Raw genomic sequence first — 108,831 nt, 5'->3', positions numbered from 1 at the left:
TTTGCGACCTCATGGACTGTAGCCCACCAGGCTCCAAGCAAGAATACTGGAGTGGGGAGCCTATTCCTTCTCCAGGGGATCTTCCTGACCCAGGGATCAAACCCAGGTCTCCCACATCGCAGGCAGATTCTTTACCACCTGAGCCTAAAGGTCTAGACATATTCCTAATCTTAGGGAAAATTATTTAGTCTTTTATGATTAAATTTGAGGTAAGTTGTAGGTTTTTTCTTTGATGTCCACTATTAGATTAAGGAAGTTCCCTCCTATTTCTAGTAAATGGATGTTGGATTTTGTTAGATGCTTTTTTCTGAATCTATTTTTCACTAAAAATCTGCATTTATTTTCCTCAAAACCAAATGCTTTGACATGATTACATTTAAAGACTAACCAATTGCATCAGACATTGGATTTATTTATTTATAATTATTCAATACAGTAGATACATTTCAAAAATCTGTTTTTTTCACTGAGAGTAAACTGTATTAAACTTAACTTACTTTTCCAGAAGATACATTCGATAAATATATTCAGCATCAAACTTGGGCTCATAAGCCTTTGAAAATTTTAAGTAATCTTCAATGATGTTGATCAGGAAATTCTTTCCTTGGTGGAATCAGTTATCACCAGAATTGTACCACCTGGGAATATTGACATTGATCATATAGTTTTCATTTTTTGAACTGTTAATATGGTGAATTACATTGCTTGGTTTTCAAATGTTAAACCAATCTTACATTCCCCAGATAAACCTCCTTATGGTTGTTTGATTATTATGTATTACAATTTTATACACTATTAGATTTGATTTGATAAAATTTTATTAAGATTTTTTTGAATGTTCATGAGGGAAGTTGGTTTGTAGCTTTTTTTGTCATGTTATTGCTTGGTCTCATAGAATGAGTTGGAAAGTGGTCTATCTCATCAATATTTTGGAGAAATTTCTGTACAATTAGTATTTTGTCTCTTTAAATGCTTGTAGGATTCATAAGGAAAAGGCAATGGCAAGCCACTCCAGTACTCTTGCCTAGAAAATCGCATGGACGGAGGAGCCTGGTAGGCTGCGGTCCACGGGGTCGGTACTGGTCGGACGCGACTGGGCGACTTCACTTTCACTTTTCACTTTCACACACTGGAGAAGGAAATGGCAACCCACTCCGGTGTTCTTGCCTGGAGAGAATCCCAGGGACGGCGGAGCCTGGTCGGCTGCCGTCTGTGGGGTCACACAGAGTCGGATACAACTGAAGCGACTTAGCAGCAGCAGGATTCACAAATGAAACTGTCTGGGCCTTGAGTTTCTTTTGAAGAAAAGCTTTAAACTAAGAAATCAGTTTCTTTCATAGGTGTGGAGCTGTTCAGGTTACCTATTTCTTCTTTAGGTAATTTGTGTCTAATTTGTGTCTTTCAAGGAATTGGTCATTTCATATAAATTATTAAATTTATTGATATACAATTTGTAATATTCCTTATTCTCCTTTTAAAATCTGTACAGTCTGTAACGATGGCACCTCTCTTTCCTGATGTTAGCCGTTTGTGTCTTTTCTATTCTATTCCTAATTACTCTGGTTAGAGGTTTGTCAATTTTATTGATCTTAAAGAACCAGCTTTTGGTTTCATTGATTTTTCTCTATTGTTTTTGTTTTCCATTTCATAGATTTCTGCAATTCCTTTTCCTCTGCTTATGTATTTCTACTTAACTGACTTTAATCCTTTTTTTAAATGTAGACATTTAATGTTATAAATTTCTCTCTACGTACTGCCTTATCTGTATCCTGCAAGAATTGATATGGTGTGTTTTCATTTTCATTTATTTACAAATATTTTCTAATTTTCTTTGATTTCCCTATTGACCCATGGGTTATTTAGAATTGTGTTATTTTCCAAATATTTGGGGATTCTCCAGAGATCTTTCTGTTATTATTATTTTTGCCATGCTGCCTGGCATGTGGGATCTCAGTTCCCCAACCAGGGACTGAACCCAGGCACGGCAGTGAAATCCCAGAATCCTAACCACTAGGTCACCAAGGAACTCCCTCTGTTATTAACTTCTAATTTAATTCCATCATAGTCAGAAAATATGCTTTGTATGATTTAAATTCTTTTAAATGCATTGAGACATTTTAATGGTCTATCATAATACATGTTCTGTGTGCATTAAAAATATAACAAGGATTCTGCTTCATTTGGTCGGAGACTTCTGTAACAATTTACCTTGTTTTTGTCTTTATATTTAAAACAGATTTCTTGCAGGCAGCATATATTTGGGTCTTGCTTTTTTATAGGCAATCTCTTCCTTTAATTAGATTGTTTAGATCATTTACATTTCATGTGGTTATTGAGATGGTTGGTTTTCAATCAACAATCTTACTATTTGTCTATCATCTCTTCTTCTCTCTCCTCTCCCCTTTTTCTTTTTGGATTATTTTTTATAATTACCTTTTTGTCACTGATGACAAGTTATTATAATCTGTTGGCAGCACAGAGAAAGATATTAATGAGTCCAGAACTATGTCTACATAGAGGTGGGCAGTGATATGTGGGGAACTGGGTATACTTCATCATCATCATGTTTTAGTTCCTTTATTCCTTGCTTGTGCTGCTCGGCGTATCTCTGCAGGTGCTCAGTCCCCTTTCTATGATGAGTGACCTCATCTTCATAGTATTCTTCAAGGCTGTCAGTTGTTCTTTAGTCTTGGTCTGGATTTATCCTTCCTCTTCAGCCTGTTCTCTCTTTCCAAAGGCCCAGAGTTCTGGATGACATCCTCTCTGGGGTGGAAATTTTCTGACCACTTGGGACTGAGACCATTGGTAAGGGAAGTCTAGGGCTTGCATGGTTCTGATGTCCCATATGCCAAGCAGCATCTGTGCCCATACCTCCATGACTGATCTTGTCAGTGCACGGCCTCTCCAGTTGCTATGATTCCGTTTTTATCTCGTTCATCTTGTTTTGCTTCTTAGAGATTGCTTTAACTTACCATGTACTTCCTCCAAGTATCATACTGATTCACACATCATATAAGAATCCTACTTTCTCCTCTCTCATCGAGTCGGTGATGCCATCCAGCCATCTCATTCTCTGTCGTCCCCGTCTCCTCCCGCCCCCAATCCCTCCCAGCATCAGACTCTACTTCTGCATATTTTATAAACCCTACAATGCATTTTTATAAATTTTAAAGAGATTTAAAGAATAAGGAAAATAATATTTCAAATTTACCCACATAGTTACCATTTCTAGGGCTCTTCATTTTCCTTTTGCCTTGTATAGCTAAAGGAATTTGTATTTCTGTATTGCAGATTTGCTGGTGATGAGTTCTTTCAGATTGTGCATATTTGAGGAAAGTCTCTTATTTTTGCCTTTGTTTTGAAAGGTAGTTTTTTTTTTAACCAGGTATAGAATTCTAGGTTGACGGTTTCTTCCTCAGTACTCTAAAGCTATCACTCCACTGTCTTCAGGATTGTATTGTTATCAAAGAGAATTCTGCTGTAATTCTTATCCTTGTTCATCTGCATAGAATATGGTCTTTTCCTTCTGCTTGTTTTGAAGATTTTTTTCTTTGTTTTAAGCAATTTGATATGATGTTCTTGTGTGTAGTTTCCTTCATGTTTCCTGTGCTTGGGGTTCTCATTTTTATCATATTTGAAAAATATTTGTTAGAATATTTTCCTTCAGGGATTTCAATTACATTTATATTACGTTGGAGAAGGAAATGGCAACCCACTCCAGTGTTCTTGCCTGGAGAATCCCAGGGACGGGGGAGCCTGGTGGGCTTCCGTCTATGGGGTCACACAGAGTCGTACACGACTGAAGTGACTTAGCAGCAGCAGCAGCAACTTTAATTTGTACAAATTAAAGCACACTAATGTTCTGTTCATTGTTAAGAATCTTTTTTTATGTTCTATGTTTCATTATTAATTTTTTATTGCTATTTTTTTCAAGGATTTCTTCAATAGTGTGTAATCTGCTATTACTACTATCCAGTGTTTTTTTTTTTTCATCTTAGTATGGTTTTCATTTCTAGAAGTTTGAGTTGGATCTTTTCTTTATCTTTCATGTCTCAAATTAACAAACTCAATTTTTTCTCTGTCTTCTTAAACATAAGGAATACAATGATAATAACTGTTTTAATATGATAAGTGAGCATGCATGTATGCTCACTCAGTCATGTGTCTCTTTGCAACCCCACGGATTATAGCCTGCTGGGTTTCTCTGTCCATGAGATTTTTCAAGCAGAATACTGGATCAGGTTGCCATTTCCATCTCCAGGGGATCTTCCTGACCCAGAGATCGAACCCATGTCTCCTGTATCTCCTGCATTGGTAGGCAGATTCTTTATCACTGAGCCACCACGGAAGCCCAAATTTTTTTGGTTGCATCTTACAGCATGTGGAGTCTTAGTTCCCTGACCAGGGATTGAAACTGTGTCCTTTGCAGTGGAAGCTCAGAGTCCAAATCACAGGACTACCAGGGCTACCATCATGTCATTTTTGATTAATTTCCAATTGATTGTTTTTTTTCCTAGTTATGGTCCAAATTTTTCTGCTTCTTTGTGTGCCTGGTAATTTTTGATTAGATGCTTTTTTATTGTGATTTTAGTTTTTTGGGTGCAGGTATTTTTGTTTTCTTATACAAATTCTTGAGCTTTGATCTGGGACATAGTTATTTAGAAATAGTTTACCCTTTTGAGTCTTGTAAACTTTTAAGGAAGGAGCAGAACACTATTTAGTCTAGGGCTAATTTTGGCCCACTATAGAGACAAAAACCTTCTAATTGAATACTCTATATCATGTTCCATGAATTATGAGATTGTCATTCTGGTTAGTGAGGACAAAAACTACTCACAGTCTCTTGAGAACTCTGAGTATTGTTCCCTCTGATCCTTTGGGTGGTTCTCTCATTGGCCTTTGATCCTTTCCTCACATCCACATATTGATTCAGTTCAGTTCAGTCGCTCAGTCGTGTCCGACTCATTGCGACCCCATGAACCACAGCATGCCAGGCCTCCCTGTCCATCACCAATTCCCGGAGTTCACTCAAACTCATGTCCATCGAGTCGGTGATGCCATCCAGCCATCTCATCATCTGTCATCCCCTTCTCCTCCTGCCCCCAATCCCTCCCAGCATCAGAGTCTTTTCCAATGAATCAACTCGTTGCATGAGGTGGCCAAAGTATTGGAGTTTCAGCTTTAGCATCAGTCCTTCCAATGAACACCCAGGACTAATCTCCTTTAGGATGGACTGGTTGGATCTCCTTGCAGTCCAAGGGACTCTCAAGAGTTTTCTCCAGCACCACAGTTAAAAAGCATAAATTCTTTAGCACTCAGCTTTCTTTATTGTCCAACTCTCACATCCATACATGACCACGGGAAAAACCATAGCCTTGACTAGACGGACCTTTGTTGGCAAAGTAATGTCTCTGCTTTTTAATATGCTGTCTAGGTTGGTCATAACTTTCCTTCCAAGGAGTAAGCGTCTTTTAATTTCATGGCTGCAATCAGTATCTGCGGTGATTTTGGAGCCCAGAAAAATAAAGTCAGCCACTGTTTTCCCATCTATTTCCCATGAAGTGATGGGACCAGATGCCATGATCTTAGTTTTCTGAATGTTGAGCTTTAAGCCAACTTTTTCACTCTCCTCTTTCACTTTCATCAAGAGGCTTTTTAGTTCTTCTTCACTTTCTACCATAAGGGTGGTGTCACCTGCATATCTGAGATTATTGATATTTCTCCCGGCAATCTTGATTCCAGCTTGTGCTTCTTCCAGCCCAGTATTCCTCATGATGTACTCTGCATATAAGTTAAATAAGCAGGGTGACAATATACAGCCTTGACGTACTCCTTTTCCTATTAGTACTCAGTTGAAGATCCAGAGAAAGCTTTTGAAGATCTCTGGACATCCCTCTCATTGCAGCTGTCTTATCTTCTCTCCCAGCTATCAGCTTCATCTCCTCTACTTAGGGAGATTGCCAGGCATACCTTGATCTCCTTTTCACTGCTCAATCAGAGGACTCACTTCATTTGTTTTCCATCTCTATTCTTTGTTGCCTGATATCTAATCTCTTGAAAATTGTTGTTTGATATATTTTGCCCAGTGTTTAGTTGTTTTAGATGGGAAAATAATTAATAGTTGCTATTATTCCGCCTTGGTCAGAAGCAGAATTCTCTAAAAATTTAAAAAACATATTTTGTTTCCATACTCTAATTATATCTTCATATTTATGACGTATTTTTAGTTGTATATACTGCATTATTGAATATTTTCCTGACAAAAGGGAAATTTTGTTTTGACTAGCATTGATGAGCTTATTAATTGCCCATCTATAATTTTACACATCCAATATAACTGGAGGAATTTTCTAGAGACCAACTTCTGACTTCATACATTTAAAACATTGTCCTCCATTTCAGATTTTACTTTTAGAGTCAGGTGCTATAAGATATGGGCTTTCCTGGTGGCACAGACAGTAAAGAATCTGCCAGCAACGTGGGAGACCCACAGCAATATAACCTTTGATGCTTCTCCTTCGTGTCATTATGCCTGCAAGGTGAGGAAGCACAGTGGCAGGACCACTTCTGGAAGCCATGCCTTCACTGGGATAACGAGCAAAAACTCTACATGAAAGTGACTGAAAACCGCATAAATATATTTTACTCAAAAATAACCCGTTATTCAACTTACCTTTAGCTGAATTCCCAAAATGCTTTTGTCACCACTCCAAGATTACCCAGTATAGAGGAAAGTGTGATATAGATGCCAGAGTAAAAAGAGACAGCAGTCTTAACTGACTACATTGAAAATATCTTACTTTAACAAATTTTATAAAAACATTTGACCATATGAACACATTGCTTGGGCTCTTTAGGTCTGGAGGGGGCTGTACCAATGATAGTCCTTGAAGCTTAAGTGAAGTGAGTTAAGTCGCTCAGTCGTGTCCGACTCTTTGCGACCCCATGGACTGTAGCTCACCAGGCTTCTCCGTCCATAGGATTTTCCAGGCAAGAACACTGGAGTGGGTTGCCATTTCCTTCTCCAGGAGATCTTCCCGACCCAGGGATTGAACCCGGGTCTCCCGCATTACAGGTAGACGCTTTACCGTCTGAGCCAGCAGGGGTAAATCTGCCTCTGCTCAAGATGCCGCTTCCGTTCAGGCTCCCTGTGGCCGACCAAAGTGAAGTGAAGTCACTCAGTCCTGTCCGAATCTTTTTGACTCCACGGACTTAGGCTCCCAGGCTCTTCCATCCATGGGATTTTCCAGGCAAGAGTACTGGAGTGGGTTGCCATTTCCTTTTCCAGAGGATCTTCGTGATTCAGGGATCGAAACCGGGTCTCCTGCATTGTAGGCAGCCGCATTGTAGGCTTTACCATCTGAGCCACCAGGGAAATCCCAAACAGTGTCGAAATTCTTTCCCTCAGCAGATCTTGCCTTTTCCTGAACTCATTTACTTTTCCAGATCCACACTCCCATCCCAGAATTCCACCACGCAGGCTGGCAACTTGGTGTGTTGCATATGTTGTTCTCATTACCTGGAATACTCGTCATTGACTTCATCTCCTGGGAGCAGCTACCCCTCCTTCAAAACCAGGATGAGTGTCATTTCCTCTGTGGGTCCATTCCTGACTCCCCTGGGGATTGTGTCAACACAGCGTATTCCTATTTTTATTTTTCAAGCTTTATTTTTTGAACAAAGAATGGAAAGTTGTGAGCTAGTACTCCTGGGCACAAAATCTTCCTGAAAGGCCCTCAGTAGGGCTGTTTTATACGGAGAAGGTAATGGCACCTCACTCCAGTACTCTTGCCTGGAGAATCCCAGGGATGGGGGAGCCTGGTGGGCTGCCGTCTATGGGGTCGCACAGAGTTGGACACGACTGAAGCGACTTAGCAGCAGCAGGGCTGTTTTAATAAAGATCTTGTCAGCAGAGAGGGGAGAGTTCTGGCAAGTCTGGTGCAGCTGTGCTCTCCCAGAACCCACTGGAGATCTCATAGCGCCTGGGTGCATGTCTCTGCATGTGGCCTACTGCCGCCGTCTTGAATCATGGTGTATGTGTAGGGGAGGTGTCTCTGCACATGGGCCATGGAGCTGAAGTCTTGAGCACAGCATTTCACATGAATGCAAGTCTGAAGTGCCAGCCAGTGGCAGGGTCGGCACTCCAGGAGCAAGTGAAACTGGTGTCAGGACTTCCTGAAGTTCAGATTCTTTATTTCTCATACAGAAGAAATTCGGCAAGAGGCAAAGTGAGAGGTAAGAAAACAGATTTACTGAGAGACACACTCCGTAGAAGAGAGTGTGCCATCTCAGAAGGTGAGAGGCCCTGGGAGATACACATTCCATAGAATGTGGTCCCTCTGGAAAGACTTGAGAGCGGCTTCTTATTTTTATCATAGTCCGCATGATACCATGTTTTGTACTGTCTCTCCCACCATCATTTTAAACCCCTAAGGCCTTGTAAGGAGAAGGCAATGGCACCCCACTCCAGTGCTCTTGCCTGGAAAATACCATGGACGGAGGAGCCTGGTGGGCTGCAGTCCGTGGGGTTGCAAAGAGTCCGACACGATTGAGCGACTTCACTTTCACTGTTCACTTTCACGCACTGGAGAAGGAAATGGCAACCCACTCCGGTGCTCTTGCCTGGAGAATCCTGGGGACGGGGGCGCCTGGCAGTTGCCGTCTCTAGGCTCACACAGGGTCGGACACGACTGACTCAGCAGCAGCCTCGTAAACTTAATTCTTGATCCCATGCCTCAGTCCATGAGTCCTGCCTGGTAGGAGCTAGCGTGTGGATGTCTCAACAAGTGAAATCTCTTTGCTTTCCTCCCACAGAGTGCTGGCTCTTGCTTACTTGTTTGGCTTAATAAGGTTTATTCCCACCCCCCATAAACTGTATAGAGGAGCAAGACATTTCTGAAGCATAATTAAATGGATGAATGAATATACAAATATGTATTGATATGGATCACCTACTATTAGGAGGTATTATTAGTATTATTAGGAGGTAATTAGGAGTAGGAGATCACCTACTATTAGGAGCCACCTTGGTCACTCAGATTGTAAAGAGTGCCCACAACGCAGGAGACCCAGACTCCATCCCTGGGTGGGCAAGATCCCCTGGAGAAGGGACTGGCAACCCACTCCAGTATTTTTGCCTGGAGAATCCTGTGGAGAGAGGAACCTGGTGGGCTACAGTCCATGGGGTCGCAGAGAGTCGCATGTGACTGAGCAACTAACACGTGTATGTGTACTCTTAGGAGCTACATAATACTAGGATATCCTTTCTGAGTGCTTCGTGTGTTGTTTGGTCGCTAAGTTGTGTCCACCTCTTTTGCAGCCCCATGGACTGTAACCTGCCAAGCGCCTCTGTCCATGGGATTTTCCAGGCAAGAATACTGGAGTGGGTTGCCATTGCCTTCTCTAGGGGATCTTCCTGACCTAGGTATCAAACTCACGTCGCCTGCATTGGCAAGCAGGTACTTTACTACTGAGCCACCAGGGAAGCCCTTTTGAGTGCTTACTTATGCCTTAGCTGGTTTGGTGTCTTAAGAGTTTCTCAGTTAAGGCACACAGCAACCCCACGAGGCAATTTCTGTTGTTGGCTACCCTTCTAGGAATTTGAGCTTCCACGCCTAAGGCGGGGACTGGTGATTGAGCTGCCGGAGGCGGCAGGGCGCCCACGTGGGGAAGGGACACAACCCTGCCCACGCCAGCCAGTCTGAAGCGGGTCCCTACTAGACCGCTGACCGGTCCTTTCCTAGGGAAGCGGGTGGGCGACCAGACTTGGGCGCAGAGAGAGCCTAGCGACTGAAACACCAGGGGGCGCTGGCGACTCAGCTTTCCGACGCAGAGCGAGGCTGCCCGTGGCAACCTCTCAGCTTCCCTTCGAGACCCTTTCGCCGGTTGCTCCGTTCCCAACAGTGAAGTCGCCCAGTCGTGTCCGACTCTTTATGACCCCATGGACTGTAGCCTGCCATGCTCCTCCGTCTATGGGATTTTCCAGGCAAGAGTACTGGAGTGGGGTGCCATTTCCTTCTCCAGAGGATCTCCCAGGGATCCAACCTCCCGCCTTGTAGGCAGACGCTTTACTGTCCGAGCCACCAGGGAAATTCATACCCCAGCGGTTGCAAATAATCTGCCTGCGCTCACCGTGTCCTACGTACTTTCGCGCTGTATCTCATTTAATTGTCAGAAAACCTCAGAGGAAGTTTCTCATAGCTTTATTACAGCGATGCTGACATGAAGGCTAGCAAGGTTAGTTCTTGCTCAAGGTTACACAGAGGATGGCAAATCCTTGTTCTGACTTTTCCTGCTGCTCCTAACTTCCCATCCCCAGGTCCTGCATACCTATACCTACACCCCTATCAGTGCAACCCTGTATCCCTCTGCCTTCTGTTTATTTAAATCCTGAACTTCTTAGGCACTTGAGGCCCCGCCACCCATTTGGGGAACTTGCTGCCTGGCAGTACCCTGGGATGTCACATGGGCAAGGCTTGTTCCCTCATCAGAGTGTAAATTCCAGCCTTTAGCATGAGGCTTCACACAGAGTCAGTGCTTAATAAACATAAGCTGTGTCAGTGACAGGCAGGCACAGCAAATGTCCAGGGGATTTGTGTGTGTGTATCTCCTTCTCAGTATAGCTCAGGGTCTGCATAGAGCTAGCAACAACCAACACCCATTAAAAATATGTGAATGAGGATTTAATAGTTTAACATTTCTACTTTGTTCTACCTCATGTTTGTACCCAGCTGGGACCGACAACTCCCAGAAGGTAAGGATGAAGAATATGGGTGTGTGTGTTGGGGTGGGGGGAGGGGGCGGTATTGGGAGAAACCGAAGAGACCCAGGGCAGAGAGCAGAGCTTTCCCGTGCTGAGAATAAGGCTCACATAGAGAATGAGAGGCAGAGAGAGCGATGCCAAGATTTAAGAAAGAGCAGAAGCAAAACGAGCCCTGAATGGAGCCTTGTGTGTGGCCCTGTGGTGCTGACTCACCAAGACTTGGGAGAGGAAAACACTAGGGATGCAGAAGGGGCCTGTGTGCTGTGGCCGCCAGTCTGCCACCCCAAGGACACCCTGTCTGGCCTGAGGCCCAAATGGTCTTGAGAGGTTTTGATTTGGGTTAGGTGGGCTGGGGGTTGGGGGTGGCCACTGTAAGAAGGGAGATGGGGAAGTCTTTGGAGAATACAGGGAAGGAGGTGTCTCTCCCCAGATATTCAGCTGCAGTCTCCTCCACAGGCAGGTGTGGCAGGTCAGACTCACAAGCCGGGAGAGGTAGATGCTCATGGCTTCAGTGGCTTCTCGTCCATACTGAGGAAGAAGGCATGCCTTGTGAGTAAGTGCTTCCCAGAGCCGATGCTACAGATGGAGGCATGGCCTGGGAGTAGAAGCTCCGCGATCCTCCCCACTCCCAGCCTCACCTCGGCTGTCAAACCGGTTCACAGACATGAAGACAGGATTTTTGTGGCAACCAGGATGGCAGGTGGCCTTAGGCCAGCAGGCGGAGGGCAAAGCCCAGGTGGACAGGAGCAAAGGTCAGACATTGTAGAGAAACAGGGGAGAGGAGGAAAGAGTGCCTGAGGGAGCAGCCGGGGCTGGGCTAGGAATTCTGGTCCCACGTTGGCTCAGGAAGGCGCAGGTGGCTGAAGCAGAAAGAGGGAGCCAGACTGACTCTTTAGACCTAGCCTTGTTCTCCCCATCTGCAGTACAAGGGAGCTAGAGTCAAGGGGCTCTAAGCTTCCTTCTTGCTCTAACATTTGATGATTCCACGTGTCATCCCTCTCTCTTCTCCCCACCAAAGCCCCCTCTCTGTCAGTGTTCTGTTCCTAGCTCAAAGTCTCAAAGGAAAGCTAACAAACCAGTGGATTCATACTTAAATGTATTACTGTCCACAAAAAATATTCTGAACTTCCCAAATGTATTACATATTTAAAAAAATTATTATTTACTTATTTGGCTGCATCGGGTCTTAGTTGCAGGATCTTCGATCTTCCTTGTGGCATGCAGGATCTAGTTCCCTGAGGATTGAACCCGGGCCCCTGTGCTGGGAGTGCAGTCTTAGTCACTGGAAATCCCAAATGTACTACATACTTTCTACTATAGTATGGCCACTGGAAGGAGAGTGGACTTGAAGGCCTAATGCATGAAGGTTTGAATCCCAGCTGTGCCCCTGACTCTCAGCCCAGCTGAGTTGTAGGGCCTTGAGCAATGTCCTGGGCCTCAGTAGGCCTTCATTACTTTATGGGTCAAGCAGGAATAACCTGCCTCTTTGAGTAGTTGTGTTGATTAAATGAAGTAACACATGTAATATACATGATTGACCGCTTGGTACCAAATAAAATACTCAGAAAATGTGTCCACCCACATTTAGGGGACTTAATCATGACCAGAAAGAACAGAGTCTGAGAGATTAAGGTGCAGGAGGCTTACCAGGAGCTTCCCTGGTGGCTCAGAAGGTAAAGAATCTGCCTGCAATGTGGGAGACCTGGGTTTGATCCCTGGGTTGGGAAGATCCCCTGGAGGAGGGCGTGGCAACCCACTCCAGTATTCTTGCCTGGAGAATCGAGAATCCCCATGGACAGAGGAGCCTGGCAGTGTACAGTCCTTGGGGGTCGGAGTCTGACACGACTGAGCAACGGAACACACGCAGGCTTATCAGAGAGAACCTTTGGGATCCACAGGAAGGAAGAGGGGAGGGAGGAAAAAGAAGAGTTGGGGACAGTTGGGCTGCGGTAGTCTCAATGGAGGGTTCAGTCAACCCTACAGGGAGTTTAGCTCAGATGACCCTTCAGAGCTCTCTTGATTTGGGACAAGGGGGCCAGGTCTTTATGCTCCATGTCATCAGTCTTTGGATGTGGAATTGCTTGGTGTCAAATTGCTTTCCAAAGGGCTTACAGCCAAGAGCTGTTTCCTGTCAGCATTTCCTGCAGCTAGGAAAATAAATCCTTCATTCCTGAAGGGGGACCTGTGTGTTTTCCATGCTGAGTTAATTAGTAGGACTCTTGTCAGATTAAGTAGGTGACTCCCCAGGGATAAGGCTAGTCTTGCTGCTACACTTCCCAGTAATTTTTCCAAGCCAGCCATTTCACAGTGGTGTGGGCAGAGCCACGCGACCTTCCCAGTGGCCCTCCAGTCTAACAGCAGCTCAGACATTCACACCACTGGGAGAAAAGGAGAAGGAGAAACTGCTTTCACATTCCTCCAAGGGAATCAGTCACTTGCAGGTATCCCAGGACCCACCGGATTCTTTTCAAACCTTGTCATTCCCCTTCTGCTTATGGAGACTTAGGGGGTTGGAGGGGACATTTATGGGTAATGTGGTATTTTGGCAGAAGGTCCTTTCTCAGCTTGGCTTTTACACGTTCCTAGGTCTTCTCTACCGGAGAAGGCAATGGCAAGCCACTCCATTACTCTTGCCTAGAAAATCGCATGGACGGAGGAGCCTGGTGGGCTGCAGTCCACGGGGTTGCTACTAGTCGGACACAACTGAGCGACTTCACTTTCACACACTGGAGAAGGAAATGGCAACCCACTCCAGTGTTCTTGCCTGGAGAATCCCAGGGACGGCAGAGCCTGGTCGGCTGCCGTCTATGGCGTCACACAGAATCGGACACGACTGAGGCGACTTGGCAGCAGCAGGTCTTCTCTAGGTTACTTGAGAATTTTTTGCAGACTGCTGTGGCCTGGGAGCTCTGTCAGTCTCTCTGAAACAGGACTCAGCTTTCATCCAAAGACCAAGACAAACCAACTGAAACATATTGGAAACACAGGGAAATAGTGTGGAAGTCCAGGTAAATAATGCTTTGGAGAGGGGAGAAAAGACATCTGCTTCTTCTCTAGTTAACTTTTTCCGCCCGCAAGGAGCTGTTTTGCTAGGACCGCCTGTAGTGGCCCTATGTGGCATTTTCACCCCACCTGCATTATTCAGTTGTCTCTAGTAACTTTTTATATTAACGTTGTGTGTCCCCCAACTGGATTGGGAGTACCTTGAGGTTTTTCTCTAATAGCTATGTTGGTTTGTCTCTATCTTAATTATCTACGAAATTTCAGTTGCTTGAGGGGAATTAATGTTTTTTGTTCCACTTACCTGGGCTGATAAACCCTAGGTTAGGGTGGTAAAGCAGCAGCATGGTGTCCTGCGAGGTGTAAACCTGCCTCATGCTAAGCAGCCGCCCAGACACTTATCTTGAGCTCCACCTTGGTCCATTGATTGTAATCTCTATGGGGAGGGGCCTGGAACTGGCATAATGAGTGACTCAGGAGGTTCTCATTTGGGAAACAGGTAGTGGAAGGAGCAAAGCACTGGGTCTTCAATCCAGGCCCTTTCACCCACTAAGGTCCCCGGTACCTTAGTAGTACCTTTCTGGTCTTCAACCACTGCCTCATGTGTACACCAGGGATAACACTTTGCAGCACCCTTGTGCAAATTACTAAGGGAATATATGAGTGAAAGCATTAACATGGTCCTTGGAATCCAAGTAGGCACTCTTGACTTCGAATACCATTGACATTCTTGCAAAACAGATTCCAGAGCTTTAAGTCATTTCCTTATGTTAGAGGCAAGTAAGTTCTTGTTAGAACTTAGTTCTTTCAAGTTAGTTCTTGAAAGAACAAGTGAGGGTTATGAGGAACTATTTCTCAAAATGTGATCTTCAAATCACTTGCATCAGCTGGCCCTCAGGCCCAATCCCCAGGAATCTTTATTTTTAGCAGGATTCCTGTAAGTACAACAAAGTTTGAGAACCATTACCCCAGTGTCCTTTCTCTTCCTTTGCTTTTACCAGTAAACTGGCCATTGATATGTGAGCAAATGGGTGGACAGGCTCTCAGGTTTTCTCAACTAGTTTTATAGCAACTAAATTAAAATTATTCTTGTGGAACAAATGATGCTCATTTCCTACCTCTGATGTATTATGAAAACATGAACTATTTTGAAGTAGGATTTTTCAAAAGACATTTGAAATTCTGTTTCAAGAGCCAAGCATCAGAAGTACTCTTTATAAATTACACATGTGTGCTAAGTTGCTTCAGTCATGTCTGACTCTTTGCGACCCTATGGACTGCGGCCCGCCAGGCTCCCTGGTCCATGGGATTCCAGGCAAGAATACTGGAGAGGGTTGGTTGCCATGTCCTCCTCCAGGGGATCTTCCTGACCCAGAGATCGAACCTGCGTCTCTTACACACACACACACACACACACACACACACAAATTGACAAGGGAGCATTGCTGACGCTGAGTGCAGGCCATTATGAAAAAAATGGCTATAAGAAGTACTTGTTGAAAAAATGGATATAGCCAGTAATTGGCTTAAATGCTAGGAACGTAGATATGTAAACAACCACACTGTGTGAACATCTTTTGTACATCAAAGGGTTTTCAAGTGCTTTTATCTGGCTACACTTGCATTTGCTAACAGCGTAGCAGCAACAGAACTGGACTAAGAGACAAGAGACGCATGAGTCATCTGTAAAATGAGAGGGCTGGACAAGATCAGGCATTCTTATCTTACAGGACATGATTTATGGATGGCTTCAGGGTCTCTGGACACCAAGAAGCCATCAACTGAATTTTGCATATAAGCATATACATTTTTATGGGGATAGCGTCTAGCTATTAAGATTCTCAAAAGGTCCAGAACCCCCAAATGATTTAAAAATTATAGACTGGACTATTGTGAAAAATTCTCTCGGCTCTAAGATTCTAAGGAAAACCAGTGTCCCATGTCCTTTCGGGGTCTAACCTGGATGGGTTGTGTATCTTCATTTGTTTTTTTTTTAAAGCCAGGAGCCTGTGGTGTCTTTTTACCAATCTGCTCCTCCCCCAAGAAAATGGGCCCTGTTGTGCAACATTCTTCACTTGGTACAAACAAGACTGCTTTTTGCCCGGACGGTATGACTTAAGTTGTTTTAATGTAGACTGATATGAGAATGGGTGAGGACTTCGGCACGGCGCATTTGGTTTTACAGACGTTAATAACCAGTTAGTGCTCGTGCTACGTGCTGCACATTATTATGACCTGTTGACCAGGAACAGCTCTCACAACATGGGTTAAGACCAGAACTGTGAATCATGGAACTTTCACTTAGCACACACACAGTCTACAGCAAACTTAAATACTAATCTATAATACCTAACTGGGTTATTTGATCCATTGCAGTATTGTGCTTGTTTATCTCAGAAGATAGGCAACTAGCAAAAATACACATTTCTTTTGCACTTCCCCACCCCCATATTACACTGTAAAAGTAAGACATAATTCAGTGCACTTTCTAATAAACTTCCTTATAGTATCTCTCTCTATATATATATCTATGCCAAAACAAAAGAAGAGCACAATGCAACTTGTAAGATTACCATTTAAAGCAAGAGAGGTAACAATACTCTGGGATTATAGCCCCTTCTCCTGTTTAGAAAAGTTCCAGTTCGTGTGACAATGCACGGGAATAAAATTTAATGCATGATTGCTCTGGGAAGTTTTAAACCTCTTTATCATTTGGTAGACATGCTAGGGCATTAACAGTATTTTTTTTTTTTTTTGATGTATTGGCTTTAGTCAAACCATAAGCTGTACAGACACCAGTGTACTCCAGAGTGACTTATCTTGATTTCCATCACCTGCTTTTCTCCCATCAACTCATATTGGGTTATGAGGAAATAGGTTCAAATCATAACAGGAGGTCATGCTGTGTTCTTGGTCCGACTCTTTGTGACCCCATGGCCTGCAGCACGCCAGGCACTTCTGTCCAAGGGGATTCTCCAGGGAAGAATACTGGAGTGGGTTGCCATGCCCTCCTCCAGGGGATCTTCCCAACCCGGGGATTGAACCCAGGTCTCCCGCATTGCAGGCAGATTCTTTACCAACTGAGCCACCAGGGAAGCCCTGGCTGTTGGATAAGTGTTGACTAGAAGAATGTATATGACATCTCTCCATCCTTGTGGACACAAAATCAGGTAACCACCACGTCTGAGGTGGACGGTCATACTCCAGGGAGTTTGTTGGTTGTACTAGCCAACAAGTTGTAAAGTTTGGAGGCTTTTATCCACATAAACTCACTGTGATGGAAATGACAAAAGTTTCTGGAATTAAGGAGGCTGCAGCTTGGCAGCTTGTGAGCTAAATCCAGCTGCAGAAATGTTTAGTAGTATTTTAAAATACTTTGATCAGTTCTTGATATTTAAAAATGAGAATGTTTCTCATGAAAATTTGGATTTCATAAAAATCTTAGGAGCTGGTAACCCTGGTCTAGCATTCTTGCATAGCAACAAGCAGCTGAAGTGGCACAGGAGGTGCCCTTTTCAGTGGGGCATGGGCACTTCACTTTGCTAGGGCTCTCATTGCTCCCAGCTGTTATAGGTCATCTGAGTGACTGACTTGTTTTTCTCATTTCTATGACCAGTTGAACTTTGTGACACTGGGTTGGTTTGGCCTTGTCTTCATGATGCTGAAGACCTGATTGCATGTGAAATGTCCCCCTCCCCATGGACAAGATTCCTTCTTTGATTGGGTCCCAGCTACATCTAGTTGCTTTGGTAGGTAATCTTAACATGCATTTCTACTCATCCTTTACACTATATTGCAAACTCCAAAGATACAATCACACTAATATTTATGTGTTTAAGTGTGTGTATGTTAAACACGTAAAGGGGTGTGTATCTATACAGATATATGTATACTTTCATTTAGGTAAAAGTTAATTTGGTTCCACAGATACGGACACCAAGTGCTGGCAGCTTGGAGAATAAGTGTATAACAATTTGCTAAAACCTGTATAATTCTGACTTATATTACAAAGACGGTGAACTTTAAGTTATTGCTTTTTGATTACAGAATAAAGATCTCATTCTGTTGCAAAACTTTTATACAGAATGAGTAACCATTTCCTATTCAAGTAATAGCAATCGGAATCAGAAGTTCCTTACACAACAGTAGATGCCTGAAGACATTTTTGAAGGAGATGTGATTTCATTCTATTCAAGAACTTATGCGGGGAGTGATGAAATTTTTCCAAAGTACTAGAAAATCAGCACCCCAACTGCTTAATGTTCAGGAGGGTTTTTCAAGGGCTCTATAAAGCTCACTTTGTGGTGAGTTTTCATTCACCTTTAGCATTCCCATTCTACTTATGCAGCCTTATTTCTGAACACAAAGCTTGTATTAGAACAGTTAAAGAGGATTAAAAGCAGTGTTGGTTTTTAACATTCAGAATTCACAGAGGATCTCATTTTTTTTTTTTTTTTGCAGTTAAATGATCCATTCTGTGCTTTTGCTGCAGAATCACATTCATATGGCAGTCTAATTTCAGGCACTTTTAAAACATGTTCATCTGGAATAAAAAAATCTGCATGAACCACTTCTGCATAATTCAAAATGAGTGTTGAGTGATTCGAGTCACCAGACAGACAGCAAATCACCACCTGGTACTCAGTTAGCTTTCTCCATCATAACGTGATGGTGACTGTGAAGCTTAGGTGTCTATGAGGTGCCTTTCTAGCTTTAGCACAAAGATGGGAATCATAAAATTCCAAACTACTTAGTTTCTACTTATAAAATACAAAAAGGTGAAACACACTAAATGTATTATAAGACGGTTTCAGCTAAGATCAAAATAAATAACATGATCTGACTCAATGGTTTGACTCTTGAGCTCCTGGACGAAATCTGATGGAATGTCAAATACAGAGACTCCCTCCTAGGCACTAGCTGCTGGTAGGCAAAAGTATCTCAACATCCTTGCCATTGGCGACAACAGCATTAGAAGAGCAGCTGCTGCCAAGGTCTTCCGCAGTGGTCAAAGAGGAGGCCTGGGAGTGAGTTTTGGTCAGGGGCGTGGTAGTGGATGGAGAGGGAGTGAGGCCAGGCTTTTTGGGTGGGATGGGTGGAGGGTTTCCTCTCTCAGCTCTGGGGATGGTAGGGGACTTGATCCCTGGAGACAGAGGGCTCAGAGGACTGGACACTTTTCCTGGAGTAGGTGAATGGCTGGTGTCACCTCTCGCATTGGCAGTGCTGGCCAGATTTCGGTAGTCTGTGCCAAAGGGAGAGCTGTTAGGAGACACGGGCTTTATTGGTCCTTGTTGGTTAGTGAATCTGGAGAGCACCTGAGTGACCGTGTTTCGGGCCAGCTGCTTGGCAGCAGAGTTGTCTATGAGGGTAGGGGACAGATCCCTGGATGGAGGGCTCTGCAGACCACTGGCTTGTTGGTCTTGATCTGCTTGGGACTGAAATTTGTGCCGAGCTGCATGGAACCGCTGGTTGATCCCTACTTGGTAGGATGATTGGTAGCCAGGGCTGCTAGCTGATGACCCCAATAAGCGCTTAGTTAGTACTGGTGAAGAGCAAGGAGAGGACGTGAGAGAGGAAGAGGCAGTGCTGCTGGGAGTCGGTGAGCTCCCACTGGAAGGTAGATGATTGGGTGTTGGGACTGGTGTCTCTATTCCCACAGGACACCCGCCATTCTCTACTGCTTTTTCTTGGGCCAATTCCATAGGCTTCTCTCGTGGAGGCACTTGGTTTTCTACATTGCTGCCTGCAATCAACTCCTTGGTAGTCTGCATTTCTGGGTCAAAATGTCCATTGGTTTTTGCATAAGAGTAAGTGGGAGTGGCGGGGCCAGGAAGCTCGGTGGTTGTCACCTTGGTTGTGCTGCTCCCATGTGTTTTCTCGGCCTGAAAACTCTCTGTTTGGCAAAATACAGACACTAGCATGGGTGGCTCCGTGACCGTGCCTTTAGACACAGTTACTGGTTTCTTCACTTGCTCGCTGGGGCCACTTTGCTGGTGCAAAGCCTCTAGATCCTTCACTACCTTCTTCAAACTCTCCATTTCTTCTTTCAGAGTTCTGGTCCGGTTCTCTTCTCGGTTCAGCTTTGCTCTCAGTTGTTCCCTTTCAATGTCAAACTCAGATAACTGCTTCTCTACCTGGGCCTCTGTCTGCAGGCCCCGCTTCCTCTCGGCGGCCAGCTCGTCCTCCAGCTTGCTTGCTCGGCTCTTCTCCTTCTCCAGTTTCAGGCTCAGCTCTCCGGCCTTCTGGCCCTCCTCTGCGGCCTTGCTGGTGGCCTTCTTGCACTCCCGGGCCAGCATGGAGGAGAGCTGCTTGTGGCGGGAGCGCTCCTCTTCCAGCTGACTGGAGAGTCTCTTCTGCTCTTTTTCAAACTTTTTCACTTGAGACTTTTCAAATTCCAACTACAAAAGAATGCCACACATCTTGATTAGAGAAAGGAAACAAAGAGATACTGACAACTGTTATCAAGTAGTGTATCAGGTTAGCCGTTCTCTGGCAGGCACATGGGATTACCACACATGCCATGTGTTTACATCAAATATTTCTTAAGTATTACAACACCTAACATAAAAACGTACACACGACGACTTAATCTTGCTTTGATGATTTAGGAGGCACTTCTAGTTCTTACTGTCTCAGGATTATTAGTGGGAATCTGAATTCAGTCATTGTGTTCTAGGTCTGTGGAAAGTTCAGAGGATTAGAACCAATCAAAACAGAAAGCAGAAAGCCATATAAACTGGATTTTGTGATGAATGCTGATGAAAACAAAACCTTTAAAGCTTCAGTAATAATTCTTTCTGGCCTTAAAAACAAACAAACGTAAGTAGCTGCATATGAATCATTCTTCTACACAATGCCATTGGCTTTAATCATCACCCAACCCTACTTAAAGCACAAAATGAGAGGGAGGGGTTCAAGGAACCCTACTAGTCAGTGTTTTTCAAACTCTGAGACCCATTAATGGATGGGGAAACCATTTAGTGAGCCATTAAGAATTTGAACAAATGAAACAGAAGTGAAAATATTAATGTGTATTATAAGCAGTAAGGGTTATGTATGATTTCATGAGATTTTTGTTTAAAGCATATGTATATATGTGAATGTATTTGTGATGTAAAATATATATTTTACTAGGAGTCCTAAGTCAAAAAAAGTTTTGAGAGTTCAAAGTTAGTGTTGCCCAAAGTGTGTTCTATGGAACGATGGTCCATAGAGAATGATCTATGTTAACAGATTTTATGAAAACATAGATTTGCTAAACACAGATACCCTATATTGACCTTGAAGACTCACAGCATGCTTTGGCTTACTACAAAGTCTGAACAATTGAAGTTAGAAACCTCTTTGTGTGTTAGTGGCTCAGTCGTGTCTGACTCTTTGTGACTCCATGGACTGTAGCCTGTCCATGGGATTTTCCAGGCATGAACACTGGAGTGGGTTGCCATTTCCTTCTCCAGGGGATCTTCCTGATCCAGGGATCAAACCCAGGTCTCCTGCACTGCAGGGAGGTTCTTTACCATCTGAGTCACCAGGGAAGCCTCTTTAACTTTGTTTAATACAGTAATTCCCAGAGTTATCTGACCACAAAGCCCCCCCCTTTTTTTTTTTTTGAGTAACACCAATTTATACCCTGCAGAATAATCTTCAGGAAATGCTACTCTAGGCAAATGCTGCTCCGAGCCTTTCCACCTTAATTACCTGTTGAGTCAGCCGCTCTCGCTCCTTCTCCAGCATGTATGTGACATCATCGCCTTCAGCTGTGTCCTGTGCATGCCTTTGCCTTTCTTCTTCAAGGTCTAGGATTACCTTTAAGGAATTAAAAAAATCATTTCCAAATATAGGGAGTCACACTTAGAATACAATTTAACAGTAAGTGCCTATCTAAGCATCCAAGATCACATTCCATAGATAAGCAAGTAAATCCTAGTCAGGGCCATCAAAGAGCACACTGTCTAGAAGGGTGAAAGATATGTTCTAGAAAAAATACAGTATGTACTTTACCTCACACAAAGTGGCATGTAAACAGAAAAGAGGAACTCATTAACTGTGGGGACTGAAAAGGTTTCAGAGAATTAATAAGTTTGGTGGGATTAGGGGACAGGTGTAGGTGATGAAGTAAGGCAGATTCATGGAAAGCTGAAAGCTGAGGCTTTCCCCATGATGCTCAAATCACTGGAGGTACCAGAGAGTAAAGCCTGAAATTAAACATTTCAAATAGGTGACATCCTAACTGTGCCTTGCTTAATTAATACATGCATCTTGTATACAGTTAGATAAGAAGTAAAAAGATTCTCTAGACTTCATCCTGCATATGAGAAGGCTTAATTATTGAGATCTGAAGTAGAGATTTTTCATAAGGCCTTTAAATTAACTGTCTACCCATTCCACTTACCCTGGTGCCAACCAATTAAGCCCAACTTTAAGGAGAGTACAGGTTTAAAGGGGCACTTCCCCATATAATCCTGCCTACAACTGCGTAATATTCCAGTAATTATGGATTTCTTCGTAGCTTCTGCTCATGATTCAGAGATGGGTTGGCCCACACCTCCCCAAGCCAGAGCACTGTCATCCCCATGGCCATTTCTCATTGTTTCTCTTCACTAACAACTGTTATGAATGGAGAAAAAAGACTTTCTGGGACTCCTCTTTAAATACAAAAATGAAAACATTCTGGTTTATTTCCTTCCAGTTAAAAAAAGATTTTGGCTTCTCCTCTCCAGAGAGGCTTCTAAAATTATAGAAATGGGATGAAAAGAAAAAAAAAAAAACCCTAAAAAGGGAGACTTTGGCAGACAAATTTTAATATTCTGAAGAAAGAAAGAGGCTGGAGGGATGGTAGCTACTTGGTATGAGGGAGGAAGCTGTTTTGCCCTGTAGGACCCCAAAGACATAGGGGTATCTGCAGGTGGCAGATACCGCAGAGAAGAGGTAAGGTGCAGGATGGAAGACAGGGGAACTAATTCCAGGTATGTATTTTCAAGAGTTATCTGTCCCTTCAACCTGGTTCCTGTACACAGAATGCCCAGTTAGGCATCTACTACCAAGAAATACAGCAGATGTTTATACTCTGAAGAGACAGAATGTGACAGCCTCCAGATTTGGTAATAACAGATATGACAGAGAATAAAGGTGAGGAAAGGGGATTATTTTTATTTTGGGAAGATGGCAGGGTGAAGAGGAAAGGGAAGTGGAGTGCTAACAAAATCCACATCTATAATAAAGGAAGTTAATATAAGTGTCTAAAATTGATAAAGTGAGAGAGCAATATATTAGTTAGAAATATGGAAAAAATATATGGAAGTTAGCTAACAAAATAAAACATTAAAAGAAAAAAAGTGGTTGTCTCTAATATTGAGGAGGAGAGGGAATGGGAAGAGGTAGACTAGGGAACCCTATTTTTCATAATAAGCAGAGTAACCATGTAATTGACTGTTTAAATTACTAATACGTCTAAGAGCCAAAGTGGGTATTGTTAACAACCCTGCCAAGGCACCAGGCTTAAACTGGAATTTTCTCACGCAAACTGGGACTATATGCATGCTAATTATAAGCCTCTAGGTACTATGTGATGTCTAATGAAGTCAATGTTCTACTTTGATAAAACACTTAAGGATAGGCAGTGATTTAAAACATTTAATGCTATCTTACATTGAAATATAGTATTAGGAAATCTTGAAATTTTTAACTCTTCTTCTCCCCAATCACCTGCCGCTGCTGCTGCTAAGTCGCATCAGTCATGTCCGACTCTGTGTGACCCCATAAATGGCAGCCCAACAGGCTCCTGTCCTTGGGATTCTCCAGGCAAGAATACTGGAGTGGGTTGCCATTTCCTTCTCCAATGCATGAAAGTGAAAAGGGAAAGTGAAGTCGCTCAGTCGTGTCCGACTCTTAGCAACCCCATGGACTGCAGCCTACCAGGCTCCTCCGTCCATGGGATTCTCCAGGCAAGAGTACTGGAGTGGGTTGCCATTGCCTTCTCCCCCAATCACCTAGGACCAACACTATTTCAAGTGTTATCCCAACACTATTTCAAGAGGCATGATAGCCAGCCAGCCCTTTAGTACCACTCAATTACTTTATGTATGAAATGGAAAACAGGCTTGCCTATCAAATAAAGATGTTGTGTAGATTTTCCTATAATATTATGTAAAAGCCCGCAAATTTAGGCAACTAAGCCTAATTCACTGACATCTTTTAAATTGGAGCATAAATGTCTTAAGATTACTTCAGTCTAAACCAGAGGTTAAATTTTTCTGGGTCTTGAAGAACTCTGACAATTCTAGTAAGGATAGGAAAAAAAAAATCATTTTCTATAAAATGCATAAACTTTTGGCATTCATTGTATTTTCTGGGGGGTCATGGAACATCTGAGACCTATTCGTGGTTAAGAACTCCCATTCTGGCTTTTTGTTTGGACTTTGTGAAGGGAAAGAAAAATTGTGGGCAAGACCTAAGACCTTAAGCACTTTGTCAGATGCACTTTAAGCAGATGGCTCTCTAAAGCAGGTAACCATAAAGTAAACGAAGATCTATCAAGCTGCAGCTGCTAACCCAATTTTTTCTGAATAAAATGCTTCCTACTAAATGCACTGATGTCCCCCCACCTTGTTGATATAAATCTAAACCAACAGTCCTTAAAAATGCATATTCTAGCCAAGCATCTTTTCCAGGCCAAATGTGAGCTATAAATGACAAGTCGGGGAATGAAATCACAAGCACTAGAAGAATTCCAATGAGATGAGGTAGAGGAAAGCACAGGTCCTATCTTAGATGCTAAGACCTGGAGACAGACAGACAGACAGACAGACACACACACACATACACACACACACTCCTAATAGAGAACAGCTTTAAGGTAAACAACCATAGGGACTGTTTATGGTTTCATGAGAGGTAAAATGCAATGAAATTCAAAACCAGAAATAAATAAAAATAATCTACTGGCTTGTATGTTTATAGTCAGGTAAATTCTCTCTCTCTCTGATACAGCATTCCCCACATACCCAAATACCTATTAATCTTTCTATTTATCACTTAAGTAAGCAAATAGAGAACACTCTGTTCAGCTACAAGGCTTGATCAAGCCCCAGTTTGTTGCCAAAGTTTGGGTGATCAAGAGTTGCAAAAACATACCAAATGTTTTGGAGTGTCATATCAAGAAGGAATGTCGGCTAAAATAATGTGTCTGACATACTCCCTAAATTTAACATTTGGACTAACCTGCATTTTCTATTTCCTGGCTCCAGGGTAAGCTAATTTTTTTTTTTTTTGGACACCTGTGAGACCTCCCAGTTGAACTGCCATGAGACCTGGCAGCTGACAGAAAAGTATCAGGCACTAGTTAGACTGTCCCAGGAGCCTGCGGCACGGGTCAGCTGGTCACCCACCTTGCGGTGCCGGCTCTCAGCAGCAGCCAGCTGCGACAGCATGCGCTCCTGCATGTTCTTGCACTGTTTCATCACCACCTTAAGAACTGAGAGCGGGTTCGTGCACACTGGCTGCTTCTCGCCATCATTCTTCTCTTTCAGGGTTTCAAAGTCTCTCTGGAGCGCCATTAAAGGATCACTGATGTTGTATTTTCCATAGCGTTCTTCAATGAAAGTATCTCTGTGTTGGGCCTAGGAAAGAAGGAAAAATAAGCATTTTGCTTTCAAATATTACTGAAGCGGGGATTTGCTAGCAGTTAGACATCAAAGGTGGTGGCGCTGGTATGAAGTAACCTGTGGACTACAAATCAGACGGGCCATCTAAGTACAGATACAGCATCAGAATAGGGGCACAGCATACTAACGAGCACAAATACTTATACAGTGCTAATTACATGTTAGATGCTGATCCAAGTGTTTAGATTCAGATTACCTTATTTAAGTTTTACTTTGACTTTTAAAGTAGTGCTATCATTTACATTTTGCAGATGAGAAAATTACTATGCAGAGGTCAAGTGACTTGCTTCAGGTCACTCAGCTAGCAAGCTGTCAGAATTGGGATTTAAACCCAGGCACCCTAGCTCTAAAGTCTGTGACCTGAACTGCCATGCTTACTGCCTCAGCTTATGAATGCTTATATTACCAACAGGTATATCTTCTCTTTCCTTGCTGAGTTACAGCATTTGCATTTCTAAAATATGGTAAACATAATATCTTTATGAGTTTACAGATTTAGAGACCTAACAAGGTGGCCACAGATAAGTAAAGGATGCTAAAAATAATTCTACATTATAACTGAGGACTGGTTGTGATTTCTCCACATAGAACTTCACTTGACTGCTGATGGGTCAAGAGGGTGGAGGCTCTCAGCACTAGGGGTGCAGACAGAATCCCTCTACCACCTCTTCCAGCCTCTGTTCAGCTGCTGTCTTTTATTTCAACCCTATCCCCTTCAGGGATCGGGGAACTTGAGCAGGGAATGTGGACTGGTGCTTGGAGTCTGGCCTAGGGCTTTGGGCCTGGGCACCAAGTCAGGTCAAATGATCAGGAAGGCAGTTGAAGGAGATTCTTAGGCTACCCTCTTGTCTCTGCTAGGAAAAATTTGAAGTACTATTTCATTTGAGCATCATATATTACATGCAGGTGAACAAAGGACATTAACAATCACTTTAGTAAATAGACATTTAAATGTTTCCTAAGATATTTTACAAAAAAAAAAATGAAGTGTTCATAAAGGGTTGAGGAAACTTCCTCAAAAGTCACAGCAACGACTGTATAATTTAAGCTTTCAAATAAAATCTAGTTACAAAAACTACTGTCATTTCTCAATTAAAAAAAATTATTATATCAGGAGCTATATATATTGTTTTACTACCACTACCCACAAATGGGAACCCATTTGAAAAGAAAAATACACAATTCAATGACCATGCTTAAAAAACAGAATAAAAACCCTCAAGAAAATAAAGCAAACATGGGTTTCTTTGACACAGAAATAGGTTTCAGTGCTGAACATTTGATGCCTCCTTTTTTTTTCTTTCCAGTCGCTCAGTCGTGTCCAACTCTTTGTGATCCCCATGAATCACAGCACGCCAGCCCTCCCTGTCCATCACCAACTCCCGGAGTTCACTCAAACTCATGTCCACAGAGTCGGTGATACCATCCAGCCATCTCATTCTCTGTCGTCCCCTTCTCCTGCTGCCCCCAATCCCTCCCAGCATCAGAGTCTTCCAGTGAGACTGTCAAAGTTTAAGACTCAGGAATTAGCCTTGTGTTACAAATTTGTGTTGGTATTGGTTGGCAAATGCTCAAAGCAGAGTTAGAAGCCCTGGGTTTTACTTCTGGCTTGACTACAACCATTTTAAGCAATGACGTTATTGGAGTATTTAGATAATATTTGTATACTGCTGCTGCTGCTGCTGCTAAGTCACTTCAGTCGTGTCCGACTCTGTGTGACCCCACAGACGGAGGCCCACCAGGCTCCCCCATCTCTGGGATTCTCCAGGCAAGAACACTGGAGTGGGTTGCCATTTCCTTCTCCAATGTGTGAAAGTGAAAAGTGAAGTCGCTTAGTCGTGTCCGACCCTTAGCGACCCCACGGACTAGAGCCTACCGGGGTCCTCCATCCATGGGATTTTCTAGGCAAGAGTACTGGAGTGGCTTGCCATTGCCTTCTCCGATCTGTATACTAGAAATCTGAAATTCATCTGTTGCTGTAAGTTACTGTTAACTAACCCCCTAACTTTATTACAAGTATGTATGTGTGCACATGTGAGCATGTAAATTAAAAGACAGAATCCTATTTTGAGGTCCAAATTAAAAAGAAAATTCTCAGTAAAATTTCAAAATCAAGTCCATTTAGGATGGAGAAAAACAGGACCAATTCCAAAACTGATTATTTATCATCATTATCATCAGTTTGGTTGCACCTTGCAGCATGCTGGATCTTAGTTCCCTGACCAGGGATTGAACCCACACCCCCTACATTGGGAGTTGGGAGTCTTAACCACTGGACTGCCAGGCAAGTCCTATTATTTCTAAAAAATCATGGCAAGAGTAGACAAAAAAGCAAATTTTAATTACATATATAAGAGCATTAATGTCAAATAAATGTGACTCATCAATGTTTTCATGAAGAACGTCTGTTTCTTTAAGTTCAGGTATAAAAATATGAGATTGATAACCCAGGATTCAATGAAAGTATCTATCTGTAGCTATTAATGTACTAAGGCAAATCCTTATTTAGCAAAACAGACAAAGGAAGCAAGAGAGAAAAAAAAACTCTTTAAGGAGTTGAAATCCCACTTTTTTGTCACATCTTTTATTCATTATTACTATTTCTGTAAGATTAGCTATGGAAAAGAAACAATTATTGATACTGAAATTGGTTTAGTAGGGCAAAAAGGAAAAAGCGAACCTGAATATTTTTATGACTTTTTCCTTTTCAGAACACCATGGAGAAAGTGGTATAGAAGAGCAGAGCTGGGAGTACAATTCAAGATTGATATCAGATCTGCTGAGAAGCTCCTCTCAGGTTTGAGTACATAGTTAACTCACCCTTAAAAATATCCCTTTTTAAAACCCATACCATTATTATCCTGAAGAATTAATAAGCATCACAGAGTTACAAGTAATGGATGCGGAGCTTCTGTGGTGAGGTCTCAGAATTCTCTGAGAATAGTTGTCAAGCTGTCTGTTTTCTCTTGAAGTACTTCACTGTAATTCCATAATCACTTGCATAGTAATTATCATTATATAAAACTGGTAGCTTCAATATAAGTGAAAAGAATCTGTGAAATAATTGATAAAAGGTTCCTTATCATGAAACAATTCTCTTAAGTATATTCTAATAAGGGCCTGAATACGGGAAAAGTGAATTCTGTATTTATTATACCAAACAGTGGATTGGAAAATGAGATGGAATATAGTATTTTCCAACCAACCTAATGTGTCAGTCAGGTGAACTGGATGGGTTACACACTTAACAACCTAAATAATAACACAAAAATAAACAAAAATAGATGTTAAGATTTGATAAATGAAAGAATTTTAGTGGAAGTATTTTATGGTTATTTGGGCTTCCTTGGTGGCTCAGATGGTAAAGAGTCTGTCTGCATTGCGGGAGACCTGGGATCGATCCCTGGAGAAGGAAATGGCAACCCACTAGAGTATTCATCCTGGAAAATCCCATGGATGGCGAAGCCTGGCAGGGTACAATCCATAGGGTTGCAGAGTCAGACATGACTAAGCGACTTCACTTCACAAGGTTATTTATTCCTATTTAACAAATCACCCCCAATTTAAATGTTTAGTGAACTGTTTTTAATCTCATACAGTTTCTGAGGGTCAGGAATCTTGGAGGGGTGGAGGGCTGAGCTGGGTGGTTCTGGCTCAGTGTCTCATGAGGTTGCAGTCAAGCTGTTGGCCAGGATTGCAGGAATCTGAAGGCACAACTAGGGCTGGAGGATCCACTTCCAAGCTTGGTTGTTGGGTTAGGCCTTGTCTCCCAGCATGTGCTGGCTTCCCACAGAGCAAGTGATGTGAGAGGTGAGAGACAGATAGACACAGGCACATCAAGATGGAAGCTCCACTGTCTTATAACCTAATCTCAGAAGTGACTCAGCATCATTTCCGATGTGTTCCAGCAACCACACAGACCAACCCTGGTCAATGTGGCCAGTGGGGACTATATAATGGTGTGACTGTCATGAGCGGGATCATTCATTGAGGGCCATCTTCGAAGCTGGCTATCAAGGTGAATGACTAGACATGCTACCACTACCAGTCACATTTCAGGTCAAAATTTAGACTTAAATACCTGTTCTAAAAACTGTCAAGGCTGAGCTTTATATTTTAATGATATCTCAGCTATTTTATAAGAACTTTAAAATGATCTAGGTTTCACTTTTAGGGGGAAGAGATCAGGAGTGCTGCTAAAACCAGTCAATTGCTTACAATTTCATTATTTTCATTTTAGTGACAATATGTATTTTAACTGAACATAAATTCCTACATTGTCAGAAAACACAATGATCTTTAATTCTAGATAACAATAAAGTATTAGACAGATTCAATAATAGAGGATATTACTACAGCAGACAAAACATACTAGTCATCTATTACTCATTTATTTTAACTGTTACAGGCTGAGTGAAACATGCCACTGCTGAAAACTTAAAATAAAACCACATAATATCCTTGGATATGCCGTGCTTGCTTTTCAAAAATTTCAGCTTTGCTATGATAAACTACAAAAAGAAATATGAAGAAGTTACCTTCTCTCTATAATAAATAATTTATTATGCTAAATAATTATTATGTATGTATAACATGTATATATGTACACAAATAACAGTTAATAATACATAATTCACAGTATAAAGTATATATATTTCAACCTTTAGATAAGAAACCTCTTTATTCTTTGGATAATAATAACCAACATAAGAAGTGGTCCCAAATGTAAAGGTAGAACAATTATGGCCCATTTATTTAATTGAGGGCTTATATTCAAGTTGCTCAGTCATGTCCAACTCTTAGTGGCCCACCAGGCTTCTCCATCCATGGGATTTTCTAGGCAAGTAGAAGGTTTTATTTTCAAGACTCAGGTTGTTATCATAACTGTATTAGAATATGCATCTCTGTCATTTACCACCAATTCTGAAGTGATACTTATAAAAGTGAAGTGAAAGTGAAGTTGCTCAGTCGTGTCCGACTCTTTGCGATCCCATGGACTGTAGCCCAGCGGGCTCCTCCATCCATGGAATTTTCCAGGCAAGAGTACTGGAGTGGGTTGCCATTTCCTTCTCCAGGGGATCTTCCCGACCCAGGGATTGAACCTGGGTCTTCCGCATTGCAGGCAGATGCTTTACCGCCTGAGCCACCAGCAAGTACTTATAAAAGTAATCAGCAATATAAACATTATGCCTTTAACTATGTGCTAAGGATCAGAAAGACAACATGATTCCACAATGGCTTTTGTTAATGTTACCAAAAGCATGTGAAAAAGAATTCTTTTCACACACAGTTTGATTCTATTAATCTTAAATCATTTATACTCTGGAGTCCCTAATAAACTATAAATAGCTGTCTGAGCAACTGGAAATAAAGCAACCATTCTGGATAAAGACGTAACAATATTATAAGTATACCCTTTGTTCTGGAAGTTCCTTTCTACTTTCTGAAGGAAAACTGGATTTTACTGTTGGACAATATTGATAAAAAAGGATTTAGCCTCATTAGAATTATGTTTTAATTTTTGGAATATAGCCCAAAGTTTATCAGGGGAACAAGGAGAAAATTTTCATCACTTAAAAAAATTTCTAATATATTATCGAAAACCGAATATTCCTTCCACTTAATTATAAGCTGTCTTCTCAAATCTGGGTTTCTGTGTGTTTATTTTCTTTAATACTTTTGGGCTCTAGAGTCTAACAGAGCTGAGATTGCATCCTGTCACTACTACTTTCTGTGTTACCTTTAGCAACGACCTTAACTTCTCTGTGCCTCAGATTCCTCTTTTGTAGAATGAGGGTAACAAATAGACCTATAGTTATAAAAATTAAATGAGTAATGTAAAAATGCTTCTTCTTGTACTTGACACAAAGTAAGTACAATAAATATGAATTAATTTTTTCAATAGCGAAGTTTAGAATACAGATTTTCCTTTATTTTAGAGTCAATGACTTAAACTCAACTCCACAGATTTAAGATTCTGTAAAACTGGATCAGGCTAGGAAATCTTCATTAAAAGCAAAACAAAATTCACCAATCCCAGATAACTCAGAAGTAACACATCACTAAAAATATATCAGGAACCTGGATAATCAATAACATTCTATTTACTTAGCAATCAATATTGAACTAGTATTTGACATATTATATAATGTGGTCAATTGGTATTTATCTCTTGCGTTGTTATAAACATTTCTCACTTTCCTGTCTTTTATTTCATCCTTGATAGATTTTAAGTTATTTGAAGGAAAAAGCACTTATCATACATCTTTCTTCCTACATTCTGTATTTTGCCTTAAGCCTAAGACATATAACAGATGTTTATTTTCCAGCCTCTTTCCTGATGTTTTAGCCTCTCTGTACTTTCATCATTTTAGTGAGGTCAATATTTTTTTTTTTTCCCGCTGTTAGTAAAATCTAGACTAGTTCCAAATAGGAAAAGGAGTACGTCAAGGCTGTATATTGTCACCCTGCTTATAGAGTACATCATGAGAAATGCTGGGCTGGAAGAAGCACAAGCTGGAATCAAGATTGCCAGGAGAAATATCAATAACCTCAGATATGCAGATGACACCACCCTTATGGCAGAAAGTGAGGAAGAACTAAGGAGCCTCTTGATGAAAGTGAAAGAGGAGAGTGAAAAGGTTGGCTTAAAGCTCAACATTCAGAAAACTAAGATCATGGCACCTGGTCCCATCACTTCATGGGAAATAGATGGGGAAACAGTGGCTGACTTTATTTTTCTGGGCTCCAAAATCACCGCAGATGCCGATTGCAGCCATGAAATTAAAAGACACTCCTTGGAAGGAAAGTTATGACCAACCTAGACAGCATATTAAAAAGCAGAGATATTACTTTTCCAACAAAGATCCATCTAGTCAAGGCTATGGTTTTTCCAGTGGTCATGTATGGATGTGAGAGTTGGACTATAAAGAAAGCTGAGTGCCAAAGAATTGATGCTTTTGAACTGTGGTGTTGGAGAAGACTCTTGAGAGTAACTTGGACTGCAAGGAGATCCAACCAGTCCATTCTAAAGGAGATCAGTCCTGGGTATTCATTGGAAGGACTGATGTTGAAGCTGAAACTCCAATACTTTGGCCACCTGATGCAAAGTACTGACTCATTTGAAAAGACCCTGATGCTGGGAAAGATTGAGGGCAGGAGGAGAAGGGGACGACAGAGGATGAGATAGTTGGATGGCATCACCGACTCAATGGACATGAGTTTGGGTAAACTCTGGGAGCTGGTGATGGACAGGGAGGTCTGGCGTGCTGCACTTCATGGGGTTGCAAACAATGGGACACGACTGAGCGACTGAACTGAACTGAAAATCTAGAATTTACTGAGTATAATCACTTAAGGTAACACTGATCTATATATTAAGCAAATTGACTTTGAAGTAGAATGAGCTTCAAAGATTCCCCTTGTCTTTTTAATAAAATGTTCATCATGCTGGTAAAAAAAAAAAGATTCTCCTTGGAGTCAGTTTGCATCCACAGATATTTATAAAAGCAATTATTTACATAAGTTCCGAGGATCATATTATTATCTGACTCCAGTGTAATAAATTCTTTTGAAGACTAAAAATGGTAAGTTTAGTACAAATAATTACAAGTATAATACTTCTAGCTAGTAGACTACTTGTTGATAGAAGAAGAATATGGGTAAACAGAATAATGTAGCTGCTTCAACATTCAAATTCCAGAGAGTCCCAAGAAACTAATGAAACTGAAATAAGTGTGTTGAGTTTTTTTTCTTTGTTCTATTATCATAGACTATGTATGTGATTGAAACAAGTTACATATACATTCTGGACTGGGTCTACAGAAACAACTTTTTCAGGTGGGGAAGAAAATGTGTAAAGAATTCTATAAGTCCTGAACAAATTAATGGTCTAAATATAAATTAAGGATTTGAAAGTATAATTTTTAATGCTGTATTAGAGCTTAATCTCTTTTGTTTAGGGAACCATATATCTCTTAAAATATAATGAGAAACAACACCTACCTCATACCATACAAAGCTGGAATGGATTACAGACCTAAAGATAAAATATGAATGGCTACAAAGCACAGGAAAACATGCTCAACTCATTAGTGATCAGGGAGATGTAAATTAAAACCATAAGATACTACTATACAGCCATTCAGTTCAGTTCAGTTCAGTCGCTCAGTCGTGTCCGACTCTCCGCGACCCCATGAATCACAGCACGCCAGGCCTCCCTGTCCATCACCAACTCCCGGAGTACACTCAAACTCATGTCCACAGAGTCGGTGATGCCATCCAGCCATCTCATTCTCCGTCGTCCCCTTCTCCTCCCGCCCCCAACTTTTCCCAGCATCAGAGTCTTTTCCAGTGAGTCAACTCGTCGCATGAGGTGGCCAAAGTATTGCAGCTTCAGCTTTAGCATCAGTCCCTCCAATGAACATCCAGGATTGATCTCCTTTAGAATGGACTGGTTGGATCTCCTTGCAGTATAAGGGACTCTCAAGAGTCTTCTCCCATTAGAAAGACTAAAATTAAAGACTGACAACATTAAATGCTGGAAAGGTATGGAGTGATTAGAACACTCATACACTGCTGGTGGGAGTATAAATGGTATAATTATTTTGGAAATCAACTAGGAAGTTTCTCATAAAGTTAGAAAATGTTCTACCTCCAATTCCACTTCTAAGTATTTGTCTAAAAGAAATGAAAACATATATTCACAAAGACTTCTACACAGTTATCCAGAGTAGTTTTATTCACAATAGCCCTAAACTGGAAACAAATATCAATCACTAGTAGAATAGATAAAAATAAAATGTGATGCATTCATACAATGGACCTCCTTTGTGGCACAGAGGATAAAAATCTGCCTGGAAATGCAGGGGACATGGGTTTGATCCCTGCTCTGGGAAGATCCCACATGCTGCAGAGCAACTAAGTCCATGCACCACAACTACCGAGCCTGTGTGCTGGAACTACTGAAGCCCATGCGCTCAGAACCCATGCTCTGCAATGAAGAACAGTCCCCACTCCCCCCACAACCCATTTGCAGCAACAGAGACCTCCAACAACCCCCAAAATGAAATACTATTAAGAAATAAAAAGGAACAAATTACCAATACAATGATACTGATGAACCTGAAAATCATTATATCAAACAAAAAAAATGTGCCAGACAAAAAGAACACATTCTGTGTGACTGTTCTAATGGGCAAAACTAATCTACAGTGAAGAAAATCAGAACAGTGGTTACATCTGGATATAGGGAGGACAAATGACCAGGGGGGGCATATGATAACTTTTTGGTGTGATTAGAATGTTTATGTCATGGCATTGAAACATGTATATTATCATATGTGAAACAAATCGCCAGTCCAGTTCAGTGCATGATACATGATCCTCGGGGCTGGTGTACGGGGATGACCCAGAGGGATGGTATGGGGAGGGAGGATGGAGAGGGGTTCAAAATGGGGAACACACGTACACCCGGGGCGGATTCATGTCAATGTATGGCAAAACCAATACAATATTGTAAAGTAATTAGCCTCCAATTAAAATAAATACATTTAAAATATTAAAAAAAAAAAGAATGTTTATGTCTTGATAGGAGTGTAGGTCAAATGGAGTGGAATTTGTCAAAACTTACTGAACTCAACACTTAATATCGATGCATTTCACTAGATCTAAAATATACCTCTAGTTTAAAAATATAAATATATATATAATGAGAATTAAAGGGAAAATTAAGTTATATATAATACATAGTATTTCAGAAACATGGGAAATTCAAACCAAAGTAATTTTAATAGTAATAACAACAGCAGAAATAAGAGAGGTGTTCACACTGGAGAGCTTATTACCTGCTGAGCAGCGTGCTCAGAGATTTATACAGCCTTCCTCTGCAGTAGACAGCACTGTTATCTCCACTTTGTAGAAGAAACTGATCATTAATATGCGACTTTCCCAAGGCTAGAAAGCCAGTTAAGTAGTGGAGAAGAACAGTAAGTGGTACATAGTAAGTATGTTAACTGAAAGAGTAATACACATAAACAGATATTCCCCAGTCCATCATAGGGATAAATTGCAATTTAGGAGGTCATGATCAGCAGCTTAAAAATGAACTGGAAGAGAACTGAAAACATCGCAGAGCACTGAACATTATGAGCACTATTTCAAGAAACTTTTCTTTTGGCATAAGAATATAGAGGTGTGTGTGTGAGGGCAAGTGTGTGTGTTCGTATATCCCTTGGGTCATGATGCAAAGTCTATTTTTGACTAGGTGTCCCTGTCAAAAAAGTCTGAAAAACACTAGAATACAAAGAAGAATGTAAGAAGTGTAACTCCTAAATCTATAATTTTAAGCAGTTTAAGCTACAATAAATATGTAAATTCTAAAAGAAATGATAAGGAATCAGCATTACTGTTTTAAATTGATGAATGTTATAAAAGCTTACAAAGCAGAAGTTTCGCCTAATATCAAATATACAAAATGTGAAGAAGAAAAAAAGTCTGTTTTACTAGGGTTAGACAATCAAAAATGGCATTGGAGAAATCTGAGAAAATTTCGGACCTATGGTTGGTTCACAGGCACATGCTTTGAATCCTTACATTGAATGCTTAATGTTTGCTGGGTACTTTTATGCTAAGTGATGTGGGTGACGTTAGGGGGATGTAGACTTGAGTAAGCCCCTGCTTTCAAGAGCTTAAAATTTGCCAGACAAGTTGAAGGCCTGACAGCAGAAATAAACAAGCTGTTTCTGCTTATTTGAATGCTTTCTAAACAATACCATTAATGTTTAAAGGAACACCAAGTGCAATTTGTTTGATCAGAACTTTCTAAGACTCAGACCTTACACTCATAAGGAGTAGGAAGGAAAAGGCCAACCCTGGAAGTGGGTGGGTTCTGGCAGATAAATGGGACTATCAGCAATTTAATGAATCACAGGAAACACCATGAGGTTGGGGGTGGGGGGCGGTTACACGATCCAAAAACTGTCTCTAAAGTATTACATAAGGAGACCCAGACCTCACACTATAACTGTGTGATACTTTAAGTAACTATGAACTTTAAAAACATCTTTATTAGAGATGTGCTCTGGCTCTTTTACTCACTATGTATTAACAGACAATGTAGAAACTAACTTCAGCGATAAAATACAAAAAAAGAGCTCATAAATAAGATGTGAAAGGGTGTCTTCTTTCTCTAGTTGGGGGATTCTGAGGTGGAAGGCTTTGAAGATGTATAACTGTGGGAGAGGTCTTAACTATCAATTTGATCTGAAGCAAGATTCTTCAATTACAAACACAGACAAATACTACAGGGAAACATGACAGGAAAGAAGCTGCTCAAATGTAAGGCCTTGGGAAAGGGGTTCTTGCTTGGCTGAGAAGTAAAAGTGTTCACAATTAAGTGTATCAAGTAAATAGGAGTAAGGGGATGGTCAAAGGGAGTGCACAGACAGGGAAGAACGAAAAAAGGGGACCAGTATGGTTTGCGAACCACACCTCAGTGAGAACAAGATGTCAGGGCAGGCAGACAGAAGCAAGGACAGTGCTAATTATACATTCTAACAAGCTCTGTATCACGAGTCAGAGGACAGGAAGATGGCAGTTTCTGTTGTCACTGAAGCCTTATGCGGAGGGAGGTAGCTAGTTACTCCTCAGTTTCAACCAGCTGGCTTAGGACTCCAGTCAGAAAGGGATTGTTTTTTAGAGAACAGGATGAGGAAAGGGGTAAAGAAGTCAGGAATGAAGAGTAAAAAGTGGGCTCTTGGTGCACTGTGGGGTGTTTAATGATAATTTAAAGTGTGAACTGGTAATGTTCATCACTACAGTAAGGCACTGAATGTATGGTGAAACCAAGCATGTGGAAGTTGATCACTGCTACTATTAATTCCAAGTGATTCTGACCCAAGACCACTTTTATCTTCATGATAAAAGTGCACGGAAGAGGGTTAAAGTATGCCTGGATCAGAACAGGAAGTCTTTGTTTGGAGATACATAAGCCCTTCCTTTTTGTTTTTATTTTAAAGAGTGTTGATACCATTAGGAAACTTGAAATGTTACTGAAGACAAGAATGGGATTAGACCCTTTCACCATTTTAATCCATGAGGAACAGGAAAACTGGCTCTATTCTAAATCTAGAAAGACTTTGTTTTAGTTCTCTTTTCCTTTAATGATTTCTAGGATGAAAGATACTGTCAGGAAAGGAAGGACAGGAGACTGAAAGGAAGATTTTAAAGAGAAAAGAACTCAGAGTTATCAATTTGGAAAGTAACTAAAGGAGGGATAAAGAATATTTTGTGAAAGCCAAAACAAAATCACTGGAGAAATGGGGGATAAAGAAATATATTCCAAAAGATAAAGGGCATGTGTAATTAAGACAGATGCCCACAGGGGTCCTTAGTTGAAAAGTGTACGAAACATTATTTTTTGTAAATATATCCAGACAGATGAAGAAAGACAAGCAATGCTGTACCCTACTGTACTCTTTTCTTCGATCCTCTCAAAACTCCCATTAGTAACCACTTAGGGGATGCAGATCTCAATTTGATAGGAAAGGACATGGAGGTAAAATGTCAGCTGACTTTTAAAATTTTTTAGTTGAATACAGATACACAGTGAACAAAGGTGCATATCCTAATTATTTGGTATCCTTTACTAAAAATATGGAAACAAACACAAAGCACTAATTTCCTGTCTGAAGAACAAATTGTTCTTTCTTTGTACAGGGGTGAGATGTAAATAATGTCACTGAGTGGAAATTATCAGCAATAGTGAAATTATGCAACTTGTCAGCTGAAAAAAATGCACAATGTGAGAGCTGTGAGTTAAGTTTTATTTGGGTGCAAACTGGGAGACAGCCTCTCAGATAGCCCTGAGGAAATGCTCCAAAGAGGTAAGAGGGAAGGTCCTGTATATATGATTCTGGTGATGGGAAAACATACAATCAGGCACACGTTTTGGCTGAGGTTGCTGCTAGTCATAAGGAGCACAAGTCTCCATTAATGATCTCAGTGGTTTTCTACATATGAGAAGATGCAAGAAATTGGGCTCCTAAAACCTTCTCTTGACAACATCTACCGGAAGTCCTGTTTTGCCGGTTTCTCCCAGGGCACAGAGTGCCTCAATCCTGATCTCTGACCTGAACTCTTTTCAGGGTGTGTTGAAGGTCAGTGGCTGCAGTGGCTAGTGACTTCATTCTTGCAGAACCAGATGGCGAGTGGCAATTTTTAGTTGGCAAACTATATTACTATAGGTAAATCTCTTTTCTCAAAAATATGAATTAATAAGTGGCAACTTATTTTTTGAGGCTTGAATACATTCAAGTTAAAGGGCCTTAACTTATTTTCTCAGATGACAAATATTTCTGAAGAACTTTCTAGGGTCTATCAATAGATATGCGGCATGCATAAAGTGCAAAGAAAGAGAAAAAAGTGCTTTAACTGTACAAAAATTTATTAGGCACACTTACATGAGAAGTTCTGTACATGAAGTCTCAAATCAACAAGAGACTTCTGAATCAAATGATAATCTCGTACTCATGTCTACCAATGAATTCAGTCTTTTGTTGAACAGACAACATACTAGGTATTGAATTAGATTAAAACTTTTTTTTTTAACTTATGCATATTTTAGCACTCACTGGGTGAATGAGGTTGACTTTTTGAGGCAGAATATACTTTTTGTTGTTGTTAAACGATGAAATATTATGAACTACACATAATGGAAGTGAAGACAGGAAAAATACTTTGAAGGGTAATAGGTCTTTTGCTGCTGCTGCTGCTGCTGCTAAGTCACTTCAGTCGTGTCCGACTGTGTGTGACCCCATAGATGGCAGCCCACCAGGCTACCCCATCCCTGGGATTCTCCAGGCAAGAACACTGGAGTGGGTTGCCATTTCCTTCTCCAATGTGTGAAAGGGAAAAGTGAAAGTGAAGTCGCTCAGTCGTGTCCGACTCTTAGCGACCCCACGGACTGCAGCCTACCAGGCTCCTCCATCCATGGGATTTTCCAGGCAAGAGTACTGGAGTGGCTTGCCATTGCAGGTCTTTTGCTAGGATATTAAAATTTCTTGGCTTCACACACATATGTTGTTAGCTTTACGTAATTTGAATCCATGACCTCTGAAAGAAACTGCTCTGGAAGAATAACTTTGAGGTATCCTACACAAAGGCAGAATTTGAAAATCAGTCAGAAATTTAGTCTGCTTTTTGGGGAGAAAATCAGGGATATAGAGGTGGTAAGTTCATCCTTGCCCCAGGCATGTTATACTTCTCTACTCTCTTAACTATATTTTTGAGTTAATACAGATTTCTGTGAGAAGTATAAATTAAACCTGAAGTTTAAAAAGTAAATGTTGTTCTTAACTCTTTGCCATCCCACTGCTCACACTGTATTTCTGAGAAATACAACTTTTATTTTAATTTCACTATTAGCAAATGACTATTTTCTCATAAAATTTTAACTCCATAGAAAAAGCTGAATTCCTTCCTAAACATAACCCAATTTCTCTTTCTTTTCTGATTCTTAGTATGATAGGCATCCTTCCAGACATTTTTCAAGCATGTACATGTGTGTGTAGGGTGTGTGTGTGTATAGGGTGTGTGTGTATAATTACATAGATATTATTTTCTGTGAAACTCTTCTGCAACTTGTTTTCACTTAGTGTGTCTTAAAGAGAACTTTTGAAGACAGTAAATACATAGCTTTTGCTTTCTCATTAAAAAACATTTGATTATATAATATTCCATAATAAGGATGTATCAGTTATGCACCCATATTTTTAACTATATTTTTTTCTGATGGATATTTTAGGCTGTTTATATTTTTCAAATACTGTATTAAACAGTATAAATACTGTATTAAACTGTACTGCAATGAGCATCCTTGTGCACACACAAGAATGATTTCGTGGAATATATTTATTGCTGTGCTTTTCTAAGGAAATATATAATAAAATTCTCAGCTTGATTCTATACATACTTCTCTTCCATAAGGATTTTCAGCAAATATACAAGATAGTTTCTATCTTTCAAATCATTCCTACAACTGGCTGAACTGAAATACTAAATGATGGACCACAGGCTTTAACTTTAGAAGCAACCTCTTCATCTTTCTTTCTCTTCTCCTTATGGGGGCAACTAGAAATAACCTCTGATTAATCACAAATCACAAGGCTAACACATGCAAGGAAGACACAATAAGAGGAAGTAAAAATAACAGGAATAAGTTGTTTCCCTTTTTTATTTGTTTTTGTTTCAGGCTGAAAAATGCAGTGATATTCCCCACTGCTGTAATCTTTTCTGAAGCTTTCCCCAACTACTAGACAACTGTGTCTTCTCTAAATAGGTAGCATTTTACAAACTGAATTCTGCCTTTCTTTCCTCAAAGATATAAGAAAAACAGCCCACAGAAAGATATCAGTTAAATGGTAAATGTGCTTATTTTTCTGGTACCGTTATGCTTAAACATCCTAAATGCCACAATGTGTAATGTAAATGATGATATGTGATTAAAAAGCTATATTTTTTTTTTACTTTTTTCTTAGAAAATAGCAAATAGTTGATATCAGACAATGATATATATATATATATACTTTTTCAGATTCTTTTCCATGATAGGTTATTATGAGATATTGAACATAGTTCCCAGTGCTATACAATAGGTCCTTGTTTATTTTTTATCTATTTAATATATAATATTATCAGATGTATATCTGATAATCCCCAATTCCCAATTTTTCCTTCCCTCCTTCCTCTTTGATAACCATAAATTTATTTTCTATGTCTGTGAATCTATTTCTGTTTGTAAATAAGTTCATTTGTATCATTTTGTTGTCTATTTCCTGTGATATGACATACTAAAATGCAATTTAAATGATTTAACTTAAAAAGATAATCATTAAATTTCTTTCAAATAGATAAACTGCTTTTGTTACTGCTAGGAAAGAGGTAATAATATTCTGTCAGAAGGTAAAAAAATATACATATTATTTTTTCCTGTTTGATAAAAGTATCATAAGAAACCAATAAACTATTAAACCTATTAAAGTCAAAGGATAAAAGTTGCTTTAAAGGACAGCAGTTCATTAAAGTAGCAGAGGGGCTTTTTTTTTTTTTTTGGTTTCTCTTTTGGAAATGTTTATGATTTGATTTTTATATTAAAATTAACTTTTGCCATTGGGGAAAATAATTTGATTACTAAACTCTACTACACAAAATTTGAAGTTAGAGAATTCTAGTTTCTAAAATGTCATGTGAGTGAAAGTTGCTCAGTCATGTCTGACTCTTTGTGAGGCCATGGAACTCTCCAGGCCAGAATACTGGAGTGGGTAGCCTTTCCCTTCTCCAGGGGATCTTCCCAACCCAGGGATTGAACCCAGGTTTCCACATAGCAGGCGGATTCTTTACCAGCTGAGCCACAAGGGAAGCCCAAGAATACTGGAGTGGGTAGCCTATCCCTTCTCCAGCAGATCTTCCCGACCCAGGAATTGAACCAGTCTCCTGCATTGCAGATGGATTTTTTTTTTTTTGCAGGTAGATTCTTGACCAACTGAGCTATCAGGGAAGCCCAGAAAAGCCATAGGACAAAGCTATAAAATCTACTCCACATCAATCTACTTGATTTAAGAGAAAGTCAGTAAGAAAGGGGATGAAATTCTTTTTCAGACAATATTTCAGAAACACAGCAAGGACATAAAAATCAATTAAGTTCTCGGATGGGGCCCGTGGGTGGAAGCAGCAGGCGCCTGGGCCCCAGCCATGCCACCTTGTTACAGTGCCAGCATGGTTAAGATGGCATACACCTTGCAGTCCTCCTCTGTGTTAAGTAGTGGCCTGCCCACATATGCACAAACTCAAGACACTTCTAAGAGCCTATTGCCTGTTAAGTCCAAACAAGTTGATGCTTCCAGACCTTGTTCAGGAGGTTTGGAGAATAATGTTAGAAAAGTCATCAGACCACGATGAAAGAATGGGCAGGTGAAAGCTGCGGACAGTGCCACCAAGAGGAGCATGAGCGAGAGCCACAAAGCACTGAGTGAACTGAACTCAGAGGACACGCTCAAGGGCAAGGACCAGCTCTTGCAGGCCATCAACTCGCAGCTGCACCAGAAGGTGACTAAAACTCAGGGAGAGCTGGAGGGCCTGACCCAGAAGGTGGAGCTAATGGAGAAGTTTTAGGACAACTGTTTGGCAGTTTTGGAGGGCAAGCGCCTCAACCCAGGCAGTGAGACCCTGGCATCATACATACCTAGACTCCACCATGGATCACATGGACTCTACATTGCTGTCAGAAACTTTGCAAGATGAGCTGAAGCTTTTTAACGAAACAGCCAGTAACTCCTCCACCCAGATGGAGGAGTTGCAGGTCTTAAAGGTAAGGCTGAAGATGAAAGGAGACGAGAGGGCCCAGTTCAAAGAACAACAGACCTTATATAACAGTCAAGTGAACGATTTTACAACAGCGCTTGAGGAAATGGAGCAGCTATTAGAAATATGATAAAAAGCAGGTGGCCACATGGGTCTCTCTTGGGGATAAACTTTCAGAGTAAGTCCCTTAGAACATCTGCTTCTTGGCCATCATCTTCCAGGACTCACCGTTGCCAGAATGAAAGCAGTTTCTGCAGCATGATTAACGACAGTATATGCTGGCATGACAGTTCCTCCTTCAAGCAAATGTTCTTAGCCTTCAAACTGGCCAGCTCTCCTGAACCTCACGGTATGTATTTGAGGCCTAATAAGAGATGGGGCCAGGAAGCTTGGATCAATCTTCTAGACAACAAAGTGGCAGAGTGCTAGAATCAGGAGATTAAGTGGCCACAGCCAGAGAAAGGTCACATTCAGATGAGCAGGAAGAAACAGTGGAGGACAGGTGCGCCACAGGAGATATCACTGAGGAACTATTCAGTTCCCTCCAAACCTGGAATACATTCTGTCCCATCCTGGTTGGGCTCTATAGTGAAAGTGAAAGTCGCCCAGTCGTGTCTGTCTCTTGCGACCCCTTGGACTATACAGTCCATGGAATTCTCCAGGCCAGAATACTGGAGTGGGTAGCCTTTCCTTTCTCCAGGTTACCTTCCCAACCCAGGGATTGAACCCAGGTCTCCCACATTGCAGGTGGATTCTTTACCAGCTGAGCCACAAGGGAAACCCAAGAATACTGGAGTGGGTAGTCTATCCCTTCTCCAGCAGACCTTCCCAACCTAGGAATCAAACTGGGGTCTCCTGCATCACAGGTGGATTCTTGACCAACTGAGCAATCAGGGAAGCCTGGGCTCTGTAACCTCACTGTAAATTTGAAGTTATCTGAAATGGCTTAATAAATGGGATGAAGGTCTAATAGTAACATCTATGAAACAATACATGTTGGAGCTTTTAATCTAAAAACTGCTGCTGCTGCTGCTTCTAAGTCACTTCAGTCATGTCCGACTCTGTGTGACCCCATAGACGGAAGCCCACCAGGCTTCCCCATCCCTGGGATTCTCCAGGCAAGAACACTGGAGTGGGTTGCCATTTCCTTCTCCAATGTGTGAAAGTGAAACGTGAAAGTGAAGTCACTCAGTCGTGTCCGACCCTTAGCGACCCCACGGACTGCAGCCTACCAGGCTCCTCCATCTATGGGATTTTCTAGGCAATAGTACTGGAGTGGCTTGCCATTGCCTTCTCTGACCAAAAAAGCCAAAAAACAGATACAGAGAAAGCACATGACAAAATCTATCTATTCTAAGTCTCAGCAAACTAGAAACAGAAGGACATTTCCTCAACTTGATAAAGAACATCTATGAAAACCTATAGCTAGCATATTTAATGACGAAAGACTGAGTGTTTCCTCCCTAAGTTCAGGAACAAAACAAAGATATCCATACTACTTCTATTTAACTTTGTACTGGAGGTTCTAACCAATACAATAAGGCAATAAACAGATGGAAATTAGATTAGAAAAAAATAAGTAAAATTGTCTTTATTTGCAAACATGATTATAGAAAATTCAATGAAATTTATAAAAAAGCTATTAGAACGAATAACTGAAATTAGTAAGGTTGCAAGATAAAGGATCAACATACAAAATCATTTCATGTCTGTATAACAGCAGTTGCTGCTGCTGCTGCTGCTGCTAAGTCACTTCAGTCGTGTCCGACTCTGTGTGACCCCATAGACGGAAGCCCACTAGGCTCCCCCGTCCCTGGGATTCTCCAGGCAAGAACACTGGAGTGGGTTGCCATTTCCTTCTCCAATGTGTGAAAGTGGAAAGTGAAAGTGAAGTCGCTCAGTCGTGTCCGACCCTTAGCGACCCCAGGGACTGCAGCCTACCAGGCTCCTCCATCCATGGGATTTTCCAGGCAAGAGTACTGGAGTGGCTTGCCATTGCCTTCTCCGGTATAACAGCAGTAAACAATAAGAAATTAACATTTAAAAATGCCAGTTATAATAATCATAAAACAATGAAAGTGATAAATCTAACAAAAGATATTAAAGACCTATACAATGAGAACTATAAAGTACTGCTGAGTAAATGGATAGAAATATCAGGTTCGTGGATTAACAATTAGAAATATCAGGTTAATGGATTAACAATTAGCTGATTCTAAAATTCATATGGAAATGCCAAGACCCATGCATAAGCAAAACAATGTTCAAAAAGAACAGAAGTTGGAGGATTAACATTACCTAATATTAAGATTTACATAAAAGGCTACAGTAATCAAGAAAATATGGTATGGGCATCAAGGTAGACAAGCGGAGCAATGGAATAAAACAGAAAATCCAGAAATAAGCTCAAAAATATATGGAAAATGGATTTTGACAAAGAGGCCAAGGCTATCTACAAAGGAAGGATATTCTTTTTAACAAATGAGGCTAGAACAACAGTCTATCCATAAGCAAAAAAATTTATTATTTGATCCATATATTTTACCATATAACAAAATGAAGTTGTATCATAGACCCAAGTGTAAAACTTAAACTATAAAATTATAGAAACACAAGAGAAAACATTTCTGACATCAGTTTAGGCAAAGATTTCTTATATGACACTAAATATTAGTTGCTGCTGCTGCTAAGTCGCTTCAGTCGTGTTCGACTCTGTGCGACCCCATAGACGGCAGCCCACCAGGCTCCCCCATCCCAGGGATTCTCCAGGCAAGAACACTGGAGTGGGTTGCCATTTCATATTAGTTATGTGATACTAAAAGCAAAATCTATAAAAGAAACATTGATAAAATGGACTTCATCAAAATGAAAAACTTCTTCAAAAGATACAGTTAAGAGTATGAAATGATAAGCCACAGACAGGGAGAAAATATTTGCAAGGCATATATCTATTAAAGTACCTGAATCCAGATATACAAGGAATGTTCAAAATGCAGTAAAGAAAAAAACAACTCAATTTAAAAATGGGCAAAAGATTTGAACAAGTATTTTACTTAAGAAAAACAACATAGATGGCAAATAAGCATGTAAAGATGCTCAACATCATTAGTCAGCAGGGAAATTCAAATTAAAACTGCAACGGCATATTATATACCTATTAGAAAGACTAAAAGGACTGGCCATATCAAGTACTGGTGAGGATGTGGAGCAAATGGAACTCATATATGCTGGTGGGAATGAAAATGGTAAAACTACTTCAGACAACAGTGTGACTGTTTCTTAAAAAGTTAAACATACATCTACCATATAACATAGCCATTCTATTCCTAGGTATTCATCCCAAAGAAATATAAGTGCATGTCCATACAAAGCCTTGTGTTATGAATGTTCATAGGAACTTTATTTGCAATAGTCCAAAACTGGAAACAATGTAAATGTTCACTATCATGAACTGATAAAACAAACTGTGATACATACATACAATGGACACTATGCTGTGCTGTGCTTAGTTGCTCAGTTGTGTCCAATTCTTTGTGACCTCATGGACTGCAGCCTGCCAGGCTCCTCTGTCCACGGGGATTCTCCAGGCAAGAATACTGGAGTGGGTTGCCATGCCCTCCTCCAGCAGATCTTCCCAACTCAGGGATTGAACCCAGGTCTCTGCAGGTGGATTCTTTACCATCTGAGCCACCAGGGAAGCCCCAGAATACTGGAGTGAGTAGCCTATCCATTCTCCAACGGATCTTCCTGGGTGTAGGAATCGAATCGGAGTCTCCTGCATTGCAGGTGGATTCTTTACCAGCTGAGCTACTGGGGAAGCACACAAGCCCACAATGGACATTGCTGCTGCTAAGTTGCTTCAGTCGTGTCCGACTCTGTGCGACCCCATAGACAGCAGCCCACCAGGTTCCCCCGTCCCTGGGATACTACAGGCAAGAACACTGGAGTGGGTTGCCATTTCTTTCTCCAAGGCATGAAAGTGAAAAGTGAAAGTGAAGTCGCTCAGTCGTATCCGACTCTTAGCGACCCCATGAACTGCAGCCTACCAGGCTCCTCCATCCGTGGGATTTTCCAGGCAAGAGTACTGGAGTGGGTTGCCACTGCCTTCTCCGACAATGGACACTATTTGGTAATAAAAGGAATGAACTATCAATACAACATCAACGTGGATCTCAAGATAATTATACTGAGTCAAAGAACCAGGCCAAATAAAAGATTATGTTCTGTATGATTATTCCACTTGTGGTTTTGAGGTGGGGGTTATGGGGAGGAGTTGGGAAGGTTAAGTTAAGGGGTTGCAAAGGGGCATGAGGAAAATTTGAGAGGTGATGGATATGTACACTATCTTGACGGTAGTAAAGGTTTCATGGGGGATACATATATCAAAACATCAATTTATATACATTAAATATATGCATGTCAATTTTATCTCAATAAAGCAAAATAAAAAGCCAAAATACAACAAATGTGTCAAATCAATCTGTACAGAAATAGGCAAAGAAATCAATGGAAAAAAATTGAAAAATGTTTCCACACTGTCTCTATTTCCTGTTTTCATTATAAAGGCAGAGAGAAGGGAATGCAGTGTAACATCTGTTTCATGCCCCACAGTAAACCCTTAACCCTTGCCAACTGTCTCAAAATATATGCGTGAGGTTGTGAGGGTGGGGGAGGATCAGCTCAAAACCATCAATTCCCATAAGAAAAATAAGCTACAGTACAAGCCCTTCTGATGACAAAGATTTTAATTTAAAATGCTCATCTTTCTTATGAAGGACAGCATGTTATCAGTATATCTTGCTTTTTGGAATGTATCTTTGTTCCTAAATAGATGAACTTTAAAACTTATGTTTTAATAATAACTAACAGTAAATGAGCACTGAGCACCTTGATACCATTTGCTGTCTCATTTAATTCTTGAGATAACGGTGCCATTTTACTGATACAGGTTAACAGGGTAAGTAACTGGTCTAAGATCATACAGTTAAATGGCAGGACTCAAACTTAGGTCTGTCTAATATGAAAGCTCTTAACAGCTACACTTAACTGAAGGTTGTAGTTGATAATTTAGTAGAATGCCTAATAATTACACCTTTATGCCTCTTTTTTGAAAGCTAGGATTTCACATATGCACATTATTCAGAGAGTAGGAATAAAAAATATTAGTTATATAAATTCCAACTACATAAAACACATAAAAAATTTGTTTTTTGGGGGGCCAGTTGCCATGGCCCCAAATGGTGACTGATTCTCTTCTAAAACACATTTCATAGTGAAGGTTATGAATGTACATCTAAAAACCTCATAATTCAATTCCCTAAATAAAGTTCTGCTTGCTTCTTAATACCCCAGTTCTTATATGGGCAGCAACTGGACTTCTCTCAGTTATAAGCTTATGTTCATGTGATCTTTTAGCAAAGATTTAAATTACCTACTCCAATTCTAAAATCTCTTCCTAAAAATCATTTATCAAAATGGGATCATTTTTGGTCAAATAACTGTTAGGTCCAGGCTTATGAGTGACAAAGAATGCTTCCACTTTGAGTACATTTAAATATATTCACAGATCTGTTATTAAGCGAGTATATATCTGATTTTTTTTCAATGCAAACACACTTGACAAGCTTACTAGTACAGGACAATGTATGTTTTTTGCCAAATTCAATTTTACTTTCCTCGTCTCAGACCAGCCTTCATAATAATCTGCTTCCATAAAAAGCACAAGGCATGACCAAAAGCAGATGTCAGACTCAACTTACAGTGAACTTGTATTTGTGATTTTCTTAAGCCACAGCACCTTCCATGATAGCTTGTGTTTGTTCTATAGTTTTGGCACTGCCATAAGAAACTTATTATTATTTTAAGAATATTTTTGGAAAAAGTAAATAATTTATTGTTAACGCAGACATATATGTAACATCAAATTTTTTATTTTTAACTCTGGCAGTTTAAAAAACTCCCAATAGTTAAATATTACAGCCTCAAACTCTAAATATATTTCTAACTTTGTCCTGTCTACAACATTTTTGTCTGTAAATTTTCTTGCCTGGAGAATTCTGCAATGGCTTTTGGCCAAAACCAACAAAGTTATATCCTAGATGTTAGAAGAGTTATACCTGTTTTATGACTGAGGCATCAGTGGAAAGGAATTCAAGACTCTTTAAGCTTATTCTATGTGAAAGTTGTAATACTTCACCATTTATTATTGCAAAAGCAATTTAAAGAATGCCTTAAAATAAAATGATACTAATCAGGGTCAGTTCAGTTCAGTTCAGTCACTCAGTTGTGTCTGACTCTTTGCGACCCCATGAATCGCAGCATGAACATATATTTCTGCTTTACTGACTATGCCAAAACTAATCAGGATAGAGTCTACTTAATCATAGTTAAGGGTGTCTTTGCATCAGATCTGAGACACGTAGATATAATATACACAACATGGAAGATTCAAACTATTTAACTTCTATTGACAGTCAATCTATTTTCCAAATTTTAAAAATGAATGTTCCCTCTTCTTTTTCTAGAGTAATCAGACCCTGTTGGGAGGCTTTTCCTAGATTTTCTTAGAATTAATGAACTGAGCCTCTCCTGCTGAACTGTGTGGTTCCAATCCAACCTCTCCTGGACAGTTCATGAGCTATGTCATCTGCTTTCACTGTGGAAGGGATTTCCATAGTGTTCTCATTCGTGTAAATGAAGTGGTCAAATCAAAGGGAGAGACTTTCATTAAGAAGGCTTTTATCTGACGTAATGCCTTCTAAAACAGAAAATCATTTTATATAAAGTTCATTTAGGATCAAATATGGTATAAATGGCCTCTAACAATTACACTTCAAATACAGAAGAGCTGAATATTACATTATTTTCTATTGAATTCCCTGGTTCTATGCCAAACATGTCTTGGCTGCAACAGAAGAGTGAGGAGGCTTTTATATTTTGGGGAGAAAAAGAACTATGAAGGCTCTACAAGGGTGTAGTTGCAATCTGAAACTCTGCAGAAATTCTGGACAATGAATGAAGCTCTTTTACAATTATAACTTTATAGGTAGGATTTACTTACAAACTACAGGAACTTTTATAATACACCCCTATATAAATCTAACCCTTGCCAATGGGACTTACTATTTATTTAACAGCAACAGTGAACCATATGGTTTTGTTCAGACATGCAAGGTTAAAGAATAGATTTTATATACAGGAACAATCTCTCTTAAAGGTAAAGAGAAAAAAAAAAGCTTAAAAAAAACCCCAAAAAACAAAACTTAAAACATAAAGGAAAAACCAATCATAGCTATTTAAGAACAAAGACCAAAACCTTTTCAACCAACTAAGCATGAATTAAGAATTCTAAATACTAAATCAAAGAAAATCAGCGAGCTGTCATATTAGTTCAAGAAGAGCAACAGTGTTTTTTGTGAAGCAAGAGCTATACAGAAAGAAAGCAGTAAAATTTTGACATACTAAAGAACCAAGAACAACAACAACAAAAAGCCCAAACAAAAAATTCACTCCACAAATAAAACAAGATTTCATTTTAACTTTAAGAATCTGATATGGCAGTTGCTTTTCTCAAAGGACTGAAACAATTTTGATCCCCCGCTGCTACTTACTTTGTCTAACAATAGACTGTTTAAAGATATATCACTTCTGGTGAAGCTATTCATTTCACCTAAACTACACATAGTTTAAATCTTAGAAGAGAACTTTACCACCTACAGGCTGTATGCACAGACTAAATACAACACTTGTGCCTGATTCTGAATGGTATCTTATTTCAAAATGCTCTCTTAACTATAGCTCTTGCTTCTCAAGCTGCGTTTTCAACTTGTCAGAAGCTGCCTACAGTAACTAAAATTGGATTCACACAGAAAAAATAATTTCTTTTAGGAAAACATATGCAGTAAGCACCTTAGCATCTGTTAACATTAAACCAGAAGGCAGTATGTTACATAGGGCAGGCTGTAAAATTTATTAATTCACAACATTCATTTTGAAATATTATAGCAATCTTTTAAAACAATGGCATACATTTCCTCTGTTCAATGAATATCCATTCAGAATCTATATGCCAGGTGCTGAGGATATAAGGATTAGCAAAACAGTCATAAAGCTCCACAGGTTTTTAAAGCTAGAAAGCAAAGAGGTCATCTTCCAATTTTTCTATTAGAGGAAGCCATTCCTCAACCCCTATCCCAATTAGGAGAGGGCTGAGGCCCACAAGTTTTTGTGTAAGTCAGTTGCGATATTTATGGGAAACTTCTTCCTGGAATCCCAGTGCAGATAGGCACAGATCCTCAGGTGAGCCTTTTTAACACGTTGCCAAACTATTGTAGTTTTCCAAATTCTGATTGCTATTTATAATAATGCTGCTCTTGGAAAAAGCTTTCTGAGTTCTGAGAGGACATGAACAAAGTACTTTCTGGTTCAGCCTAGGCAGTGGAACCCTTCCAGGTCTAAGCTGGTAATTCCTATGGAGAGGAGCGCCAGAAGTCTCAGATGAGAACAAGGGAAGGAAGCAGGAAAAACAACACACTTTAGGAGTAAGGAAACTCAAACTTTCTTCAATCCTTCTTTTCCTTTTCTCTTCATTGATCAGATAAGTATGTGATAATAAATGGGAAGGTGTCCTTGGTGTAATCAGGTTAGGATGGGGTTTTGAGAAATAGTTTTCAGGGATGTACAGGGAAAGGACGAGAAATCCCCAAGAGTGACAAAAGGGGAAGACCTGTGGATGTGGCAGAAATGAGTCACCAACCAGAGTAAACATTTATACGTAATATATGTTGGCAGGGGAGTCATTAAAAAGTTAGCCTGTTAAGGGCACACTAGAAACATCCATTCAAGTGATTAGCAACCATTGACTGTTTTTTGGATATGGGGTACATGATATGTACTGAGAGAATACATATAAAGGGAAAAGAAGAAATGAATCCTACACCATTGGAGTATTTACAATGCCATGCAAATTACAGTGTTACACAGAAATACTAGTTATTAATCATTTATTCTTATTACAGACAAGAAAGCTTTGTTTCAGACAGACTGAATGACTTGACCAAGGTCATACAGTCATGCTTAGTGGTAGAACAGGCAGACTCAAGCAATGAACTTTATATTTGACTAGGCATGTGTCAAAGCCATAAACATGTGATCTTCAGGGACGTCATGTAAAATAAGACTGAAGTAAGCGGGGAAAGGAAAGTAAGTCAGACTCCACCCCCCAATCAGAAGGGAACTGCCTCATGCACTTTGGAGAAATTAAACCACTGGAAATCACTCATCACACATTACAAAGCTACAAGAGAAAAAAAAAGCAATAGTTTTCAGCAGAGACTATGCTTTTTCAGCATGCCCAAGTCTCATCTTCTTTGGCCACTTCCCTCCCTTTGGGTGTGTCATCTTCCTACTACTCACAAGATACCCTTCAGGTCTTTTCTTCTCCTCTCCAAATCTGATTTCAGGACTGATTGGAAAACATCCTTCCCAAAGTGTAGAAGATTCATGACACTTTAAAGAAGTTATGCCCTTTTACTGTTTCTAAATTAGACTTTATATTTTAGATTAATTTTGGGTTCACAGCAAAGTTGCACAGAAAGATTTCCCATAACCATCTCCTCCGCACTCCTGGGTATTTTAATAGATACTGAAACAAAAGTAAGAATTTTTAATCTGGGATCTAGGGAAATATATTCATACTCTTAATCGAGTCCTTGATCTATCAGATATTATATCCTCAATTATGGAATATGGGTGTATACAGATTTTTGAGAAAGCAGGTTTCATCAAGTTCTCGAGGGGTTGACATTCAGTAACGGCTAAAGGCACTAAGGTAAAGAATAAAGTTCAAGTCCAGACATCAGGTAGGGAGACTAAAGGAATTATTTGGAGGCAGAAAGGCTTCATCAGAGTCCCCAAATCATATCATATGGATGGCTGCTATAGCAAGTATCAACTAGGACTATAGAAATATCCTAGTTAACCAAAGAAATGGCTTTCAAACATATGATGGCCTCTCTCTCTTTTTTAAAAAACATACCTTTAAAGCTTCTATAACGAGGTCCCTTGCTTCAAGCTCTCCTTCAAGAATACTGAATAGTGTTAGGAGTTCTGGCTTGCTGAGTTTTTCCAGATTCATCCTGAAAGCCTAAAACAAGGACAATAATCAGATAATCTCCAGAAGACAGAGGTAATCTGATACTATTTAAGAAAAAATAAAGTAAGATAAGAGCAAGAATTACAGTGGAAAATACTTTTAAGAAAGGAAATGGTTAACTAGGAATAAAACTACCATATGACTCAGAAATCCCACTACTGGGCATATACCCTGAGAAAACCATAACTGAAAATGACACATGTACCAAATGTTCATTGCAGCACTATTTATAATAGCTAGGATATGGAAGCAGCCTAGATGTCTACTGACAGATGAGTGGGTAAATAAGCTGTGGAACATATATACAGTGAAATATTACTCAGTCATAAAAAGGAACACATTTGAGTCAGTTCTAATGAGGTAGATGAACCAGAGCCCATGTATACAGAGAGAACTAAGTCAGAAAGAGAAAAACAAGTATCATCTATTAGCACACATATATAGAATCTAGAAAGATGGTACTGATGAACTTATCTGCAAGGCAGCAATGGAGACAGACACAGAGAACAGACTTGTGGACACAGTGGGGGATGAAGAGGGCAGGACGAACTGAGGTAGCACGGAACATATACGCTGCCGAATGTACAACAGACAGCTGGTGGGAATTTGCTGTATGATGCGGGGAGCTCAACACAGTGCTCAGTGACAACCTTGAGGGGTGGGATGGGGTAGGAGGTGGAAGGGAGGTTCAAGAGAGAGTAGACATATGTATACCTATGGCTGATTCATGCTGATGTATGCAGAAACCAACACAATATTGTAAAGCAATTATCCTCCAATTAAAAATAAATTTTAGAAAAGAAAGGAAATGGTTGTAATTATAAAAATAAGAACTTCTGATGTTAATCATAAGCTGAGCAGTAAAAAAAATAAAATTCATTTTAATTATTGACTTTATCACCATTTAGAAAGATCAGATTTTCATTATTTTTCCATCCTGGCATATATTCAAACATCCTAGAAGGTCTCAGGAAGAACTGTTATCGTTCAGTTGCTAAGTTGTGTCTAGCTCTTTTGCGACTCCATGGACTATAACCTGCCAGAGTTCTCTGAAACAATTTAGTCACTAGTTTTACTCACTAGAAGTTCAGACAAAATTTTGTTATAATGAATCTGAAAACCTGTTATACCATAAAAAGATATTCTAGTTTAGATAACCAAAGGCTAAAACTGTATATAAAACACTCTGGGATCCCTCTGCAATCGGTTGAAATCAATTTGAGCAAATATAATGTTTGGTGGGAGTACAGGAGAAATTTTTCTTTTAAATTGTCTACTTTCACAGAGAACATCTATCACAATATTTATATTTCATATTAAAATAAGACTTAAGTGCAACCATGTACAAATGTACTTTTAAATGAGTGATTAAAATATAGTGTTTAAACATCTTAATTGGCCAGGCTATTATAAGCTGAATTTATTTGTCTTAACAAGTTCACATTTCTATGAAGTCTTTCATCTTTTAAAATATGTTAAATGGCTAATTGCATGGCACAAATTTAACCCTTTCCATAAGATTAATTTCTCACAAACCACACATAGAAGTTAGATCATCTTTGAAGGCTCTTCTGACTAGTGTGTATGGTAAGACACATTTTATAACTTACAAAGTAGAACAAAAACTGTTTTCCCTCTCCCACTACTTTTAAATTGCCACTCTCATGTAGTTTATTTTTTTTTTCCAAAGTGAATCACAACATGACTAGTTCACACACCCTCTAGTAACTCCCAATTCCTATGAGCACATTAAATTTTAGGAGGCACACAAAAGAGTCATTGATTCCTTCTAGAACTACTGCCTTTAAGCGAATGAGAGCATGTAGAAAATACATACTTCACTGTGTTGTTAGATATCCTTCCAGAACATGCTGTACGAATCTTTTGCCACATGGTAAAATATGTTCAATATAACTTCAGCTCTAACTGCTAAATTTCTAACTGGTGAGGGTTAGCGCCTAGTAAGTAATTCTCATGTAAGTATTAGAGAGAAACCTCACAACAGTTACTTTAAAAATAAAAACTAAAAAACAAACAAACAACCCCCCCAAACCCCCAAACCTAATAAAGCTACACTTAAAGATAGTATGTTGGAAAAAACACATTACTTTGCAGTCAGATAGATGCCAGGTTGACATCTTCCTAGTTGTGTGACTGGACAAGTGTTCTGATTCCCAGTTTTCCTATCTGTTAAAGTGAAATGATATCTAACTCATAGGATTGCTGTAAAGATTGAGTTAATAAATACAAAACATCTTGCCAAGCTCCTGATACAAGCTGATCAATGCTTTAATTATTAAGAACTACTGTCCTCTCTTACTTTCCAAAAGAATTCTGAGAAAGGCATTACCCAAACTGGGGACAGTCAAGATCAATTACTTTAGAAATAAGTGACTCTTTTGTAGTTGGGAACCACAGATAAAGAAGGATGATAGATAGCATCCTGGAGTGAAGAGTCGTGAGGAATTTAAACTACCATTTGAGTCACTTTTGTTTCTTAGATGAAATCCTTCCCCCATGTCCTGATGGTTTCATGTTTTAATCTTTCTCAAGGATATTATAAAGCAGAGGAATCATTTTACATCTTTCTTAAGCTCTCCCTTGATGTTAAGTAGAATAATGAGCACTTGGTAAAGGGACTTTATAAACACTAACTGCACTAGTTGAGTAAATCAACTAGGAATGGAGCCAAAATGTATTTCCTTCAATATTTTTTTATTCCTTAAATATTCTCATTAAGAAATCTAAAATTGTGGTTTAAGGAAGCAGTGTGATGAGTGAAGAATGCAGAATTTCAGTCTCAGCTCTGCTACTAACCAGCTATATGGCTTTGAGGAAAAAAAAAATTAGCTGCTTTGGCAGCTGAGTTTCCTCACAGATGAACTAAAATACACTGCTGCTGCTGCTAAGTCACTTCAGTCGTGTCCGACTCTGTGTGACCCCACAGACGGCAGCCCACCAGGCTCCCCCATCCCTGGGATTCTCCAGGCAAGAACACTGGAGTGGGTTGCCATTTCCTTCTCCAAAATACACTAGATAATCTCTAAAGTCCTTCATGGTTCCATTCTAAGCTTTCATGAGTGAAAATCAAGAATTATTTGTTAGCGAAGTCAAGTAAGAATTATAGGTAAATATACAAAGGGAACTGAAACAGACTATACCTAAATCAAAGTTTTTGATTTGTTATGATAAATATACATCCTCAAAAAAGAGTGAAACAATCTTTAGTCCCTTTAATTATTGGGTCGGCCAAAAGTTCATTTAGGATTTTCTCTAAGATGCTATGGAAAAACCTGATTAAACTTTTGGCCAACCCAATATAAAGCAGTCTAGTCTAAGCAAGAAAAAATTCTGTTCTTTTTCAATGGTATAAAGAACAATATTCATGTTACATCTACTTTTGGAATAACTTCTGCACACAAATTTTAATATCTGGAACATTCTGCTAATATGTACCAATTATTTAGCTTGGTGTCTACAGGAAGTGAATGTAATACAAACATGACACAAGAGAGACAGAAGGGCCCCAGCTGTGTAATTCAAACCCAAGAGATCTGTTTTTGCATATTCCCACAACCATTCTTTGTAAATATTAAAATTTTCCAGGTTTACTGCAGTAACTTTTTGTCTGAAATATAAATGCATGATAGTAAAACTGCATTGAGTTTTAGCATGCTAGTGATATTCCTGGGGGTGGTACAAGGAGGGGGATGGGGTGGCATGATACTGACCTGATAACTTATGGTCACACTTTAGTCCTCAAGTGTAAATTCTTAAGGTTTTCTTCAGTTAAAATTTGGGAAAACTGACAAATATATTTAAAATGTCATCAGCATGGTGGAAAAATGTTCAATGCTGCAAAATAATAAGAGATTTATTGTCTATGTGACCACACTCTATAAACAATTAGTAAATCCTCAGAATGTCAACTGTCATCATAGCTGCAGAGGCCTGACAGCTGTAGGTTGATACAGACAAGAAAGAAGAAAATAGCCACTTCAAGATGAAGCTGAGTAACATTGGAAAAAATACCAGCAATCTGCCTTCCCTTTTGCAATTATAATTAGGGAAGGTGAGGCCTTTCAAAGTCTCTTTTACTTTAAGATGTCCATTGCCATTTCAAGGACATCTTATGAATGTCACTAGAAGAAACTGACTTTCTCTACCTGAACTGACAAAAGCCTATTTGCTTGAATCACTATGACTTATGCAAAATGCACTCAGATTTAAAAAAGAACGTGATTGCAAATGAACTTTTCAAACTGCCAAATTCCGGTAAAGAAAATTCTGATTCCTTCATCTTCTGCCAGTCAATAAACAAACGAATCAATCTGCCACCACCTCAACTTTGAAGGGCTTATTACTCATCCCAGCTTCTACTTTTTCCCACTTATTTTCAAATATTTAATGTTGAATTATATGTACTTTTTGGTTTATGCTTTTCTAATAGTGTATTAGACACAGCAAACTTTTTTAAAGGATAGGCCCTAAATTTTATTTGATAGAACATAATTTCCATCTTGCATTTTAAGCTTCTGAGTCCATTTGACTCCAATTTCTGCCTAATATATAAATAATTTGGTCTGAGATTCTCAGAAAAAGGCTGTTTCTAACTCTATATTATCAGTCACATTGTAGTCTACAGACTCATTCTCCACTTATTTTCTAAATGAGTTGTTACTTGTCATTGTCACTGTCCATTAAGTAACTGAGAAAAACAAGATCATCTCAACCAGATGCTCAGCTCATTCCTTCCAGTAGAATCTGTCAAAGACCCAACTTTCCTTAGAGTTTAGATGCAGATATTTCTGCCTAAGGAATTTCTATAAATTTGAAATAAAAACCACTTGTGGACAAGTTGTCTGTATATATTATCATACACTGTGGTATAGCTAGCTGTAGCTATATTAAGCTTTATAGTTTTTCTCAATGAAAAAATACATAAAAATATATACAGTAAAAAGATAAAGTTTACATACTACAATACACTGGAAAAATAAGCCTATTTATAGACTAAATATGAAGCTTATTTTTAAGCTATTAATAAGTGATTTCAAGCTGAATTTGCCTGGCTTACCATGCAGTGTATTTATATGCTACTTCTCACCAGGTGAGGGCTAAGAGCCAGGAGCGCATGAAGGTCTTCTGTATAAACTTTCATGTGCCAACAGCCACAAGAATAGAATTATGGGTATCAAGGACACTGGTCCCCCACCTCCACTGTACCTCCTCAACACCAGTGCTGATTCTGTCATGGAGGTAGCTGCTGTGGCTTGCGCTGTTTCATTTTACTTTGAACTCTGTTCATTTTACTTTTTACTTTGGGTAAAGGCCTTTTCCCTTTACCCAACCTCCATTTTGGTTCTGGCTGTGCCTTTTCCTTCTTGCTCTGGAACTCATTCTAGATGATAGCAGCCGTTGTTGCCTTTTTACCACAGAGAGACTGGGTGGCAGAAAAAGAAACACCCCAAACAGCTTCTATAGCTAAGTAAGCAGTAAGGCAGGGCAGGGTGGAGTATGAGTAAGATGTTTGTCTATCTAGTATCTGGGTGTGTGTATGTCTTTATGTGGAACTGAAGGCTTTATTTCTAAGTGGTGGGTGATATGGGACATGTAAAAGAAAATGTTTTTAAGATGAGTCTTAGATATTTCCGGATATAGAAGCACCTAAAAAAAAAAAAAACCAAACAAACCCTACATAAATCTTTTCTTTCAAATTCACTTGGTTAGTGCGCGCGCGTGCGCGCGCACACACACACACACACACACACACACTCTCTCTCTCACACACACACACACACACACACTCTCTCTCTCTCAGTTATTTTACCCAGGAGATCATTCCTGCAAAACTGGATAAAAATAATTTCATTATTATATACTCACATATCAAATTTAAGAAATTTACACTTAGGCTACAACTGACTGATATTCAGGCCATTCAGTAAGTTTTCAATATAAGTAACAGGACAATAGCAAAGACGTAAAGCAAACTTGCTCCAATTATGTAAAGACTCTTTTCAGTACATATAACCAAAACCAAAATTTGGAAGGCCAGTGAATTCTAAAAATTCAAAAAATCTAAAAAATCAACACTGACATACAAAGTGGGTGTTTTGACAGCTTTCTACTAGATAACGTACTTCCTTAAAAACCCAGTATATATGAAATTTTTAAAAAAAGTCACATTTATAAATACCAAGTCTAAAATAGATAAAACTGCGGTTTAAAAAGAAAATGTATCCAAAGCAACCTTCTATCTGAGGGTGGAAGGTGTTGACACATTACCTTGACTATATCAAGATTTAAGTTTCCCCATCCTCTGGCACTTCTGGCTTTTCATAAAGGTTATTCGTGCATTTGGGGGTGAGAGAGTGACAGCATCCCAAATTGTACTTTTGGCATTTTAGGATTAGGCTAGTAAAGAAAAACATGTCAAAATATTATCAGAAAAGGCACAGCCAGAACCAAAATGAGTGGAGGTTGGGTAAAGGGAAGAGGCCTTTACCCAAATTAAAAAGTAAATAGATCTTTGTACATTTACGAAAGAGAGTTGTTTTTGCTATTATTATTTACAAAGATTCTAAAATCAAGGTAGAAAAACAAATCTTCTTACTAAATTCTACAATACTATGCAATAAAAGCTTTACTATAAATGTCAAGTCAATCTTCTTCCAGTTGAAGGTAAAAGATATTACTGAATTATTTGTATTCTTTGTACTTATGTGTTATGATGTGTTACAGGTTAATTATGTCCTGATGCTTTTGAGCTGTGGTGTTGGAGAAGACTCTTGAGAGTCCCTTGGACTGCATGGAGATCCAACCAGTTCATTCTAAGGAGATCAATCCTGGGTGTTCATTGGAGGGACTGATGCTAAAGCTGAAAGACTCTGATGCTGGGAAAGATTGGGGGCGGGAGGAGAAGGGGACGACAGAGAGTGAGATGGCTGGATGGCATCACTGACTCGATGGACATGAGTTTGAGTGAACTCAGGGAGTTGGTGATGGACAGGGAGGCCTGGCGTGCTGTGATTCATGGGGTTGCAAAGAGTCAGACATGACTGAGAAATTGAACTGAACTGAACCCAAATTTATATGTTGAAGTCCTAATCCCTAATACCTCAGAATGTGATATATTTGAAAACAGTGTCTTTAAAGAGTGATTAAGTTAAAAATGAGGTCATGGGACTTCCCTGGTGGTCCAGTGGTTAAGACTCTGCTCCCACTGCAGAGGGCACTGGTTCAATCTCTGGTCAGGAAACGAAGATCCCACATGTCACATGGTGCAGCCAAAAAATATATGAAGATATTAGGGCAGGCCCTTATCCAAAATGCCTGGTGTCCTTGTAAGAAGAGAAAATTGGATAAAAACACAGGACAGGAAGAGACCATGTGAAGACACAGGGAGAAAATGTCTCCCATTTAATAAGTCAAAGAGAGAGAGGCCTCAGAAGAAACCAATGTTGCTGACACAATGCTTTCTGGCCTCCAGGATTGTGAGAAAATAAATTTCTGTTGTTTAGCAACCCAGTCTGTGGTACTTGTTATGGCAGCTCTAGCAAACTAACACAACACCAATCATTTACTACTGATATTTTTTAAACGTTATTACTGCAACAAGATCAAAATCTTCCCCTTACTGTGAGAGTGCCTGAACAGAGAATGCCTTGCTTTGTCTTATCAGTCTGATGATAGGATTATGTAAAATGGAATGGTTTTGTAACAGTTTCAGAAAGTATAAATTTCAGGATCCTGAAATATACAACAGTGCTAAGGGATTGAGATGCTCGTTTATCCAATACTCTCAGTGTGTACTTTGAAGTAGGCCTTAAGAAACCAGCTCTGTAATAATGCTAATACTTAAGGTCAGTACTTAAAATGCCTTCTGAATTCTACGCAAAGCTGAGTCTAGGTTACCAGATTTTTTTAGATTTATACTTAGGGCAGAAATTAATAATAATTAAGCTTACCAATATTAATCACCACTTCCTCAGAGTTTTATTTTTTCCTCAGAGTTTTTTAGAATTCAAGCCATAGTAGTAATAATAAAAAAACACACACACTTACTGAGCTAAACACTAATGTGTTCCAGGCAGTGTTCTAAGTACTTGATATGTATTAATTCAGTCCTTACAACCTTAGGTGAGAGGTGTTATAACCATGAACCAGTCAGTTCATCAAAACCATCACCTCCATTTTAAAGATGGGAAAACTGAGGTACAAAGACTAATAACTTGCTCAAAGTCTTACATGTAGTATGTGACAGAAACAGAATTTGAACCTAAGTAATTTAACTCCAGAGGCTTCCTTAGTAACTACTGCTGCTGCTGCTGCTAAGTCACTTCAGTTGTGTCCGACTCTGTGTGACCCCATAGACGGCAGCCCACCAGGCTCCCCCATCCCTGGGATTCTCCAGGCAAGAACACTGGAGTGGGTTGCCATTTCCTTCTCCAGTAACTATTGCTACTTGGTACCAACCGCTTACGTCTGATTTTCTCATTTTACCAGCTACAATGTGAGTCACAGAGCTGGAAGGCACTTCAGAAATAATCTAATTTAGGACTCTCATTTTACAGATGAAAATTGAGACCAGAGTTGTTACGTGAATTACTGAAGATTACAGTTAAATAGTAAAACTATTAAGATATAGCCTAATCTACTTTCTGGGACACCATGATGGATATCAGCTTTTTGTTTTGGGATGAGATGGCTGGATGGCATCACCGACTCGATGGACATGAGTTTGAGTGAACTCTGGGAGTTGATGATGGACAGGGAGGCCTGGCATGCTGTGATTCATGGGGTTGCAAAGAGTTGGACACGACTGAGCAACTGAACTGAACTGAAGACTCATGTATCTCCAGCGTATCTCTGTGTGTGTGTATGTGTGCATGTCTGTCTCTCTCACTAGGTGTGTACATCTGTTTCCACCATTGTCTCCGCTGCATGTTGCCAACAACATTTATACATATAAAGAAGAAAAGGAGGAAGTGGCCTCATGCCCATAAACAAACATTCAAACATCTCTCCCCCAAAATGAGGATGTTTGGCACAATGCTATTAAAAACAGATCTGTCTACCTGGAAACCTTGTTTATACCTTTTCAAGTATTCTCACATGGGACAAGACCAAACCAGAAGAGCTACATTAGTTAAGCTAATGGAATGTACATTAATGAAAATGAATAACAGTTTTTACATTAATAATTTTTTTCATTAAAATTAAAAATATGTCTTCTATTGATATTATCAGGAAATTACCAGGAGTATTAACTATTTCAGGTATATTTGTTAGTGGCTTTATTTCAATGAAATTATTAGCATTATTTCAGAGAAGTAAAAATTTAGGGGACAGATAGATGATATAGACAGATATACATATTTCAATGAAATTATAACATGATTTCACTGAAATATGTATATCTGTCTATATCATTTAGCTGTCCACCATCCCCCTAAATTTTTGTTTCTTTGAAATAATGCCACCATGATTTGCAAAATACTGTGATGACAGAACAATATGTAGATTGATTTTATTTCCAGTAAAATGATTCATGGGCCTCAATTCTATAGGCAGTCTGGGATATAAGAACGTTTCAAATATTAGTGTTGGATGAAGTTGTTGACTCCATCAAGATTTCAAATGAGGAAGAAACAGAGCATGTGGTATGAAGGACAAACCCTAACACAGTCCAGATATCTGTGTTTTAGCTATGCCCATGAACTGACTCTTTCTGAATTATATAAAAATTTCCCATAGGACTGTAATAGAAAATTATAACTGATGATGTCGTTTTGCCTTTTAAATTTTGTCTTTTAAACCAGACCACTGATCTTTTAAAAAAAGTTTAAAAATTTGATATCAGTTGAAAATGACCAAGCGACCTTGCTCCCAGGTTCTTTGGGGACGGTAACTCTCCTGAGAGGATATATCTAAGTAACTCTTCTAAGAGGATGTTGCAGTGGAAAGAGATTGGACTTCAACTTCATAGTTCCTTGATCCACTTAACCTTTGAGCTTTCCCTTCTTCTATAAAATGGGGATGACAATACATACTCTAACAGGATACAGAAGGGTTTAACAGGGTTAGTGACTGATCAGCTCTCTCACTTGTTATCTCTGGAGAGCATATATTTGGCTGCATCTGCAAGGATAATGAAATTTTCCTTCTTCCAATGAGTAGTCATTTTCTACCATTCATGTGTCTAATTTAGAAATCAAAACAAGTTTACTCCTTCTAACCTGGCAGGTGGATCTGTTCCAAGAAGGTGATCACCTGGCCAGTTCCTAGGGAAAATGGCTTAGGAACACACACACAACATTAATTTAGGTCAATGGTATTTGCACACTACTTGGGAAAGAAAAAGGACAATGTTATGTCTAGGCTAGTTTTTTTGTGACTTTAGGATATAAATGAAAAGCATGACTTTGCTTCTACTGCATTTATATACCTTTTAATTGTCATAATTTTAACTTGTAATACTGATAAATGGGTTTTCTAAAAACATCACAGCTATTTTTAATATTAAATGCATAATGGATATGTATCTATATTTATAACCCAGCAGCAGTTATCCCATTCTATTATATCAATTCATCTATTTACATGGCTGTCTTTTGTCTCATAAGACTGCTCTTCCAGATGAATACTGTCTTATTCTACTTGATAAACTTAGTACCCAGCAGTCTCCTGTTCAAAGGGGTATTCAAAACAGGCTGGTTGCATAGAAATGTACCATGCAGTACCATGAACTACAGTCAACAAAACTGGACTTTATCTTTTAGGAAATAAGAAGCCACTAAACATTTTTGTGAGATCCAACCAGTCCATTCTAAAGGAGATCAGTCCTGAGTGTTCACTGGAAGGACTGATGCTAAAGCTGAAACTCCAATACTTTGGCCACCTCATGCGAAGAGTTGACTCACTGGAAAAGACTCTGATGCTGGGAAAGGGAGGGCGGGAGGAGACGGGGACGACAGAGAATGAGATGGCTGGATGGCATCACCGACTCGATGGACATGAGTTTGAGTGAACTCCGGGAGTTGGTGATGGACAGGGAGGCCTGGCATGCTGTGATTCATGGGGTCGCAAAGAGTCGGACACGACTGAGCGACTGAACTGAACTGAAACATTTTTAACAAGGTAAATCTCATAATAAAAGTATAGTTTTAAGAAGGCTAAAGCTTGAAGTACAGAGCTGATTTGACTGAAGAGAAATTGGAAGCAGAAAAAGCACCTGGGAGAATAACAGTACAGGTGTAAGGTTAAAATGTGTGAACGAGGATGGTGGCAGTTAAGAATGGAAAAAAAAAGACGGATGTAAGAGACTTTGTAAAGAATGTACAGTAACTTAGTATTGGTTCTATTTAAGGAGATAAGAGGAGAAATAGTCCCAGATCAGCTGAGGTTTTAAGGCTGGGTGACTAGAATGATGATGCCTTTAACAGAAACAGGGATGTTAGAAAAGGAACTGGTTTTTCGGGGGAAATGACAACTGTGATGTGAGACAGACACTGAATGAGAAGTATTAGCCCCCCAAGAGGAACATGCCCAGAGTCAGTGAGTGTGGTGAAGGCTGAAGGCTTAGAAGCAAGGAAGTCTTCAGAGGTGGAGCCTTTTCAGAAAATCTCCCCTGTGCCTTCAATTTAGGAACAAGAGGCAGTAAGAAGCTGATACACAGGACTGGACCAGATCTTGTTTGTACGGTCAAATATTAAACCAGTGAAGAACCAGATTGGTTCTGTTCTCACTCTAGTTCCACTGCTATAACAGAAAGGCCTACTTAGCAGAAACCAAGGAATGGGGAACCTCTTCCTCCCCCAAACCCCCAAACTTAGTGCTTCTTTTCTCTGAAACTTACCCATCAGTTCATTCTCCTCCCCATTATAATTTATAGCTCTTATCTCTCATTCAAACAACTCATCCCCACTTGCTTCTCCCTCTGCACCCCTTCCTCCCTGGCAGACCCAGAGCACACACTTCAGCCTCGCCTTCCCCAGTGGCTTTGCACAAAGGATCCATGGAGATGCTCCCAAGGTTCAGGGTGAGAAGTCTTTTTTTGTCTGTAAACCCCATCATCCTGTGCTTTTTGTTTTCTTTTCCTTACTAGTTTCTATTTGAACTCAGTAACAATTAAGGATTCCATTCTCTGTGGCTCCAAAAGAGAGAAAGGATTCATTTAGCAGCAAAGCACACATTTAGAGTGAAAGCTCTGGCTTTGGACATGAAATACAGAGCTTGGAAATAGTTGGCAGGGAGAAGCCATACTACTACATTCTTTACGTCAAAGCCTGTTTGTAGTCCTGTTTCCCTCAACCCACAACCCCTGTCCTCAACTCCCCTGGCCTCTACTCTTAATCCCCCTACCCATGGTTTCTTCTCATCCATTTCGATTGTTCCTATGAGCTGCTCCTTACATTGGAGGCCGTAGAAGAACTGTCTTCAAAAGGCAAAAAAAATCACTATTAATCAAAATTACCATGGAAAATCCCTTAAATCTCACAGAAGGTACAACCCTGTACCATGATCACACTATCCATGAAACCATTTATATGACACTGACAGTGAAGGTACTTGAGACAGTTTGGAGTGGAATAACTGACAATTCAGAGAGAAAACATCAGATGGTTGAATCCCTTGCCTTTCTTTGTCCAGGGCCAGAAAGTTTAAGGAAGATAATACACATGACAAAATTATGAAACACACACTTAGACACACACACTGTCCTAAAAATTCTTCTGTCAGATGTCTGAGATCATGACATACACAAGTTCTGTTTCCTTCTACTTAGGAAACGTAGCTATGTGGTCAAATATTTAAAACCAAACCAACCCATAGCTAAAATCAGATACTAATTCTTCACCTTTGTTTAAACAATAAAGGAGTAAAAGAATATTTAATATTAATTAACTCATGTGCAGTGCTAATAATAATGTCAATAATACCTACCAATTATTGAGTGCTTCCTACATGCCATGTTCCTGTAATCTTTTTTTAAAAAAAACCTCTAAAAGTCATTTTTAAGTCACAGCTGAGGAAACTGAGATATGGTGAAGATAGAAAACTCTGCCCTTCTTCTGGGTCATATAGCAAAAGAGCAACAGAGCTGGGATTTGAACTCAGGTTTGCCTTTAAAGTCTGTGCTGTGAATTAGCACACTTTATTGCCTCACCATAAATAACCTATTTTCTCACTGAAATGCTTTGAACTAAAACTAGGAAGATTCAATTTTTAGCTATTAGCAGCAAACATTCAGGAAATAAGAAAAAAAATGGCCTTTGATAACAAGCTGATGAGCTATTCCTGGGGTCAACCACCAGACGGGACAAACTTCCTCTAAAAATATCTCTGCTTATTGTATCATGCCACTAAACACCATTTCAGTGGCCTAAAAATCCTTATATCAGGTATCTGAGATCATGACATGTACAAGCTTTGTTTTCCCCTACTTATGCATCTTAGATCTATATTGAAATATTTAAAATTAAACCAACCAATAACTAAAGTCAGACATGAATTCTTCACTGGTGTTTAAATGCTAAAGGTGTAGAAGAATATTTAATATTAAATTATTTAATTCACATAAAAAGTGAAACACCATTTCACTAAAAACACTCAAGAAACACCATTCTGCTCCTCTCAGAAAAGTCAAGAATTCTAATCTTGTTCTGCAGATTAACTGGTAGTACTGGAAACCTGATTCTGCCAAGACACAAATCCACTGTAGACTGAGTGCATTATGCCCACCATAGTCAGTCTGTATGATTCCATTCAGGGACCCAATACAGTGCGTATCCTTGATCATGTACTTGGTCCTAGTTTAGAAAAGTATAAAGTCAATTAGAAATTCATTTTAAAAAAAAATCCCAAAGTAGACCAGAAATTTGTCAAAAACCAAACTCTCAGAAACCGTTTTTAAAGAGAAACAGTTCCTAGGGTGTTCTCCTAAATTCACTTCATTCCTCTCAGGTCAGATTTTTAGAAGAATAAAATCCTAAAAAGACTAGCACTGATTATATTAATAAGTCTGGTTCAAATTTCATTCATTACTGCAAAATTATATATCTAACCAGCAGACATCTTCTAATACAAAATTCAGTATTTTAGAGTCATTGAAGATACTGGAGTGCCAAAAGACATCAGATCAGGAAAATAAATCAAGGCAAAAAGAAATGGACTGTTTACACCAACAAGATATGCCATAACTTATCAGTAAATTATCTTTCTAGTCTACCCGAAGGTGTCAGCTTCAAATGAATTTCAACACTCATTAAGTCAAACTATATACTAGGCACTGTGAAAGGTATAAAGGTGAAACAAAACATACTCCTGAAGACTTTATAATTTAATGAGATAGACTACACATACATTAAAAAATCTCTGCATACGATGCTTTTCTTCATTTAACACTACTAAACAGGTGTCGAAAAAGTTAAAGATTTCTAAGATTCAAATGTGTATCAAACAAATCTTGCTTACTGTGTCAAGGAATCAAAGAGCATTATTTGCTTTTTCCTTTCTACTCATAAAGGCCCTGGTAATCACCACAACTTTGTTTTCCTTAGTCTCTTTACATTGGTTTATTTTCTTTTCTCTGTTCATATAATAAGATATATCTTTTGGGGATTTCCTGTTCTGCTTTTAGTTTTTTTCTGCTGCTACTGCTGGGGGGCCCTGACCAGCCTATCACAGTGTGCTTGATGTTTGCTGGAGAGACCCTCCACAGTTTCTTCTCTGTGCCTTTTTATCGGAGATCTGGAAAAAATCACTGAGTGGATCTGTGCAAAGGGAGACTGGCTCTGAAAACTTCCAACCTAACTATTCAAAATTAATTGCCTTCATGACGGCTACCTTCAGAGACGCTTATCAGGAAAGTAAAAGACAGCCCTTATGACTGCCCCTCATGATTCCAACTCCTCCAATCCCATTGTTACTATCTTTGACTACAGAAAACAGTAGTAAGACAGACTTTGGATTGAAAGCAAAAGAAACAACGCTAAAAAATATGGCAGATTTTAATGTATGAAAGTGCTAGCAATAGATGATTAATGGGGAGTCAATGGCATTAACATTAGGCCAAAATTATCAATATTTTGCACCTGCTGAAATGAAAGTCTTCATGAACACCGTATAGAGCCTCTCTTTGGTAGTCACATGTGTCTGAATAGCTAGAGTTTACCTTGCTTTTATTAATCCTTATCTCTGAAATTTAAAATGTGCTTTTAATTTTTATCACCTGAATTTTGGTAGATGATACTGGTCTTGTAAAGCCAATCAACATCATATATATATACATCAGTTTCTCCTGGAGGAAAAAACCCACCATAAAATAGCGGCTAGAGTGTAACCAAAGGCTACCTGACCAGATTAATCATAAACCTAGACCACTGAACCTGAATTTTCTTCAAACACTTCCTGCCTTTTGTTTCAAAAGAACTACACCTTCAAGGTTAACTGCAATCTCCCTGAGCAAAAGCCCAGCCCACCTAGACTGGAAGTCACTCATTCCTAATCTAAAGCTGCTCTTTAGTTATCTGTACTGCTTCACTTGAAAGCATGCTGTTATGGACAGTCCAACAATATACACTGCATTCCTGCCCACAACGACAACTCTGTAGATACACAACACGCTCAATTCACTGTGAAATACTAAAAGGCGATTTTTCATCAAATTTTCAGGAAGAAATAGGATGGAAAGCGAAAAATGAAAAAAATCCTGAGGTTGGGGTCTCCTTCAAGGAATAGAGTAAAGGTACAAAGCGGGGTGGGGAAGGTTACTATTTCTCCTCCTCCAGAGTCAAAAAGTCCCGAAGCAGAGGAACTCTCGACACCGCCTCCCCCTCCCGCCCCCCCGCCCCAGTTCAATAGGAGAATAGAGGATTCGGGGGAAGGCTCAGGAACGGAGAATGGGGGATGGGAGGAACCCAAGTTGGGGAAGGCCGATTCGTCCGTGGAGCTGGCTGTCTAGGCTGGGTCTTTGATTTTTGCATCGTCCCACCTCTCTTCTTTTTGAAAACACTGATTTTTTATCTTATGGATGAAATTACCTCTGGTCCCTCCCTGTGAGCAAGGACAGGTGTTGGAAGAGATGTCTGGCCTCCCAGGGGTACAAGATGGGGGTGGGGGCGGCAGTCTAAAGAATGGGAACCGGTACGCCTTCTCCCAAGGTTGAGGGGCTAGGTGAGGGACCTTTTAAATGAGGGGTATCAGGAAACCAGCCCCTTCTGGGAAGCTGGGATTGACGGGCGACAATAAGGGGCTGCGAGCACCCTCGAAGGATGAGGAGCCGCCTCCTCGGGGAATACCGGGAGGCAGAGGAGACGGCCCCGCCCCCTTAGGGGATGGGCGCGAGTGGCAGTTGGGACGGTGGCGGGAGGACACCGGTGGTTCTACCCCTGTTTTTCTTTCGAGAAACTGGCCTCCCAGACGCCGCCAAGCCCCGGCGCCAACTGCTCCTACCTTTTCCCGGCGCTCAAAGGTCCTCTCCCTGCCGCCTCCGCCACCCTCTCCATCCACAGCCCCTCGAGGCCCCGCCCCTCAGCAGCCAGGCGGGGGCACTGGCATTCGGCAGAGCCAATGGCCTCCTCGCCGCTCCAGCCCCGACACCAATCCGCGCCGGCTGGAGGAGGGGCTTCTCCAGGGTCACTTAGGCTCCTCCCGGGGCCCCAGGATCCCTTTTGTTTGGGGAGAGCCAAGCTGGGATTGAGCTCGCGTCATTTCCGGGAGGAAGCGCAGTCCTCCTGCCTGGGCTCGGGGTGGGCTTGCGCCCCTCCGGGCACGGATTCTGCAACTTTCCACCTTCTGTGGGCTTTCTGGACCAGATGGTGGCGAGTGCTTCGTGTGTACCCTCGTGGTACGCGAAGCTCAGGAATGGGTTTCGGTTGTCCTGACTGATTTGGCGCGTTAACGTTTCATCCAAAATGTTAACAAATGAAATGCGCTCTGGTGTTTAGAAAACCTGTTGTTGAAAACCTGGTAACGTGGCTTGCCTGCTCTCCCCTCCCCCCGACTTTTTTTTTGACCGGGGTGAGGGGGACAAAGTGTGTGCTGGAGACAAGGGAGCAAAGATGAAAAACCCAGAGACCCCTCTTTTCACATTATATTTGGAAGAGAATAGTAGCTTCTGGAACCCCTGGAGTGGGGTCGCCGGGTAGCTTTCCAACCCGACTTGCTTTCCAGGTAGAAATCGAATGAATAAAATTTCTGTGTGTCAGTGTTTTCTACGCTGTTTTCCAAATGAGAATTTTTGTGTCTTTGGCCCCATTGTACTGTAGGCTGCAGCAGCACTGTTGGGACAAAGGACAGTAGAGGATGCAAGGAATGTCTGTCCCTCGTGAACACAGGAATGCAGATCTCATCTCGCTGGTGGCAGCAAGCCCTTGTTTAGTCGCTAAGTCATGTCCGACTCTTTTGTGACTCAATGGGCCCGCCAGGCTTTTCTGTCCATGGACTTTTCCAGGCAAGAATACTGGAGTGGGTTGCCATTTCCTTCTCCAGGGCATCTCCCTGACCCAGAGATTGAACCCGCACCTCCTGCACTGCAGGTGGATTCTTTACCGCTGAGCCACCTGGGAGGCCCCGCAGCAAGCCCTCCAGCACCAAATAACCCAGAGAAGGGAGAGGGTACATCCCTTCCTGAGGTCAAAGTTTCTGGATTTCTTTCCCAGTTCACGGATTCCAGTTCAACTGGTTAAAAGAATAATAATCACATTGTTTTAAATTCCTTCGAACTTCGCTGTTTACAGACTGACTACATCGCTCCACCTGACTGCAAACTGCATGTAGACACAGCTGGATCTGTCTTGAGACAGTCTGCCTAGGTGAGTAGGAGGCCCCAGTACTGCTTTGCTTAATAATAACTGTTAATATTAGAAATAATATATTATATTATTATAATATAATAATATAATATATTATTATATTATATATTACATTATAATATTTATATATTATAATATATTACAATAATTTATATATTATTTCTAATATTAAAATATATTATTATATAATAAATTATATTATTATATAACATAATGATTTATATATTATAATATATTACAATAAGTTATATATTATTTCTAATATTAACAGTTATTATTAAGCAAAGCAGTACTGGGGCCTCCTACTCACCTAGGCAGACTGTCTCAGGACAGATCCAGCTCTGTCTACATGCAGTTTGCAGTCAGGTGGAGCGATGTAGTCAGTCTGTAAACAGCGAAGTTTGAAGGAAGTAAACCAGTATTAATGCCATTTTGTTGCCTAAGTGCTCAGTGAGGTCTGACGCTTTTGTAACAGCATGGATTGTAGCCCACCAGGCTCCTTTGTCCATGGGATTTTCCTGGCAAGAATGCTGGATTGTGTTGCCGTTTCCTCCTCCAGGGGATCTTCCCAACCCAAAGATCAAACCCATGTCTCTTGCATTGGCAGGTGGATTCTTTACCACTGAGCCATCTGGGAAGCCCTATTAATGCCATACAGTTCAGTCTCTCAGTTGTGTCCCACTCTTTGTGACCCCATGGACTGCGGCATGCCAGGCTTCCCTATCCATCACCAACTCCTGGAGCTTCTCAAACACATGTCCATCGAGTTGGCAATGACATCCAACCATCTTATCTTCTGTCGTCCCCTTTTCCTCCTGCCTTCACTCTTTCCCAGCATCAGGGTCTTTTCAAATGATTCAGTAGTTCGCATCAGGTGGCCAAAGTATTGGAGTTTCAGCTTCAGCATCAGTCCTTCCAATGAATATTCAGGACTGATTTCCTTTAGGATGGACAGGTTTGATCTCCTTGCAGTCCGAGGGACTCTCAAGAGTCTTCTTTAACACCACAGTTCAAAATCACCGATTCTTCGGCACTCAGCTTTCTTTATAGTCCAACTCTCACATCCATACATGACTACTGGGAAAAACCATAGCTTTGACTAGATGGACCTTTGTTGGCAAAGTAATGTCTCTGCTTTTTAATAAGTTGAAGGTTGCCATTCCTGCAAGTTATTTTCATATAATGATATTTAATCGTCACACAGGAGACACGAATTTGATCCCTGGGTCGGGAAGATCCTCTGGAAAAAGGAACTGCTACCCATTCCAGTATTCTTGCCTGGAGAACTTCATGGACAGAGAAGCCTGGTGGGCTACAGTCCATGGGGTCGCAAAGAGTCGAATACAACTGAGCAGGCACGCACACACGCACCAAATATAAAATCTTTCCTAACCTGTAAGATAGACCATTGGTGTCTATTTTACAGAGAAGAGAAAAATTCAGAGAAATCAAGTAAAGCCATAGAACTAGTAAATGGAAAACAAAGAACTTCCAACAAGGATGTGGATTCCAACACTGCTATATTCTGCTCCCTGTACACTTGGCTCTTAGGAGGAGGGCCGGTTCAGAGAGTGGGTCTGGATGACCTCAAACAAGGATTAGAAACAGAAATGGGCTCCATGTCTCCCTCTGTTGACTGCAGGCTTGAGAATGTCCTCTGTATGTATATGAGAAGGACAAGAGGACTGTACTGAAGGGCTCAACAGCAGCTCAGGTGCTTCTGAAGTAACAAATAGGAAATACAGAACTTCAGAAAGACATCACTCCCTGTGTTCTGAAAGGCAAGATGAAGGGCCAGGGACATAGTAGGTGTTTAACAAATACTACTTCACTTGAAACAAAATGTCTGGAATGGTTAAAACACAGAGTTTAAGTGCTGGACTAGGCCCATGAATTTGAAAAATTCCATTTCCTCCTCCGCCCTTTTGCCCTGCCTTATGGGTGTGCAATGAGGAAGTGCCTCATTGCCCGACAGTGAGGCAGATGTAGGAGAACAGGCTATTTTCTGCAGGCTTCTGAGTCACTGTAAGAGTTGTCCCAGTGAATCAGCTCACCCCTCCTCCCCTCCTTCCCTTTGTTAACCCACCACTACCCATTCTACTCCCAGACTGACCTGGCACCTACTTCCTACATAGCAACTGGCAGCTCCCCAGATTTTCTGAGCTCCTGCTGACTTTCCTCAGTGAGTGTGGGAGGACCCAGCAAGAATGAGATCATCCCTGCCTAGTAGGATTGAGTCCTGAGGGTATTCAGATTATTTTCCTTTTAATTCATCACCCTGGAGCTAGTGCATGGCCAGAGCCTGTGACTTTGAAGTTCAATGATTCTTCAAATGTATAAAATGTGTGAATAAATTTAGAGCACACAGGTGTACAAAGAGGTAGAAAGTGGGTCTGTAATAATTTCCTAAAGTTGCATAACACAACATACCATTTTTATATCTATTATTGTATCAACTTGCCAGTAGTATTTATTAAATGCCTACTGTATGTCAGGTGACAATTTAGTAAGAAGCACTAAAGATTATAATGTGTGTTAATTTTTCTCCAAATGAGTAAACTTCCTAGGTAGGTGTACCATGAATGTTTACTGCTGGTTTGGGGGAGGCAATGATAGAGTAAAAGAGGGCTAGACCGGAAATGTAAAAGAAAAATTTGTGAGTTCTGCTGGAGTTCTCCCTGTCACAAACTGTCGTTTCTTAGGGTTGTTGTAACAGCTGACCTTAAATGGGGTGATTTAAAATAACAGAGATGTATTCTCTCTCAGTCAGGAGGCTAGGAGTCTGAAATTAAGGTTTTGACAAGGTTGGTTCCTTGGTGAGGGGTGTTGGTGGGAGTGGGCTTATGGAGGGTCACACTGCTCTCCTAGCTTATGAGGGTTCCTGGCAATCCTTGGCTTGGAGCTGAATCGCGTTATTCTCTGCTTCTATCTTCACATGGCATTTCCCCCTCCGTGACTTAATGTCTATGTCTTCTCCTCTTCTTCTGCGGAAAACAGTCATACTCGATTTAGAACTCTCATCCTAATCTAGTATGACCTCATCTTAGTTCACTACATCTGCAAATATCTCATTTCAAAGAAAGTTCACATTCTGAGGATTTGGCAGGGGTGGGGGCAAGGATGGGAAACATTCAAACCTGTATGCAAAACTACTTCACAAAGTAACACCCCCCACTTAACTGCATTTAGCTTCACTGGTAATAGCATGAAATTAGCGACCTAATTCCTAAAGATCCTTTCAGTTCTATAATTATATGATAATTATATATGCTAGAAGCATTTCTCAAGCCTTTACTATATGGCAGGCACCATGAAATTGCTTCAAAGTACATCTCATTTAACCCTTAAAAGAATTCCAGGACCGAGATGTGAATATTCCTATTTTACAGATAAGGAAATTGAGGTACAAAGAGGTCCATGGTCATGGAATTCATAAGAGATGAACATGGAATATTTACTCAGATCTGACTCCTAAGTCCACCCTCATAATTACTATGCTCTATCATCTCTCCATCATACTAGATGGGTTAGGAAGACAGGGAATGCAACGAATATTTTAAAATTTGATTTTTGAAATACTTGGAGCTGAATAGCAATCTTCTGGGGAAGGCAAGAGAGAAGAGAAGAGTGGGTGGCAAATGGAAACTTAGTCGGGAAGAGGCAAGCTATTGGCACTTACCTAAGCCTCAGTTCAGTTCAGTTCAGTCGCTCAGTCGTGTCCGACTCTCCGCGACCCCATGAATCACAGCACGCCAGGCCTCCCTGTCCATCACCAACTCCCGGAGTACACTCAAACTCATGTCCACAGAGTCGGTGATGCCATCCAGCCATCTCATTCTCCGTCGTCCCCTTCTCCTCCCGCCCCCAACCTTTCCCAGCATCAGAGTCTTTTCCAGTGAGTCAACTCGTCGCATGAGGTGGCCAAAGTATTGCAGTTTCAACTTTAGCATCAGTCCCTCCAATGAACATCAGTTTCCTCATTTCTTAAATGGAATCATAGTTCCTTCAAGTGGTTGTGACTACCCAAGTGAGATGATGGGCATGAAAGTATTTGGTAAACTCTATGAGGGATGATAAACTATTTGGAGATCTTGCTCAAGCTCTTTCTCCTCTCTGGGCCCCAGCCCTTCAGCTGAACATCTAGGGGTTGGCTGACCATCTGGGGCTCTATAAGACTCCTAGCTGTGACCCACTGAGACTTACTAAGATGCTGGGTGAGCTAGATGTAAAAGTTAGAGTGACTGGGAAAAGTGACCTGGCTTGTCTCTTCCTACCGGCTGGTTCCTTATGAGCCCCCATCTGGCTTCTGCAGGAGGGGATCCTGAGGTTGCTGTATAGAAGACTGAGAGAGCTCTTTCTCCCGGGGCCAGGCTTAAGTGGGAAGGCTGGTGTGCTGTCTCCAGGACTCCCTATATTTTCTCCCATTACTTGTTCCCACAAAGGCCTTTCTGAGTAGTCCTTAAGGTTCTCTTCCACTTAGGATCGCCCGACCCTCTAGAGCAGGGGGGAAGCTGAGAACTTTCTGGGTGTGGCCCTCACTGTGTTCTCGATCTTATTGCTCCCCCTAGTGCTGAGCGACGAGTCCTGCAGTTGTCGGCTTCCCTTTTGGCTGCCCCAGCGCGCTCCGCGGAGCGCCTCTCACTCGACGGTTTCCCCTTTTAAGGGTGTGAGCTGCGAGCACAGCAGGTGGCGGGCTCCAAGGGCCAGCAGTTGGGAAAAACCCCCTTTAGGGACAGATTCTTCTGGTTTTTAGCTAAGTGTTGGGGCCAGCTTGACCATGAGAGAGCCAGGAAACTCTTACCTTGGACTTCACAGAGGGAGGTTGGGAAAGAAAAAGAAATCTAATACTGTGGGTCTCCTATGTACCAGGCACTGTACCAGATGCTTTACATATATTACGTGTATTATCCTTGTAATCCTCACATATATAATCCATCTATTCCTTTGTGATCATCTTGGGAGATAATTATTATTACTTATCATGTTTCACGTGAAAGCAAGTTCAGGGACTTCCTTGGTGGTCCAGTGGTTAAGGATCCACCTTCCAACATAGGGGACACAGGTTTGATCCCTGGTCAGGGAACCAAGAGCCCACACACATGACGTGGGGCAACTAAGCCCATGCCACAGCTTCGGAGTCTGAGCGCTGCAACAAAAGGGCCCACATGCTGCAACTAAGACCAGACACAGTCAAAAATAAATTAATCTTAAAAAAGAGAAAGCAAGCAAGTTCAGGGAGGTTAAGTGTCTTGCCAAAGGTCACATAACAATATGATGATAGTGACATCGACCAGTTATTTAGTGCCTACTTCACACCAGGCACATTATTTCTTTTCATCCTCCCAGTAAATCTTAAAAAAAAAAAATCATAATAACTTATTGATGAGCTCACTGAGATTTAGGTAGTTTAAGAAAGGGGTCACTAAGGAGCTTGCCTGAGATCAAAGAGTAGGTCCTCCGGTCTTCAATGCCAGCTGTTTCCATTCCACCATTGCCTTATGGGCCTGTGGGTGGTGGAGGTGACCTGAGCCCAGCACCATGTGATTCACTGTTCTTTCCATTACTGGCACTGCCTCGCAGCCCTTCCCCAGGACCAGGAAACTAGGGCCATGTGGTGTTTTTGGATCTCCAGATCCATAGATGGGCTCCTGACATAGGATGGCAATGAAAAATCCAAGGCTATAGGCCATTCGGAGAAGGCAATGGCAAGCCACTCCAGTACCCTTGCCTAGAAAATCCCATGGATGGAGGAGCCTGGTAGGCTGCAGTCCGTGGGGTCGCTAAGGGTCGGACTCGACTGAGCGACTTCACTTTCACTTTTCACACATTGGAGAAGGAAATGGCAACCCACTCCAGTGTTCTTGCCTGGAGAATCCCAGGGACGGGGGAGCCTGGTGGGCTTCCGTCTGTGGGGTCACACAGAGTCGGACACGACTGAAGTAACTTAGCAGCAGCAGCAGCAGCAGCATAGGCCATTGGATTCTAGGAACGTTTGCTTGGAGAGACACATAACAGGGCAGCTCCCTGGGACCCACACAGTAGTATTGCTTTCAGGGGCCTTGGGGAGTGTACCCAGAGGACCCTGAATCCTGTCTCCCTCCTCCTCTGTGGAATTCACATGTTCCCCCCTAAAGCTGAGGGGCCTGGATGGGGTACACACAGCTCACTGAGGGGTAAAAAGGGAAGGTAAATGGGGTACAGTCTAGCCCAGATGGAAAATTCCTGGAAATAGATGAGAAAAATCATAGCGTTCCCAAATCACCCAGCAAAGTTCCCAAAGATTTGAGTCAATTTAAACCCTTCCCTTTACCCCCAAAGTACAGGTTAGTCATAGGTCCCTGGGAGAATACTGTATGTCCCTTTGGATGAATCTCAAGTTTTCATTTTCATTCTAATCTTTGAAATTATCAAATTATAATTGAGAAGCACACACCTGATGAGTTGATGTTATGTATGATGAGATTCATGTTTTGGTTGCTATTTCCAAGTGTTCATGCAGACTCATGGGGGGCAGGGGGCAGGAGTTATCAGCTGGCTACTGTTTTTTATTGGTTGACATTTCATTAACGGTTAACTTTTTCCCCTCTTTTTCAACTGCTCCCTTTTCTGTCTCCCTGTTTTTCCTCTGCCCCAGGTGATTTCTTCCCTAATAGTTTGGGGCCAGACCCCCTTCTGTCTCTTCTGGCTCCTCAGACAAAGCACAGGGCTGAGTAGCCTTACCAGAGGGACTGGAGCTGGCCGGGAGGCTGGTCTTCTTTCCTTTCCCCTTTGTTCCCCCTTCTTCCTCACACATGGCCTGACATCAAGCAGTAAATAATTTCTGTGCTACGCTATAAACAGAGCTTCGGCCCAGCCGGGCTTCTCTCTGGTTTCAATTTGATGAAAGCCAATTACACATTCCCTTTCCTCTGTTATTTCAGCTGAGGCACCACAGAGCTGGCTGAATAGGTTCTTGTTGCTTAGAAAAGGGAGAAATATGTGTAAGAAAAGTAATGACCTGGTTATGGCTGCACCATCATTTTTAGGCAATTTCCTAGAGGAGCCCTTTGGAGGAACCTGGTGCTAGAAGCTTCTATGCTCTTATTTCTTGCTTCATGACGTCTGCCGGTCCCTAGCAGGGTCTAGTCTGCCCTGAAAAAAGTGACCAGGAGACCCAGGGTACCTGCACCATTGGGAGGAGTCTGTACATTTCTTATCTCCTTTTCTTTTTGCCACCCTGCCTTCCTCTTCTCCCCGCTTTATTTCTAAAAAACTGTCCTTGAGTACCTATTATCATTACCACAAGAAATGACACACAATTCCAGATAACAGGGTACTCACAGTCTTGAGGGGAGGTAGATTTGTTTAACTAGTTGACTCAAGTTCTCCTTCTTTCTGTTGCCACACTTTCCAAATAAAATAATTCAACCCACTGTTCAGTTGTTCAGTTCAGTTCAGTTGCTCAGTCGTGTCTGACTCTTTGTGACCCAATGAACCACAGCACGCCAGGCCTCCCTGTCCATCACCAACTCCCGGAGTTCACTCAAACTCTATTACATCATAATCAGGACTCCTCCAGATGTAAAGGACAGAAATTCCATCCAAACTAGCAAAGGTAGTTTTTATTGGCTCATGTGATAAAAACATCCAGAATTAGACTGCCTTCACGTGAGGCTTGATCTGGCTCCTCAAAAGTGTTACCAGAACCAGGCTGCTGTCTCGGGAGTTTTCAACTTTACTTTTGTAGAGTTGGTTCTGTTTTCAGACATGTTTTTTTCTCCTTTGTCCTCAGAAGTCTGAAAAAAGTCCCACTCTGTCTTCTTGGTTCTGCTTAGACCATGTATTCAAGTCTGAATCCAATCATTGTGGGCAGGGCATGTGCTGCTTTGATTGGCTAGATGTGCTCTGTATAGAACCATGCATTAAGTGTGGGGGAAAGCTATAACCACAGGTGAAAATGCATTCGTTCATCCATTTATTACCAAAACAATGGGGATGAATATTTGGGAAACAAATAGTATTTATTACACATTTGTGCATTTATCTCGCATTTGCTCTTGGGACCTCTTGAGCTGCAGCTGATTCGCTAACCTTTGCCTGGACTTTCCTTGCTGCTGGTCATTGTCAGAAAGTCGGGAATGGCTGTCCTTTGTTGTCAAAAGTATCACTAACAGAGGACTATTGTGTGCAGCAGCTGTTCACTGAGGATTTGGGGGCTTTGTATGGTATGGGCAGTGTTAAAAAGGTTTTTAAAGATTTGAGGTTCTCAGATTTGAAGGAATATCAGAAATACCTGAGGGTCTTGATAAATCACAGATTGCTGGACCCTAACTCCAGAGTTTCAACAAAAATATACACTGGCTCTGGTATGCCAGGTGCTAAGGTTACAATGATGGCCAAGCTACCTGCTGTAAAATTCTTCTTTGTTATGCAGAGAGATTTAATTATTTACTGCAAGCCTTTCTTATCTCAGTTCTATCCAGGGGACCCTCAATTTTCATAGTCAGATAAGCCCATGAAGATATTTTCTCTAACAGAGGGATCTATTTGTACTGTCCTTGGAGGTCAACTGATTCAAACTGCAGCAGCTTCTGTGATAATATTTCATTTATTTTCCTACTGCTTAGGTAAACAGGGAATGTTGTGAGTGAAGTATGATGCTCCAGGTACTAACTAGGTGTAGCTTTCAAAGGCACAAAAGGGAGTAGAACCTTCCACAAGGAACAGCTGCTTGACTCCTGGGTAGCCTTGTGGAAAGGGAGTAACTTGAGAGCCAGACATACCAGCTGTGTGACCTGGGCATGCCATTAACTACTTTGAGTTTCAAATCCTTTATTGTAAATTGAGAAATAATATTGTGTTTCACAGGGTTGTAGTAAAGAAGAAGCCATAACGGGAGTTTTATTGATAATTTTTCTCCTTGCCACCTATCTATCACCAAGACCTGTCAATTTTTTTTTAAGACCTGTCAATTTTTCCTCCTGAATACTTTAACTTCATAATCTCTATTCCTACCTCCACCACTATCTTGGTCTGTCCATTACCTCATTTCTTCAGGGCAGTGGCAGCCTTCTAAGTGGTCTTCTAGCCTTCATTCTTGCCCCCTCCAGTCCATTCTCCACACAGCCTGCTGTGCAGATCTTAAGAAAACACAATCTGATCATGTCACAACCCTTCCTCTCAATGAAAACGATTCAGTGGTCTTTGGACAGCTCTGTTCACAAAGCCCTCATTGCTTGGCTCCTGCTTCTCTCTCCAGAATCATCTAGTGCTACTCTCCTCATTGCTCTCTATGCCCTGGACAGCTGGGGACCAGGACTCTCCTTGATCAAGCTTTAGTCAGGCTTCAGTTTGGGTCTTGACGTTGGTCACTCACTCACCCTCTGGCCTTGCTGGGCCTGCACAGCCCAGCTTTAGCAAGAATCCTGCTAAGTGAGTCCATATCCGTCATATCTGATGAAATGCTTCGTCCTTCACCTTTGATCTTTAGTCCTTGGCTTGCCTTCAGCGGGAATCCTGTTAAGTCAGTTTAGGGAGAATCCCCCATCCTTAATGTCTCCTCTTAGTGATTTTCCATCCACTGAGTCCCTCACCCTGCTTTGGGGCTATAAATCCCTTTTCCTCCATTTGATTTAGGAGTTGAAACTGATCTCTCTTCCCTACTGCCATGGTCTTGACACTTTCCTCGTAGTCCTGAGGGAAGTCTTCTCCACCATTTTAACAAGTGTCCGAGTTAGTTTTTTTCTCCAGTGATGGCTGCTTTTCTGTTCCTCAGAGTCTTCGCTAATGTTACTGTGTGTTCTTGGGCTGTTCTTTCAACCCTCTACCTAAAGCCTATACATCCTCAGACCTTATCTCAATGCCACCTTATCAGGAAAGTTTTCTTAGCCCAACAGAGGGAGTAAGTTCTAATGTTTTGCCTTCCTAGCGTGTGTTATGATTTGTAATTATACACTTGTGCAGTTATTTTGATTAGTGTGGCTTTTCACAAGCCTTTTGTATGCTCCATGAGGACAGAGTTCACGTCTATTTTGCTCATGATTCTTATCTCAAATATCTCAACACAGTACCTGGTACACAGTAGGTGTGTTCTATGAATGTTTATTGATTGGATGAATGAGTGAATGAAAGTGCACTGTTTATAAAAAGTGCTCCATAAATCAATTTCTCCTAGTGTCCAACCGTGGTAATAATCCTGAGTTCCTTGGTGGGAAATAAAGGCTTTTATGACCTCTTTCAACCCACTGCAAACCCTCTTAGGGGAAACCTAGGTTCATACCCTTGGAGGTACCTGGAAAGCCTAGAAACTTCAGGTGAACCTCCTCTTAGAGGAAACCTAGGTTCATACCCTTGGAGGTACCTGGAAAGCCCAGAAACTTCAGGTGAACCTCCTGAAAAGCCCATTTAGGATTATTACCCAGTGAGTAAAATGATTTACTCGCTTTTTAATCCTCAATTTCTGGAACAGTGCCTGAGCCTGGGAGTTAATCAAATAAATGATCTTGAAGTTGAGGAAATATCCAAAAGGGACTCACTGACCCATTTGGGTGGTCTCAGGAATACTAATAATCCACTTGAGACAGATGGCTTCCCACGTGGATGCTAATGGAGATGAATGCTAGTTCTGCCCTGATGGCTGCCAGCCGAGCAGAAAATGCCATCAGGAATAAAGCCAATGAGGGGCTTCTTTAGGTGATTTTAGTACCATAAAACAGGGGAATGGTAATATGGACTTAGATTTCTTAACTATTTCTATTACAGCCATCTGTTTTCTTATAATATTTAAAAATTAAAAAATTTTATTTATTTTTGGCTGCCCTGGGTCTTTGTTGCTGCACGAGAGCTTTCTCTAGTTGCAGTGAGTGGGGGATACTCTAGTTGTGGTGTGCGAGCTTCTCACTGTGGTGGCTTCTCTTGTTGCGGAGCATGGGCTCTAGAGCTTGTGGGCTTCAGTAGTTGCAGTGCATGGGCTTGATTGCCCCACTGCACGTGGAATCTTCCCAGGCCAGGGATCAAACCTGGGTCCCCTGCATTGGCAGATGGATTCTTAACCACTGGACCACCAGGGAAGTCCTCTCCTCTAGTATTTATCAGCAGAACACGTGGGCAGGATTAGGGAGGGAGAGGACTCAACAAGAAAGCAGGGAGTTGGGTGTCTGATCCGGGCCCTGACCCCACTCCCACCTCCCCTACTCTCTGCTTTCCTTTAATGCCAGGCTTTTTGAGACCCATCCTCACCTTCCATCCTGCCATCAGTCATTATAGCCTCACTGTGCAGCTGCTCCCCTAAGATTTCCAATGACCATCTTGTCGACAAACCATGTGGTTGTGTCTGGGCCCTAACTTTACTCCCTGCAGACACTGTTCTTCCCTTGGTGTCTATGACGACATCATCCTTTCTCTATTGGTTTCCTACCTCTCCTTCCCATTCTTCTTATGGCCATTTCTTTCTCTTCCCACTTTATACCCTGCCTTGGGTGAGCCATCTAATCTGATGGTTCATTTACCACCTCTACTTGAATGAGTCTCAAATAAATGCATGACTCAAGCTCCAGACTCAGATAGGATAGGTCACCTCCATGGCATTCGCCCTCCCTTCCTCCCAGTCACCTCATCCTACTAACTAAGAAGTGTTGTCTGTTCTGCTTCCCTAATCCACCCTGCCTCTCCACGTTTCCTATCACTACCTTTGTTCAAGCTGCCTTCCCTTCTGCTATGGATCCTGGAAACAGCCTCCTGTCTGCATTTCCTGTGTCTGCTCTGGCTCCTCCCGCTTCAATTCGTTTCTACATGGCAACCCTAGTGATTTTTTCCTAAAATGAAAATTTGAACAGGTCACTTCTCTACTTAAGTTCCTCTAGTATTATTGCCTGGGAAATCCCATGGACAGAGGAACCTGGTGGGCTGCAGTCTATGGGGTCGTAAGAGTTGGACATGACTGAGTGAGTAAACCACCACTGCTTGAGTTCCTAGAAAGTCATGAGTTTCCCATTACCTTCACGATAAAGTGTAAATGTGAGCATGACATCTCTTCTTGGTCCAGCCTCGGCTTACTTGCATTTTCAGCTCCAACTTTTGCTGCTGCCCTGGCCCCAGGCAGTATTAAACCTCTGTTGAACTACTTGAATTCCCTTACTTCATCATGATCTCTTTGGCCTCAGGACCTTTTGCTGTGCTGTTCTGCCTGCACTGCTTTTTCTTGGTTCTTCCAGTTCAGCTAACTAACTGGACTCTTTAGGACTCTTCTCAGATGTCACTTCCTCCAGGAAGCTTTCTGTGATCTTTTAAGGCCAGATTTAGATGCCATGTATCATGCCCCCCTACCCCATTCTATTTGTTCTCAATACACTCTGCACTCCCATCCTTTTACTTGTGTCTGTGTCTCCCATTACTAAAAGTTCCTTGACAGCAGGGACTCTTCCTGGTTCATGGCGTATTTGTAGTTTGTCACATAGTGTCTGCACATAGTAGGTATGAGTAATATTTATCAAATGAAAAAGCAAGTGATTTCTTAAAGCTTTATCATGGCTTGCCTACTATTGTGGTTAAGAGCAAGGACATTGATGCTAGCCTGGATGGGAGGGGGCTTGGGGGAGAAAGGATGCGTATGTATGTATAGCTGAGTCTCTTCACTGTTCACTGGAACTACCACGACATTGTTAGTCGGCTATACCCCAATACAGAATAAAAAGTTTTGTTTTAAAAAATAAGTAAAAGACTAGAACAACAACAACAACAGAAAAAGGACATTGAAGCCAGACTGCCTCGTTCAAATCCTGGCTCAGACACTGACTCTCTGTGTGACCTTGGGCAAGTTGCTCAACCTCACTATGTCTTGGCTTCATTATTTTAAAAATGTTTCTTAGCTCATAGAATTGCTTTCAGGGTTAAATAAGTTACTGTTTATATGCTTGATAAAAAGTGAGTAAATACCATATCAGTAGAAGAGCTTATTCTACTATATGACCACACATGGATAATTTTGAGAGTAAAAAAGATACTATTAATCATGACATCAGGACAGGTGTAAACAGGACTGGCCTATGCAAACAGGGATGTTTAGTCACCTTACATACAAGGGCTCATTAGGTAAGTAAACAATGTCTTCATTTTTGTTGGTTTTGTTTCTCTCTCTCCATTGTCTTCTAGTGATTAGCAAACTCTTCCCACCATAAAAGCCTGTGTGTTTATCTTCAGGGACAACAGGGAAAGGAAGGAGGGGGACAGTGTCCTAGGGGACAGTTTGTAGGGCAGCATTAAAGAAGCGGAAATGAAGTGAAATTCTTAGGGTGGGGGTGCAGGAGTGAAAGAGAACCTCCCCATAACCCACTGAGGCCCATGGACTTGACAGAAGGTCCATGTGCTCTCCTGATGGTTGGTGTGATTTGAGGGGGTCCAGCCTTTCCCAGAGCCTTGTCTGTGAGCGAGGCACTCTGCACTGACCCTGCTTGACATACATTTGCTGTTTGCTTCCTGAGTTTGCCGTTTTTTTCTCAAACTATTTCAGAAGCATGTGGTTCCATTTGCTTCCCCAATAGGGAGGTTTTTTTATTTTTTTATTTTTTATTACCTTGAAGTAGTTGTGTTTATGAACTGGGATAAACACCTGGTGGGCAGGAGTTTTATCTCATGGTCCTTCCAATTTGAATTCCATTATTTCTCCTGCTTACCTGGGGAGGGGAAAAATATATTTTCTAAACACAATGTTCCTTTTTCCCCGACAGATGCGTCATCAGATAAAGAGCACCTCCGCAGATGAGTGCATTTGCCTGGAATACCAATGGCACACAGTTCTCTTGGTGACTGTGGCGCTCGAGGAAGCAGGGAGGGGAGAACATCTTTCCTTATCTTGAAATACAGCCTGTCAGTCTGAGGAGGTGCCATTCAGAAATGTGTGCCACCTCCATCCTCCCTCCCTCTCCCTCTAGGGTGAGAGTGGAGGTGGTAGTGGCGAGTGGGCAGAGAAGGCACTAACATTTAGTGACACTTCCTATGTTCCAGGCAGTGGTAACCTTCCATTTCATTTACTACTCAGAGTAACCTCAAAATAGGTATTAGTCTTTCTCCTTCATGGATAAGGAAAGTGAAATTCAAAGAATAAAAAGAACATGCTAAAGATATATCAGCAGTGGGCAGGGATTTGAATCTGCCTCTATCTGATTCCAAATGCATACCTTTTATATTTAATGCCTATGAGGCCCCGAGAGCATGAGAATTTGCATAGTGTCTCACAGTCAGCCAAGAAGAAGGTTATATCTTTCTAGCTTCCCAGTGGGAGGGAAAGGCAGGATTAGGCAAAACATGTTGGTTGTATACTTAATTAATATAGAAGAGGGAGCACTGAAGGAGTTCATGACTGTTAGTAACTCCATCTTTCATTCGTTCAACATATGCAGTGCTTGCTGTGTGTCCAGCAGTGTATCAACTTATTTGAGAATATAGCAGAACTGCCCAGGCGGCGCTAGTGTTCAAGAACCTGCCTGCCAATGCAGGAGACAGAAGAGACGTGGGTTTGATCCCTGAGTCGAGAAGATTCCCCTGGAGGAGGGCATGGCAACCCACTCCAGTATTCTTGCCTGGAGAATCCCATTGACAGAGGAGCCTCGCGGGCTACAGTCTGTAGGCTTGCAAAGACTTGGACACAACCGAAATAAATTAGCATGCAGTAGAACACAACATTGTAAACCAACTATATGTCAATTAAATAAATTTAAAAAGAATATAGTAGAAAAGGCAGTCTTGAGGTTATGGGTAGCGATCTTATTTTTGGACATGTTGAGCTTAGGATATAGGTTTTTATTAAGCATTTGGATATACTTGTCTGGGGTTCTGGGGAGAAGTCTGTGCAAGAAATATAGACTTGAGAATGATCATAAAATAAGTGGTAGTGATACCAGTATCAATGAGGGAACTAACTAGGGTTATATGAGAGACAAGTGCATGGAATGGAGGATGGAACCATGAGGTAATCTGTGTTTCAAAGGCAAACCAAATGAAGAGTTCACAAAGAAGATTCAGTAGGGAAATGTAAGCAGAGGATCAGGAGAGAGATGAATTTAGTTAGATTTTGTTTTTCTATTTCCTTTTAAAAAGAAACTACCTATTGAGGTGTAATTCACATATGACCAATATACTCATTTAGAGTGTACGCCACCATCAGATGCTACCACACCAGCAAACATCAGGGAGTTCTGGTGAAATTTTGACAAATGTAAACACTCATGGGACCTCTACCCTAGTCAGGATATAGAATATTTCCATCATATTAAGATTCCCTTGTGTCCCTCCCCAGTTATTCCCCTGCACTCCCTGTGCTAAGCGACCATTGGTCTGATTTCTATTATCATAGATTAGTTTTGCCTATTTTAGGATTTCATTCAATGCAGTCACACTGTATCTACTTAAATTTTTTTTTTTTATTTTAAAATTCTTTCTTTATTTAGCTGTGCCGAGTCTTAGTTGTGGCATAAGGGATCTTTAATTTTCATTTGCCATGGCGTGGGTGATCTTTAGTTGTAGTTTGTGGGATCCAGTTCCTTGACCAGGGATTGAATCCCAGTCCCCTGCCTTGGGAGCCTGGAGTCTTAGCCTCTGGACCACCAGGCAAGTCCCAGTACCTACTTTTTTGTATCCTGTTTCATCTGTGTTGCTGCAGTAACTTGTTCCTGTTTATTTCTAAAGTAAAATTTCACTGTATGAATGTACCATGATTTGTTTTTCTGCTCACCTGTTGGTGGATATTTGAGTTATTTCTAGTTTGGGACTATTATGAATGAAGTGCTATGAACATTTGTGTACAAGTTTTTGTGTGTAAATATATATATATATGCACAAAATGTATATATATTATATATATATATATTTTTCACTTGCATATATATATATATATATTTTTTTTTTTTTTACTGTCAAGTGTTTAGTCTATGTTTAAGAGAAATACCTACTTCTTTCCAGAGTGGTTCTATCATTTTACTCTCTAATCAGTAATATATGAGATTTCTAGATGCTCCATACTCTTACCACAATTGGAATTATTACTAAATTTAATTTTTAGCAACTTTATTAAGTGTGTAGTAGCACCTAACTGTGGTTTTAATTTGTGCTTTTCTGATAACTAATGATTGAATATCTTATGTGCTTCTTGGCCATCCTTTGGGTCTATTTCTGGTCTGTTTCATTTGTGTATTTGTCTGTTTTAATGCCAATATCATATTATATTGATTTTTATACTTATAATAAATCTTCAAGCCAAGTTATTTAAGTCTTCCAACTTCTTTTTAAGTAATGGTTTTGGCTATTTTAGATCCTTTGAACCTTCACAAAAAATTTAAAATCGCTTATTAATTTCTATAAAATAGAGCCTCCTGGGATTTTTATTGGAATTATATTGAATCTATCATTTTGGGGATAGTTGACAGTGATATTGTACCTTTCAGTCCATTTCTTTAGGTATTTAATTTCTCTCAATAATGTTTTCTAGTTTTCCATGTATGAATTTTACATATATTTTGTTAAATTTATGCCTTCACACTTTATGCTTTGATGAAATTTTATGAAGTGTCTCAGATTCATGTTTCTTGTACTTGAGGTTCACTGAGATTTTTGAGTCTGTGGACTTATTTTCATAAATTTTTGAAAAATTTTGGTTATTATTTCAATTTTTTTTCTGACTTCTCTTGTCTTTTTTCCTTTGGGGTCCAATTGCATATATAATAGGTTTTTTGAAGTTGTCTCACTATTACTCTGGTGGTTTTTTAAAATCTATTTTCTTTTTGTGTTTATTTTGTATAATTTTCTGTTGCTTTCTCTTGAAGTTCAATAATCTTTAATTTATCAGTGTCTAACAATCCTGGGTGTTCATTGGAAGGACTGATGCTAAAGCTGAAACTGCAATACTTTGGCCACCTCATGTGACGAGTTGACTCACTGGAAAAGACTCTGATGCTGGGAAAGGTTGAGGGCGGGAGGAGAAGGGTACGACAGAGAATGAGATGGCTGGATGGCATCACCGACTCTGTGGACATGAGTTTGAGTGAACTCTGGGAGTTGGTGATGGACAGGGAGGCTTGGCGTGCTGTGGTTCACGGGGTTGCGGAGAGTCGGACACAACTGAGCAACTGAACCTAACTGAACTGAATATGATGTTATCTTTAGAAGTTCTATTTGAGTCTTTTATGTCTTTCATGTTTTCATTTAATATGCTTAATCTTTCCTTTACCTTGCTTAACATATGGAATATAGTTTTACCAACTGTAATGTCTGTCTACTAATTCTGTCATCTATGTCAGTTTTCGGAGAAGGCAGTCCGTGGGGTCGCTAAGGGTTGGACACGACTGAGCGACTTCACTTTCACTTTTCACTTTCATGCATTGGAGAAGGAAATGGCAACCCACTCCAGTGTTCTTGCCTGGAGAATCCCAGGGACGGGCGAGCCTGGTGGGCTGCAGTCCATGGGGTCGCACAGAGTTGGACACGACTGAAGTGACTTAGCAGCAGCAGCAGCATGTCAGTTTTCACTGATGAATTTTTCTCTTTATTATGGATTGAATTTTCCTGCTTATTTGTATCTTGTAATTTCTTATTGGATTCCAGACATTGTGTATTTTACCTTGTTGGGTACTGGATGTTTTTGTATTCCTACAACTATAATTGAGCTTTATTCTGTGATGTAGCTTTTTGGAAATTATTTGGTCCTTTTTAGGCTTACTCTTGTCCTGGCAGGCTGCAGTCCGTGGGGTCGCTAAGGGTCGGACACGACTGAGCGACTTCACTTTCACTTTTCACTTTCACACATTGGAGAAGGAAATGGCAACCCACTCCAGTGTTCTTGCCTGGAGAATCCCAGGGACGGGGGAGCCTGGTGGGCTTCCGTCTATGGGGCCACACAGAGTCGGACACGACTGAAGTGACTTAGCAGCAGCAGCAGCCTTGCTTTGTTAGGCATGACCAGAACTGTTTTTAATCCACAGCCAATACTGCCCACAACTGAAGCAATACCCTTGTGAATATTCTACCTGATGACTTGTAAATTAGGAAATTTTCCATTCTTTTTGGAAGATGAACCCTGAGGATTGCCCCAGCCTCACTCCTTCAGGTGTTTTCTTTTCCTTCAGCTTTGAGTAGTTTTCTCATATGAATGTACTCATCAGCACTGGACCAAACACTTGAGGGAGACCCTTTGTAGATCTCTGGGAGTCTCTTTCAGTGCAGCTCCCTCATCTCTGATGCTTCTCCTTGCGAATTCTAGCTGCATCGATCTTCTTGATTCCTAGCATGATCTCCTAAACTGCGGGAGACTTTTGGGCTACGTCTGGGTTTCCCCTTCTAGTGCTAAAACTTGGAAACCCATTCCTGTCACTGACTGGGGACATCATAGGGCTCATTTTGTTTTTTTTCTCTCTCTAAGGACCACTGCCTGTGCTGTCTGATCCCTAGTGTCTGAAAACTGTTGTTTCATATATTTTGTCTAGTGTTTTAGTTATTTCAGGTAGGAGAATAAATGTTGTCTTTGTTACTCCATCTTGATTGGAATTAGAAGTCTTGATGCTAATTTAAATGGCATTAAAATGAAAAAATTTTTTCCAATATTTTTATAGTCTAGAGAAAAACTATTGATTTTTTATATTTGACCTTGTTTCATGTAATCTTGCTCAATTCACTTATTAGTTTTCACATTTTGAAGTGTAGATTCCTTAAGAATTTCTATATACACAATCACGTCATCTGTGAATAGAGAAAATTTTACTTCCTCCTTTGCAGACTGTATGTGTTCTCTCTCTTCCCCAACGCCAACCTCCTATTGCTATCCTAGGAATTCTATTACAATGAGTATGACTGGTATAATTTCTTTCTTCTGTGAAGCTGTTTGACCTGGTGCTTCCTTTGTGGAAAGTTTTTAAACTAAAAATTCAATTTATTTAATAGATAAAGGACTATTTAGATTTTCTATTTCTTTTGTGTCACCTTCAGTAATTTGTCCCTCAAATAGTTTGCATACTTCATATCCCCCCTTTTCAGATTTATTGAGGTTAATTGACAAATAAAATTGTAAGATATTTCATATCATTTTAGTATCCATAAAATTTTCAGTGGTTTCCTCTATTATTCCTGATATTAGCAATTTGTGCTTTTTTTATCTTAATTTATCTAGATAGAGATTAACTAGCATTTGCTATATTGCCAAATTCTACAATCTCAACGACTTACAACAACATACATTTATTTCAAGATTATAGCTTTGTAAGTTGGCTCTGGCAGCTCGGATCCAGGCTGTGGATTGTATTCATGTCTACTCCACGTGTTTCTCATTCTGGGCTCAAGCTGATGGAGAAGAGGCTACCTTGGGCATTTTCTTTGTACGGCTGGGGCCTGGAGTGCAAGAGGGCAAATAGAAGAATCTCTCTTTGGAACTGACCAATTGTCAGTTCAAGTCACGTGTCATTGGCCAGTGTAAGTCCACAGCCAAGCCCAACGTAAAGCAGATCAGGGAGGTGTACTCTACCCAGAGTGAACCATGGCAAAGTTGGAAGCGGGGAAAATTTTGAGCCAATAATATAATCCACCATAAAGAATGTCACAGAATGCAAGGAAAGAGAATTGTAACCAGTGTAAAGTGTTAGATGTCACATTAAAAAGGATAAGAATAAAAAATATCCTCTCAGTTTCATCAGTGAGTTTGGCTATAGAAATTTCTGTGGATAGTGGCAGTTAGAGCCAGGTCAATATTCTTGCCTGGAGAATCCCATGGACAGAGCCTGGTGGGCTATGTTCCACAGGGTTGCAAAGAGTCAGACACTACTGAAGCAATTCAGTACACACGCATGTAGTAGAAAAGGAGTGAAAGGAATACGAAAGAGAGAAAACAATGAGTGAGGACTATATTTTCTGGAAGCTTTGTTTAGAAGGAAATGAGAAAGATTGTCATAACTAGTGGGGAGCATAGTGACTGGAGATGTGTGTGTGTATGTTTAGCTGGTAATACTTGCACATATTCATAGGCTGATTGAAAGAAGTTGGTAAAGCAAGGGAAGTGGAAGATACCAATTATTAATATGTTACTTACCAAACTATTGCTTCTTTGCTCCAAATACACTCTTCATTGCCTGCTCTGTGGAAATGGAGCTTAACCTTATCATTAATATAAGCCTTTCTCCTTTGTCAGCTGGCATAAGGTTAATATATGTCAGTAGAGGGCACGGAGGGCATGCCTGGAGGAAAGGGCTTCCCTCCCTGGTTCCTGTGTCCTCTTTGCAGGCTCTTGCAGCACAGCACAGCAGCATAAGGTGACCAGCTACGAGAGCGGTCTGCAGCCACATACACAGGGTAGCCAGTAGTACACGTTCCTCCCTGTGGGCAGCTTCCTCAGCATACCAGAGTGTGGCTTTCTAGTACACCATCCTTACAGGTATTTTCCTAGCAAGCTTTGCAGGGCAACACCTTCCTAGGGATGTCCTTTGGAACTATAGATGGCTTCCTGGGCAGTGTGTGGTGGGTGGCCTTGCAAGCTCTACAGCACAGACCTTCTATGGCTTTCTCAGGTACCCCAGAGAGTGGCTTCTTGGTGAGTTCTGTTGGCACAACATCTCTGCCATCCAGTGGGTCAAGGCCTCACCCTTTCCAATATAGGTTAGACATCAGCTGAGAGGGCAGGGCTTCTTCAGATTTTCTGTCTCAGTCCTAGAAGTAGAGGCTGTTCCCTATATTGGGTATTTGTGTATCTTATTGAGTTCTTTCTTTCTCTTTAGAAGGTAAACCCTTGTTATAGCTAGTAATCCTTTAAGTTAAAATCCCTCTGTTTAAATTAGGGTTTGTATTCTGTCTCCTGTAGTCATGTATAGATGTGAGAGTTGGACCATGAAGAAGGCTGAGTGCTGAATAATTGATGCTTTCAAACTGTGGTGTTGAAGAAGACTCTTGAGAGTCCTTTGGACAGCAAGGAGATCAAACCAGTCAATCCTAAAGGAAATCAACCCTGAATATTCATTGGAAGGCGTGATGCTAAAGCTGAAGCTCCAGTACATTGGCCACCTGATGTGAAGAGCCAACTCATTGGAAAAGACCCTGATGCTGGGAAAGATTGAGGGCAGGACGAGAAGAGGGTGACAGAGGATGAGGTGGTTAGATGGCATCACCAACTCAATGGATGTGAGTTTGCACAAACTCTGGGAGTAGTGAAGGACAGGGAAGCCTGGTGTGTTGCAGTCCATAGAGTTGCAAAGAGTCAGACATGACTTAGTGACTGAACAACAACAACATTCTGTCTCCTGAGTGACTCTGACTGAGATGCTGATAAAAGAAGGGAATAGAAATTTCAGAGGTGTGGTGGGGGCAGGGGACAGAAGAGAATTTAGGCCCAGGTCGAAAGGCTGACTCTGAACAGGGAGAGGAGCAACCTCTGACCTGGAGACCCTAAGGAAGGCTATGTGGCAGGTAATCAGAATTCATTTATGAGAGGAGGGTGAGAATCTGAGTAAGTTTTTGGCTCTAATTTTTCAGTGAAATAGGAGGACAGACCTTGGGGAGAGTGAGACGGATTTGTAATGGTCCTTGAAGAACCTTCCAGAAGACCAATGTGTGCCAGAGTAGACAATTTTCCTCACTAGGACTCAGAAGTCCAGGCTTAGGCAGAACAGGCAGCTGTGGAAGTGACGCAGGGTCAGGCCTTGGGAGCAGAAGGAAAAGGGAGTAAGGGGGCTTAAGAGGCTGATGAGAAATCACGCAGCTTATTGACCAGAGGACTAGCTTGGTTTTCCAAGTACTGAGCCCTGGGCTTGAGGGAGGAGGGAAGATAAACTGTGAGGCAATAAAGGGGTTAAAGTGCTAGAACTCAGTGAGGTCAGGGAGTTTCGAAGTGGGAGTAACAGAATAAAGTTGGAGGGCTTGTGGTCCAAATGGGACACTGAAGTTTTGAGAGATGGAGAGTGCTAGTAATGGTCCCAATTGTGGCCTTGAAAAGCATGGCTGAAAGCAGCACAGAAAGTTGTCTGAAGTGATTGGGATAAAGTTAGGGGAAGGTTAGTGTGTCGAATGCATGGGTGTGAGCGATTTGTCTCAGGACCTTGGTGGGAGCTGATGTGTAGGGGTAAGTAGAGAGAGTCCTCAGCTGGCATGGGCCAGGGTCAGTGACAGCAAGGGAAGAAGTAGGGGGCAATGAGCCATTGAGTCTGATTAAGGCTTTAAATGAGGGTAGAAAAGTCAGTGTGAAACTACCGGCGAGGCGATGGCAGCTGGGAGACTGCTGACCCCAAGTGCACCCTTCTTGGCTGGAAAAAGGAACTCATGCGGGGGTGGGGGAGCTGCCTCCATGCAAGAGGGCTGCGAGGGAACTAATGTCCTTGGGGAAAGGCCAGGTTTTAGTTACAATGAGGCGGAGGATATAGTGAAAGTTCTTGGAGGGTGTTATGGATGTAGAATTTGTTTTCGGTAGAATGAGGGTTACCAAGAACACAGGGAAAAATATTCAGAAGGAAAACAGTGACAGGGAGGAGGACAGGAAGAAGGTGATGAGTGGCTCAGCAAAGAGACTTAAAGTACAGTGACTTCGTTTTCATCCCTGTCTCGCAGTACCAGGCACATTGTAGGGGCTCAACTGATATATCTGAGAGAGTAATCGAATAAATGAATGGATAAATAAAGCCTGTTCCCTGCAGCTGCTTACTTTGATTTTCTGGGACTTAGTTCCTTCATTTGTTTACTGAGAATGCTGCTGCTTTTATCCTTGGAGTTCTCAGATTTATAGCAGTTTCCTCTCCAAAGTCCCAGTTCTTTCCATCTGGCAGAGTGGGTGTCTTACTCTATTCCATTTCACCCTGGGAGGGCGGGAAAGTCAGGGTGAATCCTCCTCTGGTTACAACTTGGGAGAAACTGAAGTTTAGAGAGAATAAAGAGTTCACGCAGTATTCTAGATGAAGATTTACAGTGAGACTGGGAAAGAGATGCTTCCCTGGTGGCTCAGTTGGTAAAGAATCCGCCTGCAATGTGGGAGACCAGGGTTCGAATCCTGGGTTGGGAAGACACCCTGGAGAAGGGAATGGCAAACCCAGACCAGTACTCTTGCTTGGAGAATTCCATGGAGAGAGGAGTCTGGCAGGCTACAGTTCATGGAGTGGCAAAGAGTTGGATACGACTGAGCGACTAATACTAGGTGGGAAAGAAATAGGGGTACTTCCCCTCATTCCAGCCTGTTCTGTGGCCCTCAGGGCAGACCTGGGGGGAGGGGCTGGCGTACGGGATTCACAGAGAACGGTATCCTGTGGATGGTCAGGATCTGTGCAAGGCAGCGTCCAGCAGGTGGGGGTGTGGAGCTGCAGAAGGCTGCCAGCCTTGAGCTGGAGAGGCTTGGAGTGGGAGAGGCTTTTCCAGGTTGTCCTTGCAGTCTGTGCAGCCAAGCTCGGGAGAGTGTTTTTGTCTGCCCTCTCACTCTCCAGTCAGTACTCCAGAGGTTAGGGGCAGGAAGCAACAGGAGATACAAACATCCTGTCTCTTTTTTTCCTCTTTACTCTCAGAAGCGAAAGGTCTTGATGATGGTGAATGTAACCTGATGGAGAGTGCACAGCATTCGGGGGTCCCAAGTCCCTGCGCACCCACACTCTAGCCATGCACCCAGGCCACTTGCCAGGAATCTACAAGTGAGTGATCATGGTGTCTGTTCCACCTCCTTCTCAAGCTTTTGTCCTAAAATATATGTGCAGTCTTGGTGGAGACTAAAAATACCAATATTTATTATTAATAGTTAGTTAGCAGGTGGTGCTAGTGGTAAACGACCCGCCTGCCAGTGCAGGAGACAAAAGAGATGAGGGGTTTGATCCCTGGGTCGGGAAGATCCCCTGGAGGAAAGCACGGCACCCCACTCCAGTATTCTTGCCTGGAGAATCCCATGGACAGAGAAGCCTGATAGGCTATAGTCCATAGGGTCACAAAGAGTCGGACACGACTGATGTGACTTAGCATGCATGCAGTGGGAAGTTAAGAGTGAAAATATGCTCCTTGATCTATTCTAGAGAAGGGAAGAGGAATTCTCGGGAAGGTATGGGCTGAAGATTTTACTCTATGCAGAAGAACTGGCCCTTTTGACTATATGTTTTCACCTCTGTGAGGTCATGGAGTAGAGGGGTAAGACTGTCAACACAACATTGTAGGGAGGCTGTAAGCACTCAGAAAATAGAGGCCATAAAAAAGAGCAGTAATAAACTGCTAAGAATCTACTATGTTCCAAGCGTATTGTATGTGTTGTGATTTAATCATCACAACAGTACAGTTAGGATAGATGTAATTATCAACTCTAACTGGACATGTAACTTCAGGATCTGAGAGATTAAATGATAGCAGGTTACACAGATGATAAGCAGTGATGGCAGGACTTGAACCCAGGTCTGCTTGGCTGTGAGAGCCCATGGCTTTCCCACTGTAAATGCATGGCCTTGTACTTTACTAAATCTACAAATGCCTTCTAAGAACCTGTCTTAAGCTGGTTACTTATGAATCAGTCAGGGGAATTATTAAAATGTATATTCTTTTTTTTTTTTTGGAGGGACTGGTTCTTTATTTCAAAAAGACATTTATCAATTTTCAGTATCAAAACAGTTACACTATTGGTTTTTATCCTCCCAGGTGGTCCCCAAACAGACCACACCAAAGGAGAGAACATTTTAAGCCAATTAAGCTGCAATATGCACATCTAACAGACCTCACTGAAACCTCATCACAAGAGGGGGATTGGGTAGGGACAGCAACTTTAAAAGACCAGTACACTGCTAGCCCCAGACTGGAGAGAGCTCTCACAGGCAGAGGGGTGACCAGTGTGGCTCAACCCCAAAGAAGCAAAGTTCCAAAATGATAGAAAATTTAAGAAGTTTTGTACATAAGCTTTCCAAGATTTCTCCAGCACTAACCGATACAAAGCACAATGAGATGGCACTTTTAGAGACAGCAGCTTCAGACCCAGAAAAGGGTGACGAGATGAGTTTCATATGGCTAAATCAGTGGCAAAACATAATTTTCTTCCCTTTCTTTCAAGGAAGCAGGAGAGCAAATATGTGGTCACTTCAACATAAGGGGCACATGATCCATTCTGTGAGCAGTTGGGAACAGGGTTGAGCTGGGACAAGGATTTGGTCTCAGAGATTTCACCATCTTAATTGTTTGGTCACTTCTGATGAAAAAAGAAAAAAAAAAGAGTTGTCCAAAGATACCGTAAAGCTGAAAATCTGAACAGCACTTTTCTTTTTTTTGGCCAACTCCTCCTGGAATCATCTTTCTTGTTTGGTAGGTACTTTTTACAGACCAATGAGGTTTCCCCAAATGGAGCCTTTCTGTGGGCTGCTAGGCTCTCAGCAGCCCAAACCTTTTCCCTTTCTCTTTGGAGAAGGCAATATTCATTAAGCCAAAACATTACCTTCCAAAAGTGAGAAAGGGATTAGACTGCTGCTTCAGAACTACGGAATTATCTGGAATGTCTTTTACAAATGGTTGTTACATCAACAACAAAAAAGGTAATTACAAAATGTGTACATCACAACATGCTTTTAAAGATACTTTGCATCGTGCTCACCTTCCCTTAAACGTTGTTCCCAAAGGTGCTCAGCCTCTAGCCCAACGGGAATCTCTGGGGAGAGGCAGACAGTTTGGCGAAAAGGATACAGGAGTAGAGGGGTGGGAGAGGTGACGAAAGGAGAAAGCAGCCTTCCAGTTAAAGATCAGCCCTCAGTTTAAAGGTCAGCTTCGGCAGGCTGGTGGCAGTGGAGCCGGGGTGAGAGGGAGGAGCAGCGGCAGGGCGGGGCTGGGGTGCTCTGCATCTCACTCAGGTCAAGCAGAGTCTGGTCCAGCATCCTTTGTGCACAGAGGTGCTCCTCTTTGGTGCATTTCAGTTTATCTTCCAAATCATCAATTGTCTTTTCCAGCTTGGCTACCGATCTCTCAGCAAACTCAGCACGGGTCTCTGCCTCCTTGAGTTTATCGGTAAGAATCTTTATCTCTTCCTCATATTTGTCTTCTTTTTGAGAGTACTTTTCTTCAGCAGCACTCAGACACTTCAGGTTCTGGTCCATCAGTCTGATTTGCTCATCCATCTCTCGGCAACGGGACTCTGCCAGCTCGACTCATTCCTCTGTGCGTTCCAAGTCTCCCTCAATAATCACCAACTTATACTGCAAGGAGATCCAACCAGTCCATTCTAAAGGAGATCAATCCTGGATGTTCATTGGAGGGACTGATGCTAAAGCTGAAACTCCAATACTTTGGCCACCTCATGAGACGAGTTGACTCACTGGAAAAGACTCTGATGCTGGGAAAGGTTGGGGGCGGGAGGAGAAGGGGACGACGGAGAATGAGATGGCTGGATGGCATCACCGACTCTGTGGACATGAGTTTGAGTGTACTCCGGGAGTTGGTGTTGGACAGGGAGGCCTGGCGTGCTGTGATTCATGGGGTCGCGGAGAGTCGGACACGACTGAGCGACTGAACTGAACTGAACTGAACTAGGAGCCACCTCTTCATACTTCCAGTCTGCCTCTTCTGCAGTGTGCTTAGCTTCTTTGAGTTGGATCTCCTGGAGTTCCATTTTTTTCTTCATCTTTTAAGGCTCGGTTTTCAATAATCTTCATACCTCTCTCGCTCTCATCAGCGGCTTTCTCAGCTTCCTCCAGCTTTTGCGGGGCAGTGGCCAGGCGCTCTTGAGCTCGGTCCAGCTCCTCTTCAACCAGCTGGATCCTACGGTTCAAGGAGGCCACCTCAGCCTCAGCCTGTTCTCGGGCTGTCTTTCTCTCTCCACTTCCCGCTGGAGGTGCTCGGCCCTCTCCTATGCCTCACCGGCCTGCTGCTGCCGAACCTCGATCTTGCGCTTCACTGCCACCATGGTGGTGATCCCGGCCATGGTCCCCACCCAGCTCCTGCTTGCCTTCGGGTTCCTGCCTCCTCCGCTCGGCGTTGCAGCTGCTTCTCCCTAAAATGTATATTCTTGAGTCCCACCCCAGGAAGAACATCACCAATGATTCAGGTTTTTCCTTCTTTTTCTCTTTTCTGTCTCTGTTCACCTCCATTTCTTTAGCTGCTAATGGGTCACAGTAATCAGTACTTTGGTTTCTTTAACACCTTATACTTTATACTTTCTCTTGGAAACGCTAGCAAAGGCAAATCACCTTGTCCAGTCAGGGACCAATAAATCTCTTCACCAACCAAGAGCTCCCTTTTTTACCAGTTGCTGCTAAGTCACTTCAGTCGTGTCCGACTCTGTGCGACCCCATAGATGCAAGCCCACCAGGCTCCCCTGTCCCTGGGATTCTCCAGGCAAGAACACTGGAGTGGGTTGCCATTTCCTTCTCCAACGTGTGAAAGTGAAAAGTGAAAGTGAAGTCGCTCAGTCGTCTCCGACCCTTAGCGACCCCACGGACTACAGCCAACCAGGCTCCTCCATCCATGGGATTTTCTAGGCAAGAGCACTGGAGTGGCTTGCCATTGTAGTACACTTTAATGCACCTTATTCTGCGGGAGGTCCAGGAACCATCTCTGGGCATGGTCCACTCCTGGAGAGAGACTTCTATGTGGGTAGGATCAAGCTCTGGGAGGGAAACAGAAGTAGAAAGCAGGTGGATTCCTGTTGTTTTCTTCACCTAATAGTAAGTATTTATTGAATACTGTGTGATAGGCACTGGACAAAGTGTTGGGGATGGAGCAATGCGGCAAACAGATGAAGTCTCTGATTTCATGAGTTTTATTTATTTATGTTTGTGCCATGCAGCTTGAGGATCCTAGATCCCTGACCAGGGCTCGAACCTGTACCCTCTGCAGCGGAAGCATGGAATCCTAACCACTGGACCACCAGGGAAGTCCCGCATGAGTTTTAGATAGGTGGAGAGAGAAGACCTCTCTTAAGAGGTGGCATTCGAGCTGAGGCCTATATGAAGTGAGAGTGAACCATGAATTTCTAAGGAAAAGCATACCAAGCAGAGGGAACAGAGAATGCAAAGACCACAAACAACAGTCCTTTGGATGTATCTGAAGGACTGCCAGAAAGCCAGAATCCAGCAAGAAGCCTGGAGTGGAGTGTGCAGCGAGGAGCAGGGTAGGAGATGAGATGGGAGAGAGAGCGCAGGTTGGAGTATGTATGGCCTTGTAGGCCATTGTGGGAGTTTTGGGTTTTGTTCCAAATCAGATGGAGAGCCATTGGAGGGTTTTGTGCAGGTGTGTGACATGATTTAATTTAGGTTTTAATAGGGTCACTCGGGGTGCTGGGTTGAGAATAGACTCTAGAGGGGCAAAGGTGCTAGGTGAATCCCAAGGCATCACTGTTCTTATCGGAGACCGTTTGATTCCTGGTCTCATCTTCCTACCATGATGGTCAAATGGGGGACACAGGCCAGCTAGGAGTCTCTACCATCCTTTCTGTTCCTCCCCCTTCCCAGGCATAGCACCATGATCCTCATGGTTACAAATCGGTGACCGTGGAGAACATGACAGTGGTGGGGATACTGACCAAATTAGTGCTGGATACTGGATACATCCATCACAAGCTAGATACTGGATAAGCCAACTAAACACCTCCAGTATACCAGAGAGAATTTTGGCTTCAGGAACAAAGTGGCAGAACCGTAACTCACCCACTGGCTGAGTCATCCACTCATTCTTTTAACTCTTGTTGAGTGCACATTGGAGAACTAGAAAAAATTTAAAAAGTTCCTAATACACTGCTCCAGAGGAATCCCTCAAATTAATTATTAACATTTATTGAACACTTTTTGATGGGTCAGATACTGACAAGTGTTTTTTATATATTGTCATGCTGAATCATTTAAATCAACTCTATTAGGCAGGTACTATTTTACTTGCCATTTAAAGATGAAGAAATCGAGGCACACAGAGTTTAAGTAACCTGTTCAAGGTCACCCAGCTATGAGGTGAACTGAGGTTTGAGCCCAGACAATCCAGCTCTAAATTCCAGAGTACTGTACTTCTCAGACTAGAGGGGAGGTAGCTAAACTCATAATTGTAATGCAGTGTGATGAGTACTCAGCAGAGCTACTACTGGGAGCTTTTGACATTATTGAGGGACAAGGCCCAAAGCCTTTTCAAATTTCCAATCCTGTTAATGCCACTGTAGTGTGTAACTTCTTCCCATAAAATGCTGTAAAGTACAACTAAGATTTTTAAGTGATGCTTCCAGATTCTTAATAAAAGATTAAAGTAATTTATAAAGCTATTTTCTGGCTAAGAACCATGCCTTTCTTGGACTGCTTCACTCACTCATCATTTCCATCACAAGCTGATAGCTTTTTTTTTTTTTTCCAGGCAGTCCATTCTACATAAAGGGGAAAAAAGCTTTTATAAAAAGCAGTGGCCAATCAAGCTGGGTTGGGCTATGAAGGCCTGGAAGTGGGTGGGGGTTTGACTCAGCCATTATCTCCTCCTCTGTAGGGACATCACAACTGGCTGGAATTAAATTTGTGTCTCAGTAAAATGACCAATCAGTGCAAGTGGTGGACATTTAAGATTTTGGGGGAAGAGTTGAAACCACGAGTCTTACATCCTAGACCAAGGGGATATATTACTGGATTCTCAGGTGCTAGGAGAGTGCAGACTGGAGAAGACAAGGAAAGTTTCAAGGAGTAGATGAGATTTTAGCTGGGCTTGAAAACTGTGTTGATGTTCATGTGAGGGAGGGGTGTTCTAAGGGAACATTTTGTATAAAGAGTCTGGGAAAGGGTCAGCTTTCTGGGCCTTCTGGGGTCATTCCATTTTAAGGCACTTAAAGTCTTGGGGGAAGAATCTAAATGGGACTTTTCCCACTAGTAGGATATTGTACAATAAGTTATATATTCACTCATGAATGCTCTTTCTTTCTCTAGCTTTACTGGGTTATAATCAACTTATGATAAACTGCACATACTTAAAGTTTACAATTTATAAGTTTTTTAAAAGACTAATAATTATTTTCTTGAAATATAGTTGATTTACAACATTGTGTTAGTTTCAGGTGTCCAACAAAGTGATTCTGTTATACATACACATATATCTATTTTTCCAGATTCTTTCCCCTTATATGTTATTATTAACATAAAATTTTGAGTATGGTTCCTTGCATTATACAGTAGGTTCTTATTGGTTATCTATTTTATATTTGGGAGTGTATATATGCTAATTCATGTTAATTCCAACCTCCTAGTTTATCTCTCCAACACCTTTACAAGCTTTAACATACCTATGAAACCATCACAATAGTCAAGATAGTGGACACATCCATCACTGAAAGTTTCCTTGTGCCCTTTGTGTTCTCTCTTTTCCACCCTCGCTTGCCTCCTTCTCTTCTTGCTCTGGCAGCTACTAATCTGCCTTCTGTTATTATGGGTCAGTTTGATATTATAGATCAATTTCTAAAATTTTATGTAAATAGAGTCATACAGTATGTATCCCTTTTTGTCTGACTTCTTTCACTGAATATAAGTATTGGGTTACTTTGGCCACCTCATGCGAAGAGTTGATCCACTGGAAAAGACTCTGATGCTGGGAGGGATTGGGGGCGGGAGGAGAAGGGGACGACAGAGGATGAGATGGCTGGATGGCATCACCGACTCAATGGACATGAGTTTGGGTGAACTCTGGGAGTTGGTGATGGACAGGGAGGCCTGGCGTGCTATGATTCTTGGCGTTGCAAAGAGTCGGATACGACTGATCGACTGAACTGAACTGAACTGACTGAAGATGTATGGAAAAACCCAAACAAACTTTTTAGTGGACTCAGTATTTTAAGATTCATTTTGTGTATCAATAGCGCATGCTTTTTCACTGCCAAGTAATACTCCATTGTATGAATAGACACCATATATTTCTCCATTCTACCAATGATAAGCATATGGGTTGTTTCCAATTTGGGGCTATTACAAATAAAGTCGCTATGAACATTTTTAAACAAGTCTTTTATGGATTTATTCTGTTTTTTCTCTTGGGGAAATATCTTGAAGTATGGTAGGAATATATTTAATTAAAAAAACCAAAAACCTGCCAGACAGACTTCTAAAATGGTTAAACCATGAAAGTTTCAGCTGTTACACATCCTTGCCAACACTTGTATGGCCATCTTTTACATTTTAGCCATTCTAATACACATGGTGGTACCCTTATGATTTTTAAATTCGCATTTCCCTAATGGTTAATTATGTTGAACATCTTTTCATGTACTTATTTTCCATCTGCCTATTTTTTGTTGTTGTTGAAGTTCTGTTCAAATATTCAGTCTAAAAAATTTGTTGTTTGCTTCCTTATTATTGAGTTTTTAGAGTTTGTTACATATTCTGGACACGAGTCCTTTATTAGATACATGTTCTATAGTTTCTCCCAAGTATATGGCTTGTTATTTTATTCCCTTAGCAATATCTTTCATAGATCAAAAATTTTACTTTGATGAAGTCCAATTTATCAGTTTTTAAAAAATGGCTTGTGCGTTTGGTGCCATTTCTAAAAACTTTTCCTAACCCAGGCTCACAAAAGGTTTTTTCTCTTTTCTTTTTGTTTTTCAGTTTTACAGTTTTTAATATCAAACAGTTTTAGGGTTCTTCTGGAGTTATAATTCACATACTGTAAACCTTACTCTTTAAAAGTACACATTTCAGTGGTTTTTAGTATATGTGTGGAGTTATGCAGCCATTGCCACTATCTAATTCCAGAACATTTTTATCACCCCAAAAAGAAACCCTGTACTTGTTAAGCAGTCATTCTCCATTTCTCAACTCCCCCCTCCCCAGCCCCTGGCAAACAGCAATCTACTTTCTGTCTCTATAAATTTGCTTATTCTGAATATATAAATTGATATACAGTATAAGTCTGTTTATGACTTCTTCACAGAGCATATTTTCAAGGTTCATTCATGTTTTAGCTCAGATCAATACTTCAGTCATTTTCACAGCTAAATATTATTCCATTATATGGATATACTACAGTTAGTTTATTCATTTTTCAATTGATGAGCATTTAGGTTCTTTTTGGCTATATGGCTGCTATAAACATTTGTGTATGAGTGTTTTTTTTTTTATTTTGCCTTGCCATGCAACATATGGGATCTTAGTTCCCCAACCAGGGATGGAATCTGCACCCCCTGATGTGGAAGCTCAAAGTCTTAATCACTGGACCACTGGGGAAGTCCCAAGGTTTTGTATAAATATATTTTCCATTCTCTTGGATATATACTGAGGAGGTTAATTGCTCAGTCATCTGGTAATTAAATGCTTAACTTTCTAAGAAACTGACAAACATTTTCCAAAGTGGCTCTACTGTTTTACACTCTTAGCAGCAATGCATAAGAGTTCCAATTTCTCAACATCCTCTCTGGGGCTTGTTATCATTCTTCCTTTCTTTATTTTCTTCCTCCCTCCCTCCTTCCTTTCTTCCTTTATTTCTCTCTCTCTCTCTCTTTTTAAATTATAACCATTCTAGTGAAGTAGTATGCCATTGGAGTTTTGGTTTGCATTTTCTTAATGACTAATGATGTTGAACATTTTCATGTCTTTATCGACTACTTATATAACTTTGTTGGAGAACTATCTATTCAGATCTTGTGCCAATTTTAATTAGGTTATTTGTCTTTTTATTGTTGAGCTGTTAGAGTTCTTTATGTATTCTGGATACTAGTATCTTATCCAATATGTGCTTGCAAATATCTCTCCCATTTTGTGGGTTGTATTTTCACTTTCATAGTTGATAGTGTCCCTTGAAGCACAGAAGTTTTAAATTTTTTTAAAAAGACTTCATTTTTATTCAGAGCAGTTTTAGGTTCACAGAAAAATTGAGAGGAAGATACAGAGTTCTCATATATTCCCTGCCTCTCCAAAAATGCACCATGCCCCCTTATCAACATCCCTCACCAGAGTGGTACATTTATTATAATTGAGGAACCTATGTTGATACATCAAGATCACCAGAGTCCATAGTTTACATTAGGATTCACTGTTCTGTATAAACATATAATGCTAATATCATATGGAGTACTTTTGCTACCCTAAAAATCCTTTATTCATCCCTCCTCACCTCTCACCCCTGGCAATCACTGATCATTTTACTGTCTCCATCAGCTCAGTTCAGTTCAGTTGCTCAGTCATGTCCAACTCTTTGTGACTCCATGGACTGCAGCACGCCAGGCCTCCCTGTCCATCACCAACTCCTGGAGTTTACTCAGACTCGTGTCCTTTGAGTCGGTGATGCCATCCAACCATCTCATCCTCTGTTGTCCCCTTCTCCTCCTGCCCTCAATCTTTCTCAGCATCAGGGTCTTTTTCAATGAGTCAGTTCTTCACATCAGGTGGCCAAAGTATTGGAGTTTCAGCTTCAGCATCAGTCCTTCCAATGAATAGTCATGACTGATCTCCTTTAGGACGGACTGGTCGGATCTCCTTGCAGTCCAAGGGACTCTTAAGAGTCTTCTCCAACACCACAGTTCAAAAGCATCACTTCTTCGGTGCTCAGCTTTCTTTATAGTCGAACTCTCACATCCATACATGACCACTGGAAAAACCATAGCCTTGACTAGATGGACCTTTGATGGCAAAGTAATGTCTCTACATGTACCCCAATGTTCATCACAGCACTGTTTACAATAGCCAGGACATGGAAGCAACCTAGATGTCCATCAGCAGATGAATGGATAAGAAAACTGTGGTTCATATACACAATGGAGTATTACTCAGCCATTGAAAAGAATACATTTGAATCAGTTCTAATGAGGTGGATGAAACTGGAGCCTATTATACAGAGTGAAGTAAGCCAGAAAGAAAAACACCAATATAGTATACTAACGCATATATATGGAATTTAGAAGGATGGTAACGATAGCCCTGTAAGCAAGACAGCAAAAGAGACACAGGTATATAGAATAGTCTTTTGGACTCCGTGGGAGAGGGCGAGGGTGGGATAATTTGGGAGAATGGCATTGGAACATGTATATTATCATATGCGAAATGAATTGCCAGTCCAGGTTTGATGCATGGTACAGGGTGCTTGGGGCTGGTGCACTGGGATGACCCAGAGGGATGGGATGGGGAGGGAGGTGGCAGCGGGGTTCAGGATGGGGAACATATGTACAACCGTGGCAGATTCATGTCAATGTATGGCAAAACCAATACAATATTGAAAAGTAATTTGCCTCCAATTAAAATAAAGTTATATTAAACAAACAAAGAAACAAAAACAAAGTAATGTCTCTGTTTTTTAATATGCTCTCTAGGTTGGTCATAACTTTCCTTCCAAGGAGTAAGCGTCTTTTAATTTCATGGCTGCAGCCACCATCTGCAGTGATTTTGGAGACCCCCAAAATAAAGTTTGTCACTGTTTCCACTGTTTCCCCATCTATTTGCCATGAAGTGATGGGACCAGATGCCATGATCTTCGTTTTCTGAATGCTGAGTTTTAAGCCAACTTTTTCACTCTCCTCTTTCACTTTCATCAAGAGGCTCTTTAGTTCTTCTTCACTTTCTGCCATAAGGGTGGTGTCATCTGCATAGTTCTGCCTTTTCTATGATGTCATATAGTTGGAATTGTATAGTGTATAGCTTTTCCATATTGGCTTATTTCACTTAGTAATATGAATTTGAAGTTTCTCCACGTGTTTTTTCGTGGTTTGATAACTCATTTGTTTTTAGCATTGAAAAAGATTTCATTGTCTGGCTGTACTACAGTTTATTTATCCGTTCACCTACTGAAAGACATTTTGGTTACTTCTAGGTGTTGGCAGTTATAGATAAAGATACTATAAACATCTGTATGAAGCTTTTTTGGTATGGACATAAGTTTTCAACTCCTTTGAGTAAACACCAAGGAGCACAATTGATAAATTGTATGGTAGTAGTTGGTGATGGACAGGGAGGCCTGGCGTGCTGTGATTCATGGGGTCACGGAGAGTCGGACACGACTGAGCGACTGAACTGAACTGAACTGATGGTAGTAGTATGTTTAGTTTTGTAAGGACCACCAAACTGTCTTCCAAAGTGGCAGGACCATTTTGCATTTCCACCAGCAATGAAAGAGAGTTGCTGTTGTCCTGTATCCTTGACAGCATTTGGTGGTGTCAATGTTTTGGTTTTTGGCCATTCTAGATGTGTGCTCTTACCATTTTGTTGTTTTAATTTGCATTTTCCTGATGAAATATCATGAACATCTTTACATATGCATATCTTCCAGCTGTATAGGTTCTTTGTAGGGTGTGTGTTCAGGTCTTTGGGCCATGTTGTAATCAAGTTATTTGCTTTCCTGTTGGGTTTTAAGAGTTCTTTGCGCTTTTGGATAGCAGTTCTTTATATGTTTTTTTCTAGACATTTTCTCCTAGGCTGTGCCTTATCTTCTCATTTCTTGACATTGTCTTTCATAGGACGAACAGATATTTTCATTTTGAACTAAGTTCAGCTTATATATTATTTCTTTCATGGATCATGCCTTTTATGCTGTATCTAAAAAGTCATCGCTATATCCAAGGTCATCTAGGTTTTCTACAATGTTATCTTCTAGGAGTTTTTTAGTTTTTTGCTTTACATTTAGGTCTATGATTCTTTTCTTTTTGGTCACACAACTCTATGTGTGGGATCCTAGTTCCTCAACTAAGGATTGAACCCACACTCCCTGCATTTGAAGTGCAGAGTCTTAACCACTGGAGTGCCAGGGACATTCCTATGATCCATTTTTGTTAATTTTTGTGAAGGGTGTAGAGTCTGTATCTCGATTATTATTATTTTTGCCCATGAATACTTATGGTCTTTGCCTCATTTGTTGAAAAGACTTCATTTGCTCCATTGTATTGCCTCTGCTTTATGACAGATTAGTTGACTATATTTTTGTGGGTGTATTTCTGGGATTTTCCTTGTGTTCCATGGATTTGTCTTTTTTTTTTTTTGGTCAGGGCCACATTGTCTTGGTTATTGTAGCTTTGAGACGTCTTGAAGTCAGGTAATATTAGTCCTTTGATTTTCTTCTTCTCCTTCAGTGTTGTGTTGGCCGTTCTGGGTCTTTTGCCTCTCCATACAACTTTTGTGATTATTTTGTCAACACCACAAAATAGTTGCTAGGACTATGATTGGGATCACATTGACTCAGTAGATCAAACTGGAAGGAATTAATATCCTGACAGTATTGTCTCCCTACTCATGAGAATGGAATTTGTTAAGTAAATGGAACTCTCCATTTATTCAATGTTTCTTTGAGATTTTCATCTGAGTTTTGTAGTTTTCCTTTTATAGATCTTGTATGCACTTGTGAAACGGAGCAGCACCCTATTGTCCCCCCACCCCATGTCCTCTGCGCCTTTTGTCTGTGGAAAACTTTAGTCAAAGGATAATTTAATCAGAGAAGTGAGAAATGGGAAAACAGTCAAAGGAGACTAAATAATAATAATGTAGTCCTTAAGCACAGTCAAGAATCTGTAGTTCTTTCTCAAGGGCTAAAGATAATATTCTGAGCCATATCCTGTGAGCTGTCTGACAGACACCAAAACACCAGGTGGAGAAATTAACAATATGATGACCAAACTGTACCCAGGACATGAGGTGCCACAATTCCAAGAACTGGACGCAAAGAAATGGGAACAAATGGGCCCTGCAGCTGAAGATTAACTGCACCTAAAACAATCAAGATGCTGCTGCTCAGACTACTGATGACAAATTTGAAGATGACTGTTAGAGATGACTATGCTTTTTCTGCATGTAACCGTCCTCCACCCCCAACTCTGTCTATAAATGCTCTTGCTCCCTGCTTGGCCTTTGGACAGATGTCCACCACCCTCCCCACCCCAGTTACCAGCATCTGAAATAAAGCAAACTTTCTTTTCCACCAACCTGGCCTGTTTTTTGATTTTTGAATGTCAAGCAGTGAGACCCTACGCACACCCTTTTGGTAATGCTTGTATACCTAGGTATCTCATTTTTGGGTGGTGTTAATGTAAATACATTATGTTTTTAATTTCAAATTCTACTTGTTCATTCCTGGAAGGTGGCTGACTCTTACATACAAACTTTGTATCCTGTAACCTTGCTGTAATTACTAACTAGCTCCAGAAGGGCTTTTTTTGGTCAGATTTTTCAGATTTTCTACATAGATGATCATGCTATCTGTGAACAAGAACAGTTTTATTTCTTCCTTCCCCAAATGTATACCTTTCCTTTTCTTGTCTTACTGCATTAAGCAGTACTTTCCTACACAGTGTTGAAAAGCAATGGTGAGAGGGGTCTCCTTACTTTCTGATTTTACTGGGAAGAGTTCAAGTTTCTCACAATTAAATATAATGGGTAATGTCTTGTCTGTTTTGGTGTATATATATATATAATTTGATGAAGTACATTTTTTCTTTTTGTTTGTGGTCATCTGTCTTTTAAATGAAACAGAGGAATCATAAAGCATCCTCATCAAGCACAGCATATAATAAAATTGTATCTCAACCCCATTTTGTGGCAAATAAAGGGTTGGAATTGATATGGGAGAAATGGAGAAAGTGAGGGCAACTGTTTACTTGGACTTAAGAGTTAAAAGTATGGTCGAATGTTAGTCACCGATTTGATTGAATACCTAGTAGTCAAGGGTAGCTAACTGTTTCGGAACTCCTCTAATCCTTAAACCTTAGTAGCTTTCCTCTGAAATGGGTGAATCAAAGCTACCAAAAGGAAGTTATTTTCTGTGCTGCAGCAATGTTACCTCAAGGGTGAGTGAAAGTGAGGATAAGGTGTTTGAATGAGCAGGAGCTTAAGAGTCAGACTGTTGGGAGTTCCAGCTGGGTGCTCCAGGAATCAGATGCTAAAATGGAGCTAAGTAGACAAAAGGGGAATAAGACCGCTTAAAGGAAAAGACAGAAAGCAGGTTTGGCCAGGAGGAGGTCTTAGTCTGTGAAGCAAAACTGATAATGCTCCTGTCAGCCCAGTGGGGCAACCTGGAGCAAAATTGCTTGTTAGAGGAGTTCCATGTTGGTAGAAAGGGCTAGGCTTGTGTACCACATCTTGCTTATCCATTGGCTGGTGGCCATACTTGAGAAAAGCATGACTGTGGCTTAACTGCTGGGGCAACTAGAACCAACACTCTTGGCATCAGGACAGCAAACCCTTTACTGAAGGGGCAATAAAAGCAGTAAATCTCCATGTATGCTAT

General features: G+C 41.0%; 1 protein-coding gene and 2 pseudogenes across 6 annotated transcripts; 1 reads left to right on the top strand and 2 right to left on the bottom strand.

Moving 5' to 3' along the window:
• Positions 1–15,871: 15,871 nt before the first annotated feature.
• On the bottom strand, positions 15,872–74,590 carry CTTNBP2NL (CTTNBP2 N-terminal like). Of its 6 annotated transcripts, none has more exons than XM_055401633.2 (6): positions 74,435–74,585; positions 56,668–56,791; positions 52,820–52,927; positions 25,150–25,380; positions 21,461–21,568; positions 15,872–20,160 (listed from the first exon to the last, which is right to left on the bottom strand). In XM_055401633.2, the coding sequence occupies exons 3-6, from the start codon at positions 52,916–52,918 to the stop codon at positions 18,679–18,681; spliced, it is 1,920 nt and encodes a 639-aa protein (XP_055257608.1). In that variant the 5' UTR covers positions 52,919–52,927; positions 56,668–56,791; positions 74,435–74,585; the 3' UTR covers positions 15,872–18,678. The 6 variants fall into 6 exon arrangements, with proteins under 6 accessions (XP_055257608.1, XP_055257607.1, XP_055257606.1 ...); XM_055401632.2 differs by lacking the exon at positions 74,435–74,585 and adding an exon at positions 69,395–69,460; XM_055401631.2 differs by lacking the exon at positions 74,435–74,585 and adding an exon at positions 59,225–62,145.
• Positions 40,899–43,001, top strand: LOC148778089 (small kinetochore-associated protein pseudogene; annotated as a pseudogene).
• Positions 74,591–96,440: 21,850 nt separating the features above from the next.
• On the bottom strand, positions 96,441–97,603 carry LOC129540408 (uncharacterized; annotated as a pseudogene).
• Between the last annotated feature and the right edge of the window lie 11,228 nt (positions 97,604–108,831).

The sequence above is a fragment of the Moschus berezovskii genome, chromosome 4, assembly GCF_049115385.1.
Source record: "Moschus berezovskii isolate FMDL1 chromosome 4, NW_MosBer_1.0, whole genome shotgun sequence".
Lineage (NCBI taxonomy): Eukaryota > Metazoa > Chordata > Mammalia > Artiodactyla > Moschidae > Moschus > Moschus berezovskii.
The sequence above is the reverse complement of the archived record's forward strand: the minus strand, read 5'-3'. Positions and strand labels throughout refer to the sequence as shown.

Excerpts from the sequence above, each read along its gene's own strand:
- CTTNBP2NL (XM_055401635.2), bottom strand. The coding sequence starts at position 52,918 with ATGAATCTGGAAAAACTCAGCAAGCCAGAACTCCTAACACTATTCAGT. Across the intron at positions 25,381-52,819 it reads TCGTTATAGAAGCTTTAAAG|GCCCAACACAGAGATACTTT; the intron begins GTATGTTTTTTA and ends CTTCTTTCCTAG. Across the intron at positions 21,569-25,149 it reads CTGAGAGCCGGCACCGCAAG|GTAATCCTAGACCTTGAAGA; the intron begins GTGGGTGACCAG and ends AATTCCTTAAAG.